General features: G+C 46.5%; 2 protein-coding genes and 1 long non-coding RNA gene across 4 annotated transcripts; 1 reads left to right on the forward strand and 2 right to left on the reverse strand.

The window, feature by feature from the left end:
* Positions 1 to 9,669: 9,669 nt before the first annotated feature.
* On the reverse strand, positions 9,670 to 24,799 carry LOC115097623 (copine-2-like). Its single transcript, XM_029613562.1, has 3 exons — positions 23,419 to 24,799; positions 20,118 to 20,120; positions 9,670 to 9,798 (listed from the first exon to the last, which is right to left on the reverse strand). Exons 1-3 carry the CDS (start codon positions 24,331 to 24,333, stop codon positions 9,670 to 9,672), a joined length of 1,047 nt encoding a protein of 348 aa, XP_029469422.1. The 5' UTR covers positions 24,334 to 24,799.
* Positions 24,800 to 25,051: 252 nt separating this feature from the next.
* Positions 25,052 to 66,911, reverse strand: LRRC25 (leucine rich repeat containing 25). The gene is made up of 3 exons (XM_029614379.1): positions 66,858 to 66,911; positions 34,459 to 35,416; positions 25,052 to 26,654 (listed from the first exon to the last, which is right to left on the reverse strand). Exons 2-3 carry the CDS (start codon positions 35,409 to 35,411, stop codon positions 26,501 to 26,503), a joined length of 1,107 nt encoding a protein of 368 aa, XP_029470239.1. The 5' UTR covers positions 35,412 to 35,416; positions 66,858 to 66,911; the 3' UTR covers positions 25,052 to 26,500.
* LOC115098077 lies at positions 51,043 to 55,070 on the forward strand. 2 transcript variants are annotated; one of them, XR_003858412.1, is made up of 3 exons: positions 51,043 to 51,181; positions 54,633 to 54,725; positions 55,013 to 55,070. It is a non-coding gene; the product is annotated as an uncharacterized LOC115098077 (long non-coding RNA). The 2 variants fall into 2 exon arrangements; XR_003858411.1 differs by having other exon boundaries at positions 51,056 to 51,181; positions 54,687 to 54,725; positions 55,013 to 55,062.
* Positions 66,912 to 144,179: the final 77,268 nt, after the last annotated feature.

The raw sequence follows: 144,179 nt of genomic DNA on the forward strand, positions 1-144,179 counted from the left end.
TCGCCGGCCCCACCCTTTGGAACTCCCTCCCTCCAGATCTGCGCACAGAGACATCCACCCCTAAATTCAAAAAGAAACTAAAAACATGGCTTTTTCTACAGGCCTACCCGTCTGCCAATCCCTCCACATGATTGTTAGCTGAAATCTTTGTGACTTTGTTCTCTGATTATTTCTTGTAAATTTTTGTAAATTAATTTTTCCACATTTGGTAATTGTTTCTTGTTTTCTCTGTTAACTATAGTTACCGTTCCATGTAAAGGCCCTTGCCTATTAGTTCTAAGTTAGCTGTAAACTTAAAATATATGCAAACGGTTGTTGGTATATAAAAATGACAAATAAATAAATAAATAAATAAATAAATAAATTTACAACAGAATGTTTTTTGTTAATATGTATTGACCAGTGAACTACGTTTGCCACACATTAACTATGTTGTAGAGATTAGAGATGTGAATCGTGTCCTCGATCGTCTTAACGATCGATTTCGGCTGGGAGGGGGAGGGAATCGTATTGTTGCCGTTTGGGTGTGTAAACTATCGTGAAAAATCGTTAAAATCGTGAGCCGGCACACTAAACCCCCCTAAAACCCACCCCGACCCTTTAAATTAAATCCCCCACCCTCCCGAACCCCCCCAAATGCTTTAAATTACCTGGGGATCCGGCGGTGGTCCAGAACGGCGGCGGTCCAGAACGGTCCCCTCAATAGAATCGTGTTGTCTTCAGCCGGCGCCATTTTTCAAAATGGCCGCCGCAAAATGGCGGCGGCCATAGACAAAAACGATTCGACGGAGGAGGTCGTTCCGGACCCCCGCTGGACTTTTGGCAAGTCTTGTGGGGGTCAGGAGGCCCCCCCCAAGCTGGCCAAAAGTTTCCTGGGAGTCCAGCGGGGTTCCGGGAGCGATTTCTTGCCGCGAATCGTTTTCGTACGGAAAATGGCGCCGGCAGGAGAGTGACTGCAGGAGGTCGTTCAGCGGGGGTTCCGGACCGCCGCTGAACGACCTCCTGCACTCGATCTCCTGCCGGCACCATTTTCCGTACGAAAACGATTCGCGGCAAGAAATCGCAAAATGGCGGCGGCCATTTTGAAAAATGGCGCCGGCTGAAGACAACACAATTCTATTGAGGGGGCCGTTCCGGACCGCCGCCGTTCTGGACCACCGCCGGATCCCCAGGTAATTTAAAGCATTGGGGGGGGGGGGGTTCGGGGGGGTGGGGGATTTAATTTAAAGGGTCGGGGGTGGGTTTTAGGGGGTTTTAGTGTGCCAGTTTTCCTGCCCTCCCCCTTCCCCCGATTTACGATTTTTTAACGATAAATCGGGGGAATTGGTATTGTATCGTGGCCCTAACGATTTTTTGACGATTTAAAATATATCGGACGATATTTTAAATCGTCAAAAAACGATTCACATCCCTATATACCCATGCCAGAAATGATATTCAAAGGTAATGATCAGAAGAACTGAAACAAATCTCAGTGAACCTTGAAGATGTACTAGGGCAGATTGATGAACTTAAGAGTAGTAAATCACCTGGAGCAGATGGTATACATTCCAGAGTGCTGAAAGACCTGAGAAATGAATTTGTGGATCTGCTATTGGAAATTTGTAAACTATCAGTAACATCATCTATAATACCTGAAGACTGGAGGGTTGCCAATGTAACACCAATTTTTAAAAAAGGATCAAAGAGTAATCCAGGAAACTAAAGACCAGTGAGTGACATCTGTGCCAGGTAAAATGGTAGAAATTATCATAAAGAACAAAATTACTGAACACATAGAGAGGCATAGTTTAATTGAACAAAGTCCACATGGATTTAGCCAAGGGAAGTCTTGCCTCACAAATTTGCTAAATTTTTTTGAGGTCTTAAATAAACATGTGATAAAGGTGAGCTAGTTGATATAGTGTATCTGGATTTCCAGACAGAATTTGACAAAATCCCTCACGAGAGACTTCTTAGGAAACTAAAAAGTCATGGGATAGAGGGCAGTGTCCTATTGTGGATTGAGAACTGGTTAAAAGAAAGAAAATAGAGAGTAGAGCTAAATGATAAATTTTGCCAATGGAAAAAGATGAATAGTGGAGTGAGCCAGGTAACTCTTCTGGGACAAGTGCTTTTTAATATATTTATAAATGACCTGGAAATGGGAACAACAAGTGAGGTGATCAAATTTGCTGATAACACAAAATTATTCAAAGTTGTTAAATCACAAGAGGATTGTGGGAAATTGCAAGAGGACATTGCAAAACTGGGAGACTGGGCATGCAAATGCAAATGAAATTTAATATGGACAAGTGCAAAGTGATGCCCTTAGGGAAGAGTAACCCAAACTATAACTACATAATGCAAGGTTCCACATTAGGAGTCACCACTTAGAAAAAGGATCTAGGTGTCATTATTGAAAATACATTGAAATCTTCTGCTCAGTGTGCAGCAGCAGCCAAGAAAGCAAATACAATGCTAGGGTTTATTAGGAAAGGAATGGAGAATACAACAATGAATATCATAATTCCTCTGTATCACTCCATGGTGCAACTTCATCTTAAGTATTGCGAGCAATTCTGGCCACCATATCTCAAGAAAGATATAGCAGAATTATAAAAGGTACAAAAGAAGGGCAACTAAGATGATAAAGGGGATGAAACAATTCCCCATATGAAGAAAGGCTAAAGAGGTTAGGACTCTTCAACTTGGAGAAGACAAGGCTGAGGAGAGATATGATAAAGGTCTATAAAATAATGAGTGGAATGGAACGAATAAACGTTAATCAGTTGTTTACTCTTTTGAAAAGTACAAAGACCAGGGACACACAATGAAGTTACTAGATAATACATTTAAAACTAATAAGAGAAAATATTTTTTTACTCAGCGCATAATTAAGCTCTGGAATTCGTTGCCAGAGGATGTAGTGAAAGCTATTAGTGTAGCTGCATTTTAAAAAGGTGTAGATAAGTTCCTGGAGGAAAAGTCGATAAACCATTAAGGTGGAGTTGCAGAAATCCACTTCTTATCCCTGGATTGGCCACTGTTTGAAACAGGATACTGGGCTTGATGGACCTTAGGTCTGACCCACTATGGCCAGGAGTGGGGATGCTGTGGAGGCCCTGGATGAAGGGAGTCCTAGCTGTCTTGCAACAGAAGCACCTAGTGGCCAGACTCAGAGTTCACACATGCTGGATTCTGGGGGGTAAGTAAGGGGGCTGTGATCTGTGTGGCCCCCTAGCCGAGGACTGCTACTGGGATGATTAGGCTAGACAATGAATGGGGGGATTATAAAATAGGGGCAAATGCCAATGGGTAGTTCCTCTAACCTCTTTAGTTTGAATGTTGATGATCTGCAATTAAAAAACGACTTTCCTTCTACCACTGTTTCAGCTTTTTTAGACGCTATGGCTGGGTTGGGTTGAATCCAATTAATTACTGATTCTACCCATATTAAAGGTGGCATCCTGGACTTAGTTTTCTACAATCTTTCCCACACGAATGTATCATCTGTTAACAAAAAAAACCAAGCTGTTCCTTGGTCAGATCACCACTTAATATCTTTTTCAGCCTCTTTTCCAGGAAAAAACTCAAAAGCCATAGTTAAACAAATCAAGAAAAGAAAAACCATACCCTCTGAGGAGTTTTTGAATGAATTTGCTTCTAATATTCCCCCGGGGTTAGCAGAGAACATAGATAAATCTGTGGAGGATTGGAATCAATCTATTACAAAAACTTTAGATGTTCTGGCCCCGGTTAAATTGATAACACAAAAACTATCTCAAGCTAAATCCAACTTCGTATGGTATAACAACAAGATTCGGGCGTTGAAAACAATTTTAAGGAAAAAGGAACGTGCCTGGTTAAAGCAGAAGACCCCTATCATGAAGGCTGACTTTCATAACACATTAAAATTATACAGAAAGGAAGTTAACCAGGCAAGGGAAAGTTTCTACGCTAATAGAATAGCAATGGCAAATAATAATCCGGCTACATTATTTAATATAGTAAAATCTTTAACAATAGACCAAGCAATAATATTCCCTGATATTAATAACGATATCTGTGAACAAATAGCAAATTTCTTTCAGAAAAAAACTGAAACTATAGCTCAAGAATTCACTACGTTGCCGTATCCCATTTATAAGCAACAAGCAGTAAATTCTGAATGGTCGGATTTTCATGTTACTTCTCCTACAGCTATTCAAAAGATCATAAGCAAACAAAAAGTATCTAATTCCCCAATAAATCCTTGTACAGGCACCTTATTTAAAAACATTGCGGAAAATTGTTCAGATCATTTGTGCCTGATAATTAATCAGTCACTAAAATCAGGGAAATTCCCAGAGTTACTAAAACAGACTTCAATCTTGCCCATTTTAAAAAATAAATCCTCTTCATTTATGGATTTTTCAAATTTGAGACCTGTTGCATCTCTATGCTCTTTAGCAAAGGTCCTGGAATCAATCGTATTATATCAACTTAAAGACTATTTATCTGAGTTTGACATATTAAACTCGAATCAACATGGATTCAGAAAGGGACACTCTATGGAGACCCTACTTTTATCCTCATTCGATACTTTTCTCAGAGGATTTGACTCCTATACTGACTACATTGTGATTTTCTTAGATATTTCAGCAGCGTTTGATACGTTGGATAATAAAATATTGTTGGCAGTTCTTCAACATATAGGAATACAATCCACAGTGTTAAAATGGTTTGAGAGCTTTTTATCCAATCGCATCTGTCAAGTTAATATTGGTTCCTGTTCCTCTCAATTTTTCACTCACCAACAGGTGTCCCACAAGGGTCCTCACTATCGCCCATTTTATTTAACATTTATCTTTTACTGCTGTGTCATATCTTATCTTCCTTGAATGTACACTTTATGCTTTATGCAGATGATATTCAACTGTTTATTCCATATAAATCATCATGGGCAGAGACTTTTTCAATGATTCAGTTATACATTGGCACAATTGAAAAATGGATGGCTCACAATCGTTTAAAACTGAATAAAAAGAAAACAGAAATCCTTTATCTCAGTTTCTTATCAAATTCCAGTAATGCCCCCCCTGCCAACATAAAGTTAGGCAAAGAGGTCATACAAATTACCAGATTAGCACGCAATTTAGGAGTATGGATCGATACCAATCTATCTTTATCTCAACACATTTCCAAAACAGTAAAAAATTCTTTCTTCAAATTGCATGTATTAAAATGACTCCATCCTTTATTGTTTTCTCATGACTACCGATCAGTACTGCAGCAGGCTTTAATCTTTTCTGGCATAGATTATTGCAACGGACTATATTTAGGTCTACCGGATTTAGCGATCAGACCCCTGCAACTGATCCAAAATTCAGCAGCCAGACTCCTTACTGCCACCCCACTAAAACAGCATATTTCTCCTATTCTGCAAAAACTTCACTGGTTGCCAGTTAGATTTAGGATACGGTATAAGATCATCACTCTAATACACTCTCTGCTAAATAGCACAGACTCTATCTGGCTATGCTCAACCTTGCGAGTTTACAAACCTGTGAGAGAACTTAGATCAGGGGGAAAAAATCTTTTAGAAGTACCCACAGTGAAAATGGCCGCTCTAAACATAACAAGGCAAAGAGCTTTTTCCGTTGTTGGTCCTATTTTGTGGAACACTCTGCCTGACGCCTTAAGACTAATATCTAGTCGAAAGGAATTTAAGAAGGCATTAAAGACACATTTATTCAAGGAAGTTTTCGGAAAGCTAGAAATTACCAATTAACAGTTATACTGTCAGTAAGCCATTCCGCTATAATCTATTACCAAGGACTGAAGATGTTCTTAGTTATTTTTTAGTTCTATTTGCTTTTCTTTTCCCTTCTTTTGGTTTTGTAATGTAGCGGCCAATTACCTATAACCTTAAGTCACCCAAATTTTATGTTATTGATTATGTTTTTAATTGTACTTTTATTCAAACTTTGTTTATTTGCTTATTTTATTATGTTTTTACTCCTAATCTATATTTTAAATTAGTTTTGATTTATAATTATGCTGTTGTAAACCGCTTTGGTCAATTTTTATATTGGTTAAATGGTATATAAATGTGTTAAATAAATAAATAAATAAAATCTGCTGCAAGTACATTAACATTCTAACTCTTGCATTTGGCGATCAGCGGGCTCCTACTATGAAGCGCTTCATTTAGCTCTCGAGCCGGATCCCAGCAATTGCACGCCAGTGGTGCCAGGCCACTCGTCCTCCAAGCATTGCGGGAGGCCATGCCACGCTGTGGCTGGACACTGTTGTCAACCAGTATGGCAGGACACTGCTGACACTCCCGGACCCCAATTCCACTAGGGCACACACGTGACAACTTGCCCAACCTTAGAGAGCCAGCGGTGGGAAATCCTGACAAGCGCCCTTCAATGACATCAATTTTCAAACCTACAAAAGGCCTCTGCAGATGCTCCTCCAGTGCCTCAGCAACAAGTCTCCCTACAGCCTGTGTAGAGTAGGTTGCCTCCGCATTCCCAAGTTCCTGTTTGTCGTTCCTGTCTTTAGTTCTTGGTCGTCATTCCTGTCTTCAGTTCCCAGTCTTCGATTCTTGTGGTCTTCATCTCAACCATCAGTGCTTGTGGTCATTCTTCAGTCTTCAGCTCTTCTATGTGCCTTGCCTCCTGTGTAGTTCCTCGTCTTCCTATCCTGCCTATCTGTCCCACCTTTCCTTGGACAGATACCCAGTATCAACCTCAGTTTGCTTACTGGACTTCCCTTGAACGCCGCCTGCCCTGACCCAAGTCTACTTTTGACTTTTCCTGCATTTTTGACATCACCCATGGATCTTCTCTTCATCAGCAGGTGCCCTCACCTAAGACTTGCCGGCCCTGGCATCTGAGGGCTCAGTCTAAGGGAAACGTGGGCTGCTACAGGTGAAGCTCCAGTTGGACCTCTGCCTTGTCTGCCAGCTGACAGTGGAGACATGCAGGGCTCCACCCTGCAGGTTGCGCCAACTCCACCTCCATCCAAGGGTCCATGCCCACAACAACAATCATATCTGTTGCAGAAAGCTCTGTAGAAATATTGCCAGATTTTCAAATTTAGCACTTCTGGGCAGACGTCCCACAGCAATCTGTGCACAAATTTTCACTTACCCATTTTCCCCCCTCGATATTTTTCCCTTCCTGAGGTTATGGGAACCCGCATTCTTGGACAAAAGAAGCACTGTTTGAAAATTGTGCGAATCAAGCCAACTTGTAGGATTTGTGCACCTTTTCTTTTGCCCTTTTGTTATCCACCACTTAAATGTAACACTCAACATGTCAGTGTCTTGAACCGACCCTAATGACGCAGTATACACAAGTCCCGATACTGCAAGTCTACACCCATTATCAGCCCTGCATACCTCAGCCTAATAACCACAGCTGAGCTCTGCGTTACCACACAGCTTCTGATTTTAGGTTTTCACTGATAGCACATCATTTCCACTAGTATTCTCTCACCTCTCCCGTTTCCCACCTTGGATCCTCCAGTGTTTTAGGATTAGTGGCTGTGTGGGCCCTGGGCTGAGGTGAGAAATGGTACCGCCCACTGGGAGGAACCCTGTGAGCCTCACCGTCGGGAGGCGAGGTCTCAGTTGACGTCAGACACAGTTCAAGTCTAGAGTCTTTATTAAAGAGAAAGAGCAGCACTACCCATGGAGCAGGGTGTGCCAGAAATTCTCTCAGACACTGAGGTACCACTGGTCAGAGGAATGGGGGATACCCAAGGAGAGTATCTTAGGACAGATGGTAATGGTCTGCAGAGCGGGGTACACTGGAGAGGTCCTCAGTAGATATTTATTTATTTATTTATTTATTTATTTATAACTTTTCTATACCGAAGTTCAAATAACAGAGTTAATTATCTAATATTAAGATATGGTAATGATCCTCAGAGCGGGGTACACCAGAGAGGTCCTCAGTAGAGAAGGTAATGGTCCACAGAGCGGGGTACACCGGAAAGGTCCTCAGTAGATATGGTAATGATCTGCAGAGCGGGGTACACCGGAGAGGTCCACAGTAGAGAAGGTAATGGTCTGCAGAGCTGAGTACTCACGGCTGGAGTAGCGATGGTTTCAGGGAAGCCCTAGGGAACGGGGCAGGCAGAAGTCCAAGGTGTAAGGCCCTCCAAGGAGCGGATAGCCAGAGATGAAGGAGAGGCCCCCAAGGAGCGGGTACCCTGGATGTCTCACGCCATGGAAGTAGAAGCTGGAATGAAGGGTCTTTCAGTGAGCAAAGTGGAATTAGCAAGAGGGAACTCATTGCTAAATCGTAGGTAGGCAGGGCCAGCCAGCTTAAATGTGCAGGAGGATTGATGTCATCCGGAGGGGACGCCCCCGAGGTTCCCGCCATGACGTGCTTAAGACTGGTCCATGCGTGCGCGCCTAAGTGAAACCAAAAGTAAGATAGCGGTCGGCAGCATCCGTGCCGCCCTGGGAGGTCTGGTAGTGGAAGGCAGGCCGATGATAGCTGGCTGAGGCCGCAAGTCTTCCCAATTGAGTCGGGGATGTGAAGAAAGAGGTGAGCAACAGCGGTTGCAGCCGTCTGCGACCGACAGGCGTAGCACAGTGTTTTTGCCTTTTACTTGCTGAGTCTTTAGCTACACAAATGAATACATTTTTGATTGGAATTTGTAGATTATTAGATCAATAAATAAATATTTGATCAAATGGAAAAGATACCTGGCAATAGTAGCTGTACTGCAAGCACACTGCTAAACACCAGTTTTGTGAACACTCCAAGAGCCCCTAATTTACTGCAAAATGAACACCTACATTTTCAATTTAGAAACACCTGCAAACAGAAGCCCTAACTATAATGCAAATTTCAGTTGTGCAGTCAGTAGGATTGCCAGCTTTTCTATGGAGCAGGACTGGACACTTGGGGGCTCGGGGAGGGGGGGGTGGAGGCAGCTGGCTACAAAAAGCACCCCCCCCCCTGCCTTTTTCCCCTTTCACATTGAGCGTTGATTTTTTTTTTCCTAGGCAGATTCTGCCTGCCTGTCTTTGGGGCTCCGTTCGACTCTCCTCTTCCTCTGCGACTCCCCCAGGAGGACAGCGCGCAGTAGCCACAAGTGCGGCACAGCTGTGGGAGAGGCAGAAGAGGAGGGGGAGAGTCAAACCGAGCCCCGAAAACAGGCAGGTGATTGGAGCACTGCCAGGCTGCCACCACCGATTGGCCCCTGGCCTTGCCTGACCGGGTTTTACAGTGCCCGGGCAGTTGGTGACCCTAGGGGTCAGCCCTGCTACGTGGCAGTCGAGGGCATTCTGCTATCTATCTGCCGGCATGTACTGTGGCATCTTTCCCATTCTTCAGTGGGAGAGAGGCACAGTCATAAGGTTGAAGGCCGCTGGGTCAGACGTGTTAGTGCGTAGCACTGTCCTGGTGCGCCATCTGCTGGGGTTGTGAAGCCATCCGTGGTGTCTTCCAGCCAATGCAATTACAGCGCAATGTTATTTCTTATCCAAGATGAGGAAGAAGCCAAATGTCTGTGAACGTAGGATTTCTAGTTATTCTTTCACTGATTATTTTTAACAGATTTAAAACTTCAGGGTGAGGGTGGATGGGATCCATTTTGGGAGGAGAGGGAGAATCAGGATTGGAGGGGAGGAAGATGTCCCTCCCTCTTCCCTTTCTGACTCCCTGTACTCAGTCTCCCTTCCTAGCCCCATCCCTGGTACCCTCTCAAATCCACATGCACCTTGTGCGCCAGTTCCTCCCAACTCGTTCTCTCTCCAACATGCACACACGTGCACACACGCATATACTGTATATGCACTGAGTCAATTCCCTCTCTCCCCTCAGCAGTCCCCTCTAGCTCTTCCTTCTCTCGCCTCCAGTCCCCCAACCAAACCCTAACATTCCCTCAGTCAATGCCCTCTCCCATTCTCCCCAATTACTTCTTCTGCCCCTCTCGCACCCCTTTCAATGACTCCTCCTGTAGCTCTGCATCAGCTCCCAGTGAACTTGCCAAAACCCCTGTGGCATACTATAGTATGACCCCAAACTGCCCCAAAAGCACAATAGGGCCACTATTATGGTCCTCACCACTACTGCTGCCAAAGCACCAAGCACCCTACTGCTGCTATGGCACCAAGTCCCCCACTTCTGGAATACAGGATGCAGTCTGTTGGTCCAGCAAGGCAATCCTCCTTGACCTCACTCTGTCCCCACCTCACATTAAGGGGGTAATTTTCAAAGGGATTTATATGTGTAAATATAACTACTATTGTAGCAAATTTTAAAAGCCATTTACCCATGTAAAGTGCACTTACATGGGTAAATCCTATGGAGAATTCAATGGAATATATTGAGGCAATTTTCAAAAGCCTACTTACACAGGTAACGTGCATTTGCACATGTAAAACCCATTTTTAAGCATGTAAATGCTTTTGAAAATCGGGTCCTATTAGCGCTCCTGCCTCCAATGCAGTCCTCACTGGTGCCATTACCCTGCAGCCTGACTCTACCTGTGCATGCATGTTCAAAACAGACAAAGCTACCAATTATTATAATAGAAGGTACAGATACCTTGTGGCCACTGCTGGTACAGTGTGCTCGCACATTTCCCAGCAAAGACTAGCGAAAAGTGTCCAGTGTTGCTCAGGTAGTCTGGTCTATAGCAGCCTATGTGTGTGTGCACCTGTGTGTGGGAGAGCCTGTGCTTGTCTGTGAGATGCCTATGCCTGTGTGTCTGCCTGTATCTCTGTGTCTGCCTGTATCTCTGCCAGTCTATATGTGTGCATATGCATGTACAAGAAGCCAGTGCATGCACGTGTGTGAGCTTTTACAGCTAGGGGCAAACAGATACACATTTTTTCCATTTCCAGCTCTTGAACACACTATATAATGTTGCCCATGAGAAAAGCAAGGTTAATAACTGCTACCTCATGGTTTCCCAAACTGTGGGTCAGGACCCCAAATGGGGTCACAAAGCCTTCAGCTGGGATCACCTCACATAGCAGCACTCTTCACGTGCCAGCACCAGCAGCATTAGTAGTGGAAATCAGACTTGGGACCTGTGAGCCAGCACACACTCATAAGCCCTGCGGTGGCACTGCCCTGACTTTCTGTGGTAACAGGAAGCCCTGCATGAGAAGGGATCAAGGCCACCGCAGGGCTTATGAGCCTGCACTAGCCCACAGGCCCCTTATTGACTTTCATTAGTAATATTGCTACCACTTACAGATACCATTGGCTTAAGATTAGCCGTAAGGCAAGGGGAGGGCTGAAAGTGCATGGACCAGTGGAAATTGCCACTGCCTCTCTCTCCTCACCCACGAAAGCATTGCCCCTGTCATCAGCCTGCCCTCTCTTCCCACCATGTGCCATCCATCTTTGGTCCAGGGCCAAAGAAAAATGTTGCCTCTGACCTTGGCCATGGGAATGTATGAAGGTGGGGGCCAGTTGAAGGGCGAGATTGAGGGAGGAAGGGTTTGGAGGTTGGATAAGGTAGAGAGGGATTGGCTGTGGAGGGTGAGGTAGGGGAATGACAGAGGATCAGCTGGGGGTTATAAAAGGGGTTTGGGGTGAGATCAGCTGGGGGATGGAAAAAGGACTGAAGGTGGTGTGAGAGAGAGAGGGGGGTGAGCTTGGGAAGAGAGAGGAGTGGAGGTTGGGAGAGGGGAGTTCACTGGAGGGGAGGAGGTCCTCTGGAGGGGGTAGAGGGTGAGAGAAAAGATTGACTGGCGAGGATGGATGTCGAGCAAGGGATAAACTGGAGTGCAAGGAGGGTGAGGAGTGATTGTTGGAGGTGAACTGCACCCTTGCTAATTTGTGTTGGTCGTCCTCTGCGGTCATGTGAATTTTCAAGTGCTGCAATGGGTCACACTGGCTAATAATTTGGGAAGCCCTGGGCTACCTCATTACTGCTGTTCTTCTTCAGTTTTGACTGCTCATCAGGCTGTTTGAATATCTAATCAAGGCCCACATTTACTAAGCATTTTTCCCATAGACACAAAATGGGAGAAAAGCCTTCGTAAATCAGGCCCCTAATTTGCCTTTCTGCCACATTTTCGGTTGCCTGTGAGGCTGCTTGCCATCTTGAATATCCTACCTAATTCCCCTCTCTTCTACAGTTTTGGCTGCTTGAAAAGCTGCCATTTTATTCGCAGCGGATGTTCTTCTGCCTGTCGGGGGTTCTCCGTTTCTGCGGCATTTTTTGCATTCAAAAAACAGAATCTTTATCATACCTTGGTGGAAAAAACAACATAGGTTGCTATCTAAAGCCATCTGTTCCAAGCAAAGCACGACATTCTACATTTGTTTTTGTGCAAGGTATGCTAGGTTAGGCAAGTATAACATAATATTACATTTTTCATTTAAATGTAGAGATCTCTGTTTGAAACCTCCAGCTCCGAGAAGATTGGACATTTTGTGTTGAAAAGTAGTCCATGATCTTCCTCTAGGTTTAAAAGATATCCCCTGCCTAGTTTGGGTGCACGTACTCGCACTTTGCCCATAAAGAACAAACAAACTTTACAAAATCTATGTTATATATACACCGTATGTCTTTAGCATTATTTTCATCATTCGTGCCGTGGAGGAAGGCACTGTGACACTACACACATGCAAGGGTGCCTCAGGGGTCCCTGCATTTAAAATCTTTCTTGCCTTCTGTCCTTTTGGGGTAATTAATTATAGATCTTTGGAAGTCTCAGTGCAAAGCCACATCCTTTTCCTTAGCAACTGGTAAAATATTCATTTATTGATATCACAAAAGCTTTGGAAATGTACTTTGTAACTGATTCAGTAGACAAAACAGTTTTCAAACCAGTTCTCTTTCCTGAAATATATGAAAACTTTGTATTAGGTTTATGGTTTTGGCTGCCACTTTGCTCAGGAAGACCAGAGTTTCCAGCCTTTGAAAACTCTGCGGATGGACTTTTTCAAGGATTTGCTTTCATCTCCTCATACAGCTCATTGGACCAGAGGATTCCTTTTGATTGCACAGAGATGGAGAATCTTTCCATCCATTTCCCCTGGGATGATCTATCCTTCCCCACGAGGGCCGAATCTCTGGGCTGCAAACATCGTCAGGATGGGCAGGTCCCTAAAAGGATACGATTTGGACAATACTGCTGGGAAGCAGTAGAAATGTAGAAATCTGTAGCTGTGTCAGTACTGGGGAAAGCTGGATTCCTTCTACGCAGTGACATTTCATGTTGGGATCAATATGCATTTATTTTACACATTTTTTAATGAATATTTTCATTTCACCAGCCCAAAGAACATAAGAACACAAAAAATGCCATACTGGGACAGATCAAGGGTCCATCAAGCCCAGTTTCCTGTTTCCAACATTGGCCAATCCAAGTCACAAGTACCCAAACATTAGATAGATCACATGCTACTATTGTTACGCATCCCGTCTGCGCCCGGCCTGCGCACGGGCCTGCTCACCTCTATGGTTCCACGGCAGGTCCTGGGTCGGCCTCCCTAGCAGCTGCTGCTAGTGCTTCCAGGTCCCGGCGTCCTGCGGCGGCGGTCGCCGGGCCTTCCACTGCCCACCAGGCCTCACGCCGGAGCTCAGTATCCTCGGCTGTGTCGGCCATGCCCCTACGCATGCGCACGCGGGCCGCCCGGCCTCTTGTCTCTTGTAGGGTCAAGGGCAGGTCCTAGCTCTGCGGCGCGCCCTGATTGATTCCCCGTTATAAGGAAGTCATTGCTTGAACTTCCTTGCCTTGGCAATCGGGTCAGCGTTTGTGCTAGATTGTCACTGCGTTTGTTGCTTGCTCCTGTGTTGTCCCAAGTCTCGTTCCAGAATCCTTCTGTTCCAGTTCTGTTCCTGCCTTGTTCCTGCTTCCTAATACTCCAGCGTCCTCCTGTTCCTGTTCGTCTACCCAGGTAGTACCCTGGACTGTCTTACTGGTACTGACCTCGGCTTGTTCCTCGACCTGCCTACCTATCTGCTGCCTGCCTCCTGACTCCAGTCCGTCCCTCGACTCGCATGCCTGCTGCCTGCCTCTTACCTCAGTCCGTTCCGCGACTCGCCTCCCTGCTGCCTGCCTCTGACTCCAGTCTGTTCATCGACCTGCCTGTCTGCTGCCTGCCTTCTGACCTTGGCCTGCCTGTGACCTCGTCTGACCTCCGGTACCTGACCTCTGCTCGCTGACCACTCCTCGGACTGACTCCTGGACTTTGACCTCTGCCTGCCTGACCACGTCTCTAGATTTTGACTCTGTTCCTAGTCTTGTCATCACCCACCCTCTTCTGGCCCTCCTTGTTCCATCGGACCTCCTGCTTCGAACCTGATCGCGCTCCCCTTCTGCCCGTGGGCACGCTGGACCTCCATCTTCCCAGGAGACCCTGCTAGGCCCACCTAAGTCCAAGCGGCCAGGGTTCCTAGGGGCTCCTCCTGGGGGGACCTCAGGCTTCCAGTGGTGAAGCTCATCTTAGCCTCTGTCTCCTCCAGTGATCCGCCCCCTGGGGGCAGGTGCTTCCTGATCCCAACCAGGAGGCAGTTCTCCACTGCCTCAGGACAAGGGTCCACCCCCGAGTGCAACAACTATTGCTTATTAATTACCATAATAGCAATTTATGGATTTATCCTCGAGGAATTTATCCAAACCTTTTTTAAACCCAGATACACTAACTGCTATAACCACATCCTCTGACAATGAATTCCAGAGCTTAACTATGTGTTGAGTGAAAAAGAATTTTCTTCGATTTGTTTTAAAAGAGCTACTTGCTAATTTCATGGAGTGCCCCTGGTCCTTCTATTATCTGAGAGAGTAAATAACCGATTTACATTAACTCGTTCCTTTCATGATTTTGTAGACCTCTATCATATTCCCCCTCAGTTGTTTCTTCTCCAAACTGAACAGCCCTAACCTCTTTAGCTTTTCCTCATAGGGCAGCCATTCCATGCCCCTTATCATTTTGGTCGCCCTTCTCTGCACTTTCTCCAGTGCAGCTATTTCCTTTTTGAGATGCGGCGACCAGAATTGTACACAGTATTCAAGGTGCAGTCTCACCATGGAGCGATACAGAGGCTTTATGAGATCCTTCGTTTTATATTTAAATCTTTTTATTGAATTAAGAACAATGTACAGTATACAAAGCAAAACTCTTAGTAGTGCCTGGGTATTTCTTCTCCAGGTTACTAACCTTTGACACAGTATAATCTCCCACTGAACAATTCACCTCCCCTCCCCCACCCTATAACCCTGTGAGCCTATCAAACAGTTATAAATTAGTATAGTCATTGAGTACCAAACGTCTGGCATAGGGGGACAGAGATTGCAGGTGTGACTCCCTGCTCAAGAAGAACGTTTGTCTGCGTTTCAATAAATCAAGCTTCTCCATAAATTTCTCATTTATGCACATTGCATGCATATTATTCCTTAATTGTGCAATATTTGGGGGATCTTCCCTCAACCAACTTTGTAAAGTAACACGTTTGGCTAATAATAAAAGCTTGCGAATCCAGAGTTTGGTGTATTTACGAGCTGTTGCAGTCCCAGTCAAACAATCAAAAAGAAGAGTTTGGGCCTGCAATGATAAAGAAATCTCTGTGACTGTTTGTACATAGCGAATCAGAGCGCACCAGAAAGTCTGCATCCTGGGACACAACCAAAACTGATGCCCCAAAGGGCCTGACCCCATTTTACATTTCCTACACAGGGCAGAAGGAGAAAGCCCCGTCTGATGCGCCCGTTGCTGCGGGCAGTAGTAGCGCAGCTGAAACTTATAAAATATTTCCCATAAAGCAATATTACTGGTTAAAGATTTAATTTTCCCAAAACTTCATCCGTACTGGGGCACCGATAACGACAAGGATAACTCTGATTGCCAGCCTCCTAACACTGAATCCCATTTCGACATCCTCCGTTTTATTAACCATTCCCTTCCTAATAATTCCTAACATTCTATTTGCTTTTTTGATTGCCACAGCACACTGAGCTGATGATTTCAATGTGTTATCCACTATGATGCCCAGATCTTTTTCCTGGGTGGTAGCTCCTAAGATAGAATCTAACATCGTGTAACTATAGCATGGGTTATTTTTCCCTATATGCATCACCTTGCACTTGTCCACATTAAATTTCATCTGCCATTTGGATGCCCAATTTTCCCGTCTCACAAGGTCCTCCTGTAATGTATCACAATCCGCTTGTGATTTAACTACTCTGACTAATTTTATATCATCCGCAGATTTGATAACCTCACTCGTCGTATTCCTTTCCAGATCATTTATAAATATATTGAAAAGCACCGGTCCCAGTACAGATCCCTGAGGCACTCCACTGTTTACCCTTTTCCACTAAGAAAATTGACCATTTAATCCTACTCTCTGTTTCCTGTCTTTTAACCAACTTGCTCCTGGCAAGTTAAAATAAAAACATAAAACAATTAAAATATATAAAAACGGGGTCACGTGATGCGGTGACACCGAGCGGACGCTTCTGCCTGAGCTCTGTGCCTCGCCTTCCCTGCATCGGCCAACATCATAGATCTCCTGTGAATGATCGTCTTTTACACCGGCAGATCTTATTGAACAAATGTCTATAGATCATTTTATGCTTAAAGGAACACAAAGGAGGGAAAAAGGACAAAACAACTGTCGTGGGAGCCAAGATGGCGGACGCGCCCATGCGGCCTACCCCTCCAAGTTCGCCCGCGACCTCCTCGCCGTCTAATGACCTCACTATCACGGTCACCAACGCGGTTGTTGCGGCTTTGGATGGTAGATTTAACGAACTATCTACGCAATTCAGAGAATTGAAAGAATCTGTCTCTGAGGTTATACCGAGACTTACCGCCGTTGAAGAAAGGGTTTCAGCAGCGGAAGATGAACAACTAATTACCCAAAACAAGATAAAGGAGCTGGAGCAAGTTGTCCTGAGTCAATCTGATAAAATTGACGATTTGGAGAACAGGGCACGGCGCAACAACATTCGTCTAGCAGGTATTCCTGAAGCTGCAGGGGAACAAAACTTAGAGGAACTGCTGGAAGCTTGGCTCCCGGAGGCACTGGGGCTGGCGGACATGAGGCCTTCCTTCCATATTGAACGCGCGCACGGCCTGGGGCGACGTAAGGACGGTGATCAAAGGCCCAGGCTCATCATCGCTCGCCTGCTTAACTGGGCGCAAAAACAGAGAATAATGCAGGCTTACCGGAACCAACCAGCGCTAAAATACAAAGATGCAGATATTCGTCTCTTTCAAGATTTCTCTGCAGCTCTGGCGCAAAAACGGAAGCAGTTTAGCCCCATATGCACGGATCTATATAACAAGAACATCCGATTTCAGCTAATCTACCCAGCCACGCTGCGTTTCAAACACGGAGGCCAAGACCACACATTCACAGAGGTGGCACCTGCGAAGAAGTATGTTGCCGCTATCGGCCCTTGAGAGTCTTCACGGACCTCACGTGGGACTATCTTCTATTTTTTTTTTTTTTATGACCCGCCGCCACCCGCCTCGCAGCGCGATTCCAACATTACTTCGACTGACTACGGCTCATACCTTCGATGACTCCGGTGCTATGCCCAGCTTTTGGTCCGGTCTCGCCGGAGGCACCTCGTGGCGCAGTATGGGCAGCCCTACGTGGAATCTGACCAAGGCGGCCACGGCGAGCCCGGCGAATTGTTTCATCGAGAGGGATTTCCCTGGATTGCCTGTGGCGGAGTCTACTATGGTTCCCTTTCCAGTACACGCTTTTTGACGCGCACCGGTATTGTGACCCATATGGTTTCTCACTTTGACTTCCTGTAGTCAACTTCCTAACTTGCTGGTCTGGGAGAGGAGTGAGGCGGTATACATTTTTAGGACCTTCTGGTCCCAACCTGCCACTGACATATGTGTTCCTATATCTGAGGTTACAAAGTTATTACATGTACATGTTTTTTCTTTACTGTTTGGTCGATGCGGGAGGGGTGGGGCACGTCGCATCTTAACGTACCCCCGCGCATTTACCCGGTATATCAGAGGGTGGATGTGGCGCCGAATTTCTAGTACTATTGGGAAGGGGGAAGGGGAGGGGGGGAATAGGGGAGGGGACACACTTCACGGCATATGGGCTCCAGTTACAAGCAAGGGCAATGGGCAAACATGCTTTCAGACACTGTTGGGAGCAATTTCCGAAAGGGAATGTGGATTTTCCGGGATTCTACCTGTTTCCAATGGTGGGCTTAGGCTGGGGAGCCCATCATTCTTTCCTGCATACTTGTGCTCTATGCTACCACTCTCAGACCTCTATGGCTAGGTCGGGTGTTAAACTGGCCAGTCTTAATGTTAATGGCCTAGGGCACCCAATCAAAAGAACCAAAGTTTTACAGTATCTTAAGAAGTTGAAGGTCCATATTGCCTGTATACAGGAGACACACTTAACTGCCACAGAAAGTAGGAAACTTAAGCGAGACTGGATTGGTCAATGTTTTTACTCCACTGCAGTGGGGAAAAAGGCTGGAGTAGCAATCCTCCTTCACAAATCTCTTTCCTTTCAGATGACACGAGAATTTGTAGACTCAGAGGGCAGATATATAATAATCACGGGACATTTGAATGGAAGGGAGGTCACTATTGCGAATATCTATGGCCCAAATTCTCCCTCTAGGGCATTTTTTTCCAATATTACCAACCTCCTCATTACTTATAAAGTGGGGGAGCTGCTTTTAGTAGGAGACTTTAATTCGGTCCATGACCCGACGTTGGACCGCTCTGGTCCACAAGCTGTGCAGCGGCCACCCTCTCACAAAACCAACATAGCTCAAGTCTGCCGCTCCTTAAATCTCTTGGATTATTGGAGGATTCTCCATCTGGAGGAAAGGGATTATACCCATGTATCCAAAGCGCACCGTACTTTATCCCGTATCGACTACATATTGGGCTCTGAACGTTTGTTCCCCTTTATTACCTCTGCAACTATTGGTAACCCTGGGGTTTCAGATCACGCCCTCATATAGGTGGATATTAACTGGGACATCTCAGTACCACATACTAAATGGTGGAAATTTCCCTCCTATTTGAGAGCTGATAAAACCTTCCAAACCTACCTAAAAGCTAAATGGGTGCAATTTCAAGAGTTTAATGCCCTCCACCAGGATAACCCTGAGTTGTTTTGGCAGACCGGAAAGGTTGTTATGAGAGGGGAGATAATCTCCTTTCTACGACATAGAAATAAGGTCTTAAATGCAGACATCCTTCGCCTGGACCTCCAACTTAAAGCTGACAAATTGGCTTTATCACATAATCCCCTCCAAGCGCAATGGGTGCAATACCACGACACTCTAGGGAAACTACAGGCTCTGATTCAACAAAGAGCTATTAAATCGCTGCATTTTAAGGAACACTCCTTCTTCCGCTTTGGAAATAAAGCGGGGAGGACATTGGCCAATCTAGTACGGATCCGACAATCCAAAACTTATATTGTAAAATTGCGATCTTCTACGGACACTTGGGTACATAAGGGGGAGGAAATCACGAATCTTATGCAACAGTTTTATAACCATTTATATACTGAAGATCGCTCTGGTGGCCCTAGAGAAGAGAATGATTTCTTTCAATCCCTTCACCTTCCTACTCTTAATGATCTTCAATGTGAAAAACTCAACGCCCCTATTTCATGCTCCGAAATTCTGTCCGTCATTAAGAAAAGTAAGTCCGGAAAGGCACCCGGCCCTGATGGATTTGCGTATGATTTTTTCAAAATGTTGGGCCCTGAATTGGTAGACACCCTACACTCTTTTTACTGTTCTGCTCTAGCCTTGAACTCCTTTCCTGCTGATTTCAATAAAGCTTATATTACTGTACTCCCCAAACCTGGGAAGGACCCTGGGCTACCTGCTTCCTACCGTCCCATTTCTCTTCTGAACTGCGACCTCAAGCTGCTAGCTAATATTTTGGCTACCAGGCTGAGTCTGGTCTTACCGGACCTCATTTCTTCCCCGCAGGTGGGCTTTGTGAAGGGGCGCTCTTCTAGCTCACACATCGCTAAGCTGCTCACTGCTATACAATACTGTCAATTGCATTCCATCCCTGCCATGGCCGTAAGTTTTGACTCAGAGAAGGCCTTTGATAGGGTCTCCTGGGACTATCTCTTCTCTGTTTTACAAAGATATGGTTTTAAAGGGTCCATACTGTCTTATATATCACTCCTATATACACAACCTACCTCACATATTTTAGCGAATGGTCATCTCTCGCAAGCCTTCACCCCGCAGAGAGGTGTCCGGCAAGGCTGCCCGCTATCTCCTATCTTATACATTTTAGCGATTGATCCCTTACTGCGAAAGATTGCAGCCGACCCCCTGATTCCGGGCCTTGACTGTGACGGACACACTTTTAAGACCGCTGCTTTCGCGGATGACATCCTAATATTTCTCACAAACCCGAAGCAAGCCCTAACGCGGGTTTTGTCTCACCAGACCTCTTATGGTAGTTTTTCCGGCCTCAAAATAAATATGGATAAATCTGAGGCTCTGGAAATTCATGGACATCTACAACAGACATGGGGCCCTTCCTTTCCACTCAAGTGGGCTACGGGACCTATCAAATATCTGGGGGTCCTGATTTCAAGCCGGTTGGACTCCATATACAGCCTAAATGTACTCCCTATGCTTAATAAGACTAGACAGCGGCTCCAACAATGGCAGAGCCTTCCCCTCTCCTTGACGGGCCGAGTCCAGCTGTTAAAAATGATGGAACTACCCAGATGGGTATACGTACTTCAAATGTTACCTGTATGGCTTACCCAACACGACTTGACTCTTTTAAATAGTGCTATTCGACGGTTTTTGTGGCAGGGCAAACGGTCCAGGTTAGCTCTCAAATATCTTCTGGAGAATGTGGGGGAGGGGGGTCTAGCGTGCCCTGATTTTCGCAGATACAATTTGGTTTGTATGTTACGCCATATTAGGGATTGGCTGATGGGGACGGAATATTTTTCCCCAACTGCTTTTTTACAAGGTAGCCTGCCTGGCGTCTCTCTGGCTGCACTGGTTCAAATATGCCCAAAGCAACTACCGCCCGAATGTAAACAGTTTCTCATGATACACTCGGCCCGGAAAGCATGGGCATACTTATGTCATATTCTTGGGCTCCCTACCTCTGTAACCCTAATTATACCCATTGGTGCCAACCCTAACTTTCCTCCGGGTCAGGGCCATTCGGTTTTCCAACTGTGGGCTTCTAAAGGTCTGCGACTGATTTCCCAAGTGATAATGCCCATGTCAGACCAACTTTACAGCTACTCTGACCTACAAGATAAATTTAAACTACCGAAGCACGATTTCTATGCCTATCTGCAGCTTAGACACTATATTGGTTCTTTGGGCATTTTGAATATTTCAGCGGAACACCGGAAAACGGTTGAGTCTGTCTTGGGCATCGGTTATAATGGCCGTGTTTCCTGCTCCATTTTTTCTAAATTAGTGAAGGGATATTTGCCTATCCCCACTAGGCAATGTATTAGTGACCGTTGGCACAATGACTCTGACCTCCATCTCGACCCAGACAAGGTTAAAACGTACCTTTCTCAAATTAAAATCATTTCTGAGAATGTGACTCTCCGGGAACTGCAGTTTAAATTCATATGGAAATTATATTGTACCAATGATATGGCATATAAGCTTGGGGTTAGTACTTCTCCTTTGTGCCTAAAATGTGGTGTTGCATCAGGGAATTATTTTCACAGTTTCTGGTCTTGTGTAAAGATTCAGCCCTTTTGGTCTAATATACGATACCATTGCTCTACACTACTCACCGCTGACTTACCCTTAGACCCCAATTTGTGGCTTCTGGGCAGTGCTTTGGTTGACCACCTTACTTTAGCTCCGGCTCAGGCCCAACTGGTTGACAAAGCAGGACTCCTTGCCAAACAAACTATTTTGGCGGCATGGACCTCCAGTACTCCCCCACACTACAATCATTGGGTGCAAAAAATGATAAAATTGGCAACTTTTGAGCAAATGACAGCCGCCCAGCACAGCGAGGGATGGAGAAAATCTGTTTTACATCTTTGGCAGCCGTTCTTGACATACCATGCACAGGGGTCCTTTCTTGATCCTTCGTCACTAATGTAATTTTCAATTACAATTACTCCTGCCATCTGTTCCCTAAGCTACGGCGTGCTCTAAGGTCCTGAATACACATATTTATTTCAGGCTCCTCCAAGCGGCTCCTGGGTTCTATTCTATTCTCTTATGCTATGTTCTCTTCTTTTCTGCTTTTTTCACGTTTCCCCTTCTGTCCATGTCCTGATTCTCTTTGGCGTAACTATTCTCCCATATTGGTGCATGTATTCCCAGGTCCTTGCGCCTTTGTTGTTGTTGCTGTATGTAATTCCAGTTCTATTGCCTTTTGCTGTGAAGATGGGTATGGGTACGGGGAGGGTTGGGGGACGGGGAGGGTATATAGGATACCATGTTACCATATTTGGTTGTTACCTGTATGTCAGTAATCACCACAGTACAGTTATCTTGGTTGTACAACACTGTTGGATACTGCTCTATTGGTTGTTGTTTTCCTGCTTACCATTGTTTGGTATATGACACGTGTGGTTACTGGTTTGTTTATCTTTGAAAACTAATAAAAAGATATAATATAAAAATATATAAAAACAGGAAAGAAATCACATACATAACTGGAACCTTTAGGATCTGAAAAACTTCTCCACAACATCCTTTCTGAACTGTTCTTACCTTGGTTTAATAAAAGTTGTGGCAGCGTGTGAATAATCTAGGACAGGGTGGCTCAAACCAGTCCTTGGGCTCCCCCCCCCCCCCCGGCCAGTCAAGTTTTCAAGATATCTCTAATGAATATGCATGGAAATATTTGCATACATAGGAGGTAGTGCAGCTAAATCTCATGCATATTTCATTATTTATTTATTTATTTATTTTTAGCTTTTATATACCGATCTTCTTGCATTGGATACAAATCAAACCAGTTTACAGTGAACAATAAAAACTTGCCAGTGGGCTTTACATAGAACAAGAAACATCTAAGCAAACTTTAAGTAACAAAGTATGAAAAATTAATTCAATAACATCTTAAACAATATCCAGCTTTGGAAAGTACCTGTCTTTACACTAACCTAAAGGTTATTATGCACACACTAAAATTATTGTATGCGTAAATTCTCTGCATGTACTTTAATAGAATATTTGCTGAAATTATACACATTTCATTACAAACTTATCTGGGTACTGGCATAAACATGCATAGTTTCGGGGTGGATATGCAGTATTTTATAAACAGCTGCACAGTTTATCAAATGCAAGCATAACTACAGACACACTGACTTATGCATACTACTTAAAATTATCTTCTGAATCTGTTACCAGTTAGTTTTGTGGCGTGTCCCCTGGCCCCAGTACTATTTGAAAAAATAAATAACTGCTCCCTTGTTTCACATCACACAATTTTCTTCAGTTCTTTAAAAAGGAAGAAAAGAAAAATATCTTACAGTAAACATCAATTGGCAGCCTCCAAGGATATAGTCCAAGAAGGAGTAATCTCTTGTGATCTTGCACGATTTGACTGTGATAATTCCTGAATTTTTGTAACTCTTTTTCTTCTTTTGCTTTTTTGGGTTAATGCATTCCATCTCCACTGCTCTGGCATCTTGCGCTTCACACATCTTAGCCACAGAGGTCTGGAATTCCCCAATGAGGTCATGTCCCCCATCATTATCATAATCATAACATAATACCTTTACTATTTTCTCTATATCTCCATCACACAGGGACACTAAAGGCACAGTAAAAGGTTTCCAGATTGGATCCAATGTGTACTTAATCACCTCTGTTCTGTGTACAAGCATCCATTTCCCATCATCTCCCTGTTTGTAGAACTCCAAAAATGGGTCTGACTTTCCAAAAAAATCCTTTTTGTCCAGTTTCCTGCCAGCCATGCTAAGGGTTATCACTCTATTATCTGACAGCTCTTGGGCAGCTATCGTTATCTGGCCTTTCCCAGCTGGTTTGCCATTCCCAAGCACAAGCGGCCGTGTGATCTTCTTACTGGAAACAATCGTTCCAAGAGTACAAGCAAACTCCCCTAGGAAGTCGTGCTCATACAGCTGCGTGCTTGACTTGTCCTGGTCAAACATGGCAAATTTTAATTTTTGCACTTCTTCGAAGTGATAGTTGATGATGAACTTCTTGGCAAATGCAGGATTCAGGTTGTTCACTGTTGTTTCCATCCTATCGATCTCAGACCATTTTCCATTGATTTCCAAAAACAAGACACAGAATGGATCAGATTTGGACGTGACATCCCTGTCCAATAGGTTTTGGCAGTACACAGATAGTTCCACCCTGCAGACGCAGTACTGGGAGCCGACAGGCCCAGAAGGCGTGGGGCTTAGTGTATATGCCATGGATTCTGGCAACAACAGTTCCAGGCAATCGCGCTCCACCACCGAGAGCCGCCCAGCCCTCTCCCACCTCGGGGCTCTCTGCTCACGGCGCCGGGACCTGCTCGGACATCCTGGGAGGCGGAAGCCCCGAAGCTGCCTGCCCGCCGCCGCTGGACGGAGCTGGAGCTGCTTTTTGCCGCGCGCGTGGAAGCGCGGCAAAAAGATATTCAGATATCCTGAATACCTGACTGGCTAGGAGGGCTTCAAGGACCGGTTTGAGCATCCCTGACCTAGGACAGAGTTTCTCCAAACCTGCCAGCCTGTCACAACCAATTGGATTTTTAGGATATCCATATGAATATTCAGGAGCTATATTTGCATATGCTGAGGACCCAACATATGCAAATTTATCCCTTGCATATTCATTTTGAATATCCTGAAAGCCCAACCAGCTGTGGGTTCACCACGACAGGTTTTGGAAGCCCTGATCTAAAAGTCAGGTAGTATAGAAGTAAACATAGATACAATTGCTGTAATGTTTTGTGACGTATTACAGGCCTGGCATCACTCCTAGCTTATCGCTGGCTTCTGAAGTAACATCCAGCATGACTGGCTTCCTACCTGGGGTTTCCTTCTGAGGCCTCCAAGCCGTCATGGATAATTCATGAAAGCGGGAAGAGCTCTCAAGATAATGTAAAAGCACACAGTACATGATAACAACATTCTCTCAGTTTAGTAATGGTGGGTCCAAATATGTTTTTTTATTAGAGCTGAAAAAATTGGAAATTTCCTTCAAATTGTATACATTTTGACTAAAATCACATAAAGTAGACATTCACAAACAGGGGACACTGTCCAGGTATGGCATTCTGCGGCAAAAGTATCTACATAGTCCTCACAAAATATCGTACCTGTTTGTATCTGTCCTACAGCCCAACCACATCCTTAGTACGACTCCTCACATCAGAAACTGAAACCTTATTCACTACTCTGTTAAAATGTTATGGATGGGAAAACTTCCATATTCCTGGGGGTTTCTTTGAAACCTCTAACAACATTGTGAAAAAGTTCTAGGTGTTCCATAAAACATTTGGGGGTTTCACAAATTATTTTAATTACTGTAAACTTGTTTCAAATAAAACTTGACTCTCTAACATGTAGATGACCAGGGATGTTGTTGTTTTATCTGCAGTTTTACCACATTTTGTAAAAGCTACTTCCAATCACAACTGTCAAAGCCCCACCTGAGAGCAAAAACCTGAATTTTGGATGGGGTTTGGAGTCCTGAAACAAAATTGCCTTTCTCTAAAGTTATATCTCTTTCCATATTGTACTGTCTAACAATAGGGCTACAAGATGGTTTCAGGTCATTGTGTACAAGCTACCCAACTTCCTGGCTGGGAACTTCTGTCTGAATCTCATATTTTTACCCAGAGTTTACAATTTTCCTTCAGTGTTCCCTTACCTTGTACTGCTATCCCATCTCCGTGTCATATTGCGATATTAGTACATTTCTGGTTTTCTGACTTTCAACACAGTGTACTCTAGCCCTTGTATTCGAGAATGCATGAGATGGGAGCTAGAAAAATGGAACTGAATCAACACCTGAAGATGACATAGAATTAAGTTGGCAATACAAGAAAAATCTCTGCATTGGGGATCTTATCATAAAAACGTTTTTCTCATTACAGGTCATACCATCCATTATGACTTGGTCACTAATCTGGAGTGAGTATACACAACTATATAAACCTGTAAAATGAGCTTTGACAGGATGAGCTTCCTCCGATTCTCCACCGCTGGTTGTCATACAAAATAAATGAAGAAAAAGAGAGCTGTACCTCTATTTTGAGTGTGACATCTTCATTTTAAGGCAATCATCCTCTTCCCCACATCACTGCATCAATGAACTCCCATAGCATTCACCCTGTGGCATGAACTCTGGCAATATTAGTCCACAGAGGATTAGCCAGTTGGGTTGGAGTTCACTGATTCATAACCCAACAATGACCTTGAGATTTTTTGCCATGACCTCAATGCCATTTTAATTTGACTGCTTAAGATACTAACAGATTAGCAAATAAATATACAGCTGATCCTAGGCAATGGGTAGTACAGGAAGCTTGGGGTGTTCTTTATTTTTCTATCTGACAAGGAAAGATGGTGCAAGTTGAATTGTGTGTTGGGTTCATTTGTCTGGCATAATGTAGACATCATCGTCTTCCACGTTAAAGGATTTAGCATTGTTGTAGAAGGCAGACTCGGTATTACAGTAAATGGCCTGATCTCCTCCGTTGGCATCGCACTCCATGTAATAATCTTCCTCCCCCATCTGTTTTCTGCTGGAGAGAGAAGAGGTAAAACCTGTTAAACATAGAATGATCTATCCAGACAAAAGGGCACCTAGGGGCAAGCAGTAAAGTCATAGTGCCCTGTCCATTTATAGTTATGACGGTCTTGTATGGCTTCCTAATACTTTGACTGGGGCTGCTGATCGTCCTATAACCATGGTCTCTTAGCATAATAAGACCATGGCCAATTTTTGGCCTTTATAAAAGTTGCGAAAAAAAAAAAGGGGGATAACAAACTAGACCTCTCAATTTAATGAAATATATGTCACTGGGCATCTATGGGCTGGAGTGGAACATTGATATTTTTCTATACCAAAGTATGGAGCACTTTACCAGAATTCCCTTTTAGGATGTTTTGAGAGAAGGATCTTATATCAGACATAAATTGTTTAAGCTAGTTTGTTAATTTTACACTGGAATTTTAAACACGTTTATATGGGTTTTTAAAATAGGGATGTGCATTTGTTTAAAAATGAATGGCAATCTGAATCAAAACAGGCATTTTTGTTTCAGTTTTCCCCCAAAAATGCATAATCCCCCCCCCCCTAAAATCCCCCAAATTCTTGGGCTCATTCATTTCTGAAAATAGCATGCACTATTTGCAGTGTGTGCTATCTTCCCAAACAAAAAAAATGGGAAAAAAGCCCATGAAATGAGAAAATGAAGACAGAGTTATCCAAAAACTAAAAACATTAACCAAAATGAAAAAAAAAATTCCCTATACATCCCTAGTATTTAATGAGTGTACAGAAAACCTGAAAAATCTTTATTTTAAGGGGTAGATGCTAATTAATAGGTTATATCTCCCAGGGAGGTAAACGTGTGCTGATATCCTTCTATGTTACAACTATCAAGTTTCTCGCTTTGCACACCACAGTCATGCTATACTTGTACATTAGTAAATTATTATTATTGTTAAGGTTGAAAATGCAGTCTATGCATGTACTTTTCATTGCCCCAGCTAAACATGCAGCTAGAAGTGGAACAATGGGCAGACTTTAAGTCACAATGAGGAAGGGACATTTTCAGACAGCCAGTAAACATGGGTAAAATGCTTCTTATCCACATATATTGCTTTGAAAATGATCCTTTTCATCTAAGGATGAACTGCTTTTCTTTATACTACCACTTTTTTGGGGATGCTTCATTATAAAATCCGACCATCCTCATACACTGATGTACTTGAAATCAAGTGCCATGTTTTAAAGGGCTGAATCACATGGTTTTTATTTGAGCATTTCTTTTTCTTTTGACAAAGAGGTTTTCCTCCTGCTTCTTTGTGCTTTCAGTTCAGTTCAGTTGAAACCAGGGCTGGCACCATGAGCCTGAATCACACCTTTCACTTAAATGATTAACCTAGTAAGTTATATCGAGGAAGACTTAAGTACACTTTTTCTTCCACTTGCCATTATCTTTGGTTGGCAGTGCCCCCAAGGGGACCTGGTGACTGTGGTCCACAGTAGAGGCCTTCCTCAACCTCAAGTCAACAACCGAGTAAAGGCTTACGTTTGGCTTTTTTCAACTCACCCTTCATTGTGCCAAGGTGAGGGGAAGCTGTATCTGCATGTTCTCCATCTGCCCTTATCAGCTTTGGGGCAGGGAAATGCAAATTATGCACAGTTCCACTTCTCCACAATCCCAGAATATTCTAACTATTGTAGCATAAGGTCTCCAGAAAGCAAAGTCATTTTCAGTTGCTATATATTTTTTTTTTTACATGTATAAGATAGAACACATTTATTTTATGAAAAGAAAAATTGAAGCTAAACAAAAGCCATCTCCATTCTAGACTGATGAGCTGTGGACAATAGTTGGTACCTAGCTCAAATGTGTCTAAGAACAATTAGCCATGGTGTAATATGGTTAATTAACATTTCAGCAGACATCATGGTCAAATCACTATGATGATTTCAATCAAAATGGTGTATCCTAACTTCATAGGAGATAGTGTGTCACAAAATTTGATCTAAGCTATTATACAGGGGGCAGGGATACCACCACACGAGATTGGTTGTTATTTTTAATTTTCAGGCTTGGCCTTAGTCAGTGCCAGTGATCTGTGGCCATGATCAACCGCAGCAGAAGCACGGATTATCGTGAGACAACCATTTCGCTGTCCTTGGGGAATTTCCAGGTTTCCTCGTATGGCTCCGTCAACGGCTTGAACTGAATTCACAGCTAAAACAAAGCCAGCCACAGCTGATAATTAATGTAGGGTTTCTCCTGGTTCCTTACTACCAGACCAGAAGAGGACCGGCCAGCCTGGTCCCACCCATCATTTCTGGATCCGACACCCCGCCGACACATCGGCCCTGATCTGAGGGCTTGAAATGAGGCCTGCTACCATCAGAGCTGGACAGTCGCCAGCGGGTTGCCTCCAAAGAGGGTGTTCCCTTTTGAGAGCAATGACCTGGCCTGACCTGGACTTAAACGTTCACCAGGGATCCTGGTTGGCCAAGCTGTTTCCAATCATTTTGAGCGAGGGGGACTGGAACCAGTTTTTTGTTTTTTCATTTCTTTTCATTTTTTAATATGTTTTAATTGCATTTTGTAGAATCTTATTGTTATATCTTTTGAATTGTATATTAAATTCATATGTTGTACACTGCTTGAGTTTCCTAGGGGGGAAGAAGGAGTAGAAGCCTAAGTTTATTGAAGAAAGCATGTTAAGTCTTTCTATAAAACTTACAAGAGAAAGTTGCTGTGTCAGTTTGCCTTCACTCATGACATAGTGTTTTTTATGAATGGGCTAATCTCTTTTGGGTTTTTTTTTGATCCTCAGTTTTTTCACCCCATCACAGAAGACATCCTCAAATGACTCCCTCGCTGGCCCAGAGGATGGAAGAAATTCTCCTCTAAAACTGATCACCAGTGCTGCTCTCTGGCCAGCAGAGGTCGTCACAGTAGCACTAGCAGCCATCATTCCCCCTCTCTCTCTCTCTGGGCTTGAGTGCGTCACATCTATCTAAGGAGTCAGCCATCTAGATCATAGAGAGAAAATCTACCCTGATAACTAACCAAATATAGCTTCCTAATTTCACAAGAGAACTCTTTTTACCTGCTTAAGAAATTTACTTTTTTGAGTGAATTTCCATGAGAGATTGGCATCTTCAACTTGCTCTTTCAAATCTAATTCTTAAAAGAACACTTGGCCTCAGCTGGCTCTAAAATTTGACTAAGTTGAAAGACTGTCAGGGGGAATATAATGGTAAAAGAATATAGTAGAAAGCTCATGAGACAATAATTTTATAGGGGGTAATTTTGTAACATCACACATAAGTTTAGCTGGCAAATATGCACATAGGTTGTTACACCAGTTTTCAATGTGGACTTATGGACACACAATTACATCTACTATTTGGTGCATGCAGTTCTGCCAAGATAATTTACAAACATACCCAATCCTGCCCCAGCTCTACCCCCCTGCAATGCCTCTTCCCTATGCATGTAAAAGTGCATGCATACAGGGCCAGATTTTATATCAGGCGCGCGAGTGTACATTTGTGCGCGCAACCTACGCCCGATTTTATAACATACGCGTGCAGCCGCGCGCATGTTATAAAATCCAGGGTCGGCGCGCAAGGGGGTGCACACTTGTGCACCTTGCACGTGCCGAGCCCTAGGGGAGCCCCGATTGCTTTCCCCGTTCCCTCCGCCCCCCCATCTTCCCCTCCCTTCCCCTATCTAACCCGCCCCCCAGCCCTACCTAACCCCCCCCCCCACCTTTACTTTTTGATTTACGCCTGCCTCTGGGCAGGCGTAGGTTGCATGCGCCGGCCAAGTGCCGGTGCACGAACCCCTGACATGGCCACTGTGCTGGAGGCCTCGGTCCCGCCTCGCCCCGCTCCTTTTTTCAAACCCCGGGACATACGCGCGTCCCGGGGCCCTGTGCGCGCTGAGCCCGGGGCTCAGCGCGCACAGGGACACTTTTTTGGGGTTATGTGCGTAAGTTACGCGCGTAATCCTTTGAAAATCTGTGTGTATGTGGACTGATCCTTGGTACTACAGGAACGAAAATTAGCAGGTAAGGAATAATTTTCTTTTATTCCTGGCTTTATGAAGGCCAGGTCCACACTCAGCCTAATACCATATGGGATCCAGGAAACCGCCTTGATTACTATGAGAAAGGTAGTTTATTAAGTCTATTAAACTATTATTATTGAAAGTGTGCTTTTTTGCAGTGTATGCCTATATAATATATATGTTGTTGTAAGGGATATTTTTACTTCTGAAGATTGTACTTTGAATGTCTGTTTTCCATATGCAATCTGCCTTTTTAGGTTGGGGAAGTTAATACATTTTAAAACAGAAAAGAATGCATAAGTTTTAATTATGTGAGGATGGGAGGGAAGGGGGAATGAAAGGCTGTAAGGTTTGTCTAGGGCATCTAATACCCTTGCATCAGCCCTAATCTTGAGAGTGTGTCACACACTCAGACTCCCAGCATTCACCAACCTCTCACACCCCCAGGGGCAGATCCTGGAGAAGGGTGGGAGGCAGGCAATAAGGAATGGAGGAGTCCTATTTCTAAACGCAAAGACCGCCCCCACCCAATTAAACATTTATCCGGCGACTCCTAGTGCAGACGCCAAAGACTGAGAACAAAAAAAATAGCAGGCCCAAAAACTGAGTGGTTAGAGCAGTGAGCTGCAAACAAGGGAAGCCAGGGTTCAAATCCTATTGCCATTCCTTGTGACCTTGGGCAAGTCATTTCACCTTCCATTGCCTTCCCCCTGCCTTGGCCCTTGGTGATTTCACCTGCACTGGGGTATTGGGGGGGGGGGCGGGGGGGGGGGGGGCACCATGTCATTCTTTGCCTCAGACAGCAGATTGCTTTGAGCCTCCCCTGCATAGTCTCTACCCCCTCCTGTGAATCACCCAGAGGACCAGTGAGTACCTAGCAAATAAAATTAAGTCCCAAATCAGGGAAGCAGTTAGCATAGTATTACACCGTTGTTTTCTCTTTTTCAGAGTATATTACACTATATACCCTCAGGGAACATTTCAGCTTATTTGATTTTGAGTTAGCTAAGTTGGAAAGCTTTTTAAGGACCTTTCATATATGATGAGATGACTTTCTAATGGGTGACTGCCTTTCCTGTCAGGCCCTGCGCCACTGGGTGTGCAAACTGTGCAATTGCACAGGGTGGCACACCCTGGGGGGCAGAGTCAGGAGCAGGTAGAGGCCCGTGCTCCCACCGGTGGACCCCATCCCACCAGCAGCAGAAGAAACAGAAGGCCCGTGCAGCCACCGGCTGGCTCCATCCTGCTGGTGGCAGAAGAAGGCCGTCCTGCAGCTCCTTCTCAGTGCTGGCCCCACGGTAATTTGCGGTGCTAGCGTTTCCTGTATTCTGATCTCGCGAGAGATGAGAATACAGAAAGATGAATTACTGCAGGGCCAGCATGCAGGAGGAGCTGCAGGACAGCTGCTCTCCCCAATGAAGACAGTACAGGCTGGCAGCAGCAGCAGCAAATGAGGAATGACCCGTGAACCCTGACTGCCAGGTCTGCATGTGTGTGTGAGTGAATGGGAGACTGCCCATGATGGGTGTATGTTGTGTGTGAATCGGAGGCTGCCTGGGATGGATGTGTGTGTGAGTATATGAATGGGAGGCTGCCTGGAATGGGTGTGTATGAATCGGAGGCTGCCTGGGATGGATGTGTGTGTGTGTGAGTATATGAATGGGAGGCTGCCTGGAATGGGTGTGTGTGTGAATGGGAGGCTGCCTGGGATGGATGTATGCGTGTGTGAGTATATGAATGGGAGGCTGCCTGGAATGGGTGTGTGTGTGTGTGAATGGGAGGCTGTCTGGGATGGGTGTGTGTGTGTGTGTGTGGTGAGTGTCTGAATGGGAGGTTGCCTGGGATGGGTGTGTGTGTGTGTGTGTGTGTGTGTGTGAATGGGAAGCTGCCTGGGATAAGTGTGTGTGTGAATCAGAGGCTGCCTGGGTTGGGGGTGTGTGTGTGTGTGTGTGTGAGTATATGAATGGGAGGCTGCCTGGAATGGGTGTGTGTGAATGGGAGGCTGTCTGGGATGGGTGTGTGTGTGGTGTGTGGTGTGTGTGTGTGTCTGAATGGGAGGTTGCCTGGGATGGGTGTGTGTGTGTATGTGTGTGTGTGAATGGGAAGCTGCCTGGGATAAGTGCGTGTGTGAATGGGAGCCTGCCTGGGTTGCATGTTGTGTGTAAATGGGAGGCTGCCTGTGATGGGTGTATGTGTGTGAATGGGAGGCTGCCTGGGTTGGGGGTGTGTGTGTGTGTGGTGTGTGTGAATGGGATGCTGCTTGGGATGGGGGGTGTGTGTGTGAATGGGAGGTTGCCTGGGATGGGTGTGTGTGTGTGTGAATAGGAAGCTGCCTGGGATGGGTGTGTGTATGTGAATAGGAAGATGCCTGGGATGAGTGTGTGTGTGAATGGGAGCCTGCCTAGGTTGCGTGTGTGTGTGTGTGTATGTGAATGGGAGCCTGTGATGGGTGTATGTGTGTGTGTGAATGGGGGCCCACCTGCGATGGTGTGGTGTGTGTGCCCATGCATGCATGGGAGCCTTCCTGGGATGGGCTGTGTGTGTGTGTGTTTGAGAATGGGAACCTGCCTGGTATTTGGGTGAATATGAATGGGAGCTTGCTTGTGGTGTGTGGGTGTGAATGGGAGCTTGTCTGGGTTGTGAGTGTGAGAGAGAGAAAGAAAATGGGCTGCAGGTGGATCCCAACCTGCCAGCAGCTGAAATGAAGAGGAGGGCTGGGGCTGCTGGCAGGTCCCAACCAAAGAAGATCTGGAGATGCCTGGGAGTTTGTCTGAGAGGGAGTGTATGTGTGTATGAGCTTGTGTACGTGTATATAAGAAAGAGAGGAGAAAGTCTGTGCACCCCATTCCCACTAATCCACCACAATCTCAGGGTGACTGGAAATAAAAAATTCCCAGGCATGGAGATCATGAATTTTTAAAATTCTATTTTAGTTTTATTTTTCAGGTGTTATTTAACGTATCTGCTGTTTTGAAATATTTTATTGGTGCTTGGAACATTAAAAAAAATAATATGTGAGTTAACTGATCTTTTATTTGTCATCTGTTTCTGGAATATTATTATTGGTATGTTTTTACTATTATGATTATGTATTTTATTTCTTGATTTTATTGTTTGATGTTTGAGGAATGGTGATGGTTCTGTTTTTTCATTGTTGCACTGCATAGTGTCTGGCTTCTTGCCGTTTCTAGTTCAGTTTTTGTCTGCATATTTGTATTTCTACTTTATGGTTACTCTATTCTGTATTTGGTGAGGGTCTGTTTATGTTCTCACGTGTGACTGAGGTGAGGTATTCTCCTAACAGGAAGTGTATTAGTGTTTTAGGGCTTTTGTAGGGTCAAGCCCACACACAACACAGGTTACAATAGGCCTAATACCATATGGGTTCCAGGTGTGCTTTTGCAGGGATTTCAGGTTGGCATCACAGCAGTGCATGTAAATATAATTTAAGTGATTTTTTCACCTCAGAATACAGTACTTTGATATTTTTCATGTAAAATGTTATAAATGCATAACTCTTAACTGTGTGTGCGGAGCAGGCTGAGGGGAGGGAGCATTATGCAAGGCTGAAAGGTCCGCCGGGGAAGTGGTGTCGGACTTTAAAGTTTGTATTATTGGAGGGAGCTGGGAATTTTTTTGGGGTGAGCCCAGGACAGCACAGTCATTGTTTGCGCAGGGCAGCAAAAAAGCTAGCACCGGCCCCGTTTCCTGTTCTTCCTCACCTATTAGTTTGGGTCAGAGCTACACTCTTCCTTTCCCCACCTCCCCTCACCTTTTGGGGTCTGGAAGCTGCCTCTGCCTGTCCAGACACTCATACTTGCCAGCTGGTTCAGTCTGGAGGTGAGCGACGAAAACGTTCTCGTAGTCCTTGGACTGTGGTTGCAGCTGGCAGGGCCCTGCCTGGGAGAGTCCTCCTGTGTTCCTGGCCATGTATCGCGGCTGGCTGTGAGAGGGGGATGGCATGGAGGAGGAGGCTTCTTTGCTCTGAAAAACTGTCCCCGCCCGCTTCCTCTTCAGTATGCAACAAATGGCTATTCCAACAAGGATTCCCCCAGCCACGATGGGCAGACAGATATAGAGAGCGAGCAGGCTACTGCCCTGGCACTGCTGGTTGTGGAAGTCCTGCGCATTTGACCATTCTGACTGCGAGGAGACGCACCTGAAGACAGGATTTGTGCAGTTGCTGTAGGTATTGTTGAGGGTGGCACACTGCTGTGATGTTACCTGCACTAGACTTCCTGTGATATCACACCTGCAGTCCACAGTCAGGCTCGTCAGATTGGCCTGGAAGAGGCTGGAGGAGATGGAAGGCAGCGGGTTGCCTTCTAGGCTCAGCACCTTGAGTTTGCCGGAATCTTTTAAGAATTCATTTGGCAGGTCTTGGAGATTGTTGTGCTTTAGGCTGAGTTCCTGCAGCTGGAAGGCCTGGGAGAGAAAGCCCGCAGGCAGATGCTGCAGCCTGTTGGATGAGAGATCCAGTCTAATCAGATGTGGGAACGGGGTCCAGGAATCATTGACAATCTCGGCGATGCTATTATTGCTTAGGAGCAGGACTGTCACGTTGCTGCATCTGTCAAACTCTGACCAGCTCAATGTGGGACAGTTTTGAGTTTTGTTGCTTAAATTTAAGATTGAATTGCAATTAGAAATGCTCTCATTGAAGCATTTCCCGCTACTGCAAGATCCATTATGAAGAATCAGCACAATGCACAGGAGAAGCCTCATCTTATCTGGAAAGATAAAAATCAGTATTAAAATCATCACAACTTGTGAGAACCACCTTTTCGATGGAGCATTGCCTTTAACTTAGGTTGTAATCATGTTGGCTTTACAAATCATGATAGAGGCATCAGCCAATCAGAATCCTTTATCATTGCATGGCCCCAAAGTACAGAATATCCCCCCTGGAAAAGCCATGTCAAACATGACCATGTTAAATTTCATAGTAACATACTAACTATACAATCATACCTTTGCCATGCTCACTTAGCCAAGACATCTACGGAACTTAGGCCCCCAGAAACAAGCTTTTGAAAATGTGCTACAGATCTAACTTTCAGACAGAGGCATTTAAGCTGGGAGAGTGAGGCACCTAAGTCCCGACAAAGTTTTTGAAAATGGACCCTCGGTGTGCTGAGAGAGAAGTAAAAAGCTGGCAGCTACATGCACGACCCTTCCCAAACTGGTTTCTGTGATTGTGACAAGGTGGACGTGACCTGCAGTCCTGATAATCTCCGCGCTGCTGATGAAGAAGGACAGATGGACCCATTGTCTTCTTTCAACCCAACCATTTCTGTAAGGGCCCCTTCCTTTCAATAATCCACCTGATCTCAACCCTATCTTTGGTAAACCTTCTCAACCAGCTTGAGTCTTGTACAGATATCCTGGACTCCATCTTCTGGTCATTTTGTTCTTACCTTTCTAAATAAAATACAGTTCTTTTTTAAATTACCTTTTGGTTGTACATTTTTTCTGCTCCCCACCTCCCCTCCTCTTCTCTCTGGGGTTTCCCAGCGCTCTTCTGGGAAACCCCAGAGAGAAGAGGAGGGGAGGTGGGGAGCAGAAGCTCTTCTGTTGCTTTCTACTAGGGGCATGCATGAACAAAAATTAGGTTTTGCTTGTTCTTTTTTGTTTCGTTTTCATGTATTACATTTTGGGTTTTCCATCTATTTTATTTTTGTTTTGTTCTTTTAGTTATTAACGCGCACGATTTTTTTTTTATACTGCGCATTATTTTATGAATAGAACACGCTAAAACAACAAAAAAAGGATATATCATTACTTTTTTGTGTCATTTTGGAAAGGGAAATGACACAGAAACAATACAAGAAACAGCGCTGATATTTTCACATCGTTTTTAAAAATGGCAGTGCATGCCTACTTTTTTACATCTCTTTCCCTTAGGATGCATCCTACCACACATTAACCTGGTCTGTAGATGAGATTTTTCGTTATCACAAGTTCAGATTCCCCCAGCAATCCTCTCCCACTTTACCTCTTGTTTCACCTGCAAATATTAATCATATTCCAGCTGGTTTCAGACTTACCAGACCTGTGTCCAATTTGCTGTTTCTTTAGCTCTGGGACTTCTGCTTAATATATTAACTCCTAGTATGGGCTTAGGAGCCACTGTTTCTTTTTGCTGTTAATGGCAAGTCCAGTTCCACGGGGCATAAATATCCTTCTGGTTCCTCCCGCTAACTTAAGCTTTGTATTCTTGGATAAGGAGTAAGGGAGCACATATCAGCTCCCGGTATCTGCCTTCTCTTGCTTGCTATCCAGTTCCTGGATTGATTGAGGCTATTCCTTCTCTTACGCTGAGGTAGCTCAGAGAGGGGTCCTCTGACGATTCCCAAAATAAAAGTAATGAGCTCTGCGTGCCTAGATGTGGAGTGGTGGATCTCATTTGCTTGAATTTACAAAGCTTGTGTGCCTCCCTCTGCAGCCTGTCAAGTGACTGCCCACCTGGTTTTTTTTGTCTTAGGTTGGTTCTCTCATGCATAGCAGCTCAGAGAAAGAGACCACAGTGCTTAATCATAAAGCAGTCATTGTTCATAGGTTGGTTTCAAGGGCACTCTGCAATTTGCATAGATACCAAATACCTGGAGGGGTCTTAACATACTTACCACACTGCTTGTAGCCTGGCACCACACCTAGTCCTGCAGGATCTTACAGAACTTGATTGTCTGATGAAATTTAAATTCTGCACTGCCACGCGGGAAGCCCTGGATTCAGTTCCCTGGCTGGCTTCTGCTTGCCGAGCTGCCCAGGCTAGGGATGCTGCACAGGCAGCAAGCACTGCCCTGGGAATGAGGAAGGTGTCTTGATCATCACTCGTGATATCTACTGCCCGGACTTAGGGTGCATATGTGCCAGGTTCTGGAGGGATCCATAGTCTGTTCTGTCACTGCTGTGACTGAGCTGAGTGCAAGGAGAGGAAAACCCTAGGTAGTCGCAAATGAAGGCTCACGGTGCCCTAGCCAGTGTGCCCTCTCACAGAAATATAGAAATGACGGCAGAAGAAGACCAAACGGCCCATCCAGTCTGCCCAGCAAGCTTTCACGCTTTTTTTTCCCCTCATACTTATCTGTTATTCTTGGCCCTTAGTAACCTTTTGGTTCTATTTCCCTTCCACCCCCGCCATTGATGTAGAGAGCAGTGCTGCATCTAAGCGAAGTATCTAGCTTAATTGGTTAGGGGGAGTAACTCTAATTTTTTGTAGGCTGTGTGTGCAATGTGTTCAATGCAGTGTGAAAATTTGTGTGCAATTTTCTTTTAAACACTGTTCTGTCTTCCTTTCCTTGTCTGTGCTGTTTCATGAGGTGTGTGCACAGATGCACACACACAGCTCGCAAGGAACATTGACCATAGCCCCATAGAAGCTGGGTGAGCTGGAAGCCCAAAGCAAAGATATATATATAGATATACACACACACACACATCCCTCCATTGGCTTTGATAGTACCATTTAAGTAGGGTGACCACGAAGAACAGATGAGCCAGCCTGGGGCTTTTCCAGCAACACAGGAGTTTCTCACTGGGGAAAACATGGAAGCAGGAGGTGAAAGTTCAGGTCTGGCCCTCGCATTCCTTGTGACCTGGAGCCTGATAGTCGCAGATGGGAGAGAGAGGGAAACTTTCAAAATGTTTTACCTGGGTAAACCCATGCGTATGCACGTAAAATGACCTTTGGAAAGCTGCTCTGCCCATAGGCAGGACCGGACGGCCAGACTGGAAGGGGGGTGGATGAAGTGCCACGGCGGCCGCCCTTCGAATCAGGTTCCTTTTCAGTCAAGGTGTCTGGTGCTTATCAAAATTTGGTGTCCTAAGCCAGGAGTGAGCAATTTTTTTCAGACACAGACCCCCTTCCAATTCATGCAACTGGTTGGTACCCCTAAGATGTGTATGTATGTGTATATAAACATATCTATCTATATTTAAAGAGGAAGGGTATCCACCAGGCAGCTGGGAGGTCCATATTCAGATACAATCTGGATTGCACAGTTAGCTGGATAAACTTATCCGTCTAACTTTAAAGATATATTCAATAGGACAGCCGCATTATTGAATATAGCCGGGTATCTTACAGCTAGCCTGCTAACTATAGCTGGCTAACTTTAGGACAGCTCATTGGCTTGACCAGACTTAGCCGGCTAATCAAACTCCTCCCAGTTACACCCCCGGAGTGCCCCTAACTTATCCTGCTAAATTCTAGCCCCCTAACTTATTAGTCAGCTAGAATATAGTTGGCTATGTACCCAAATATTCATTTAGCTAGCTAACTTCTCAGTTAGCTGGCTAAAGGCTTTTGAATATGGATCTCCACACTGGCTCAAAGTGGCTCAAAGTCCCCATTTTGTTTCTCTTCAAGCTGCTGAAAGGATTAAGCTCATACATCCATGCACACGGGCACAAGGAGGCAGACTCCCCACACCCAGAAAGATGCGGGGAGAAAGACATCCCTCATACCCAGAAGACACAGACATGCCATACACAGACCAACAGATAGAGCAGAACAGTTAAGACAGATACAGACATCCAGACACAGTTACCCAGACCCAGACACCCTACATCCAGAGAAGCAGAGAAATACAGAGAAGCAGAGAAATACAGACATACCATACCTGGACAGAGAAACACAGAAACACCACACCCAGACAACACAGACATACCACAAAGGTGTTCAGTTTTGAGCACCTGCTCTCCCAACGTGCGCCCAGCCACCCCTCCTGGGCGCGCAATCCTGTATTTAAATGAGGGGTCGCGCTAAAAGGAGGCGCTAGGGATTGCACGCCCCTAGCACCTCCTTGGCCCAGGAGAGGTGGCTGTCAATGGGTTCAAAAAATCAATGCTCAATTTTATGAGCATCAGTTTTCCGAACCCGCTGTCAGCTATGGGTTAGAAAAACGGATGCCGGTAAAACTGAGCTTCCGTTTCCCTAACCTGACCGGCCATCACATTAAAAAAAAAACATTTTTTTTTACAATTTTGGTTCCTCCGACTTAATATTGCTAGGATATTAAGTTGGAGGGTGTACAGAAAAGCAGTATTTTCTGCTTTTCTGTAGACTTTTTCGGGATTGGCCACACATTATTTTCAGTATCCCGGGTGAATAACTAATAGCCTCATTAAAATGCATTTGCATGTGATAGCGCTATTAGTTTGGAGGGGGGGGAGGGGTTGGACGTGCGTCTTTGATGTTTCAGCTGAGCGCATTTTACAGTATCAGTCTGAGAGGCACAGACACAACACACCCAGACACAGAGATAGACCGCATCACGCACACAGACATAAACTAAATACCAAACAAACACAGAGACACACACGCCACATCCTGACAGACCTAGACCCATAGAGAGATGCACCACACCAGGATGCATAGGCCACACATCACTTTGGTAAGGGCTGAAAGCATTTTCCAAAAACTTAGGTGCCAGCCAAAATTTTTTAGCTGATGAGAAAAACTCCATACCATCCTCCCCAACTTTCTTTTTTTGCTTTTTTAATGTTTTCACTAATGCGTCCTATATTTCTATTTTTGTATTTTCTTAGTTTGTTCATCTTTTTTATTTTCTCAAGTTTTGATTTGCTTATTTAACTTTTTTTTTTTTTTACGTTTTTTTCCTTTATTCTCCTTTCCTCCCCCTCCACCACCTCATTTGTCTCTGGCCTCTTCACCCCCCCACCCCCGGAGTGATCTCTCTCCCAGCCACAGCAGGCACTCCTCCTGGGCTGAGGCCTGGGGGAGGCAGCTCTTCCGGGGTTGTGGAACACCTTATCACAGAGGCTGCTCCCATATCCACTTTTGCCGTAGGTTAAGCAGCTCCTCTCCCTAGCTCTCCCAAAAGAGATAAAGGGCTAAGCCTTGGCATGTTTACAACGATGTTACTACTTCTAGCAGTTCCCTCCCTCCAGAGCTTGCAGGGCCTCCCTGCCACCAAGACTGGACAGCAAAACCACTGGGCGGCCAGCATGACCTCCTTTAGGGCAGTTCAGGCCTCCCCTGCCCTAGGCAGTTGCCTATGCTTAAATAGGCGCCTGCTGCCTTTCGGCGGATAGAAAGCACTCCTGCCGTGCATCAAGGTGTAAACGTTTAGCGGGGGTGGGGGGAGAAAGAGGCACTTCCAGGACGGGGGTGGGATTAAAGTGCACGCAGAGATTCGAGTTTCAGATCTACCCGTGTACTTTTCCCTGTGGATCCGACCCGCATAGTGAGTGCACTTTGCAGGTCTGAGCGGCAAAAGGAAAGTGTTCGGGGATTTTGAACATTGAACCCTCTATTCTAGTTGCTCCATGGCCATGGGTGGGAAGGGAAAGAGGTGCTCATCTATTCTTAAGTTTTTTAAGCTATGTTATGTGCTCCTTTCTCGTTTCCTTATTATCATTTGAGCGCACGATGGCTATTTTACTCGCATGAAGCTCCTATTAAGTCGAAACCAGGCCTCCAGGCATTCGCCCGCCAGAGTGAAAACTCGTCTTTCTTTCTCTTCCCCACTTTCGCCACTCTACGCATGACTAGGTTCCGCCAAATCCCATGACCCCAGCCTTCCGCAACTCCGGCGCTGCCAGCAGTGGAGGGGCAGGGCATGTCGAAAGAGTTTCTTTCTGTTTCTCCATTCTTTGTCAGGAAATCAGCTTTCCTGCTGCCACAGCACAGTGCCGCCCCCGCCAGCACAGACACGCAGAGAAATGAAACAAGCAATTAGCAGAGATGGCCGAGCAGGAACCCGCGGCTTCCGCCTAAGAGCCGTGTCCCCTCCCCACTGCGCTGTCCTCTGCCGGGGACTGTTAAACTCCCAGCGGCGACAGAGCTAAAAGAAAGGAAGCCTTCTGCTCACCATCATAACCCTGCTGCTGCTGCTGCTGCTACTACTACAGCGTGCATAGGGCGTCGTGATGAAATCAATGCAAGGACACAGGAACCACAGGAGCCAACTTTTCAAAACGATCGGAGATGCTAAACTCAACACATATTACCCCCTTCCTGGATACTGTAAAGGAATAGGCTCAATATTTGGGGTGCTCAAGCACCCACAGAGCTGGCACCTATGTCATGAACAATTGATAGGCCCAAGAAGGGCAAATGTCCCTGCCCCAAAGAGCTAATAAGTATTTTTCTAGCAGGGCACAGCCATGAACTCGGTGTTGGTCTGATATGCTAAAAGATCTGTGCTTCTTCCTTAGTCACTTTTGTGTTGTGTGTGTGCCCTTTATGACCCTATTGGAAGCCTCTTTTTATTTCAAAACGGTTATTATTGAATTTTATAAGGAGAAGAATGCAAATGCAACAATAAAATGAACATCATCCATGACTGATACAATACTTCTGACTGATACAGAGAGTGATTGATCAGATTGCGAACCTTAAATTTCGCCCGTCTGCATTCCCATTCAACTCCCAGAGCTCCACCCCCCAGTTCTCCATGGGCAGCAGATCATCCAATTAGGTCCAACAAAACTTCAGTCCTTAATGTCCAACTCCCGGGTGAGTTAAGCATTCAAAATAAGACTTCGGATCTGATGTGGTAAGGCCTGGATGTAGGGTTCCCAGGTGCACAGGAAGTGTCTATCGCGAGGAGAGGAAGAGTCAGCCATTTGCTTATCCATCTGGATCAACCTGTGGAAATGATTCCTCCACAGTCAATGCAAGGGGGGATCAAGGGACTGCCAGCAAAGCAGGATGACTTTTTCCCCCAACAGCAAGCGCTTTTCGCAACAGCAACCGTGCTCCATGCCCCCGAATCAGGGCAGAAGGAATCTGTCCAAACAGTACCAGGCGCAAAGAAGTGGGAAGGGTAATGTCCAACAGACAAGCAATGTATTGCAATATGCATTCCCAAAAAGTCTGCACCAGAAGGCAGCCCCAAAACATGTGAAGCAGAGTTCCCTCAGCATTGTGGCATTTCCCACAGAAACCAGATGGCACTAGCTTAAAATGCACCGCCATTACTGGCGGGATATATGCTCGCCATAAAAATTTAAATTGCATCTCATGGTAATACGTGTTGGAAGAGATACCAGAGATATGGCGGAAACACAGTCTCAAGATGTCCGCCGTTATCGCTCCCCCCCCATCTTTATGCCAAAGGTCCTCCAATATGTTACAAAAATTATCAGTAGCGTTCTCCATTAACTTTTTATAATAATGAGCAAGGGGAGGACTACACTGCTTCTCCAAGTCAAATAGAGCTTCCAATGTGAGAAAGTTGTGTGGTTGTTTCACGTCCACGGGTAGGGATTTTATGTAGTGCTGCAGCTGTAAGTATGAAAACACCTGTGCTGAGGGCAACCCATATTGCAATGAAAGAGTCGGAAATGGTAACAACTGGCCCTTGCCATCCGAAACATGGCCTAAATACAGTATTCCTTGAGCGGCCCAGCTCCAAAAGCCAGCCGATTGGGAGCCAGGTGAAAAATCTGGGTTACCTCGAATGGGCAGGAAAAAGGCACATAAACTAGGGATATGCAGCAATTTGGTGGTCAACTTCCAAGCAGTGCGAAGCGGAGTAATCAAGGACGCTATTAGCGGGGGAAGGGAAAGTTTGGTGGTCTCTGTCTGTAAGGCAAATCGAAGGTCTATGGGATCAACCAAAGTTCTCTCTGCTAGAATATCAATGAAGGAGGATTCCCCCAGGAGCCAATCTCGAATAATTCTAAGGTTCTCCGCTAGATTGTAAACCTTCAGGTTCGGTACACTTAACCCCTCCATGGACCCAACGAGCTTGCAAAGCACGGAGAGATATACGCGCCTTCTTGCCTTGCCATAGAAATCTACGCACAGCGGCCTCTATTATCCTCCGATCTGATGATTTAAGGGTACTAGGCAAATTTTGAAATAAAAAAGCCATTTTGGAAGTATAATCATCTTGAACAAATTAAGTCGGCCCAGCAGAGAGAGGAAGTGAGCGCCACATCTCTAAACGCTCCACCATAGTTTACTGGGACTACATTGTAGGAATACAATGATTGGAGCTGAGTGGGAAGGAAAATCCCCAAGTACTTGATCTTGGAGATTGCCCAATACATCGGGAAGGGAGTTCCCCAAATATCCTTCAAGGAGGTAGGAAAAGGTAAAGCCTCCGACTTCCCTTGATTTAACCTAAACCTTGAAAAGGACCCAAATTCTTGAAAAAGAGTCAAAATTGCAGGGAGCGATTGTACAGGGTTCGTCAGGAAGGCCAGAATGTCATCGGCGAACACTTCATATTTAAAAGTCTCCGTTTGAAAGCGCACCCATTTAATTGTGCGCGTGTTTTGAATAGTCAATAATAGCGGTTCAAGCTGTAGGATAAACAACAAAGGAGACAGGGGGCAACCCTGTCTCATACCCCTTAGATAGACAGTGGGTCCGACTGAGATTGGCTAGCCACTATAATGGCCGTGGGGTCATGGTATAACAACTGGACCGCCTGGTAAAAAAAATCCGTAATCCCCACCAATTGTAAGACATGGAACAGATAGCTCCATTCCACCCAGTCAAATGCTTTTCTGCATCAAAGCTGACCACCAAATAAGACACCCTCCCCTGTTGGCACGGAGTCATAGCGCTTAGAACTTTACGGATATTAGCGCATATCAATGGCGTACAAACCCCACCTGGCCTTGTCCAATTAACCCGGGTAGAATGCTTGCCAAACGATCAGCCATGATTTTTGCCAATAATTTTTGATCTACATTTAATTTGGAAATTGGATGATATGAGTTGGGTCTCATGGGGTCCTTCCCTGGTTTGGGAATCAACGTAATATGCGCAGTGTTGATATGCTGAGGATACGAGCCCGCCACAATTAACGTGTTGAAAGTATTAGTAATGGGGATAACAAGAGGGTCAATCAGACTCTTATAAAATTCTGCCATATAGCCGTCAGGTCCTGGGGTCTTCTATCGCTTGGCTTGTTTGATGACCAGTCAGACTTCTTCCTCTGTAATCGGGCTATTCAGCCATTTTTGCTGATCTACAGTTAAATGAGGGAGATTTACTCGATTGCAAAATTGTTCACAGACCAACGGATTGCAAGGTTCGGCAGAATAAAGAGAGGCATAGTACTCCCTAAAGGAGCGTAAAATAGAGGGGATGTCTTGTATTATCCCTCCTTGGGGGGAGCGAAGTGCGGACACATGTCGGGATGCCTTTTGCGATCTAATCAGAGTAAGCCATCATTCTACCCGGCTTATTTCCATACTGAAACACACGAAATTGAAAATATGCTATGTCGTTTTTGGCCCTCTGGTGTAATAAAGTATTAATAGCATTTTGGAGAGCAAAATGTGCTCTATGCGTGGTAGAGGGGACTTGCTGTAATGCCTGTCGGGCCTGTCGCAACTGCGCGGTTAAAGATAATAGCTGCTTATCTAAAAGTTTCCGTTGACGGGCTAAATAGGCAATAATGTCCCCCCTCAAGACCGCCTTCGCTGTGTACCAAAACAAAACCGGATCGGTCAGGTGTGCGCCATTGAAGTGAAGGTATTCGTTCCATTTAGCTCACAAATAATCTTGAAAAGATGTATCTTCTGCCAAGAAATATGGATAGCGCCACCAACGACCCACAGAGTGTGTGTGTGTGTGTGTGTGGGGGGGGGGGGGGGGGGGGGCGGACCAACTCAATTCCAGCCATACAGGCGCATGATTGGAGATTATGACATCATCTATGTCAGCGTGTGCAATCTTGGAAACAAAGGCGGTGACTAATAAAAAAATAGTCAATCCGTGATTGCAAAGGATGGGCTCTGGAAATCTGTGTGAACGTTTTATCAGTGGGGTGTAGAAGACGCCAAGGGTCCAGCAAGTGCAAGGATTTTTCAAGAAACTGAAAACCCTTACTAGGCGCCATGTCACGGGAATGGGCGCTAACCCTATCAAAAAGCGGGCCCCGAACAGAATTAAAGTCACCGCCCAGGACCATGTCCTGCTCTAAGTAAGGTGGCAGATAACCATAGAGCCGCTGAAAAAACTCCATACGCGGGTTATTTGGGGTGTAGATATTACATAATATGACTTGTTTTTGATCTAGTTCAGCATCTAAAATTAAGTAGCACCCATGGGGGTCTTTAATTTCCTGCTGGACAGAAAATGGAACATTCTTATGCACTAAGATGGCGACACCTGCTGATCTGGTTGTTGCTGAAGCGAAGTGCACCTCCCCCACCCATTGTCGGCAAAGCTTTTGGTGCTCGGCATCAGTAAGATGTGTCTCTTGAAAAAACACCACATGCGCCGCTTTCTTTTTCAACACAGATAAAATTTAAGTTCTTTTTACTGGGGAATTAATACCACAAACATTCCATGAAAACAATCTCGGGCCTTGTTTAGTCATTGTTTATGTGTACTACAGAGACCATAGTGAAATGTGACAAACCATTACAAAATTATGGTAGCATGAGGGCCCTCCCAGCTGAGACCCCCACGTAAAATGCCTGTCTGAACAGTAATAGGACTGGACCGTATTAAATGGCACTAAGGCTAGAACCCAGTCTACAGACCATAAGAGCTTAACCCACGCACACCCCTTCCCCCTGCCCCTCTCCATCCCCCGCCCAAACTCTGTTCCCATACCAAGCTCTTGCTTCAAACCCCAACCTAAACCCTCCTTAAGGGAGGTCCAGAAGTTACTATTGAGCCAAACGGTCCCCCAGCCCCATCCAACCACCAACAGCAAATATGTAACATTTAAAAAAACATAGCAAGTGAAACAGATACGCTTCAAGAACAATAAGCCCTTTGCAGCAGCCATCTTAACAGCAAGATACCCTGCATGTGAGGCTAATGACCAAAACGTAAAACAGAACTATGAAACCAGCCAAAAGAAAAGAGGCTAGTCTCATCCAGTTAGCCATTTGCGCCTCCATGAACCACTCAGTAGGAATCGTCGCTAATAACTTAAAAAACTCCACTGCAATGGTGTTTTGCCGCCGTTCTGTCCAGTAGTAGAAAATGGCAACTCGGGAAGCCAAGAAAAATTGTCCTCTGCCTGGCCATCCAAAAACATAAGCGGCTTCACAAAGGGAACGACACGGCCCCCAAAGGCACCCGGCCGGGCGCCTCACGTTTACTCAAGAGACGGCCGCTGGTACTGGCGGCATAGCCTCACGTTCTTCAACAGATTTAGTCGCCTCGGCGGGGTCTGTGAACCACCTCACCCCCACGGTGGTGGCCACCCGAAGGCGGGCCGGATAAACAAGCGTTGCCTTTTCCCCCATTACATGCAATTTGGAGCAGATAGGCGCCATTGCCTGACGCTGCTGGGACACCGCTGAGGAAGAATCTTGAAATACTAATACCTTTTGGTTCTCATGTTGCAGTGTCTTTCCCGCCCGTATGGCTGACAGGATCCCGGCCTTATGCGCATAGTTCATCACTTTCGCTATAACTACCCGAGGACGGGCCTCAGTCACACGCCTCGGGCCTAATCGATGAGCACGCTCCATGCGCAAGGGGACATGCACAGATGGCAAATCTAGTGCGGTCTGAAGCCATGATTCTAAAAACTTCGATAAGTTTAAGTGTATGTTTTTGGGAATTCCCACAAAGCGGAGATTTGATCTCCGCGATCGGTTTTCAGTATCCTCCATGTGCTCCGTCTGCCGGTTCACTATGATTCTAAGCGCTGCGAGTTCCTGCTGTAGGGTCTGGTGGCCATCGGAGATACGTTGCTCCGTTTCTTCAAAGCGGGTTTCAAAGGTATGGAAAGAGGCAGCCAGCTCGATTAATGTAGATGAAATCAGGAGCAATTCCGGGTGGATGGCCTCTTGTATCGCGGCTTTGATGTCAGCGATGCCCGCCGACATCACAGCATCCAGGGGGGTGCTCCTCCTCCTCAGCATGAATGTCAGAAGGCCGCAACCTGTCTCTCTCCTTTTCTTTGTCCTTCTTCGTCTGACGAGATGTCATGATGCCACAAGTAATCCCAGCACGCTGCACCAAGTCAGGGAAACATTTTGGAGGGCAGGTCAGCTCTTTAATTGCGGTGGATGAGGCTAGATGGCAAGCAGGGGCACCGAGAAGGGAAATGTGCGTCCTTTCCCCTCACAGCATCATGTGACCTCCCAGAAGCCTCTTTTTAAAGAGCTTTGCTTCTCTGAAGTCTGACGGTAGTTGCACAGAAGGATTATATTTTAAGCGGGGTGAGTGGATCTGCTACCTAATTTTTAAAGGAAAACTACACCCATATGTTCCCTTACAACAGTATTTCCAATCCCTCTCCTGGAGACACACAACCACTCTGGTCTTCAGGATTGTCACAATGAATAAGCATAAGAGAGATCTGCATACATTGAACATGCAAATCTAGCTTGTGCATATTCATTGTGGCAATCCTAAAAACGTGACTGGATAGGTGTGCCCTGTGGAGGAACAAAGCAAACTTTGTATCTGCTTTTCGTGCACGTAAAATTTCAATGAAGAATAACGGGTGGATTTGAAAACACCATCTAAGTACCTGATTCACTAAGGATTTTTCCCATAGGCACAAAATGGGAGAAAAACCTTAATGAATCTGGCCCTAAGCGTGTTATTTTCCTTCTCCCTCTCCACCCCCCCTCATCACCACCACCACCTTAACAGGCTTATAAAGCTCTCCTTGCAGGCCAGCTAAAAGCGCTACAAACTGCGGACGTCCATAGCCTACTTTTAGCCGAATTAAGGGAGGGCTTTGAACTTTGTTCTCTCCAGGAGAGTGATGGTAAACCCACTAAATATATAAATCATTAAAAGAAAACTATAAGGTCATGGAAGGTAAGAGGGAGAATGATACCTTTTTGAGGCTAATACATGTGTAAAGATGAAAAGCTTCCAGAGATACTATTGAGACTTCTTCCCCGGGTAAGGTCTGAAGTCTGTCAGCTCCCCAGGAAGAAATGAGAGTAGTTCAGAAAGCAAGGGCATCATTAGCTTTCAGCACGCGCGGCCTGCGCCCCGAGTCTCCTTCAGCAGTTGTCAGATTGCGATGAAAAGGAGAAGCCCAGTGGGGCTGCCACATTTCCCATCCTGCAATGATCGAAGAAAAAGCTTGACAGGTCACTGTGGACCCCACCCTGTAGTGGCCAAAGAAGGAGCCTAACAGGCCACCATGGATCTCAGTCTGTGGAGCTGAAGAAACTGTCACAGGAAGGCCCAGAGTGAGAGCCCTGTGTGAGTGAGAGAGAGCATGTGGGAGTGAGTATGTGAGAATCAGAACTTGTGAGGGAGCCTGTGGGAATGTGTGTGTGTGTGTGTGTGTGTGTCAGCATGTGGGTATGTGAGAAGGAGCCTGTGGGTTGAGAATATATGTGTATGTGTGTGATAGAGGAAGGCTGTGGGATTGAGAGCATATGTATACTGAATGTATGTGAGAGTGGAAGCCTGAGGGAGTGAGAGCTGGAATGTGTGTGTGAGAGGGAGACTGTGGGGTTGAGAGTATATGTGTGTGTGTGTGTGGAGAGCAAGTGTGTAAGAGCATGTGTGTGTGAGAGGGAAATTGTTATGACAGCAAGTGATGTGTGAGGGAAGGTGTGTGTGTAAGGGCATGTGTGTGAGAGAGGGAGTTTGTGTGAGAGGGAGAAACGGAGTGTCTGTGAGGGAATGAACATGTATGTGTTACAGAATATGCATGACAGAGAGAGGATAAAATTTGTGAGGCCCCCCCCCCCCCACTCCATTAATTTTAGGGTAACTGGAAATCACAAAATTCCCAGGGTGACTGCGAGAAATTTTTATCTCTATGAGTTTTAATTATTGGATATTATCTGATGTGCCTGCTGTGTTAAAATATTGTATTAGTGTTTGGTACATTTTTTAAATATTTTAGTTTTTAATTATTGGATGTTACTATTCATCAGCTATTTTGAAGTATTTCTTCTTTTTATTAGTGTGGTTTTACTATTATGATGTTTTATATTAATTGTTTGATGTTTTAGAGGAATGGTAATGTTTCTGTTTTTCCATTGCTGCACTGCATACAGATTCTGGCTTCTTGTGGTTTCTAGTTCAGTTTTTGTCTGCACATTTGAATTTCTACTTTAGGGTCTCTTTATTCTGTATTTGGTGTTCTGCAAGTGTGACTGAGGTGACATATTCTGCTTGCTTGTAGTTTCTGTGTAGGGATCTATAGTAGCCTGACTTGTTCTGTTTTCCTAATAGGAAGTGCATTAGTGTTTTAGGACCTGGTGTAATATTTGTAGTGTAGCCTTTTCATAGGTAGGGTTCTATTGTTTCAGTCTGGCAGTTACGGTGTTTTGGCATGGCAGGTTTTCTATTGGTTCTGAATATATATTTTTTTGCAGGATTTTATATTTTACAGTGTTCTGGCAGAGTTGGTATTGCTGTTACTGAGGTGACACTAGAATCTGAATATTATTTTTCTATGGTGAGTGGTAAGGGGAAATGTCCGGGTTCTGCTCTGCACCCTTTATCGGTGGAGTTTCTGTGAACACAGGATATTGTAGAACTCGAGGTGCAGGTTTTGTATTGGGATTCTGTCCTATCCTGTATAGACCCCAGATTTTACGCCTATGGAGAAGAGACGGCTGAGGGGGGATATGATAGAGGTCTTTAAGATGATGAGAGGTCTTGAACGAGTAGATGTGACTCGGTTATTTACACTTTCGAATAATAGAAGGACTAGGGGGCACTCCATGAAGTTAGCAAGTAGCACATTTAAGACTAATTGGAGAAAATTCTTTTTCACTCAACGCACAATAAAGCTCTGGAATTTGTTGCCAGAGGATGTGGTTAGTGCAGTTAGTGTAGCTGGGTTCAAAAAAGGTTTGGATAAGTTCTTGGAGGAGAAGTCCATTAACTGCTATTAATCAAGTTTACTTAGGGAATAGCCACTGCTATTAGTTGCATCAGTAGCATGGGATCTTCTTAGTGTTTGGGTAATTGCCAGGTTCTTGTGGCCTGGTTTGGCCTCTGTTGGAAACAGGATGCTGGGCTTGATGGACCTATGGTCTGACCCAGCATGGCAATTTCTTATGTTCTTATGTAATCTTGAATAATGTTAGTAGATGGTTGAAACTGACCAGGGGCTTCTTTGTTATTTAGAAGTTATTTCTGTCTGGAGACAGCTGTATGGGAATGTAGAACAGAGATCATTGGTGTGATGTCTGATAATGTGTTTATAGATTTGTTCTTTGGCGGAGGAGAAGCTGCTGATCGTGATTGAGTTATTTATCAAAATCTTCGGGGGGAGGAGAGAGGAGGTCATATTGGGCCTGGGCCCCTGATCTTTTAGGTACCTAGAAATGCCTCTGCCAGAGAGCTGACGTCTCTGCTTATTCCTCAGCCTCATAAAGAGATGAGATAGTCTCTGCCCACTTGCTATCTTGGTTTTCTTTCAGCTAATTACAGTTCACAGGCTCCTGGTTTTGGTCAGAGCTGGCACCGCCGTGCAAAACGGAAGTGCAGTGAGGCAGCAGTGAGAGCCCCCCCTCCCACCTCAGCCCGAATTCCCACTTTAATGAAGAACTCCAGCTAAGTAAGGACAACCACAGCCCGTGGCCCACATAGAAGCTCGTCACAGGTTTGTTTTGCTTTTGAATTAGCATCACAAAGTATCGCGTAGCTCCTAGCATCGGCCCTCTTGTCATATACGACAAAGGAGCGGCCTGTCCTGGGCCCACTCAGCTGCACAATCCGCCTTCTCCCTTTCTGCTTAGACAGTTAAGGAATGTGCAGTTATCTAATCCTGCGGTTTGCAGAGCTGGAAGTGTGTCATCAGATGAATCACCCTTAGGAAAAGCAAATGTAAGAAGCCACATTGCACTGCCTTAATAGTTTGGGGGAGGTGGGAAGGGATTCTTAAGAAGAAATATTCACAGAAATAGGAATTTTACATCTCCAGCGTGTGTATATCTGTGTATATGGCAAATCTTCACGAGAGCCCTCGTCCAGTGATGAAAGTCACATTACAAAACGGAGCCAGTGAGGAGTTGGGAATGCCTGTGGGACTTCTGCTTCTGACCGGCTCAATTTGCTTCTGGAAATTGCATGTTAGTTTATTACTGCATGTTGGAAATGGAATACAAAGCTCAGACTGTGTTTTATTTTCTTTGTACCTCAGCCCATCAGGGGCTCGGCCGCTCCTGTCCCAGAGAGCCACAAGCAAATCTGGGATTTTGGGATAGCCACAACAAATATTCATCAGATATATTTGCAGGCAGTCATTTGGTCTAAGAGCCCAATTAATTTGCATCCTTTCCTCATTTTGTTTACATAGTAGATGTCAGAAGTAAACTCTGGTGGCTGTGGCTCTTCAGGAGATGCCTGCTGGCATCAGAATGGTAGCATAACAAATAATTAACCTACTAACTGGTAGCATGGGTTACAGAAAGAACAGCACTGAGAATCTTATTTTCACTTTGCAGTAATATTGTGAAAATGTGGTTTTGACTGGAGCAAATAGTTGTGAACTGAAAGCCACAGAACAACCACATGCAGGCAACTCAGACATCTTATTTGTCTCTACCTCGGTGGCGTCTCTCACCAGATGGATAACTCAAAGTCACCTGTCAGACCTGGTTGGGCAATGTGCCATTATGGATCTAGTACAGTGAGTGCTGCTGGGCTTTGTCCATCAGAGATCCACAGTATATTAGCACAGCCCTGATACATCAGGCTAAGAGACAATTTGAAAAGAAGTTGGCTGTAGAGGCAAAAACTCACAGTAAAAACTTTTTTAAATATATCCGAAGCAGAAAGCCTGTGAGGGAGTCAGTTGGACTGTTAGATGATCGAGGGATTAAAGGGGCACTTAGAGAAGATAAGGCCATCGCGGAAAGATTAAATGATTTCTTTGCTTCGGTGTTTATTGAAGAGTACGTTGGGGAGGTACGCGTAATGGAGAAGGTTTTCATGGGTAATGATTCAGATGGACTGAATCAAATCACGGTGAACCTAGAAGATGTGGTATGCCTGATTGACAAACTGAAGAGTAGTAAATCACCTGGACCGGATGGTATACACCCTAGAGTTCTGAAGAAACTAAAAAATGAAATTTCAGACCTATTAGTAAAAATTTGTAACCTATCATTAAAATCATCCATTGTACCTGAAGATTGGAGGATAGCAAATGTAACCCCAATATTTAAAAAGGGCTCCAGGAGCGATCCAGGAAACTACAGACCGGTTAGCCTGACTTCAGTGCCAGGGAAAATAGTGGAAAGTGTTCTAAACATCAAAATCACAGAACATATAGAAAGACATGGTTTAATGGAACAAAGTCAGCATGGCTTTACCCAAGGCAAGTCTTGCCTCACAAATCTGCTTCACTTTTTTGAAGGAGTTAATAAACATGTGGATAAAGGTGAACCTACCGACGTGCCGCAAATGCGCGGTAGAGACCAGCTCTACCGCGCATGTGCGGGCGAGCACGTCGGTCTGAGCCAGCGTCAGAAAAAAAGAAAAAACAATGGCGGCGTCCAGTGGCAGTGGCAGCGGCAGCGGCGGCGGGTGGCGGCGTCCGGTGGTAGCGGCGGCGGGTGGCAGCGGCATGGCGGCATCCAGCGGCGGCGGCGTTGGGTGGTGGCGGCGTCCGGTGGTAGCGGCGGCGGCGGGAGGCAGCGGCGGCGGCGGCATTGGGTGGCGGCGGCGGCGTCCGGTGGTAGCGGCGGCGGCGGCGGGTGGCAGCGGCATGGCGGCGTCCAGCGGTGGCGGCGTTGGGTGGCGGTGGCGTCCGGTGGCGGCGGGTGGCAGCGGCGGCGGCAGCGAGGGAGGAGAGAAAGAAGGAGGGACTGACAGAGAGAGGGAGGGACTGAGTGAGAGGGGAGGAGAGAGAGGGAGTGGGAGGGAGGGAGTGGGACGGAGGGAGAGGGGGGGACTGAGTGAGGGGGGGAGGGAGATAGAGAGGGAGTGGGACTGAGGGAGGGAGTGGGACATAGAGGGATGTAGTATACTTGGATTTTCAGAAGGCGTTTGACAAAGTTCCTCATGAGAGGCTTCTAGGAAAAGTAAAAAGTCATGGGATAGGTGGCGATGTCCTTTCGTGGATTGCAAACTGGCTAAAAGACAGGAAACAGAGAGTAGGATTAAATGGACAATTTTCTCAGTGGAAGGGAGTGGACAGTGGAGTGCCTCAAGGATCTGTATTGGGACCCTTACTTTTCAATATATTTATAAATGATCTGGAAAGAAATACGACGAGTGAGATAATCAAATTTGCAGATGACACAAAATTGTTCAGAGTAGTTAAATCACAAGCAGATTGTGATAAATTGCAGGAAGACCTTGTGAGACTGGAAAATTGGGCATCGAAATGGCAGATGAAATTTAATGTGGATGTGCAAGGTGATGCATATAGGGAAAAATAACCCATCCTATAATTACACAATGTTGGGTTCCATATTAGGTGCTACAACCCAAGAAAGAGATCTAGGCGTCATAGTGGATAACACATTGAAATCGTCGGTTCAGTGTGCTGCAGCAGTCAAAAAAGCAAACAGAATGTTGGGAATTATTAGAAAATGAGTGGTGAATAAAACGGAAAATGTCATAATGCCTCTGTATTGCTCCATGGTGAGACCGCACCTTGAATACTGTGTACAATTCTGGTCGCCGCATCTCAAAAAAGATATAATTGCGATGGAGAAGGTACAGAGAAGGGCTACCAAAATGATAAGGGGAATGGAACAGCTCCCCTATGAGGAAAGACTAAAGAGGTTAGGACTTTTCAGCTTGAAGAAGAGACGGCTGAGGGGGGATATGATAGAGATGTTTAAAATTATGAGAGGTCTAGAATGGGTAGATGTGAATCGGTTATTTACTCTTTCGGATAATAGAAAGACTAGGGGGCACTCCATGAAGTTAGCATGGGGCACATTTAAAACTAATCAGAGAAAGTTCTTTTTTACTCAACGCACAATTAAACTCTGGAATTTGTTGCCAGAGGATGTGGTTAGTGCAGTTTTTTAGATTATTATTCAATGATAGTTTTCACACTGTATGTTACTTTGCCATCTATTTCTGCATCCCTACAGACGAAACAACATAAGAGATCATACTCTGCTCTATATGATCTTTTTTTTCCTCAGTTTGTATACAACCAATGAACTTAAGAAGATTGATGTAAGGTAATACTGACATTTCTTACCATTAATTTGGTTCAGTATATAATCATTAATTGCTTGCCTAAACCGTGAGTTTTATATTAAAATTTATATTCACTAGGTTTGTTATTAATTGATTGGATATCTTATAAATACACCATTTTTCCTAGTATATGTTCCCTCTATATGTCACCATGAGTCCTTTTGATTCATATTCTAAGTTATTGATCCATTAATATTATTCATTTATTTATTTATGATGTCACATTTATTTATGTTCTTATTCTGAAAGTCTTTATTTATGTTTTTAGCCCCTGAGGCAGCCGTGTTCAAACGGCGAAACTCGGCCAGAGTCGGGCTACTTTTGTGTCTCCACTTCAATAAAGGTTTTAACTTTTAGACTACAGGCATCTATTTTCTTCTTTTCATCCTTATGTTCTTATCAGACATCCCTAAACTGCACAGATGGGAGTGCTCAAGAAACCTCTGTATTTGCATTTTATTGAAACGTCTAAAACTTGTGGGGAGGGGGGGGGAGAGCCCTCGGCTGCTTTTTGACTCTCCAGCTCAATTGGAAGTGGTGCTGGAACACCATGAGCCTTAATTCACAGCTACACATCTATCTATCTATCTATTTATTTATTTATTGATTTATTGATTTATTTATTTAATTTAAAATCTTTTCTATACCGTCGCTAAGTTATATACCATCGCAACGGTTTACATGTGGGCACATAGATTAAGAAAGGTGAATGCGTACTATCGTACATTTTAACAGGTGCCAAAAAGGTTCGATTACATCTATACTAATAAACGAAGCTTGACCGACGTGCCGCAAATGCGCAGTAGAGACCAGCTCTACCGCGCATGTGCGGGCGAGCACGTCGGTCTGAGCCAGCGTCAGAAAAAAAGAAAAAACAATGGCGGCGTCCAGTGGCAGTGGCAGCGGCAGCGGCGGCGGGTGGCGGCGTCCGGTGGTAGCGGCGGCGGGTGGCAGCGGCATGGCGGCATCCAGCGGCGGCGGCGTTGGGTGGTGGCGGCGTCCGGTGGTAGCGGCGGCGGCGGGAGGCAGCGGCGGCGGCATTGGGTGGCGGCGGCGGCGTCCGGTGGTAGCGGCGGCGGCGGCGGGTGGCAGCGGCATGGCGGCGTCCAGCGGCGGCGGCGGCGTTGGGTGGCGGTGGCGTCCGGTGGCGGCGGGTGGCAGCGGCGGCGGCAGCGAGGGAGGAGAGAAAGAAGGAGGGACTGACAGAGAGAGGGAGGGACTGAGTGAGAGGGGAGGAGAGAGAGGGAGTGGGAGGGAGGGAGTGGGACGGAGGGAGAGGGGGGACTGTGAGGGGGGAGGGAGATAGAGAGGGAGTGGGACTGAGGGAGGGAGTGGGACATAGAGGGAGAGGGGGGGAGGGAGTGGGACAGAGGGAAGGAGTGGGACTGAGGGAGAGAGGGACTGAGGGAGAGAGAGGGAGGGAGTGGGACAGAGGGAAGGTGTGGGACAGAGTGAGTGGGACAGAGTGAGAGGGAGGGAGGGAGTGGGACAGAGTGAGAGGGGGAGGGAGTGGGAGGGAGGGAGTGGGACTGAGGGTGAGAGGGAGGGAGAGAGGGGGGAGGGAGTGAGACTGAGTGGGAGGGAGGGACTGAGTGAGAGGAGAGGGAGGAATGGGTGGGAGGTAGGGGGTGGAGGGGAGAGAGAATGAGGGGGAGGTGAGAGACAGGGGGATGTAGCCCTTTTTAACGGCTTAACGGCGGTGGCAGCGAGGGAGGAGAGAGAGAGGGAGGGACTGACAGAGAGAGTGAGGGACTGAGTGAGAGGGGAGGAGAGAGAGGGAGTGGGAGTGAGTGGGAGGGAGGGAGTGGGACGGAAGGAGAGGGGGGGACTGAGTGAGGGGGAGGGAGATAGAGGGAGAGGGGGGGAGGGAGTGGGACAGGGAAGGAGTGGGACTGAGGGAGAGGGGGGAGGGAGAGAGAGGGAGGGAGTGGGACAGAGGGAAGGAGTGGGACTGAGGGAGAGGGGGGAGGGAGTGGGACTGAGGGAGAGTGAGTGGGACTGAGAGAAGGAGGGAGGGAGGGAGTGGGACTGAGGGAGAGTGGGAGAGAGGGGGGGGAGGGAGGGAGTTGAGACTGAGTGGGAGGGAGGGACTGAGTGGGAGGAGAGGGAGGAGTGGGAGGAGTGGGTGAGAGGGAGGGAGGTAGGGGGTGGAGGGGAGAGAGAATGAGGGGGAGGTGAGAGACAGAGGGATGTAGCCCGTTATAACGGGCTTAACGGCTTGTTTTATCATAAAAAAAGGCTTCAGTTGTTTAGTGATGTAGGTCCTGACAATGTGTACCTGTAAGGTACTATTCACAGGTAAAATTTACATCCTTTACAAAATTTACACATGGATTCCCCCCCCCCTCCCTCCCCCCAGGGGCTGTGAATGCTGCTTCCACAGTATACAAGTCTTTTCTGACCCAGGGAGTGGAACTCCTGACTAGGGAATCAAACCCACAGATAGATCATCTCCAGGTACTTAGCCATTTACGTAACTGAAATGTTGCAGAAGCAGAGTGCATGGAGTACAGATGCTGCATTAGAATAACACGCATAACGTAAGTCACATAGAGAATATATCAAGGAATACAGAAAACCTTGTATATACTTGGTAAACCTCCATCTGTGCCATCATGGAGCTGTATTTGTTATGCGTACCACCAGCGGCAGCCCCGCGGCGCGGCCCTCTCACCTCTTCAGACGGACTCCAGCTGCTGGCTCCTCATCGCTGGAGGCAGTGGGCCGCCAGCTCCAAACTCGGGTTTCCTCCGGGTGTCTCCGGCCCTGCCACACTGCCCAGTGTTGCCAGCCAGGATGTTCCTGTTCGTCGGGCCTCTCCGCGTGGCCCGCGGAGAGACGCCGCCACCAGCACTGCTCCCCTTCCTAGGCATGACGCATCAGTGATTCCTTTAAAGAGCCTGCAGCAGGCCGCGGACCCGGATACTGACATCAGACCCTTCAGCGTATAAAAGCTCAGGCCTTGCTCCATAGTGTTGCCTTCGCAACAGGTCTCCTCATACTCAGAGTACTCGTTTCTATTCCTTAAATCGTCTCATCGTGTTTTCCTGTCTTCCTGTAGGTCCCTGTTCCTGTTCTCCTAGTTCCTGTTCGTCTATGTGTTGGATTGACTCCGGACTTGACCTTCGCTACATCTGACTACAGCTTCTCTCCAGCCCCGGACCTTTGCTACGCCTGATTACTCTTCAGCTTCTCTCCAGCCCCGGAACTCCGCTACGCCCAACTATTCTTCAGCCTCTCAACAGCCCCAGACCTCTGCTTCGTCTGACTATCTCTGCCTTCTCCGCGCCCTGACTACTGCCTTGCCTGACCACGCCTGCCTTCTCCATGCCCTGACCCTTGCTTTGCACGACTACGCTACAGACTCTCCTTCGTCCAGAGTTCTTCGTTGCTTGCCACAACTTCCATTCACCGCTGGCTCAGAATCCAGCCTGTCAGTGACACCTCTCCTCACCTATCCTCTGGACGTGGACTTTCAAGGCTTAGGCCTTCCTTTGCTCGGGTGCCTCCAGTTCCCTATTGTTCCTTTGGCACCTGAGCCCTCGTACCAAATCCAGTCCAGGATAGAACCACACAATCTACCGACTGCTGTCTCTGGGCTGAACAGCTACTCACCTCTAGTTAACCTCGAGGCCCACCTAAGTCCTGCCGGCCCGGCTCCCAAAGGCTCAACCCAAGGGGAATGAGGGCTGGTATAGGTGAAGCTCCAGCGGCCTCTAGCTTCAGCCCACTCCACCTGCTGATGGTGGGGACCCGTAGGTCCTCGCCTACGGGTTGCGTCAACCCCACCTCAGCCCAAGGGTCCACCTCCGACGCAACAGTATTTTGAACTTAAAAAGAGCTCAACAGGTTGCAAAGGCCATGGACTCGGTGGAGCCGCGTGCCCTCCAGGGCACCCCAGGCTTATCATCTAAGGTACAAGAACAGCAGCAGTTCCTTGAGGCATTGGCCTCCTCCATGGATCGTCTTCACGCCCGTCTTCACGCCCTTATGAATAATTCGGCTCCTTCTCCTCCACAGCCACCTCCATCGATGCCTCGAGCCTTGTTGGCACGTCCAGCGCCTCCATGCCTCAATGGCGGCTCCAGACTCTGCAGATGGTTCATAAACCAATGCTATATGCAATTTGTTCTGCAGCCTTCCGTCTTCCAGGACGAGTTGACTAAAGTTACGTTTATTCTGTCCCGCCTTGAAGGGAAAGCGCTGGCCTGGGCTTCTCCCCTGTGGGAACGCTCAGATTCCTTGTTAAAGGAACTGGCTCAGTTTGTGGCTGTTTTTAGACGGACATTTGATGATCCTAGGCGACATGTCGTGGTAAGCACCAGTTTACTACATCTTTGTCAAGGACAACGAAGTTTATTTGATTATACTATTGAGTTTCGGACTTTGGCTACCAAGCTTGCCTGGCAGGAAGACTGCCTCCAAGCTATCTACCTGGACGGACTCTCTTCGCAGATGAGCTGGCTGCATGGGAGCTCCCTTCCTCTCTGGAGGACCTTATAGACTTGGCATGCCGAATTGACCATCGTATTCAAGAGCGTCACCGGGAGAGTCAGATGCCCAAGAAGCCACCAGTTACCAACCCTGCATCCTGCAGTGAAATTTGAGTGGTCAAAGTGGAAGAATCTATGCAGTTGGGTCACGGGTGGCTGACACCGGAAGAGCGCCTCTGGCGGAGACAAACTAGCCTGTGTCTGTATTGCGGAGCACCTGGCCACCATCTACAGACTTGCCCTATCCGTCCGGGAAACTCTTTGGCCTGAGCTCAGTAGGGGTCCTAAACTTGGGTGCAACCTCTCCAGCCCCTCAATTGTCAGTACCGGTCATGTTAATTTGGGATTCCCGGGCCGTCCCGATTCTTGCTCTGGTAGATTCCGGAGCAGGAGGTAATTTTATCCTTAAAGACCTTGTACAGCTTCTGGGTATAAAAACCTGTTCGCTTGATATGTCTTTGTGCATCACTTCTATCTATGGAGAGCCACTACCCAGCCGTATCTCCTTGACCACAGAACCTGTCCAGTTACACATTGGGGCTTTACATCTTGAGGAACTTGAATTACTAGTATTGGATAAGTCCATCTATCCTATAGTACTTGGACTCCCCTGGCTACAGAAGCATTCTCCCCAATTCACCTGGCTTCATTGCAATTAGTAGAGTGGGGTCCTGCTTGTCATCAGTCCTGCCTCCAAAAGGTGATACCATCTGCTGTGGTTCCCCTGGCTACTATGTCCTCTGGCCTACCTGCTCCATATGCTGCATATGAGGACGTGTTTTCTAAGCAGAAGGTTGACCTCCTTCCGCCTCTCTGAAAGTTTGACTGTCCAATTGATCTCCTTCTTGGAACCATGCCTCCTTGTGGACGCACCTATCCTTTGTCATTACCTGAGACAAAGGCAATGACTGAATATATTCAGGAAAATCTTGCAAAAGGATTTATTCGCCCATCTACATCTCCCGCTGGGAAGGGATTCTTTTTCGTGACCAAGAAAGATGGGTCACTTAGGCTGTGTATTGACTACCATGGCCTAAATGCCATCACTCGTAAGGATAAATATCCCTTACCGCTGATTTCTGAATTGTTCGACTGTCTCCAAGGTGCCTCCATTTTCACAAGCTGGATTTCTGCGGGGTGTATAACCTAGTGAGGATTCACCCCGATTATTTATTTATGTATTTAAGGTTTTTCTATACCGAATTTCTTGATGCAGATCAAATCAACTCGGTTTACATCGAACAAAAGTTTTAACAATAACATAGCCAATAAACATATTACAAGAGGCAGATATTTGCAGAGTCAAAAGTTACATTATAACAAGGGCGAGCAACTGGGGATTAGGAAAAGAGAGGGGGGAAAACAAGAGTATACAACAATCGGAAACTTTATACAGAGAGTGAGGGTGGCTAGTATAGCCAATCTCTAAGGATACTTCTAAAAATTAAGACATCTATGCGATATAATGAGTGATTATGTGAAGCGTAGCGAAAAACAGTACATTAAAAGTTCAGTGATGTAAAATTTGGTCTAGGCGCACGGAAAGGCTCGGCCGAACAACCATGTTTTGAGTTTCTTTTTAAAGGTCTGAAGGCAGGTTTCCCGATTATATATGGAAAACTGCTTTTAACACCAGGGACGGTCACTACGAATATTTGGTGATGTCTTTTGGCCTCTGTAACACACCCGCAGTATTCCAACAAATGATGAACAAAATTTTTAGAGATCTATTATACACTAAAGTCGTGGCTTATCTGGATGATACCCTCATCTTTTCCAGAGATCTTGACACTCATCGCGCTGATGAACGAACTGTCCTCCAGCATCTTCGTGAAAACCATCTGTTGCAAAATTGGACAAAAGTCATTTCATTTCCATTTCATTTATTAAAATTTATTAATCGCTTAACACAACAAAATTGTGGCCTAGGCGATTTACAGTAGAACGTCTGTTCGAAAAGTCTAGCCTGCCTTTCCAGGGTTACATAATCTCCCAACAAGGCTTTTCCATGGACCCCGCAAAATTAAAGGGAATCCGGGATTGGCCGCACATCCAGTGGGACTCAAAGTGCTCCAGCACTTCTTAGGATTTCTCAACTATTATCGGCACTTCATCCCACACTGTTCAACACTGGCTGCTCCACTGACAGCCTTGACCTGTAAAGGCCAAAATACACAAGATTGGCCACCTGAAGCCATTGCCGCCTTCCATCGTTTGAAAGAAGCCTTCCAGAAGGGGTCCTGTTTACATCACCCAGATCTGACTCGTCCATTTATAGTCGAAGTTGATGCCTCCGCCATTGGGGCTGGGGCCTTTCTAAGTCAACACACTGCCTCTGGTGCTGTAGTTCCCTGTTGATTTTAGTCCCATAAATTCTCATTGGCAGAGCAAAATTGCATCATCGGGGACCGCAAACTGCTCGCCATAAAGTTGGTTCTTGAAGAGTGGCGCCTGTGGCTAGATGGTGCACAACATAAATTTATGGTATTCACTGATCATAAAAATCTGAAATATTTGAGTCAAGCACAACAGCTCAATGCCCATCAAGCCCGATGGGCTTTATTCTTCTCTAGATTTGATTTTGAACTGCACTATCGACAAGCCAACAAGAACCTCCGGGCGGACGCCTTATCACAGCCTGAAGACATTCCAGAAGAATCAACCCACATCATTAACCCAGCTTGTATCTCTTTGTCTGCCACTCATCCAGTTCCTACTGGAAAAACGGTAGTGCCCTGACGACTCTGAGAAAGAGTTCTCTGCTGGGCACACGATTCCAAATTTGCCGGTCACCCAGGACGAACATGAACCATGGCACTGCTCCACCGGTTCTTCTGGTGGCCTGCCTTGGTCTCTGACGTGAAAGTGTATGTCGAATCCTATAATGTTTGTGCACAGCAGAAAAACCCTGTCGGGCAACCTTGGGGTTTTCTTCAACCGCTTCCAGCACCCGAAGAACCGTGGACTCACCTGTCTACGGATTTCATCATGGATCTGCCACCTTCTAAGGGTCACATTGTAATATGGGTCACCATAGACCGCTTTTCTAAAATGTCCCATTTTGTACCTCTGCCGGGCCTGCCGGGCCTGCTCCAGAGCTAGCGCAACTGTTTTTCCACCATATTTTCAGATTGCATGGATTACCCACGGATATCATCTCAGATCGAGGTCCTCAATTTGTTGCCAGGTATTGGTGCTCACTTTGCCGAAAATTCGGTATTAACATCAGCCTCACGACCTCCTATCATCCCCCGGCCAACGGGCAAGCCAAATGGATGAATCGCTCTTTGAAGGCATTCCTGCGTGCTTACATCAATGACCAACAAGATAACTGGTCAGATCTCTTATTCTGGGCAGAGTTTTCTCTCAACTCTCACATCGCTACAGCTACTGGTACATCTCCATTCTCAATCGTCTATAGGAAACAACTTCAACCAACTCTACCCATACCGTCTCCTGTGGCACAGGCTACTTTGGATGCCCTTAAGACACTATGGGAACAGACAAATCTTCGCTTGCATCAGGTTGCCTCCCAGACCCAGAGAACTGCTGACAGTCGACGCCGCTCAGCTCCTGAATGCATTCCTGGCAGAAAGTCTGGTTAAGTACCAAATACATCTGACTTCGAATTCTATCACAGAGATTTGCTCCCCAGTTTATTGGACCTTTTCCTGTTACCCAACTCATCGGACCTGTTACACACCAGCTTCAGCTGCCCCCTACACTGGGGATACATAAAATCATTCCATGTATCGCTTTTAAAGCCTGTAATTCTGTCTTGGCCTCCCGGAAAGCTCCTGAGCCACCTCCTCTGGTGGCAGAAACTGACACAACGTACAAGGTCCAAGAGGTCCTAGATGTCCATCGCAGGGCTCGCCAATGGGAGTACCTCCTTTCTTGGGAGGAATACGGACCCGAAGAGAATTCGTGTGAGCCAGCCCGAAACATTCTCGCTAAGACCCTCCTTTTGAATTTCCATCGTGCCCATCTGGGCAAACCCCGACCTCCAAGAGGGGACATAAAGGGGGGGGGGGGTGTACTATTATGCGTGCCACCCGCAGCAGCCCTGCGGCGCGGCCCTCTCACCTTTTCAGACGGACTCCAGCTGCTGGCTTCTCTTTGCTGGTGGTGGTGGGCCGCCAGCTCCGACCTCAGATTCCTTCCGGTGCCTCCGGCCCTGCTGCACTGCCCAGTGTTGCCAGCCAGGATGTTCCTGTTCGTCAGGCCTCTCCACATGGCCCGCGGAGGGATGCTGCCACCAGCACCGTGCCCCTTCCTAGGCATGAGCACGCACATCAGTTATTCCTTTAAAGGGCCTGTGGTGGGAACCTGGCTGCGGACCCGAATGCTGATGTCAGACCCTTCAGCGTATAAAAGCTCAGGCCTCACTCCATTGTGTTGCCTTTGCAACAGGTCTCCTCATGCTCCGAGTACTCGTTGCTATTCCTTGAATCGTCTCATCGTGTGTTCCTGTCTTCCTGAGGTTCATGGTTCCTGTTCTAGTTCCTATTCGTCTATGTGCTGGATTGACTCTCTGGACTTGACCTTCACTACGCCTGACTACTCTTCAGCTTCTCTCCAGCCCCGGACCTTCGCTTCGCCTGACTACTCTTCAGCTTCTCTCCAGCCCTGGACCTCCGCTAATCCTGACTACTCTTCAGCTACTCTCCAGCCCTGGATCTCTGCTACGTCTGACCATCTCTGCCTTCACCGCGCCCTGACCACTGCCTTGCCTGACCACGCCTGCCTTCTCCACGCCCTGACCCTTGCTTTGCATGACTACACTACAGACTCTCCTTCGTCCAGAGTTCTTTGTTGCTTGCCACAACTTCCATTCACTGCTGGCTCAGAATCCAGCCTCTCCTCACCTAACCTCTGGATGTGGACTTTCAAGGCTTAGGCCTTCCTTTGCTCGGGTGCCTCCAGTTCCCTATTGTTCCTTTGGCACCTGAGTCCTCGTATCGAATCCAGTCCAGGATAGAACCACACAATCTACAGTCTGCTGTCTCTGGGCTGAACAGCTACTCACCTCTAGCTAACCTCGAGGCCCACCTAAGTCCTGCCAGCCCCAGCACCCAAAGGCTCAACCCGAGGGGAACGAGGGCTGTTACATGTGAAGCTCCAAATGCCTCTTGCTTCAGCCCACTCCACCTGCTGATGGTGGGGATCCATAGGTCCTTGCCTCAGCCCAAGGGTCCACCTCCGACGCAACAGTATTTTGAACTTAAAAAGAGCTCAAATGTTGCTACTGTATTATTTTCACAAATTTCCTAAAGTATAATTATACCAATGCTGAGATTTAATGGAGAATTAAGAAAACTATTTTAGCTAGCTTAATGCAGCAGATTGATGGAGAAAAAAATTGCTATTTTTAGAAGCACTGGCAAGTTAGATGCAAAGCACTGATAAGCGAAAAGAAAATTTGAAAAAAAGCTTGCCATAGAAGCAAAAACTCATAATAACAACTTTTTCAAATACATCCAAAGCAGGACATCTATGAGGGAGTTGGTTGGACCATTAGATGATTGAAGGGTAAAAGGGGCACTTAGGAAAGACAAGGCCATAGCGGAAAGACTACATGAATTATTCAGTGTTTATGGAAACAGTATTTATTGGTGATGATTTGGAGGTACTGAAACAAATCACAGTGAACCTGGAAGATGTAATAATGCAAACTGACAGACTAAAGAGTAGCAAATCACATGGTCCAGAGTGTTTACATCTCAGAGTTCTGAAATAACTAAAAAATTGAATTGCAGAGCTAGTAATAGTTATTTGTAACATCATTAAAATTGTCTATTGTACCTGAAGATTGGAGGGTGGCTAATATAATGCCAATCTTTATTAAGGGCTTCAGAGGTGATCTGGTAAATTATAGACTAGTGAGCCTGATGTTGGCACTGGAAAAAATCATAGAAACTATTCTAAAGAATAAAATCACGGAAATATAGAGAGACAGGATTTAATGGAACACAGCCAGCAAGGATTTTGCCTCATTGATTTGCTTCAGTTTTTTTGAAGGGGTTAATAAATATGTGGATAATGGTGATCCAGTGAATATAGTGTATCTGGATTTTCAGAAGGTGTTGACAAAGTCCCTCATGAGAGGCTCCTCAGGAAATTAAAAAGTTATGGGATAGGAAGCAATGTCCTATTATGGATTGAGAACTGGTTAGCAAGAAACAAAGAATAGGACAAAATGGTCAGTTTTCTGAATGAAGGAAGGTAAATATGGAGTGCCCCAGGAATCTGTACTGAGACTGTTGCTTTTTATCATATTTATTAATGATCTGGAAAAGAGAACAAGTGAAGTGCTCAAATTTGCAGACAACACAAAATTATTCCAAATTTTAAAGCGCAAGTAAGAGAAATTGCAGAAGGATCTTAGGAGACTGGGCATCCAAGTGGCAGATGAAATTTAATGTGGACAAATACAAAGCAATGCACCTAGGGAAAAGTAATCCAAACTGTAGTTACACGATGTTAGGTTCCATATTAGTCACCACCCAGGAAAAGGATCTAGGCATCATCATGGATAATACACTGAAATCCTCAGCTCAGTGTGCAGCAGCAGTCAAAAATGCAAACAGAATGTTAGGAATTATTCGGAAAGGAAGGGAGAATAAAACAGAATATCATAATATTCCTGTATTGCTCCATGGTGAGACCACGTAAAATTCTGGTTGCTGCATCTCAAAAAAAAAAATATTGGAACTAAAAAAGGTACAGAAAAAAGTGACCAAAATGATAATGGGAATGGAATGGCTTCCCTATTGGAAAGACTAACGAGGTTAGGGATCTTCAGCTTGGAGAAGAAAACAGCTAAGGGTGTTATGAATCCAAAGACCAGATATATAAAGGATTTTTCCCATTTTGTGAAAGAGGCTTCTACATAACTCAGGAGTGCTGAGGTGCTGCTTATCATCAGAGCACCCCATACAAGCAGCACACTGATGCTATAGTCATACATCTTTGCATGGAAGAACGGCTAGCCAGATGCACTACATAAAAACATAAGAAATTGGCATGCTGGGTCAGACCAAGGGTCCATCAAGCCCAGCATCCTGTTTCCAACAGAGGCCAAACCAGGCCACAAGAACCTGGCAATTACTCAAACACCAAGAAGATCCCATGTTACTGATGCAATTAATAGCAGTGGCTATTCCCTAAGTAAACTTGATTAATAGCTGTTAATAGACTTCTTCTCCAAGAACCCATCCAAACCTTTTTTGAACCCAGCTACACTAACTGCACTAACCACATCCTCTGGCAACAAATTCCAGAGCTTTATTGTGCGTTGAGTGAAAAAGAATTTTCTCTGATTAGTCTTAAATGTGTTACTTGCTAACTTCATGGAATGCCCCCTAGTCCTAAATAGTTTTTCTCCTCATTTTCAGCCTGTGAGAAAAATGGTTAGTGTATCTGGCCCTTAAAGAGATAGCAATAAGTACCGAAAAACACCCTCCCCCTGCAAGTTGACACTTTGAGGAATCTAGTTAATAATGTTGCTTTAATAGGAATGAGAGTTAAGAAAAATATTGTTAAAAGCAGAAACAAACGAATATCAGACAAAGCAGGTTTGGTTTTTTTTGTCTACAGCATTACAAATTTCTCCTTTACCTGAGTTTCGCCCTTCAGTATGCTGCGTTCCTCCTTCCTGCCCTGCCTCTACCTCTCCAGTGTCCTATGTCCACTTCTCCTTTCTGCTGTCTGCATTTAAGTTTTTTCAGCTTGCGGTCATAGGCAGAAAAGGGGAAGAGAAACTTCCCTCTCTGGTGCTGCCAGCTGCAGGAGCAGGCCAGGGAGAGCCGGCAATGGCGCAGAGTGCCCTGCATGGGGATGCCAGGGAACGACCCAGGAAACAATGAAATGCAAGCCCTGGTTTCCCAGGGGAATGGCGGCTTCTGGTCATGTTGAAGGATGTTGCGCTGCGGCAACCTTATCCCCAGGCACTGTAAGAAGTTCACAGTTAATGTGGGGTTACTGCAGTAGGAGCTGGCAAAAAAAAACCAAAACAAACGCTTTGGTGATGAAGTTTCTCATATTGTAGCAATCTCTCTCTCTCTCTCTCTCTTGCAGACTGGGGCGCGCAGGCATAAAAGGCGGTGTTGCATCTGATCTTTAGCCAATTCATAAATATAGTCCTTGGTGGACAAAAAAAGGTATATTTTCTCGGAAAGATCACATCCTCATTTTAACATCTATTCCAAAACTGCGACTACTGGCTAGTCTTAATATCACATCAGTAGGGCCTTTAAGGCCATTTGTTTCAGTAAATATTTAGATGAGAATAAGAAGCACAACAGGTTTCTGAATAACTTGTGCCAGAGGCCAGCTACATTGGTGTCTGAGCTAAAACTCTTTGGAAAGTGATTTTTATAAAGGGGTTGGGTTCATGGCCTTTCCCTGCTGGTCTGGACCAGTGCTTCTCAAACCTGTCCTCAGCCTCCCCCCATCCTCCATCCAGCAGTCAGGTTTCCAAGATAACTAGAACAAATATGCATTAGACAGAGCTGCATGCACAGTTGCAACTGCATGCAAAATGGGTTTGGGGCGCGGACAGATTTTAGAACCACTACTCTAAACAGAAATGTCAGCGCATGCCTAAATCTGTCTCCATGATACTCCCCACCCGGCCAGTCGAATTTTCAGGGTCTCCATAATGAATGCACATCAGGTAAATCTGCATACATCAGAGCCCCAGTATATGCACATTTTCCTCATACATATTCATGCTGAATAAGACCAAAGGTCCATCAAGCCCAGCATCCTGTCTCTGACAGTGGCCAATCTGAGTCACAAAGTTCCCTGCAGATTCCAAACAGTAAATCCATTTCTTGCTGCTATCTCCCATGGATGAGTGTTGGCTGTCCCAGATCTACCTGGCTAATAATGCCTTTATGGACTTTTCCTCCAGGAACTTGTCCAAGCCCCTTTTAAATCTAGCTGTGCTAGATGCCTTGGCCACATCCTCCGGCAACAAATTCCACAGCTTGATTGCGTGCCTAGTGAAAACATGTTTTCTCCAATCAGTTTTAAAATCTGCTACCTATTAGTTTCCTGGAGTGTCCCCTAGTCTTAATATTATTTGAAAGCTAAATAACTGTCTCCTATTTACCTATTCCACCCCACTCATGATTTTATAAACCTCTATAACAGAGCTTGCCAAAGTGTGTGTCGCGACACTTTAGTGTGTCGCCTGCAGTGTGCCGGTGTCTCACGCAAGCCCGGTGCACGTGACAGGGCGGAGCAAGTGGTATACCGAGGAGAGGTCAGGGGGAGCCAATGCGGCCGCCGGTGGACCTCATCCCACTGGCAGCTGAGTAGTGAAGTATCGCTGTGCTGTGCCGGAGACACATAGCAGGAAGATCGGCAGGGCCGTGGTGGAGCTCACGTCACCACAGCCCGAAGAAAAAGGTCGTGTCTAAACGTGTAGGTACTCCTCCTCCTTCCTGCCCATGCGGCCCCGGAAGAAAGATGTTGCTGGAGCCGCGCGGACAGGAAGGAGGAGGAGCATCATCCGTGTGCAGAAGAGGAGCAGCGTTGTTGCAGCGGGTTGAGGAGGAGGCCTGGTAGCAGGGCCGCCACCGCGGATCAGCCCGAGAGGATCAGGGCCGCCGCCGCCACTGCCACAGATCGGCCTGAGAAGATCCGGGCCGCTGCGGATTGGCCCGAGAAGATGAGGGCCGCTGCTGCCGCAGATCGGCCCGAGACAATCAGGGCCGCTGCTGAGCCCATCTTGCAGCGACTTGTGAAGAGGAGACCCAGAAGCAAGAGAGAGGCTGAGGGCCCGTAGAGTGTATATATGAGATGAGTTGAGAGATTGTGTGCGTGTATGAGATGAGTTGAGAGATTGTGTGTCTGTGTGTGAGAGTGAGTTGAGAGACTGTGTGTGGGAGTGAGGACCTGAATGTTTGCAGAGACAACATGTTAGAGCCTGTGTGTGTGTGAGAGAGACAGCATGTGACAGTGAGAGCCTGTGTGTATGAATGATTGTATGAGAGGGAGCATGTGACAGTAAGAGCCTTTGCTTGAGCAAGATAGCATGTGGGAATGAGAGAAAGCCTGGGTGTGTGAGAGTCAGACAGCATGTGCAAGAGAGAGACTGTGTATGAATGGTTGTATGAGAGAGAGCATGTGAGAGTGAGAGCCTGTGTGTGTGTGAGAGAGAGAGAAAGCATGTGAGAATGAGAACCTGACTGTGTGTTTGAGGGAAGAAGATAGATGGAGGGAAAAGAAATAGAAAAAAAGACAATATGAAAGGAACTGGCAAAAAAATAAGAAAGGGAAGATGGAACAAAAAAGCCTGTGACCAACCGATTAGAAAACTAAGATCAGACAGCAAAAGTAAAAAAAAAAAAAAATTACTTTTTACTGATTGGCACATGTAATCTTTGGTAATGTGCAAGAGTAGCATTTTCTCTATGCGGATCTCACAATGTACGAGATCAATATGGAGGAAGTGGAAACCCACGGGGCCTGCACAGAGGAGGCAGCAGAATGGGCTTCAGTGTCAGTAGCAGCAATCAACGCCTCCCCAATAGCCATGCGGCATCAGTGACAGTGGCAGCAGAGGAATGAGTGAGGCTCCGAGGTTGCTGGCAAAAGAAAGAGAGGGGGTCTGCCTTTAGTGTGTGCATGTGTATGAATGGGAGTCTGCCTGGGGGTGTATGTGTGTGAATGCATGGGTGCTTGCCTGAGGGTGTGTCTGTGTATGAGAATGAATGGGTGTCTTCCTGGGGTTTGTATGTGTGAGAATAGGTGCCTGCCTGTGTGTGGTGTATGTGCGTGTGTGTGAGAATGAATTGGTGCCTGCCTGGGGGTCTGTGTGTGTGTTCATACCTGAGGGATGGTGAGGGAGTGGTATGAAAATGAATGGGAGCCTGCCTGGGGGTCAGTTTCAGTGTGTGAGAATGACTGGGAACTTGCCTGGGTGTGTGTATTTGTGTGAGAATGATTGGGAGCTTGCCTGAGTGTGTGTGTTTGTGTGTATATGAGGGAGCCAGAGAGAGTGAGAGCATGAGTGTGTATGAGAAAATCCAGGGAGTAAGAGTTTGTGTGTGTGTAGGGGGGGGGGGCGGGTGTGTGGAGGGGGAGAGAGTGTCTTAGACCCTGAGAGTGTGTCAGTGTCTGTGAGAGCGAGAGGTTATGGTGGGTATAAGAGCATGAATGTGTATGTATGTGACTGTGTATGTGTGAGAGAGAATGGACATATGAGTATGTGTGAGAGAGAGAGGATAACCTCCTAATCCTCGACAATAACATGGTGACTGGAAATCAAGAGCTCCCACGTATAGACAGCAGGGGCTTTTTAAAATCCTTATTAGTTTTAATTATTGGGTGTTATTTGATATATGTGCTGTTTTGAAATATTTTATTGGTGTTTGGGAAATTGTAAAAAATGTATATGATTTTAATTAATAGAAATTCTGTTTATCAGTAGTTTTAAAATATTCTTTTATTAGTATGGTTTTACTATTAAAACTGATGCTTTATGTTTCTTGATTTTATTTGTTTTATGAGGAATGGTGGTTCTGTTTTTCCTTTGTTAATACACAGAGTCTGGCTTCTTGGGGTTTCCATTTCAGTTTTTGTCTAATTTGTGCTCCTTTATTTTGTATTCTGTATTTGGTGAGGGTCTGTCTGTGCTCTGTGTGTGTGACCGTGATGAGAAATTCTGCTAGCATGAAGTGTCTGTAAAGGGATCTATAGCAATCGGGTTTGTTTTGTTTCCTCAGTAGGTGGTGTATTGGTAGTCTGGGACCCAGTGTAATATTTACCCTTGGTTTTTCCCAGGTAGGGTTATTGTTGTTTGAGTCCTTGGTGTTATTACTGTTATGTTACAATGGGATTGCATTATAGATTTTGAGTGTCTTTTTTGCGAGGTTTTGTGTTAGTTCACAATGTGCCTGACAGTGGAAGGTGTTTGTGCTGCTGTTACTGTGAGGTGACACCAGAATTTGAAAATATCTTTTAGTATGATGAGCTGTAAGGGAAACATCCAAGCTCTATTGTTTGGGGGAATTTCAGTGGATGCACAGAATTACAGAACTGGACGTGCAGGATTTATATTGACATTCTGTCCCTTCCTATATATTCCAGACTTCACTCTCATAGCCATATAGAATTAGTTGAATGAGGCTATCAAATAATTATATAGTGTGAAACTGGCCAGCTTTTTAAAATTACGCAGAAGACCCTTTGGACTTTTTTATTAACACCAAATATTCAAAAGCTGTGTTCATCCAATCAAGCTCATACATCTCATTAAAGAGGTAAATTGAATAACACAATAACATTGTTTTATTATTGTTACTCATAAATTATAACAATAACATTAATCTTGGAATATTATATATTTTTAATATAAATGAAAGTTTTTCACAAGATAGGTTGTGTCGTGAAACATTTTATTTATATATATATTTAAGGAAACATACATACATTGTCAAATACATTTTGTTCGTTTAAACTATAACCTCTAGTTTGCTAGTAAACTGAATTATTGTGTCACGAAATTATGTTTGTCTAAAAAGTGTGTCACCAACATGAAAAGTTTGGAAAGCTCTGCTCTATAACAAGGGTGGCCAACTTCCACATGCTGAGAGCCACAAAAGCAGAATTTACAGAGGCATAGAACTGCCATGCCTTTCACGGATGGGTAAGAGATGACCCCCCCCCCCCAAAAAAAAAACTCCCCACACATATACATACACACACACACAAACACACACACACACAAAGGCCAACTTTCTCTCAGATACAAACACACACACACTCTCTCTCAGACACAAAGACACACACACTCAGGTACAAAGACACACATACTCTCAGAAACAAGGATGCACACACATATTCACACTGTCAGACACAGACACAAATTATCTCTGACATAAAAACACAAACTCACAACTCTCTCAGCCATAAAGACACATATTCACTCACACACACTCTCTCTGGCACAAAGACACAAACATACACATTTTGCTGTTGTGCTGCTGCTCATGTGCTCACTAACGGGCCGATTCAGTAAAGTCCGTGGAAGAACGGGCGAATGCCTGCTCTCCCAGTGCGCGCACAGGCCACTCGCCTGTGCGCGCGATACAGTATTTAAATGAGCACTAGGCGTCCCTAGCGCCTCCTTTTTGCCCGGAGGTTTGACAGCTGACGCTCAATTTTGCCGGCGTCGGTTCTCGAGCCCGCTGACAGGTACGGGCTCGGAAACCAGACGCTGGCAAAATTGAGCGTCCGGTTTTTGACCCGACAGCAGCCGACTGACTTCATATTTTCTTTTTCTTTTTTTACTTTTTTTACCCTTCAGGACCTCCGACTTAATATCGCCATGATATTATTTATTTATTTATTATTTTTATTATACCGAGTTTCATGATAGGAATCACATCAACCCGGTTTACAATTAACAATGTGAGTAAAGGCAGAGAGTAACATAGTAAAACATTTCCCAATTCAAGTATTAAGTCAGAGGGTGCACAGAAAAGCAGTTTCCGGCACTTTCCCGGTGCCTGAAGAAATTAGCACCTACCTTTGGGTAGGCGCTATTTTCTGAAAGTAAAATGTGCGGCTTGGAGGAGAAGTCATTAATGGCTATTAATCAATTATACTTAGGGAATAGCCACTGCTATTAATTGCATCAGTAGCATGGGTTCTTCTTAGTGTTTGGGTAATTGCCAGGTTCTTGTGGCCTGGTTTTGGCCTCTGTTGGAAACAGGATGCTGGGCTTGATGGACCCTTGGCCTGACCCAGCATGGCAATTTCTTATGTTCTTATGTTCTTATGGCTTGGCTGCACATTTTACTTACTGAATCACGCGGGAATACCTAATAGCGCCCTCAACATGGCGGGTTGGACGCGCGTTTTCCGCCCCTTACTGAATAAGGAGTAAGGGAAAACGCGCATCCAATGGCAGGTTAACAGTGCGCTCCGTCGGAGCGCACTGTACTGTATCAGCCCGTTAATGAGTGCCCCCCACCCCCATCCCAGTACTGGCACATTATGTAAAGTTTTGCTTATTACCAGCTCTTCCAAATCCTGCAGCATCTCCCTCCATTTCTTCTTGGTACCTACACTCTCCAGGAGACTCACTGATGCCGCAGTCAGTGCATACAGCTCATGAGACGCCGTTTGGCCACTCCTGTGGTAGCAGAATATTTCACACATGCAAAACATAGAAACATGCAAACAAAAACTAAATTGGAAACCGCAACAAGCCCGACTATATTATGCAGTGCAAGAATGGAAAAAAAGAATCTTCACCACTCTTCATAAAACATTAAGGGGCAGATCTTCAAACCTGCGCGTGGGCGTAGATTTGTTTGCGCAACCCGGCGCGAACAAATCTACGCCCTATTTTATAACATGCGTGCGCTGCTGCGCGCATGTTATAAATTCCAAGGTCAGCGCGCAAGGGGCTGCACAATTATGCAACTTGCGCGCACCGAGCCATGCAGGCGTCCTCCATTCCCTCCGAGGCCGCTCCGAAATCGGAGCGGCCTCGGAGGGAACTTTCCTTCCACCCCCCACCTTCCCCCCACCTTCCCCTCCCTTCCCCTATCTAACACGCCCCCCAGCCCTATCTAACCCCCCCTACCGTTATCATTGAAGTTACTCCTGCCTCTGGGCAGGCATAACTTGCGCGCACCATCCCCTGTCATGGCAGCTGTTCCGGAGGCCTCGGTCCCGCCCCCGGAACGCCCCTTTTTTGGAGCCCAGGGACATACGCGCGTCCCAGGGCTTGTGCGCGCTGCCGAGCCTATGCAAAATAGGCTCGGCGCGCGCAGGGGCAGATTTTCTCGGGTCACGCACGTATGTGCGTAGCCTTTGAAAATTGGCCCCTAAATAAAATAAAGAAATATAAAACATCATTCATAATAGTAAAACCATACTAATAAAAAGAATAAATATTTCAAAACTGCCAATGAATAGAACATCCATTAAATAAAAACTCATATAAATGTGTTTTAATATTTTCCCAAACACCAATAAATATTTCAAAACAGCAGACACAAAACATCCCAAACTAAAACTAATAGGATTAAAAGATTTCCCATCCTCCATACCTGGGATTTTTTTTATTAGAAGTCACACTGAGATTGTTGTGGATTGGAAGGAGAGGAACTGCACAAACTTTACCCTCTTTCTTTCTCTCGCATACACACACATGTTCATTCTCTTAAACATTCTCTCACATGCTCTCATACGGTACATGCACAGATTCTCTTCTTCTCATACACATGCTTTCACACACACTCCCTAACTCACCCCCCTGTACACTCATACACACACACATACAGGCACAATCTCTCTCTCTCACACACATACACATACTCACAGAGGCACTCTCACCACACACACATATATAGGCACATTCTCTCTCACACACACACACACACACGACACACAGGCACTCTCTCAGGCCCAGCAGTAGTGGGTATGCAAACTGTGCAATTGTATGGTGTGGCACACCTAAGGGAGTGGCAGTGGTGAAAGTGAGGAAAGGGACCAAAAAAGAAAAAAGAGGGCTGCCAGTGGGGACTCAACCCCACTGGCAGCAAAGACAAACAGAGGCCTGTGAGGCTTCCAATGGACCCCATACCATTGGTGGTGAAAAAGAAAAAGAAAAGGCCTGTGCACAATCCAACCAGCAGCAGGAGGGAGCCTGTTCTGCTGCTCCTCCTCCTGCCAGTCCCACAATATTAAAAAAACCGCAGGGCTAACACTTTCTTCATGCGAGCTCTGTGAATTTTGAATACCGCAGGTTTGGCACAGGAGAAGAAGAAGCAGCTGAACGGGCTCCTGAATATTCATCGAGGAGGCACTAGCAACAGCGGAGGGATAAGACAGGCACCAGTGGGGGCTGCTGACGAAAAAAGGGAAGTGTGTGTGTGAGAGAGAGAGAGAAACAATGGGAGCCTGCCTGGGTTGTGTGTGTATGAGAGAATGAGTACCTGCCTGGTTGTGTGTGTATGAGAGAGGATTGGAGTCTGCCTGAGTTATATGTGTATGTGTGTGAGAGCACTGGAGCCTGCCTGGGTTATGTATGTGAGAGCATGGGAGCTTGCTAAGGCTGTGTATTTGTGAGAGAGAGAAAGCATAGGAGCCTGCCTAGGAGTTTGTATGTGTGATTGAGAGAAAATGGGAGCTTGCCTGGGTGTGTATGTGAGAGAGAATGGGTCTACCAGTAGATCCCAACTTACCAGCAGTCAAAGTGAAGAGGAAGGCCCAGGGCTACTGGCAGATCCCAACCAAAAAGAGCTGGAGATGGGAAGTATGTATGTGAGCATATATGTGTGTGTATGTAGATATATAAGAAAGAGAGGTGAAAGTTTGTGCACCCCAATCCCACTAATCCACGACAATCTCAGGGCAACTGAAGATCAAAAGTTTCCAGGTATGGAAAGCATGAATCTTTTCCTATCCTTATTAATTTTATTTTTTGGGTATTAATGCCTGCTGTTTTAAAATATTTTATTGGTGTTTTAGAAATTAAAAAAATGTTTTATATGAGTTTCTAATTATTCAATCTTCTATTTGTCAGCTGTTTTTGAAATATTTTTATTAGTATGTTGCTATTATGATTATGTATTTATTATATTTCTTGATTTTATTGATGTATGAGGAATGATGATGGTTCTATTTTTCAATTGTTGCACTGCATAGAGAGTCTGGCTTTTTGCAGTTTCTAGTTCAGTTTTTGCCTGTATGTTTTACTCCTGGGGAAATTCTGCGCAAAAAAATGTAAAATTCCGCACAAAAAGAGTTAAAATTCTGCGCTCAGAAACTTAAAATTCTGCAAAATTCTGCAATACTTTATATTGGTCTAAATAACACAATATGCATGACAGTCATTAACAGGCCGATACAGAATGAAATGCAGGACCGGTGCGCTCAGGCCAGTGTCCTGGGCGCGCGATCCAGTAAAGAAAAATATGCTAATTAGGGCCCGCGGTAAAAGGAGGCGCTAGGGACACTAGCGCTTTCCTAGCACCTCCTTTTTGACAGGAGCGGCGGCTGTCAGCGGGTTTGACAGCCGGCGCTCAATTTTTCTGGTGTCATTTCTCGAGCCCGATGACAGCCACAGGTTCAGAAACCAGACACCGGCAAAATTGAGCATCCGGTTTTCAACTCACGAGCCGCAGGCTGATTTTAAATTTTTTACTGCTTTTCTGTACACTTTCCCGGTGCCAGCAGAAATTAACGCCTACCTTTGGGTAGACGCTAATTTCTGAAAGTAAAATGTGCGGCTTTTTATTTTATTGTGGCATTTTCGACGCGCTATTACCCCTTACTGAATAAGGGGTAAAGCTAGCACGTCGAAAACGCGCATCCAAATGCGGGTTAACAGTGCACTCCACCGGAGTGCACTGTACTATATCAGCCTGTAAGTAATTATTTTAAAATGTAATACAGAAAAAAGTTATTACTTAAAGATGCAGAGTTTTAAATATTTTGAGCAGAATCTCCCTAGAAGTTCACTGCAAGAGTGTCTCTTACACCCTCTCTCCCTACTCCCCTGGCCCGTCTCTTTTCACTTTACCCTCTCAGGCCCCAACTCCTTCACCTGCCACCATCTCTCCCCTCCCCCTCTAGTCGTAATCCCTCTCACTCTTTCTCCACTCCCAAAGTTTGATTCCCTCTCTCAGCACTGCCTCTCATACAAGCTCCCTCTGTCCCTCTCTCTCTCACACACACTCATACAGGCTCCCTCTCTCTCGCACACAGACATCCCCTCATACAGGCTTCTCTCTCTCTCTCTCTCTCTCTCTCTCACACAGACATCCCCTCATACAGGCTCCCTCTCTCTCTCACACAGACATCCCCTCATACAGGCTTCTCTCTCTCGCTCTCTCTCACACAGACATCCCCTCATACAGGCTCCCTCTCTCTCTCACACAGACATCCCCTCATACAGGCTTCCTCTCTCTCTCTCTCTCTCTCTCACACAGACATCCCCTCATACAGGCTCCCTCTCTCTCTCTCTCTCTCACACAGACATCCCCTCATACAGGCTCCCTCTCTCTCTCTCTCTCTCACACAGACATCCCCTCATACAGGCTTCTCTCTCTCTCTTGCGCGCGCACACACACACACACACTCATACATCAATAAAATAAATTGCATTATTACCTTCGATTGCTAAATGTATTGAATCAGTCGCATTACACCAAATATCCGACTACATTGAAGAAAATAACATTTTACATAATAATAAACATGGATTTAGAAAAGGTCATAGCACAGAATCACTACTCATATCATTATTTGATACCACCATTCGAGGTTTTGATTCAAATACTAACTATCTGCTAGTCCTAATTGACATTTCTGCAGCATTTGATACAATAAATCATGACATTCTAATTTCCAATCTTTCTCAAATAGGTATATCAGGTACTGCACTACAATGGTTCTCCTCATTTCTGTCAAATCGTAAGCAAAGCATCATACAAAACAAACACCAATCAGATTGGTATTACACTGCAACAGGAGTTCCTCAGAGCTCAGCTCTTTCAGCTCTCTTATTCAACCTATATTTACTACCCCTATGCCGCCTCTTAGCTGGCCTAAACCTAAATTTTAAAATCTATGCCGACGATATCCAGTTTTCTGTACCCTTCACCGATTTTTGGTCCAAAACCTTTTCCCTTCTGCAATTATATCTTTCCACAATATAAACATGGCTCTCCCATAACAGGTTGAAATTAAACACAAACAAAACAGAGTTAATCTATCTTTCTGCTGTGCCAGATTCTATCCATCAACCCCCCATCCACATTTACTTTTGATAACCAAGCTATTAACATAAAATTTCATGCAAGAAATTTAGGAGTTATCATTGACTCCAGGCTCGCAATGACTAATAATATATCTGAAACTGTAAAAAAATCTTTCTTTAAAATCTACATGTTAAAAAAATTAAAACCGTTACTTCTTCCAAATGACTTTCGACTGGTCACTCAAGAATTGATATTATCTTCTCTTGACTACTGTAACTCACTATGGGCCTCATTTTCCAATATCGCATTGGTATCGCATGCGATACAAAAAAGGGGCATACCTTATGCTAATAAGCATGTGTATCGCAAATTGCGATAACAGCTATGCAGCCTGTTTCAGTATGCTGCAGGCTAGAGAGAGAGAGAGAAAAAGATATAGTGCCTCCTCCCTAGACAGGTATTTGTATCCCTACGGGAGGCCCACCTAGTAACTCGAGGTGGGGATTAGGTATGAGTGTAGGGGGTTGGGGGCCACTTTCACATTCAACATGAGACGTACGAACAGAACAGTGGTTTCTTGTGAAGATTTGATGGCCTTCGGAGTGAGGAAACTCACTCCAAGATGAGATTTGTGCAATTTTCTCTCAACCTAGCTTGATGGGTAACAACAAGCTAGGTGGAGGGAACATTGCACAAATCTCATCTTGGAGTGAGTTTCCTCACTCCGAAGGCCAGCAAATCTTCACAACAGAGCACTGTTCTATTCGTATGTCTCATGTTAAATGTGAAAGTGGCCCCCAACCCCCTACACTCATACCTAATCCCCACCTCGAGTTACTAGGTGGGCCTCCCGTAGGGATACAAATACCTGTCTAGGGAGGAGGCACTATAGCAAGTCTCTCTCTCTCTCTGTCTCTCTCTCTCTTTCTCTCCAGCATACTGAAATTTGCATTCACAAATCACATTAACAGCTGTTAGTGTGATTTGAGGAATTATCACCTGCAGTAACTCCTTGGAAAATGATCCTCCTATACCTTGGCCTTCCTCAATCTGCTATTCACCCATCACAATTAATACAAACACAACTGCTCACATGCTATACAATGTTTCCAGAAGAGAACATATCACACCGATTTTGTATAATCTTCACTGGCTTCCAATACCATTCCATATCTTATAAAATTTTGTCAACAATTCATAACCTAATCTACAATATTGACTCTATTTGGCTGTGCTCTCTGTTGAGAATCTATAAACCCCCCAGACAGCTGCGTTCCCTCGATAAATGTATATTAGAAATCCCTTCTAATAGATCTGTCAGTCTATCCTTAACTCGAAAGCGTGCATTTTCTGTGGCTGGTCCAACAATGTGGAATTCTCTCCCAGACTGTATTCGTTTAACTTCCAATCGCAGAGAATTTAAAAAACTTTTAAAAACTCATTTATTTACTCAAGCATTCAACTTATAATGATATTCCAATACTAGATCAGACTCTCACTCTCGAAGCATTACGTTTATTTTGTTGTCCGTAATGATTGTTACGTTATAATTTTTTGTATGTATTTTTAACTATGTAAACCGCCTAGATGGATAGACCTCTACCCATTGTGCGGTATATAAAAATTTTAAATAAATAAATAAAATAATGCCTTTTTTGTTTTTTTTACTAGCCCCAGACAAAGACTGAATGAACTGCAGGGGGGAAGGAAGGGGAAGCAGAGTATTTGTTTTCACAGGGCAGCAAAAAAGCTAGCATCAGGCACTTCTGCACAGGCACTTTCTCACTCATGCACAGACACTTTCTCAGGGCCTCATCTTTAGCCGCCATGGCATGGGATCTGCGGCGGTCCTACCATTTCTCTTCTGTGGCGCCTTGACAGGATTCTTCCGTGGCTGCCACAGGAGGGCCTCTGCGGTGGCCCAGCCATACCTCACCTTTGGCTGCCCACTGGAGACGATCTCTCTTGGGGGGGGTTGATACAGACATGAAGGCAGGCAGCTCCTTAATGCTGCAATCCAGCCCATTTCTCATTAGCTAATTCTCAGGGAGAAGTTGCAAACTTACAACTTCCACCCAGGGACCTGGTTGCTGAGAAGGGGGAGGAACGCAGTGTGCAGCAGGCAGAGGAGACGCTCGGTGATACATGACTGACTTCTCTCATGAGACACAGTTTGGTCTCCAAAGAGCCACATACAACTCACAAGATGCCGGTTTGCCACCTCTGCTCTATCATATCCGCTCTAAACTTCCTTTTCTCTGAGCTGAAGAGCCTTAACCTCTTTAGCCTTTCTTCAGAAGGCTCATTTCTGTTGCCCTTTTCTGTACCTTTCTAGTTTCACTATATGTATTTTTTTAAGATGAGGCGAGCAGAACACAAGACTCAAAGTGTTGTCACTCTATGGATTAATTCAGAGGTATGATATTCTCCATATCATTCTATTTGATTTTTTGACTGCCACCGCCTACTGAGCTGAACACTTAAATGTACAGTATTGTTCAAAATGACTCCAACCTCCTTTTCCTGGGTCTTGACTCATACTATGGAGCCCAGCATTGAGTACCTGTAGTTAGGTTTTTCACTCTATGTGCATCAATTTGCACACGTCTGTATTAAATTTCATCTGCCATTTAGGTGCCCAGTCTTCCAGTCTCACGGGTTCCTCATAAATCCACTTGTTTTAACAATGTGGAATAATTTTGTGTCATCTTCAGATCTGATCACTTTACTTGCTGCTCCTTTTTCCAGATCATTTATGAATATGTTAAGCAGCATCAGTCCCAGTACTGAACCCTGGGGCCCTCCACAATTTACCTTTCTCCATTGGGGAAACCTGACCATTTAATCCTACTCTCTGTTTCCTGCCTTTTAACTAATTACTGTACCAATTCATAACAGGCTATCTCCTCCTGTCCCAATACTTTTTAATTTTCTGAGGAGTTTCTCATGAGGGACTTTGTCAAATACTTTCTTAAAATCCAGATACTGACTGGCTAACTCTTATCCACAAGTTTATTAAAACCTTCCAAAAATTCTAGTAGCTTTATAAGGCAAGACTTCCTTTTGCTAAATTCATGTTTGCTTTTCCCCGTTAGGCCATATTTATTCCTATGAAGGTAGATTTTAAAAACTACATCCGCGCAATTCCCGACGCTCAGATTATCAAATACCGGTCCTGCATGCACATCCGCGCGTGGGGGGGGGGGGATTTTAGAAAAATACTTGCGGTGACACACTCGGGCCTCCCCCAGTTCCCTCCCAGTCCGCTCCAATTAAGGAGCGGACTGGGAGGGAGCTTTCCTATCCCTAACCCTATCCTTCCTACCTCTTCCCCTCTCCCCTCTCCTCTCCTCCCCGACCCCTAAACCTACCCTAACTAACCTATATTTTATTTTTATTTTTGAACTTACCTGCTCCTTTGAGCAGTGGTGTAAGTTCCTCGCATTGGCTGGCTGCCGGTGTGTGCTTCCCTGGGACAGTGGCTAATGGCGCTGTCCTGGCCTGCCCCCTGCTCCGCCCCTCCCTGCCCAGACCACACCCCCAGCCCGCCCCTTTTGCAGGGCCCAGCACTGCTGCATGTAACGGGGGTTACGCACATGGCTGGGCTTGATCTAAAATGCGTGCAGTGTGCCCAAGGCCCAGCCTCTCACATAGCGCCTGTTTTTTACGCACCTGGCCCTTTTAAAATTGGGCCGTTGGTGAATAATTTTATTTTTAAGAACAGTTAGTTTCTACCATTTTTTGCAGGACTGACTTCAGGCTTACAAGTCTATAGTTTGTAGGATCACCCCTGAAGCCCTTGTTTAAAAAAATGGCTTTACATTGGCCACCCTCTAGTCTTAAAGTACTGTGTCTGCTTTTAATGATAGGTTTCAGATTATTAGTAACAGGTCTGCATATTTGAGTTCTTTCAAAACTCTGGGGTGAATACCATCCAGTCTTGGTGATTTGTTACTTTTTAGTTTGTCAATTTGCTTGATTACAAATTCCATTTCCCCAATTATTTGCTTTAGTTTCTCTGAATAAGCACCACCAAAGAATGTTTCCAAAGTGAATATCTCCCCAATATCCTCTTCAGTAGAGACCAAATCAAAGAATTCATTTAGGTTTTCTGCTATGGCCTTGTTATCCCTGAGTGCTTCTTTTACCCCTTTATTATCTAGCAGTCCAACTGACTAGCTTATAGAGTTCTTACTTCTAAGTATTTGAAAAAGTATGTATGATTATTTGCATCTATGGCAAGCTTCTATTTAAATCCTCTTTTGTCTTGCCTTACTAATGTATACATCCAACTTGACAATGTTTATTCTCTTGCCTATTTTCCTCATTTGGATCTTCTTTCCATTTTCTAAAAGAGGTCATTTTGGCTTTAACTATCTCTTTCACTTCATCATTTAATCATTTTGGCAGTCATTTGGTCTTCCTATGACCTTTTCTAATGCATGGAATACATTTTATCTGGGCTTCCAATATGGTATTTGTAAACAGTGTTCATGTTTAACCTTTGTAACCACTCCTTTTATGTTTTTCTCTAATTTCTTCCTTTTATTGTAGTCTCCCTTTTTATAGTTAAATGCATCTGTAGTAGTTTTGCTTAATGTCTGCCTTCCAGTAATTATGGGCCTTCTTTCGTGCAGTGGGGAAACATCGTGTGCGGCGATGTTTTCGCCAAAACATTAGCACCACACACGATGTTTTCCCACTGCACGATGATTCTTTCAGTCTTTTATCGCAGTGCACGATATTCCCAGACAGCCTGTTTCAGGCTCCTGGGGGGGGGAGAGAGAGAGAGAGAGAGAGAGAGAGAGAGAGAGAGAGGGGGAGAGAGAGAGAGAGAGAGAGAGAGAGAGAGAGAGAGAGAGAGAGAGAGAGAGAGAGAGAGAGAGAGAGCGCGCCTTACTATAGTGCCTATGCCCTACATAGGTATTTTAACCCCTATAGGAGGGCCACCTACTAACTCGGGGTGGGGATTAAGTATGAGCGTCGGGGGTTGGGGGCCACTTTCGCATTCCACATGAGACCTACGGACTGAACAGTGGTCTCTAGTGCATATTTGCTGGCCGTCGGAGTGAGGACGCTCACTCCAAGAAGTGGTTTGGGCAACGTTCTCTCTACCTAGCTTGATGGACACTCTACCTGGGCAACAACATGCTAGGTAGAGAGAATGTTGGCCAAATCTCCGCTTGGAGTGAGCGTCCTCACTCCGACGGCCAGCAAATATGCACTAGAGACCACTGTTCAGTCCGTAGGTCTCATGTGGAATGCGAAAGTGGCCCCCAACCCCCGACGCTCATACTTAATCCCCACCCCGAGTTAGTAGGTGGCCCTCCTATAGGGGTTAAAATACCTATGTAGGGCATAGGCACTATAGTAAGGCGCGCTCTCTCTCTCTCTCTCTCTCTCTCTCTCTCTCTCTCTCTCTCTCTCTCTCTCTCTCTCTCTCTCTCTCTCTCTCTCTCTCTCTCTCTCTCTCTCTCTCTGGAGCCTGAAACAGACTGTCTGGGACTATCGTGGACGGTGGTAATCCTTTTCAGGCCTGTAACGCGAGGTTGGAGTTGTAGTTATTAGCCGCGATAGCAGCCGCGCTCACACTGCGGCTGTTTCGCCGCACACGATACACAGGTTCCCGCTTTACATATGCTCCGCCCCAACTCCGCCCCCTGAATACCAAATGACTAATTTGCGAATTTATCGCACGCGGTAAAGTGCTTGGAAAATGAGGCCCTATGTCAGATTTGATTGCATTTTGATCATGTTTCTAAGTGAACCCAACACCTTTACTTCTTGCATCAGGCCCTGCATTCCACTGAGGACTAGATGTAAAATAGCTGCCTCTCTTGTTGTTTCCATGACTAGCTGCTCCATGAAGCAGTCATTTATGATTTCTAGAAATATTACTTCTCTAGCATATCCTTTTTTATTTTTTGAAAATTATTTTTATTCAGCAGAGAACAGAATCAGAATCCAAAAGCTATGTATATAAGTACATAAACTAATCCAGAAGAGTCATCCAGAATTCATACATTGCATTTGTATAACTTTGTATAATTTTTGAATAGAGAACATGCAGAGCAATGCAGAAATCAATATGATAATAAATACTATGACAAAGAATGTACTATGTTCCAAACCACTGTTTACTTCTGATGTTTTGCCTTTTTGCTATACAACCACCCTTGTAACAATTGGGCCCTAACCCTTGACCCTTATTCCTCCAGCTCTTCAAAAAATTCCCATTCAACCCTCTGCCTATACAAGCCCACACTCATTCTATTTACCTTTCATTTACACAATATCTCATTCATTCCATACTGACCTTTCACATCTCTTTCACTCACCATTCACCACTCACACATGGAATTGGTGTCTACCCAGACTTAAGAGTTTTTCGGCCTCCTCCTGGTGTCATCAATATGCATTTTATACCATCTCAATTAGACAAAGATGGCACAACAGCACCAACAATATAATTTAAATACGAAGGAGATGTGCAGTCAGATCCCCCAATTGCGTAGGGTAATTTAACTAAGGACAAATTCCTCTTTTCATCTAAAAATAATAGCCCTTAAAAATTCTTCCTCACCAGAATGTAGCATAACCTGATGGGACATTTACCCCAGGGTAATTGTTATGCTTGGCAGACCATGGGTTAACCCCATGGCCCACTACCCTGCTTTCTAGTTGGGCCCAGCTGTGTGGTCTCCTGACGCCGCGCTCTTCCCACTCCTGGCGGGCCCTACGTGGCGAACTCTTCTAAATGTAGCAAGGAGCCGTGCCGCCCCACTCCTGCCTCTCTCTCTCCGGTGTGCCGATGCTGTCGGGGCTTCAGGACCGGGGCTGCCTTCCTCCCAGCCTCTTTGTCTACCTCCTTAGGCACGTGCGTGGTCGTCTCCTCCACTTTTAAAGGGCCAGTGGCGGGAATGATCCAGCAGCGCTCCCCAATGACATCATAGGCAGATGCCTATATAAGGCCAGCCCTCACCTTCCTCCAGTGCCTTGGCAATAGGTCGTATCATCTAGAGAAGTGGATTGCCCTGTGTGCCTGTTCCTGATTATTCATCCTGAGTGTGCTCCTGTCTTACAGTCAAGTTCCCGTTCATTTGTATTCAGCATATTGTCTTCTCTGCCCTCCTTGTTCTTTGCTTTTTGGATTGGGCTCCTTGCTCTTGACCTTGGATCGGCTCCTGGCTTCTTCTTGGATTGATCCTCTGGCTTGACCTCGGCTTGCTTCCTGACTCTGCTTGATTGCTATCTGCCCTTAGCTCTGCCTGAATCATGATTCCGTCTGATCACTGCCTGCCTAGACCTCTGCCCGAACCTGACTCTGCGTGCTTTTCCTGTACTGGCCTGTCACACCTGCATCTCGTTGGATCTTCATCTACCCGGACGCCTATGCTCAAGTCCAGCTGGCCCCAGCACTTAAGGGCTGAACTTAAGGGGAATGAGGGCTGGTACTAGTGAAGCTCCAGCTATGCCTCAACTCCTGTCCACTCCGCCTACTGACAGTGGGATCTGCAGGGTTTCTCCCTGCAGGTTGCGCAATTCTCCCTTGGTCTAAGGGTCCTCACTCCCAACAGATTGCCAAGGCCATGGACCCAGCAGAGGCTACTACCCTTCAGGCCATTCTGGGCTTAGTTCACAAGATCCATGTATATGTTTTTTATGTGATATGTTTGTATATATTATTTTATGATTGTACTACCTGTATATCGCCTAATCTTCTTGCTTTAGGCGGTTTATAAATACAAATAAAGATAAAGATTCAGGAACAGCAGCACCTCCTCGTGGCTCTGGCAGCTTCCATGGAGCATCTCAACGCTTGGCTGGATGCTACAGCGATCCATGTTACACCTTCACCGCCAATAGTGACGCCTCCTGTTCCGGCAGCGCCTCATCATTCCTCGATTCCCCTGCCGGCACCTCCCTGGTATGCCAAGGATCCAAAGCCATGTCGGGGTTTTATTAACCAGTACTACATGCACTTTTCTCTCCAGCCATCTCTCTTCCCAGACAAGACCATTAAAATCATCTTCATTCTCTCTCGTCTGGATGGTAAGGCCCTGGCTTGGGCATCCCTGCTCTGGGAACTGGCTTTTCTGCTTCTTCAGAACCTGCAGCAATTTGCCTCTTCCTTCAAAAAGGTCTTCGACGATTCAGGCCGCCAGACTGCTTCCAGCTCAGTTCTCCAACTTCACCAGGGGAATTGGTCTCTGATAGATTATGCTATTGAATTTCGCACCTTAGCAGCAGAGCTCAGTTGGAGGGAGGATTGCTTGTGCCCCATCTTCCTTGAGGAGCTTTCTTCTCATATCAAGGACGAGTTGGCAGCTTGAGATCTCTCAGAGTCCTTGGAGAATCTCATCAACCTGGCCGTTGCCTCCAGGAACAAGCCCAGGAGTTCCGCTTGCCTCGCAGACCCGCCACAGTGAGGCCCCTTTCTCCTCCACCATCTTCGCCACCTACTTCTGGCCCTTCTCCAGTTGGCTTGGTGGAAGACAAAATGCAACTGGGTTGTGGCCACTTATCTCTGGAGGAGCGCCTATGACGGTGATGGGCAGGATTATGCCTGTATTGCAGTGAGCTGTGCACCGAATTGCATAGTGCCCTATCCATCCAGGAAACTTCCCCACCTAGGGTATAGTGGGGGGCTGACCCTAGGCTTTTCAATTCCAGCTTCCCAACTGACACTTCCTGTAACTATCACTACGGCCAACATGAGCTTTCCTGTCCTAGCCCTCGTGGACTCCGGCGCGCGGGGGGGGGGGACGACGACACTTCCTTATGAAGGCACCGGTGGATCATCTGCGCATTCCAGCCATCTCAAAGGAACTTCTGATGATCATGTCCTCCACTCAGGGAGACCCGTTAAATGGGAGGATTACTCTCACAATGGTTCCGGTAACTCTGCAAATAGGCGCACTACATTTCGAGCAAATTGAATTCCTTGTAATCAACAAGTCGATTCACCCCTTGGTCCTAGGGCTACAGTGGCTTCAACTCCATTCCCTGCAGTTCAACTGGACCTCTCTGCAGCTCTCCAAATGGTGGCCCAACTGCCACAATTTTGGCCTAGAGAAGGAGCTCCCTCCATGTCTACCTTTGGTAGCAGCGGTAACCGGGGTCCCTGACCCATACATCAATTTCTCAGATGTCTTCTTGAAGAAAAAAGTGAAGTGACTACCCCCTGATAGGGAATTTGTTTGTGTGATTTAGCTGTTGCTAGGCACCAATCCACCGCGTGGTAGGGTATACCCGCTGTCACTTCCTGAAACGAAGGCAATGTTGGAATACATCCAGGAGAATCTGGACAAGGGGTTCATCCATTGCTCTACATCTTTGGCCAGGGTGGGATACTTCTTTGTTGCTAAGAAGGATGGGACACGCCGTCCATGCATTGACTACTGGGGTCTCAATGCAATCACCAAGAAGGATCGGTACCCCTTGCCCCTGATTTCAGAGTTGTTTGACTGCCTGCAAGGGGCAAGGATCTTTACCAAATTCGATCTTTGGGGGCTTTCAACCTGGTTCACATTTGGACCAACAATGAATAGAAGACAGCCTTTAACATGAGGGAAGGGCATTACAAATACCTTGTCATGCTGTTGGGATTTTGTAATGCTCCAGCAGTCTTCCAAAAGTTGATGAATGAGATCTTCAGAGACCTCCTTTATGCCAGCAACATAACATCCTTATTTTGATGATATCCTTATTTTTTCCTAAGACCTCCCATCTCATCACCGTGATGTCCGCCAAGTATTTAAGCGCCTCTGTGACAATCAGTTATATGCTAAACTGGACAAATGTCTGTTTGAAAAAGAAAGCCTTCCTTTCTTAGGGTATTTTGTCTCCAGTAGCGTCTTCTCCATGGATCCAGACAAACTCAAAAGTATCCATGATTGGCCCCAGGCAACTGATTTGCGAGCTCTACAGAGGTTCCTGGGCTTCACCAATTATTATAGACATTTCATCGCTAACTACTCCATGATTGCCACTCCTCTCACAGCCCTCACACGAAAAGGGGCTAACGTCAGATCTGGCCTCCCGAAGCCATGACGGCCATCCAGGTTGTGTTCCTGAAAAGCCATGTCTACATCATCTGGACCCTACTCGCCCCTTCATCGTGGAAGTGGATATCACCTCAGTAGGGGTAGGGGCCATCTTAAGTCAGCATTCTCCTAAGAGCATCCTGCACTCATGCTCCTCCTTCTCAAGGAAATTCTCCTCCTCTGAACACAATTACGTATTAGGTGACAGGGAAATCCTCACCATTAAGTTATCCCTAGAGAAATGGTGCACTGGCTGGAAGACGCTCAATATTGGATAACCATCTATACTGATAATAAAAATCTGGAGCACCTTCAGCACGCTCAATGTTTGAATGCCCGACAAGCTCACTGGTCTCTTTTCTTTGCTTGTTTTGATTTTGAGCTGAGGTATCATCCGGCGATCAAGAATGCTTGAGTAGATGCGCTCTCCCACTCCTTCCAGCCAGAGGATCTTCCTGAACCCCTCTGGGGAAAACAGTCATTCCACACAGACTCTGCGAAAAGGTGTTAAATTGGTCCCACAACTCCAGTGTAGCAGGTCACCCTGGTCAGGCTTGGACACTCGCCATCCTCCACCGCTACTATTGGTGGCCTCAGATGCAACGTGATGTCAGAGCTTACGTGGACTCTTGTCCCACCTACGCACAGCAGAAACCATTGTCGGGGCGACCCTGGGGGCTGTTACAGCTGTTGCCAGCACCCAGGGAACCCTGAAACCACTTGTCTGTCGACTTCGTGGTGGATCTCCCTCTCTCGAACGGCTGTTCAGTTATTTGGGTCATGATTGACCATTTCTCAAAGATGGCCCATTTTGTCCCACTTTCTGGCCTTCCCACAATTCCTGAGCTTGCCCGTCTCTTCTCTCAGCATGTCTTCTGCCTGCATGGCCAACCTTGGCATGTTGTCTCCGACTGAGTCTCCCAATTTACAGCCCGGCACTGGCAATCTCTATGTAAAAAATTTAACATATCACTATACTTCACAACAGCATACCAAAGGCCAGGCTGAGCAGACCAATCGCACCTTAAAGACCATCCTTAGGGCCTACACTAAAGACCAGCAGGATAATTGGTCTACCTCCTGCCCTGAGAGGAGTTTTTCCATAACTCTCATGTCTGCACTTCCACTGTATCGTCTCCCTTCCAACCCCTACCTGCATTGCCTATTCCCCTCGCAGTTCCATCACCTGCGACCCAACTAACAGCTTTAGAACTCCAGGAATTCTGGGTTCACACCTCAGAGATGTTGCAGAAAGTGGCCGATCAGTCCAAGAAGACAGCTGATGCCACCACTGGCCCTGGTACTTTTTTTTTTTTTTTTTTTAGAAAATTGACATTACCCACGGGCTCTGGGGCGCAAAAGGATTAATTGCATTGCCTCATTCTTCTGTTAAGCTCCGAACTGCTAGTGGCAGGTCAAGTCCGGCGGGGCGCCTTTGCCTTGCTCACAGACACTCTGCATACAACAAGAGGCCTGGAACTGTGTGCGCATCCCCCGCCCCCCCCCCCCCAATTGCTGACTTCCAGGTCAGATCTGGCATAGCTTCGTGGCTGGAATTCATTTATTCCTTTACCTCCTCTCTTTTGGTATGGAGTGAAAATAGACCGATCAGCTCCAGCTGTATTTTCCTAGGTCATGACATCACCAGATGCCATGAGTCAGGGGTTGGAGGGGGGGGAATGGGGGAATGGGGTTCATAAGAGGTGGCGCGCAGACCAAGCATTCCATTGCCACTTTGCGGCTGTAAAATAAAACACCCTGTCCAGCAAGGTAAAGATGCTTTAGCCTTTCTGCCTTAGGTTGATTTTGTTTAACATATTTGTATACCGTTTTCCCGGCAGAAAATGTCCATGTTGCAGTCCCCTCCCTTCCGATTTCTTCGGATCTGTGAATTCTGTCACACATCTGAAGATCCATAAACCATGGGCCACTCTTAGGGCCAGCACTGACAGTCAACAAAGTCAGGAGAGGAATGAGAACTTATAAGCCAAATACTCTGGAAGATACTGCAGCTTTAATTTTCAATATCAACTAAAAGATAAATAACTAAATAAAGCTGCCAATAGATGGAAGATAAAAGGCTTCTATTGTGCACAAATAAGTAGGAAGATGTTTTGTGCCACTGTTTTCCTGGGAGTAATGAAACAAGTCATCGGAAAGGTATCTGGCTGGAGGCCAAAGCAAACCCATAAAACCTCCAGCTCCCAGAAAGCTTCACGTGATGCCGATTCTCTCCCATTGCACTAATGCTTTAAGCTGTGTAATAATTTATGCCTTGTGTTGTACTTTATTGTACCATGCGTGTAACAGATACTCTGGATTGGATTGGACTGGCCCTGTTCTCCTGCTTTTTCTGAGCAAAATCAAACTACTTTTCTCTTTAGGTGGTGAGGCAAAGCCAAGCTTGCCCTCCCCTGATGAGCAGGAGTCAGCAGTCACCCAAAGCTAGGTCTGTTCACAGGCTCTGGAGATCACGAGTGAGTGCCACAGACTAAATGGACTCAGCTGCAGTCAGGTACACTCTCTCTTTCACAGGCTCACCCTCCATTCCCCTCACCCTTGCACTTTCTCCCTGTTCCTTTCTGGAGTTAAGTCAGCAGTGAAGCAGAATACCAGAGCAGTAGGGAAAGCGGCTTTCCCCGTGCCTACCTAGCTCGCACGGAGCAGCAGTCAGCCTGCACTGTAAGAGCAGCACCTTACCTCTCACACCAGCCGCCTGTGGACACCAGCTGGAAGCAGCTGAAAGCAAGCCCCTTCCACTCTCAGTGTTGCCTACTAGATTCAATTCTGCAAGCTAGGGAAACAAAACAAGGAAATAAAAGTGCTTTTTCTGCAAATGGCTCTCCTTCAGTTCCTCTTCTCTACAAGTGGGTGACTGGCTCAGGATCCACCAAGTGGGGTGGTTAAGGGAAAGCGAGAGTGAAGCAATGCAGCTGTGTACGGGAACATCAGGCCGAGGGAGGGAGGCTGGGGAGAGGCTTGCCTTTGCAGTGTTCACTGAACTGTTCTGTAAAAAATATATATATATATATATTACACAACTGATATGTCCGTTTTATGCAAGCAGGCCAATAAGACAAGGATGGGCCAACCAGAAAGGCTCCCCAGCAGTTCTGTGTGCTGCCACAAAAGAGGATGGGGTTTGGTGCCCAAGCCCAGCTCCAGATCTCATTGGGGATGCTGTGGAGTGAGCGATCACAGTGCCTGAGTGGGTTGGAGTGGAGCACAGTCAGAGGTGGGGTCCCAGTCATTGTGCATTAGCAACACCAACTTGCAGGGGCAGCGGAAGGCCTTTTTGACTGGGGGATAACCAAGCTTCGTCCCTACCCTGTGCCCAGTTCCACTCCCTTACCCACTGCCAGTTTCATACTTTACGTTTACTGTTAATGTCATTGTTGCTTACATATATTTTTTGCATAAATCATAGCATATATTTATCCATTCTCAGACTAACCAATAAAATGCTTGATGTTAGAAAACCAGGCATAGTGGTAAAGAGGAAAACAACAAAAAACAGCCTTACTAATAGAAGTGTCAGTGCTAGACAACTATCCTGTGCCATGACTGAAGAGAACGAAGAGAATCAAGTACCAAAAGAAGTAATTAGAGACCAAGAAAATGTGGCCTAATTGTGCACTAAATACAAAAACTGTCCTAACCACGCACCTCATTAAAAAAACTTCCTGTTAAGATTTGTAAGTATGTGGACCCTTTGACCGAGGCGAGAGGTGGAACCGCCCAGGGGGAGGAGCCCCACTGAGCCTCACCGTCAGGAGGCAGAGTCTCAGCTGCGGGATGGAATACAGCAGAGAGTAGAATGAGAGAGAGAGTGATCACTGGAGGCGGGCCATGGAGCGACAGCGCAGCTGCTGATGTCAGACTCAGCTCGAGAACTGGAGTAGACAAATAGTAATAGCACTACCCGAGGAGTGGGGGTGCCGGTAGAAGTACAGTCACTAAAGTACACTGGGTCCATAGAGATGGTATACAAGAGGGTCCCTCGGTGGAAGGTCACGGTAGTGGTCCACAGAGCGAGGTACACCGGTGAAGGTTCCTCTTCAGATGTCACGGCAATGGTCCGCAAAGCGGGGTACACCGGAGAGAGTTCCCACATGGAGAATACAACAGGAACCGCAACATAGTATTCACAGCGACTGAAGGCAGTAGCAGGTCCGGAGAAGCCTTGGAGAGCGAGGCAGGCAGGAATCTGTGTGAAGGCCCTCCGAGCAGCGGATAGCCAAGAGACGAGATAGGGCTCCTGAGGAGGGGTACCCGATAGTCTCCAACATGGAAGTAGGAACTGGAACACGTTGTAGCAGGTGAACTCGTTTCCAAGTCGCTGTCTGTCTGGGCTGGTGAGCTTAAGTATCCAGGTTGAGTGATGTCATCTGGTGGGGACGTCCCCGAGGTTCCCGCCATGACGTGGTTAAATCAGATCGGGGAGCGTGTGTGCGCGCCTAGGGAACCCCGCGGGTAAGATGGCGGTCGGTGGCGTCCATGCCGCTTGAGGAGGCCCGAGAACGGAGGATGGAAGGCCGGTGATAGCTGGCAGAGGTCGCGAGTTCCCCTAATGGAGCTAAGGCAGCAAACAAAGAGGTGAGCAACAGCGGCTGCAGCCGCCAGCAGCCACGGAGCATAACACTTCCAAGCTCACTTTATTACGTTGCCTGTATAAATTACACCCTACAAGCTTCAGAAAGAAGCCATTTAGCACAATGCAAGTATTAAGAAGAACATTAGCAGTATATTTGAAAGTTTGAGATTATATCTAACAACTGCTTTAAGAGTAACGTTCATTCTTGTCATTGTATGTGTCAGACAAACCCAATATAAATCTTGTACCTCAAATTCTATAAATAAGAACATAAGACTTGCCATACTGGGTCAGAACAAAGGTCCATCAAGCCCAGTATCCTTTTTCCAACAGTGGTCAAACCAGGTCACAAGTTCCTGGCAGGATCCCAAGGGGTAGATAGATTTCTGTTGCGCGCCCCGTATGAGCCCGGTCTGCGTACGGGCCTGCTCACCTCACTAGCTCCTCTGCAGGTCTTGGGTCGGCCTCCCCAGCAGCAGCCGCGAGCTCCTCCAGGCCTCGGCATCCCGCGGCAGTGGTCACCGGGCCTTCCACTGCGCACCAGGCCTCACACCAGAGTTCAGTGTCCTCACTGGCGTTGGCCATGCCCCTACGTGCATGTGGACCGCCCAGCCTCTTGTAGGGCATGGGGTGGGTCCTAGCTCCGTGGTGTGCCCTGATTGAACGTACGTTATAAGGAAATCCCTGCCTGCACTTCCTTGCCTTGGCAATCAGGTCAGCACTGTAAGAGTACTAGTTTGCCTCCGCGTTCACAGTCTTGTTCCAGTCTTGTTCCAGCCTTGTTCAAGCTTTGTTCCAGCGTCCTACTGTTCCAGCCTTGTCCAGCGTCCTTCTGTTCCAGCGTCCTTCTGTTCCAGCATCTGTCTGTTCTGTCTCCCCAGGTAGTACCCTCGGACTGTCTCTCTGGTACTGACCTCGGCCTGCTCCTTGACCATTCTGTTGGCTGCCTGGATCCTGACCTCTGTCTGCCTTGTGACATCGTCTGACCTCTGGAACCTGACCCCTGCTTCGTTGACTACTCCTCGGACTGATCCTCGGAATCTGACCCCGGCTACCATTGACCACATCTCCTGATTCTGGCTTTGTCCCTTGCCTTGTCATCGCCTATGCTGTACTGGCCTTACTTGCTTCTCCAGACCTACAGCCTAGAGACCGACCGTGCTCCCTTGCTGCTCATGGGCACGCCTCTCTACTACCTCTCTTGGAGACCCTGCGAGGCCCACCTAAGTCCAAGTGGCCTGGGTCCCTACGGACTCCACCCGGTTTGGACCGCGGGCTTCCAGTGGTGAAGCTCATCCTAGCCTCTGTTTCCTCCTGTGCTCCGCCCCCTGGGGGCAGGTGCTTCCTGGTCCCTACCAGGGAGTCATTCTCCACTGCTCCAGGACACGTGTCCACCTCCAAGCGCAACAGGTTGCCAAGGCCATGGACTCGGTGTAGTCTCCCGCCTCCAGGGCCCTTCTGGGTTTGGCCACCACAGTCCAAGAACATCACAGGGCTTTGGAATCGCTAGCCTCTTCAGTAGAAGAGCTTCGTTCCCAGCTGCAAGATACAGCTCTGGCCAATCCTGTGGGCCTATCAGCCTCTATGCTACCCAAAGCATCGTTGGCGCTCCCTGCACCTCCTCGATACAACTGGGACCCACGCTCCTGTCGTGGCTTCCTCAAGCAGTGCTTCATGCAATTTGACCTGCAACCCTCCTTGTTCCTGAAGAAAACCATTGTAATGGTAAAACCAAACCACCTAAATGTTCTCAACAAACAAGCTTAACATACACACTTAGTTTATAATTATGAATTGTTACCGTACAATAATGGCACATAACCAATTTGTAATCTATACCACCCATATGTTTCATTGTTGTGCCCTTATGTAAACCGTTGTGATGGTTATCTAACTTAATGACGGTATAGAAAAGTTTTTAAATAAATAAATAAATAAAGTGACCTACATCCTTTCCCGCCTAGAAGGGAAGACTCTTGCATGGGCCTCTCTATTATGGGAACGCTCTGATCCATGCTTTCCAAGCTATCCAAGTTTGTTGCTCTCTTCAAGCAGACTGCCAAGCTGTAGCCAGCCATAATCTACTCCACCTCCGTCAAGGGTTACAGACCCTCTCTGAGTATACGGTAGAATTCAGGACCCTGGCTACTGAGCTCAGGTGGCAAGAAGATTGTCTGCAAGCCATCTTCCTAGATGGACTCTCCAGTGCTCTCAAAGAAGAACTCTCCATCTGTGAGACTCCTACGTCTCTAGAGGACCTGATTTCCCTCACCGGGAAGATCGACCATCGACTCCAGCAAAGGCGCCTAGAAGTAAAGGCTTCCCACTCTCCTACACTGCGTCCCACGCGTGTCCAGAGTCCTCATCCAAGATTCCATCACCACCACCTCCTCCCATGGTGGAACACATGGAGGTGAACCGTGGGCGACTGTCTCCGACTGAACATTTTCGTCGGAGGGTCTTTGCCTTTACTGTGGTGCTTCCGGACATCTTCGGCAGTCCTGTCCGGTCCATCTAGAAAACTGCAATGCCTGAGCCCAGCGGGGGTCCCGAGCTTAGGCACTACTGTCACTGGCCCCCAACTCCTGCTTCCAGTCTCTCTGGGCATAGAGGCCCACTCCTTCGCCACCACTGCTCTTGTCGATACAGGAGCAAGTGGCAGCTTCATCATGGATGACATTGTCAAGCTTTTGAACATTCCTCTCCAGTCATTAGATATGAGCCTCCGCATCACCTCCATTCAAAGAGAACATCTTCCAGGGCTCATCACCCATCGAACAGTGGCTGTCTGTCTTACCATGGGCACTCTCCACGAGGAGGATATGTCCTTCTATGTGTTAAAATGTTCCACACATCCAGTCATCCTGGGGCTGCCCTGGCTCCAGGTCCACGAACCCCAGTTCGATTGGCATTCCCTGCAGTTGGTGCAGTAGGGTTCCAAATACCAGAAGACATGTCTACATCAAGTATCTCCAGCTGTCTCTGTCTTGAAGTCTACCACCCTATCTGGTTTGCCTACCCAGTATGCTGAGTTCGAAGACGTCTTCTTGAAGCAGAAGGTGGACACTTTGCCTCTGTTATGCAAGTTGAATTGTTCCATAGAACTTCTGCCAGGCACGACGCCTCCCAAGGGCAGACCTTATCCATTGTCTCATCCAGAAACCCTAGCCATGTCTGAATATATCAAAGAGAACTTAGAAAAAGGGTTCATTCGTCCCTCTGATTCTCCCGCTGGAGTGGGCTTTTTCTTCGTCAAGAAAAAGGATGGCAGATTACGCCCTTGTATCGACTACAGAAGGCTCAACACCATAACCTGCAAAGACCGGTACCCCCTGCTTCTTATCAATGAGCTGTTTGTTCGCCTTCAAGGGGCACAGATCTTCACCAAGTTGGATCTGAGAGGTGCGTACAATCTAGTACGCATCCAACTTGAAGATATCTGGAAAACTGCTTTCAACACAAGGGATAGTCACTATGAATATACCGTGATGCCCTTTGGGCTATGCAATGCCCCAGCGGTCTTTCAACACCTTATGAACTAAATCCTCCGAGACCTCTTGTACTCATTCATAGTTGTATATCTTGACAACATCCTGATCTTTTCCAAAGACCTTGAATCCCATCGAGATCATGTTCGAATCGTCCTCCAATGTCTAGGAGAAAATCACCTTTATGCAAAGTTAGAAAAGTGCCTCTTCGAGCAAAATCGCTTACCCTTCCTAGGGTACGTCATATCTAATTGAGGTTTCTCCATGGATCCAGATAAAGTCCATGGGATCTGAGACTGGCCCCAGCCAGTAGGTCTACGGGCCTTACAACGTTTCCTTGGCGTTACTAATTATTACAGGAGCTTCACTGCAATTATTCTACCCTAGCTGTTCCACTCACCGCCATGACCAAGAAAGGGGCTAACATTCGTGTGTGGACTCCCAAAGCACAAGCCGCCTTTCAGACGCTAAAAGAAGCATTCTGTTCTGGTCTTTGTCTTCAGCATCCAGACCCAAGACGCCCATTTGTCGTTGAAGTCAACGCCTCTACAATTGGAGCAGGAGCCGTCTTAAGTCAGTTTTCTCCAAAGAATAAATTGATACCTTGTTCATTCTACTCACACAAGTTCTCTCCTACAGAGCAGCACTACACCGTTGGTGACCGAGAACTTCTAGCCATCAAGATGGCGCTCCAAGAGTGGCGCCTCTGGTTGGAAGGGGCGCAACATAAATTTACCATTTTCACCGACCATAAGAATCTTGAGCACCTTAAAGAAGCTCAACTCTTGAATCCTAGACAAGCCCAATGGGCACTCTTCTTTGAACGCTTCAATTTCATCCTACGTTATCGCCCAGCTTCCAAGAACCTCTGTGCTGATGCACTATTAAGATCCTTCGAACCAGAGGATGTTCCTGATGTTCCCAGACACATCATAGATCCTGCCTGTGTGACCACTACAGTTCCAGTTGGGAAAACCATTGTTCCACGTAGATTACATGAACGAGTTCTGAAATGGGCCCATGATTCCAAGTTGGCAGGACCCCCGGGTTGTACCAGGACCCCGGGTTGTACCAGGACCCTAGAGATGTTGCAGAGATATTACTGGTGGACCAACATGGTGCATGACTCTCGTAACTATGTAGATTCATGTCCCGTCTGCGCCCAACAGAAGCCACCTACCGGATGGCCTTGGGGCCTACTCCAACTGCTTCCAGCACCTACCGAGCTATGATCCAGAATCTCAACGGACTTCATCACAGACCTGCCTCCGTCCCAGAACAATACCGTAATCTGGGTCATCGACCGTTTTTCGAAAATAGGTCACTTCATTCCCCTGCTGGGCCTCCCATCAGCCAAGTTTTTCCTGAAACACATTTTCTGTCTCCATGGACTCCCAAAGGAAATCATATCCGACTGAGGACCACAGTTTGCCGCCAGGTACTGGCACTTTCTATGCAAAATGTTTAACATTGCCTTGAATTTCACGTTGGCCTATCACCCACAGGCCAATGGTCAAGCTGAAAGGACCAACCGGACCTTGAAAACATTCCTTCTTCCTACGTGAATAATCTGCAGGACAACTGGTCAGATCTGTTACCCTGGGCTGAGCTGCCGCATAATACTCAAGTCGCTGCTGCCACCAATGTATCTCTGTTCTCCGTGGTATTCGGATGACAACCTCGGTTGCCACTTCCAGTTCCTCTGACTGTTCCTTCTCCAGCCGCGCAATTCATGGCCCACACCATACGCCAGGTGTGGAATCAAGTCAAAGAACGCCTTACCCAGGCCGCTGAGTGCTCCAAGCGCACTTCTGATGCCCATAGATGTCCCGCTCCACTCTTCCATCCTAGTCAGAAGGTGGGGTTAAGCACCCGACAAATAGGGGCGGATTTTCAGAGCCCTGCTCGCCTAAATCCGCCCAAATCCAGGTGGATTTAGGCGAGCAGGGCCCTGTGCGCCGGTGAGCCTATTTTACATAGGCCTACTGGCGTGCGCAGAGCCCCGGGACTCACGTAAGTCCCGGGGTTTTCGGAGGGGGGCGTGTCGGGGGCGTGTCGGGGGCAGGGACCGAGCGCAGCGGCGTTTTCGGGGCGTGTCGGCAGCGTTTTGGGGGCGGGTACGGGGGCGCGGCTACGGCCCGGGGCGGTCCGGGGGTGTGGCCGCGCCCTCCGTACCCGCCCCCAGGTCGCGGCCCGGCGCGCAAGAGGCCCGCTGGCGCGCGGGGATTTACATCTCCCTCCGGGAGGCGTAAATCCCCCAACAAAGGTAAGGGGGGGGTTTAGACAGGGCCGGGCGGGTGGGTTAGGTAGAGGAAGGGAGGGGAAGGTGAGGGGAGGGCATTAGAGGATTCCCTCCGAGGCCGCTCCGATTTCGGAGCGGCCTCAGAGGGAACGGGGGTAGGCTGCGCGGCTCGGCGCGCGCCGGCTATACAAAATCAATAGCCTTGCGCACGCCGATCCAGGTTTTTTAGCAGATACGCGCGGCTCCGCGCGTATCTACTAAAATCCAGCTTACTTTTGCTTGCGCCTGATGCGCCAGCAAAAGTAAGCCAATTCGCGCTATTTGAAAATCTACCCCATAAGGTTGAGACTCCCTTCTCATCGCCTGGCTCCCAAGTACATCAGCCCGTTTCCAGTGCTTCGAAGAGTGGGAGCAGTGTCTTATCAACTTCAGCTACCTCGTGCCATGGGCATCCACAACACATTCCATATCTCCCTTTTGAAGCCTTTGGTCCTCTCCTGGCCCTCTCGTAGAGATCCTTCACCTCCGCGGATCTCTACCGAACCAGATTCATCACTCCAGGTAAGAGAGGTCCTCGACGTCCGTCGGCGTCGAGGCAGATGGGAATACCTCTTAGCCTGGGAGGGTTATGGGGCCGAGGAGAACTCATGGGAACCATCCCACAACATTCTTGATAAAGAGCTCCTCAGGACTTTCCACAGGACCTATCCTGAAAAGCCACGCCACGTAGAGAGAGGCCTAGAAAGGAGGTTACTGTTGCGCGCCCCGTCTGCGCCCAGCCCATGCACGGGCCTGCTCACCTCGCTAGCTCCTCTGCAGGTCACGGGTCGGCCTCCCCAGCGGCAGCCGCGAACTCCTCCAGGCCTCGGCTTCCCACGGTGGCTGTCACTGGGCTTTCCATTGCGAACCAGGCCTCATGCCAGAGTTCGGTGTCCTCAGTGGCATTGGCCATGCCCCTACGTGCGTGCGCATAGACCGCCTGGCCTCTTGTAGGGCCAGGGGCAGGTCCTAGCTCCGCGGCGCGCCCTGATTGAACATACATTATAAGGAAGTCCCTGCCTGCACTTCCTTGCCTTGGCAATCGGGTCGGCACTGTAAGAGTACTAGTTTGCCTCTGCGTTCACAGTCTTGTTCCAGCGTCCTACTGTTCCAGCGTCCTACTGTTTCAGCCTTGTCCAGCGTCCTTCTGTTCCAGCATCCTTCTGTTCTAGCATCTGTCTGTCCTGTCTCCCCAGGTAGTACCCTCGGACTGTCTCTCTGGTACTGACCTCGGCCTACTCCTTGACTATTCTGTTCGCTGCCTGGATCCTGACCTCTGCCTGCCTTGTGACCTCGTCTGACCTCCGGAACCTGACTCCTGCCTTGTTGACTACTCCTTGGACTGATCCTCGGATTCTGACCCCGGTTGCCATTGACCATGTCTCCTGATTCTGGCTTTGTCCCTTGCCTTGTCATCACCTACGCTGTACTGGCCTTCCTTGCTTCTCCAGACCTACAGCCTAGTGACTGACCGCACTCCCTTGCTGCTCGTGGGAAACCCTGTGAGGCCCACCTAAGTCCAAGCGGCCTGGATCCCTACAGGCTCCACCCGGGGGGACCGCGGGCTTCCAGTGGTGAAGCTCATCCTAGCCTCTGTCTCCTCCTGTGCTCCGCCCCCTGGGGGCAGGTGCTTCCTGGTCCCTCCCAGGGAGCTGTTCTCCACTGCTCCAGGATAAGGGTCCACCTCCAAGCCCAACAGATTTCAAACTGCTTATCCCAAGAATTAGCAGTGGATTTTTGCAACTCCACCTGAATAATAGTTAATGGACTTTTCCTCCAGGAACTTGTCCAAACCTTTTTTAAACACAGCTACACTATTAGCTTTCACCACATCCTCTGGCAATGAATTATGCGTTGAGTAAAAAAATATTTTCTCTAATTAATTTTAAATTTATTACCTAGCAACTTCATTGTGTCCCCTGGTCTTTGTACTTTTTCAAAGTGTAAACAACTGATTAACATTTACTCGTTCCATTCCACTCATTATTTTATAGACCTCTACCATATCTCCCCTCAGCTGTCTCTTCTTCAAGCTAAAGACTCCTCTTTAGCCTTTCTTCATAGGGGAATTGTTCCATCCCCTATATCATCTTGGTCACCCTTCTCTGTACCCTTTCTAATTCTGATATATCTTTTTTGAGACGTGGTGACACACATACTCAAGACGTGGTGACACAATACTCAAGATGAGGTTGCACCATAGAGCGATACAGAGGTATTATAATATTCTGTTTTATTCTCCATTCCTTTCCTAATAATCTCCAGCATTCTATTTGATTTCTTGGCTGCTGCTGCACACTAAGCAGAAGATTTCAATGTATTTTCAACAATGACATCTAGATCCTTTTCCTAAATGGTGACTCCTAATGTGGAACTTTGCACTGTGCAGCTGTAACTTGGGCTACTCTTCCCTAAGTACATCACTTCGCACTTGTCCACATTAAATTTCATTTTCCATTTGCATGCCCAGTCTCCAAGTTTTGCAAGTTCCTCTTGCAATTTCTCACAATCCTCTTATGATTTAACAACTTTGAATAATATTGTGTCATAGGCAAATTTGATCACCTCACTCGTTCCCATTTTCAGGTCATTTATAAATATACTGTATTAAAAAGCAGTGGTTCCAGAGCAGATCCCTGTGGTACTCCACTATTCACCTTTCTTCATTGAGAAAATTTACCATTTAGCCCTGTTTTCTGTCTTTTAACCAGTTTGCAATCCACATTAGGACACTACCCCCTGTTCCATGATTTTTTTAATTTCCTAAGAAGTCTCTCATGCTTTCTGGAAATCTAGATACACTATATCAACTGGCTCACCTTTATCCACATGTTTATTTATGTCCTCAAAAAAATGTAGCAGATTGTTGAGCAAGACTTCCCTTGGCTAAATCCATGTTGGCTTTATCCCATTAAACAATGTCTATCTATATGTGCAGTAATTTTTGTCTTTATGATAGTTTCTACCATTTAACCTGGCACAGATGTCAGACTCATTGGTCTGTAATTTCCTGGATCACCCATTGATCACTTTTTAAAAATTGGTGTTACATTGACAACCCTTCAGTCTTCAGGCACCATAGATGATTTTAATGATAATTTACAAATTACCAACAGCATGTCCACAATTTCATTTTTTAATTCTTTCAGCACTGTGGGATGTATACCATCTGGTCCAGGTGATTTGCTACTCTTTAGTTTGTCAATTTGCCCTAATACATTTTCCAGATTCACTGAGATTTGTTTCATTTCCTCTCAATTATCACCTTTGAATATCATTTATCTTATATCTTCCTCAATGAAGACTGAAGCAAAGAATTAATGTATTCTCTCTACTATGCCTTTGTCATCCTTAAGTGCCCCCTTTACCCCTGGATCATCTAATGGTCCAGCTGACTCACTCACAGGCGTTTTACTTCTAATGTACCAGTAAAAGTCTTTATTATGATTTTTTGCTTCCATGGCAAGCTTCTTTTCAAATTCTCTTTTTGCCTTCCTTATCAATGCTTTGCATCTAACTTGCTAGTGCTTCTTCTGTTTCCTACATTCGTATCCCATTTTCATTTAGGAAAGATGTTCTTTTAGCTATTATAGCCTCTCTCACCTCCCCTTTTAACCATGCTGGTAGTTGTTTAGCCTTCCTTCCAGCTTTTCTAATGCATGGAATGCATCTGGTCTGGACTTCCCAGATAGTATTTTTAAACAATGTCCATGTCTGATCTATACTCTTAACTTTGAAGTTGCACCTTTCATTTTCCTCATTTTATCATAGTCACCTTTTTGAAAGTTAAATTCTGCCACAGTACGTTTCTTTAGTGTCCTCCCTCCAGATATTAAGACAAATTTTATCATATTGTGATCACTATTGCCAAGTGGCTCCAACATTTTTACCTCTCATACTAAATCCTGTGTTTTATTAGGGACTGAGTCTAAAATAGATTCTCTCTTCTTGGTTCTTGTACCAGCTGCTCCATGAAGTAGTCATTTAGTTCGTCCAAGAACTTTACCACTCTAACATGTCCTGATGTGATATTCACCCAATCAATATTGAGATATTTGAAAATCCACCATTATTACTTTGCTACTGATTTTGCTAGGCTCCCTAATTTCTTTTAGTATTTCTGTTACGCTTAGTCGTCAGTAGGCTGTCCCTGCGAACCGCTGTACTCACCTCCCTGTCCAACCCATCTCATCCCTCGCGGGCCCCGACATGGCCTATGGCCTCTAGAGATGTGGTTCGTTTTTCGCCCGAGTTAGGAAATTCAACGAAATTTCCTAACTCGTTGTGGTTTCGGAGGCCCCGAAACCCGAAAAAAATTTTCCCCAACTTTCGGGGAAATTTCGTTTTTCGGGTTTGCATGGGGAGAGGGACACTTTTTTTTTTTTTTTAATTAAAACCCACCCCAAACATTTAAATAAACTATAATACAACACCCCCCCCCCCTGATCCCGATCCCTCCCCAAGACTTACTAAGTACATCCCTGGTGATCCAGCGGGGTCCCGGGTTCCATTTGCCCTCCGTGCCCGTGCTACTTGCAAGCCGTGCTCTTTAAAATGGTGCCGAATAGCCTCTGAACTATCATGTCACAGGGGCTACCGGCGCCATTGGTCAGCCCCTGTCACATGGCCATCGGCACCATCTTGTGCTCCTGTCATGTGACTGGAGCTGACCAATGGCGCCGAAAGCCTCTGTGACATAGTATGGGCAAAGGCTATCGGCGCCATTTTGATTACTGGCAGCCGACAATGAAATCGCTTTCGGACCCCCGCTGGACCCCCAGGGATTATTGGCAAGCCTTGGAGGGGTCAGGAGGGGGCTCTTGACCTCCCCAAGGCTTGCCAATAATCCCTGGGGGTCCAGCGGGGGTCCGAAAGCGATTTCGTTGTCGGCTGCCAGTAATCAAAATGGCGCCGATAGCCTTTGCCCATACTATGTCACAGAGGCTTTCGGCGCCATTGGTCAGCTCCAGTCACATGACAGGAGCACAAGCTGGCGCCGATGGCCATGTGACAGGGGTTGACCAATGGCGCCGGTAGCCCCTGTGACATGGTAGTTCAGAGGCTATTCGGCACCATTTTAAAGAGCACGGCTTGCAAGTAGCACGGGCACGGAGGGCAAATGGAACCCGGGACCCCGCTGGATCACCAGGGATGTACTTAGTAAGTCTTGGGGAGGGATCGGGATGGGGGGGGGTAGTTTGTAAACTTTGTATTTATGTAGAAAACTGATTTTAAATGCTTGGGGTGGGTTTTCTTTAAGCTTCCTTTGCCGTTTCGTTTTTTGGCCCGGTTTCGGGTTTCCTCGTTTCGTTTTTCAAAAAAACGAAACGAGAAAACCCGAAATTTACCACGAGGTATCCGAGTCAAAAAACGACCCGGCAGAAAAAAACGAAGCACATCTCTATTGGCCTCCAATGTGGCAGGACACTGCCAGCACCTCATGTAGCAGGATGCCGTGCGCCCAACATCACCCTGTGTAAAGGGCCTGCAGCAGGAAAATCCTGACAGCGCCTAATGATGATATCACACGCTCAGGGCTATGAAAGGCCCCTGCTGGCTCTCCTTCACTGCCTCAACAAAAGGTCCAGCTACATTTCATAGTGTGTGTTGCTTCCCAGTGTCTTCTCATTCTTCCAGCCTTGTCCAGCTTGTCTTCCATTCCAGTCCAGGTTGTCTTTAGTTCTTGTCCAGCCTTGTCTTCTGTTCCAGTCCACTCTATCTTCAGTTCTGGTTCAGTTTGTCTTCTTCCACCTTGCCCACTTTTTCTTAACCTTGCCTGCCCATCCGTCCTTCCTGTCTTCCTTAAGACAGATACACAGTTTGACCTTAGCTTTGGATCCCTGCTACATTTTACTGCTGCCTGCCTCCAACCATTGCCTGGTCCTCCAATATGCCTGACTGCTGCCTAGACCCTGGTTAGCTTTCAGTGCTGCCAGCATACGACCCAGCCTATTACAGACCTTCCCTGCCATCAACAGAGGCCCCACCTAGGTCTTGCCAGCCGTGGCACCCAAAGGCTCTTTCCTGCAGGTATTTATTTAGATTTTATATTCCACTTTTCGGCACTTCACACTGTACATCAAAGCAGATTATATTCAGGTACTGTAGGTATTTCCCTATCCCCACAGGGCTTACAATCTAATTTTGTACTGAGATGACAGAGGGTAAAGTGACTTGCCCAAGGTCACAAGGAGTGACAGTGGGATTTGAACCCTGCTTTCTATGGGTTGTAGCCCACTGCTCTAAGGACTAGGCTAAGCCACTAGAGCCAATCCTGCTTCAGCCCAAGGCTCCACAGATGCAACAATTTCATTGTTCATTCTGGCCAGGTGTACGGTAATTCAACCCCCCTACTATTTTATTCCCCTTTTCACCTGGAATTTCTATCCATAAAGATTCAACATTGCATTTTTTTTCCTGCAGAACATTTATCCTGTTTGTCTCAATGCCTTCTTTAATATATAGTGCTACCCCTCCACTAATTTGATTCAACTTAACACTTCAATATAATTTGTACCCTGGTATCACAGTGTCCCATTGTTTATCCAGCTTCCACCAAGTCTCTGAGAATCCTATTATATCTTCCTCTTCATTCACTGCTATACACTCTAACTCTCCCAGCTTATCTTTTAGACTTCTAGCATTTGTAAACAGACATTTCGAAGTTTGTTTTTTGTTTGCATTAACAACCTGCTCATCAGTTGGCTGGTAATTTGGAATCTTTCTGCTCCGTCTGCTCTTTACTTAAAGGTATCTGCTCCACTTTAGCATTTATTGCACCCACTCCTGGGATGCTCTAGTTTCCCTGTTCTCTTAGTATCCTTCAAAGATACAAATATATACTCTGTATCCACAGATACCCTCCCACCCCAACACACACACACAACCCTCTAACAATGGGGGCAGAGCAGGACATTTTCCCCTACATCTCACCATACAAAATAATTGTGGTGTCATCTATGTAACAAAACCAGAAACTTCCTCCACTACAGTCACACTGTGAAATACTTAAGAAAAACCAAAAAATAATCAACAAACAGCACTCAGCAAAAATATAGCAAATCTGCTATCCCATAGCATTACTAACTCACAGGACTCCAAAAACAACACCCCTTCCTATGAAAAAGCACCACTGTACATATTACACTGGGCCCTAGAACCCCTCCTATTGAGAAAACACAATGAACAAGACTGATATCGATCACTGCATGTTAGCAGAATACCTCAGCTTGGTCGTACTTGCAGAACACAGGCAGACCCTCACCAAACACAAATGCGCAGACAAATATTGAAAAGGAAACCTCCAAGAAGCCAGACTCTATGTAGCACAAAACTGAAAATGACTTCCATTGTTTCCCCCTAGCCCCTCTCTCATTCTCTCCCCACCTCTCACCAGAGGACTAGGAATGGGGAAGTGAAAAGGGGAGAAGTCTGAGGGTAGAAAAGAGTAGAGAGAGAGCGGATGAAAGGAGAATCTGGGATTGTAAACTGCTGGGTACAGAGGAGAGGGCTGTGAGTGTAAGAGAGAGCATTCAGAATTGGGGGTGAGAGAGAAACAGAGGATAGAGAGGGGATGGGGATGTGAAAGAGAGCAGGGCATGGAGACAACTCTCTCTCCTCCTCTTCCTCCATCCCATAAAAACATAAGAAATGCCATATTTGGCAGAGTCCAAGGTCCATCAAGTCCAGCATCCTGTCTCTGACACTGGCCAATCCAGGTCGTAAATACCTGGCAGATCTCATAAAGTTTCCCACTCTCAGGGATAGCAATAGCTTTCTTTTGTCTACAAAGTTTATTAGCCAGATAGACTAAAGAAAGCTGCTGAGGGTGTCAGACTCTGGTTTCCTTGGTTTGCAGCCTGCTGCTCTAACCATTAACTATTTCTCCACTCCCTTTTCTCAGTCATCCAGCCAGCCTCACCATCCCTTCCCGGCCTCGACCCTTCTTCCCCAGTTAGTTTTGATATCCCTCCCACAATCAGCTCCCCCCCCCCCCCCAGCCAGTGCTCAGCCTCCAGCTTCAGACCCCCCCCAGCCAGCCTCCACCTGCCACCCTCAGAATCCTCCTCCCCCCAGCCAGCCTCCACCATGTACTCTCAGACCTCCTTTCATTCTTTCCTGCTGTCCTAGCCAACACCTCGTCTGCATGCTCACGCTGGTCTCACAAGATATGCAGATCAGAGTGCGTGATCCCGTGCTGATCCGCATGAGACCAGCGTGAGCATGCACACAGATGCATGGTGCCAGCCAAGTCAGCAGTTCCAGAGATGGCCAGAAGAAGAAACTGGTGGGGGCCAGGTCCCAGGTGATCCACCTCCTTCTGACCAGGTAGCGGGAAGTGAAGGCTCATGGCACCCTAGTAGAAGCTGGCTCTGACTGAGGTGGAAGCCCAAGGAGAGAGGGTTTGGGGTTCTCATGTTTATTGGCTTCAGCAGTGTAAGCTTGTGGGGCTGAAACTGGGAGTAAGAGTGAGAAAATAGTAAGCTAGTAAATGACAGCATATAAAGACCAACTGGCCCACCCAGTCTGCCCAGTTGAGATTCTTCCTCTCTGGTTTTCTACCACTTTGGGTAGATGATGATATACATTTCTTTACTCAAACCTATACCAGCTTCCCCAGCTCTGCCTCACCGTGCCTTTTATCCAACTTCTCAACCCTGTTCCTACCACTGCCTTCTATATCTACCCCAAAGATGTCCAAATTCTGTGACAGTGCTGGCCTCCACTACCTCTGCTGATAGGCTGTTCCAGACTTTGTCATCTTCCTTTTTGGCTCTTACAAGTCCCCTCCTGTACCGTACCAAGCTTTATAAAAATTCAGACACCAAACCTGGTGAGGCTTTGTCTGAAACATCTGGCCGCCTCGTGCTCATTGATGTTAGGGTTATAGTTTTGGTCACTTTTTGCATGTTATCCCAGCCTACCGGGAAGTCCAGGTGACCTGTACCAACACTCTCTGCCCATTAGCTTGCATTCTCCCCTTTTTTGTCCTCTTATAGTTCCATATGACTGTGCAAACACTCCTGTCCCTTAGTTATTCAACCTGTTATTCCCATCCTGCCCTTAGCACTGCACTCTGTGTTTCCCAAGCATCTTTAAAACCTGTCACAGTTTTGGTTGTCATTACCTCTACCAATAGGATCTTCCAGGCATCTACCACCCTCTTTGCAAAGAATCATTTTCTCAGGTTTCCTTTGAAACTTTATCCCTGCAACTTCAGATCCTGACTTCTTGTCCTCGAATTTCCTTCTTCAGGAAAATTTCACTTTCCCACGTTTTATTGAAATGGAGAAATTAGATCTTACCTGCTAATTTTCCTTTCCTTAAGTCCTGAAGACCAGTCTAGACCAATGGGTTTGTCCCTCCTACCAGCAGATGGAGGCAGAGGGCAAATTCTTTGGCCCTGATGCTGTCCTTCTATATCAGTGGTTCCCAACCCTGTCCTGGGGACCCCCAGCCAGTCGGGTTTTCAGAATATCCACAATGAATATGTATGAGAGAAAATTTGCATGTTATGGAGGCAGTGCATGCAAATTTTCTCTCATGCATATTCATTGTGGATATCTTGAAATCCTGACTGGCTGGGGGGTCCCCAGGACAGGGCTGGGAACCACTGGTCTATATAATGCGGTACCGCAGGGAAGGTGTCAGTAGTCTACTGCCCAAGCTAATGTGTGAAGTCCCTTCGGATGGCCAGGGAAAAATGCTAAACAACAATTTCCTTTTTTTATCAAGAAAAATAGATTGGTTCAATACTATACAAAAGGCAAATTTTAAGCTTTAATTCCAATCTTCTCCCCCCCTTGGGACATTTACTGTAGGGGATATTTATATTCCATACTTTCATAAGAACATAAGAAATTGCCATGCTGGGTCAGACCAAGGGTCCATCAAGCCCAGCATCCTGTTTCCAACAGAGGCCAAACCAGGCCACAAGAACCTGACAATTATCCGAACACTAAGAAGATCCCATGCTACTGATGCAATTAATAGCAGTGGCTATTCCCTAAGTAAACTTCATTAATATATATAAAAGGAATCCTTTCTCATTGAACCACCTCAATCAAGGGAGAGCTCGGTTAGTAAATAATCAGAAATAAATAAATAAATAAAAGATTTTCTCTCTTTTCTTCTTCTTTCTCCAATAGGTGGGTTCTGGATCGGACTTCAGGACTCAAGAAAAGGAAAATCAGCAGGTAAGATCTAATTTCTTTTCTTCATCGCCCTACAGACCAGACCAGACCAATGGGATGTATCTTTGCAGTGCCTATCGCAGGTGGGACTGACGTAGTGCCAAGACTCCCGCAGAAAACGCTGAATCCTTCTTTTCTTGAAGGTTCAGCCTGTAATGTTTTGTGAATGAGTGTAGCTATGCCAATGTAGCTGCTTTGCAAATTCCTGTGGGTGTCACCGTTCTAAACTCCACCCAAGACGCGGCTTGGGCCCTCGTGGAGTGTGCTCTGAGCTCCCCTGGGTCTCACGTGCCTTTTACTAAATAGGCTGTGACTATTGCTTGCTTGATCCAATGAGAAGTAGATGCTTTGGAGGCTGCTTTGCCTTTGCAAGCTCCTGCAAACAACAAAAAAAGTCTGTCCGGCTTTCTGAATTGGTTGGCCACCTTTACATATTTCAAAAGGATTCTTTTAACATCCAATAATCTGAGATCTTTCTTATTTCCTACACAGAGTCTTTTAGTGAGACCTGGCATTGAAATTACTTGATTTATAAGATAGTCTAATATTACCTTTGGCAAAAAGGAGAGTACCGGCCTAATTGTGACCCTTTCCCTTGAAAAGGAACAATATGGATCTTTTCATGACAAGGCTTGCATCTCTGACATTTATCTTGCTGAGCAGACTGCTACCAAAATTGTGGTTTTTAGAATAAAGTCTTTAAGTGAAGCTTTCTTAATAGGCTCAAATGGCGCCTGAACCTTCGCTCTTAGAACCAGATTCAGGTCCCATGGTGGCACCTGAGGCCTCCTAGGCGAATGCATTTGTTTTGCTCCTCTCAGATAACAAATTACATCCAGAGCCTCAAACCCTTATAACAGGCTATTGCTGATACCTGAACTCTTAGAGAGTTCACTGCTAGGCCCTTTCCCACTCCATCTTGTAGAAACTGCAGAATCAATGGGCACATCTACCCTACATAGCCTAATATTCTGCTGGGTACACCAAAGATCTTCCAGATCCCTATATAGATATGCAAAGTCCAGCTCTTCCTTGCCTTTAGGAGCATCAATATGAACTGCTTTGATATCCTCTCTTATTCAGACTCCTCCTTTCAAGAGCCATGCTGTAATCGAGAATGGACTTGGGTCCTCCATGATTACTGGTCCCTGCCTTAGCAGGTCTGCTATCTGGCTGCCCTATGCTGGTCTGATCATATCTGCATATGGCACTTGTTACGTGTGCTGGCCACAGCAGACCTGCGGCCCGGCCCCCTCACCTCTCTCAGACGAATCTAGTGCCTGGTTCCTCATCCCTGGCGGCGGTGGGCGACCGGCTCCATCCTCGGGCTGCCTCTGGTGCCTCAGTCTCAGCTGCAGATCCCTGTGCTCCACGTCGGGCCTCTCTGCGTGGCCCGTGGAGAGATGCCGCCGTCCCTAGGCGTACGCGCACACCATTGAGTCTTATGAAGGGCCCGCAGCGGGAACCTGGCCGTGGCCCCGGATGATGACATCAGCAGAGTCCCGGTACTTAAGGCCGGGCTCCGCTCCTAAGGATTGCCTTTGCAACAGGTCGGTATGTAAACAAAAAGGGGTTAGATGCCAAAGTCTTTTTCAAATCTTTATTGTGGTGGAGACGTATTTAAAACAACTGCCCAACTCAGGCCGAGTTTCGCCACTCTTACAACGGCTGCCTCAGGGGCTTAGACACTCATTTGGACTCAGGACCATTAAAAACACTTCAAGCTTATGTTTCAATATCATTAAAAAGTAATCTGCAGTGGGAATGTATCTTAATTCATATGAGAAAAATCACAATCTTGTAGACTCCATTCATCTAATGAGGCCTTGACCCTCCCAGTTCCTTTACCAACTTGGCTAGATCTTCCCTGAAGAGGAGCTGTCCTCTGAAAGGTAATCTAATTAATTTTGCTTTAGAGGATGAGTCTGCCGCCCAGGTTCTCAGCCATAACAAGTGTCTTACCACTGTAGATATGGTCACCTGTTTTGAGTGAGACTCAAATCAAATCATACAGGGTATCCACTAGAAATGCTGCCTCTGATTCCAGAAGTTCCTTCTCCTCACCGAGTCTTGGAGATCCTCCAGGTTCATGACTGCCTGGCCCTGTTGTAACCAGCATATGATGGCTTTCACCATATATCCACCGCAAAATACTGCCTGCAGTGCTAGGTCTGACAGATCAAACATATTCTCCATTGCTGTTTCTAGCTTGCAATTCTGTGGATCCTTTAAGGCTGCCTGCTTTCTACCAGGATTGTGGGGGGGGGGGGGGGTTTGCCACTGACTATAGGTTGCATCCAACCTCTGTGTCTTAAAAAGCTTCTCACTTTGCTGTACCTGGTACAACCTCTCTATGATCCTGAAATTCTTTAGGGCTATCTCCAGGGTGCCCCACTCTGCTATATTCATCTCCTGCACAGCTAAGGGAATTGGAAAAGCCTTTGTTGGTTTCCTGATGCCCATAAAGACTGAGTCCCCTTTAGGCCTTTCTTTCATCTGCTGGTCCTCCTCCAGTCTCAATGACAGTGAGACTTTTGAGATAGGCGCCACCAGTTCCTGCTGTTTGAATAACCTGACCACGGAATCCTCCACATGGGGCAGCAGTTACCCCTCCTCCAGGTCCCCTTCTTCCTCCTCATCCACTGGAAGAGAAGAGTCTTGGCACCACATCATCTCTTTGTGGCCTCTTTCTGTCAGGTGGCTGATAAAATAAAAGCTAAAAGAACAGCGTTTAAGAAATATAAAGGATCCCAAAGGGAGGATCACAAGGAAGAATATCTCTCTGAGGCCGCCCTCAATCAAGGTCACCCCGTCCTCCTGATTTAATCCCTCCAGAGTACCCCCCCCCCCCCTGCTTGGGTCCAGTCTCATCATGCCCAACGGCCTGTTCAGCATGTACAGTTTCACTTGATGCAGACTAACCCCATATTGTTTTCTCAGTCCTCTTAATTAACGTGTAAGCCAGATGCTTTTTAAGCTTTTCTATCAACTAGTAACCTCCATGTCTCTTAACCTGTAAACCAGATGCTGCTGAGTCCTTTTTTTAATTTATCCTGTAAGCTATTTGGTTCTCAATTGTATGTTTGGCACCCCTTTATCTATGCCCTCAAGGTTGTGAGCGCTTTTTCACCCAGTAACCATCAATTTGTTCAGTCTCTCAGAAATTATCGATCGTACTCAAAGTTGATTTTGAAGTGAAGTTATGCTTAGCTGTTTGTTCCCTATTTTATGTTTCCTATTTTTAATGTACCACACGTTCTCTCTATCGCTCTCAGGCATCTGTTCAGTTTTCTATGTAAACCGGTGTAATATGTATGCTATACAGGAACGTCGGTATATAAAAGTTAAAAATAAATAAATAAATAAATAGATAGTGGAACTGAGGGAGACGAATAAATTAATCGAAAAAGCAAAAAGTCAAGTGGAAGAAAGGATTGCCAAAGAGGTAAAGTGAGGTGACAAAACATTTTTCAGATACATCAGAGAAAGGAGAAGAGTCCAAAGTGATATAGTGAAATTGAAAGGTGAAAGGATCAATGGGTGGAAACAGATGAAGAAATGGCGGAAATATTAAATGAATACTTCAGTTCGGTGTTCACTAAAGAGGACCCTGGAGAAGGACCATTGCTAGTTAACAAGAAACTGGAGGGGAGTGGAGTAGATGAAACTCCGTTTACAGAAGAGAATGTATGGGAAGAGCTGGGGAAACTGAAAGTGGACAAAGCCATGGGGCCTTATGAGATTCATCCCAGGATACTGAGGGAGCTCAGAGATGAGGAGATGGGATTTAAGGAAGCTAGAAGAGTGGTCGAAGATATGGCAGCTAAGATTCAATGCCAAGAAGTGCAGAGTCATGCATATGGGGTGTGGAAATCCGAAAGAACTGTATTTGATGGGGGATGAAGGGTTGATGTGCACGGGGTAGGAGAGAGACCTTGGGGTGATAGTGTCTAATGATCTGTAGTTGGCGAAACAATATGACAAGGCGATAGCTAAAGCCAGAAGAATGCTGGGCTGCATAGAGAGAGGAATATCTAGTAAGAGAAAGGAAGTGATGATCCCTCACCTGGAGTACTGTGTGTTAGGAATGAGCAGTGTTTGGGTGGATCCTTGGGTACTGTGGCAGATGACCACACCCACGGGGAGGAGCCCCGTGAGAAGCCACAGTACTAGGCTAGACTCAGACACAAAAACACAGTTAGTTCTTTATTAAACAGCTTTGTAGAGTACCACCAGAGGTGGCAGTAGTGAGACAGTCTGGTAGTTGCAGTCTCAGGGACCTCGGCAGAGGGAGCCCTTCTCACCCCATTGGTAATGGAAGGTTCCGAAGCAGGTTTCCCAGCAAGGAAGTACTGTGGATGAGATAGACTGAGAGTTAGTGTACTCACTAGGTGTTTGCAGTAGATAGGCGATTCCACCAGGTTGTAGAAGTAAGTGCAGGCACCAAGGCAGGGAGAACGAGGAGCAAGTATCTGTTCCCTGCACTTGAAATAAAGCAGAGAGCCCCTTATGAGCGGGTACCCAGGTTAGCAGTTACCTCGTAGGGCAGAGAGAGAGCTTCCAGTGGCAGCACAGAAGTAGCAGAGTAGCGTAGACAGGAACGGCACGTATCCAGAATCAAGTCCTTGCTAACTCAAATTGTAGCAAGGATAGCAGCCTTAAATACCCCACAAGGATGAGGAACTTCCGGGGCTGACCCTGGGTATTTCCCCGCGCTGGGCCCTTTAAATGAAGGGCTGACATCGCCGTGCGCGTCCAGACGACGTCAGGGGATGTGGCCTCGGCGGCGGCAGCACTCCTACCATGGAGAAGGACCTCTCGGCGTCTCCGGGACCGCTGCTCCATTGTGAAGGCGGGTAAGCACGGTCGGCCATGGCCTGCGTGGTCGACTGGTGTAACAGTGTGTTCAGTTCTGGAGACCATATCTCCAACGGGACAGAGACAGGATGGAGGCGGTCCAGAGAAGGGCGACCAAAAAGGTGGATGGTCTTCATAAAATAACTTATGAGGAGAGATTGAAGAACCTAAATATGTATATCCTGGAGGAGTGGAGGAGCAGGGGTGATATGATACAAACTTTCAGATACTTGAAAGGTTTTAATGATCCATGGTCAACAACAAACCTTTTTCGTTGGAAAAAAATCAGTAGAACTAGGGGTCACGATTTGAAACTCCAGGGAGGAAGACTCAGAACCAATATCAGGAAGTATTTCTTCACAGAGAGGGTGGTGGATGCCTGTAATTCCCTTCCGGAGGAAGTGGTGAAGACTAAAACTGTGAAGGATTTCAAAGGGGCATGGGATAAACACTGTGGATCCATAAAGGCTAGATGATGGGAATGAAGAGAAGAGCCATGGGGGGTGGCTTGCTGGAATGGTGGCTACTACCTGTTGCTTACTACCCTTACTCAATAAGCCTTCACACGGTTAATGCAACTCCAACATTGCTCTCTGCTTCAACAGCAAGGGGAAATGTGGAAAAGAGGATTTGAATTCAGACAACAACCAACAAGGACTAAACTACACAGTCTGGGTAAACAAATAAGTGTGGGGGTAGCTTGCTTATTGCAGCAGTTACTACCCTAAACCAATTAAACCTGACTCTTCACTTTGAATGCATAAAGAGCGTTGCTCTCTGCTTCAACGGCAGGGGGAAATGTGGAAAAGAGGATTTACATTCAGACAACATCCAACAAGGCATTGATCTGTGCAGTCTGGGTAAACAAGCATCGGGGTAACTTGCTTGATGCGGAGGTTATTACCCTTAACCATTAAGCCTTATGCTTCATCTTGGATGCAACTCCAACATTACTCTCTGCATCAACAGTAGGGGGTGGCAGGGGTGGCAGGAAACTCAAAGTTGCAGTCTGGTAGTTGCAGTCTCAGGGACCTCGGCAGAGGGAGCCCTTCTCACCCCATTGGTAATGGAAGGTTCCGAAGCAGGTTTCCCAGCAAGGAAGTACTGTGGATGAGATAGACTGAGAGTTAGTGTACTCACTAGGTGTTTGCTGTAGATAGGCGATTCCACCAGGTTGTAGAAGTAAGTGCAGGCACCAAGGCAGGGAGAACGAGGAGCGAGTATCTGTTCCCTGCACTTGAAATAAAGCAGAGAGCCCCTTATGAGCGGGTACCCAGGTTAGCAGTTACCCCATAGGGCAGAGAGAGAGCTTCCAGTGGCAGCACAGAAGTAGCAGAGTAGCGTAGACAGGAACGGCACGTATCCAGAATCAAGTCCTTGCTAACTCAAATTGTAGCAAGGATAGCAGCCTTAAATACCCCACAAGGATGAGGAACTTCGTAGCTGGCTTGTTACGGCGGTTACTACCCCAAACCAAATAAGCCTGATACTTCACTTTCAATGCATATACAGCATAGTTCTCTGCTTCAACGGCAGGGGAGAAGAAAAAAGGGTTCACACTCACAAAGCGGGGAGTAGCTGGCTTGTTACGGCGGTTACTACCCCAAACCAAATATGCCTGATACTTCACTTTCGATGCATATCCAGCATGGCTCTCTGCTTCAACAGCATGGGAGAAAGACTGATACATCACGCATTTCCAGCATAGCTCTCTGCTTTAACAGCAGGGGAAAAGAAAAACTAATGCTTCACGCATATCCAGCATAGCTTCAACGGCAGGGGAGAAGAAAAAAGGATTCGCATTCACAAAGCGGGGAGTAGCTGGCTTGTTACGGCGGTTACTACCCCAAACCAAATGTGCCTGATACTTCACTTTCGATGCATATCCAGCATGGCTCTCTGCTTCAACGGCATGGGAGAAAAACTGATACTTCACGCATATCCAGCATAGCTCTCTGCTTCAAAGGCAGGAGAGAAGAAAAACTGATACTTCACGCATATCCAGCATAGCTCTCTGCTTCAACGGCAGGGGAGAAAAAAAACTGATACTTCACGCATATCCAGCATAGCTCCCTGCTTCAACGGCAGGGGAGAAGAAAAACAACCAATAAGGGCTGTATAACATAGTCTGGGTAAAACAAATAAGCATGGGTGTAGCTTGCTTATTGCGGCGGTTACTACCCCTACTACCCCTAACTAATCAAGCTAGATATTTCACGTGGATGCAGCTCCATCACTGCTCTCTACATTAATGGTGGGGGTGGAAGGGAAATAGAACCAAGAGCTAAGAGAAACAGATAAGTATGAGAGAAAAAATGTGTGAAGCTTGCTGGGCAGACTGGATGGGCCGTTTGGTCTTTTTCTGCTGTGATTTCTATGTTTCTATGTTTCTTTCTAGGAGGAGGCTCTCTTAGACCATACCCCAGACCTTGGGATGGTTGTCCACCCTGTCCATTTATCTCCTTATAAATTCTACGCATCATCTTAATGAATTCCAATGAGAATTATGGGATTCCCAGACCTTCAGACCCTAGGGAATTATGGGGCTCCAGCAATTCTTCTGATGACATAGGGGAGTGCTGAATGTGTGCCGCTACTGGAGAGGCCTGCCACGCAGCTGGAAATGATGGGATCCAAAAGCCTCTCTGCTTTGCGCGATCTGTCTCAGCTTGTAACTCTTGTCTCAGCTTCTCCCCGTCTTGCTGCTCTTCTGGCCCTACATCTACCACACTTCCTTCCCCTTTCCATATCTGATCCGTAGATGAGGAGAGAACGTGCTGAGCCTTCGCTGACCTGCCCCAGGATCTCAGGGTGCGCCACCATTGCAGGCTTTTTTTTTTTTTTTTGAAGCTCTGCTTCACCAAGTGAGAAGTACAGGAGCACCGGTCTTCTGATTGTCCTGGGGAGAGGAAGAGTATCTACTCGGGCTACCATCCCTTGGGTGTCCCCTGTCTCATCCCTGACCTATCCAGGAAGGAACTGACCCAACCACGGGACTATCGCCTCCAAGGCTTTTCCTCTTTCCACCTCTTCCTGCTGGATCCACCTTCCTACCATCTGCTGGAGGCAGAGGACTACTGATGCCTTCTCTGTGATCGCACATTATAGAGAGGAACAGTGTCAGGCCAGAGGATTTTCCCTCTGCCTCCATCTACTGGTAGGAGGGACAAACCCATTGGTCTAAACTGGTCTGCAGGATGATGAGGAAGTATCAAATATTTAATTGTTTTTAATCATATCCCCCTTTCCCTTCTTTCCTCAACAAGTACATTTTGAGTGTTTTAAGCCTCTCTTTGTATGGTTTGTTTTGCAAACCATGTATCATTTTCGTAGCCCTTCTCTGAACCATGTCCATCCTCTCAATGTCCTTATAAAGGTTCGGCCTCTAGAACTGAACAAGGTACTAGAGGTGGGGAGAGGGTTGGGAAGGGCTTCACTAGTAACCAAGGGCAGTATTGCCTCCTTTTTCCAGCTGATGATGCCCTCTGCTTATGCTCCTGAGATAATGTTTGCTTTCCCAGTTGCTTTCTTACGTAGACTGGAGACCTTGAGGACACCTTAGATTATTATTCCTCGATCTCTTTCTGGTTTGACACATTCCAGTTTTTGTTCAACTATTGATATGTGATTAATGGATTTTTATTTCCAAAATGCAAGATTTAACACTATTTTTTTTTTAGCACTGAAGCTTATTTTCCATACCCTTAACAATTCTGTCAGTTTTTCCACCCCTTCTGGTGTATCTGCTGTGTTGCAGATTGTAATATCAGTTTCAGTCCTCGTCTGCAATCAGCAGCCTCCACAGTCTAATCTCTTCTTCATGACCAGCACTTGTGAAATAAGAAGGTCTTGCACACCAGGTGATGAAAGCTGCTGATGTCTGTTACAATGACCTATGATAGGATGATGCAGGAAGTGGACAAAAAAGGGAACAATCCCCATGGCTGATTTTATTGGGGGAGGGGTGCAGGGAGAATTATTGAAGAGCCAGAAGGAGATCAGCTGTCCATGCCACCAGTCTGTCCACAGTCAGATCAGCACACTGCCTAGGAACATACAGGGCAGGAAGGGAAGGAGCACAGGACTGTATACAAAGAAACACAAACTTGAGAAATTCAACCATAGGTAGAGGAAGTTCCAGCTCATCATCGGAAACAGATGAACTGCCAGAACATCTTTTCACAATTCTGCCGTTGGAAGGATGCTGAGCTCTGAAGCACTGTTTCTCAACTCAGCCCCGGTGATGCACCTAACCAGCCTGAGTTTCTGCGTAACCAGAACCCATATGCACGAAACAGATTTGCATTCATGGGGCCTCCATTGTATATCTTATGAATATATTATGTCCATTGTGAATATTACGACAACCAGAATATCATGGTTAAGTGCCTCTGGGCAAGGCTGGGAACCACTCCCCAAAGCTGTCTGAGTGACTGCATAGCCAGTCGGGTTTCCATGAATATACATGAGATAAATCTGCATGCATTGGGGACTCAGTATATGTCAATTTATTTCACGCCTAGTCATGGTGGATATCCTGAAAACTCAGCTGGTTGTGGGGTCACCAGGATGGACTTGGGAAGCCTTGGCCTATGCCCTGCCATTGAGGACCCTGTAAAGACTTAAAAGGAAACTCCAGAACAGGATTCTGTGTTTTGTGGGGACTGAAATCTCAACTAATGTTGGAGACACAAGCACCCAGATCATTTTAGTGGTAATTTTTGGGTGGGGGGAGTTAGGGAGTACTCTCCATGTCGACGAGCTTTATTTTTTCAGGCTAGGCTGGTTGCACCCCTCTCCATGTACAGACTTGTGATGCTGATCAGGGCTGGATTCACCTCTTAAGTGCCCCTAGGCAGAGGAGTGGGGAAAGCATCCCCTCTAAAGATGCGATGTGATGAAAGGGCCTTCCCCCTCCCAAGCACCGCTCAGCCTGAGAAGCAGGGTCCTATCGAACCCACCTACATGCAATAGGATAAAATCAGGCTGGATCAAACTATCCTGAAAACAAAAATGCAGTCTCTTCCTCCCTCTTGTCTCTTTATTAATCTGCCTTTCACCTCCCCCTCCCACTCCTCTGACCTGCTTCCATCCGTCCAATTCACTCACCTCCTTACCTACAACATTCCCTTACACCAGTGGTTCTCAACCTTTCTAATGCCGTGACCCCGCAATACAGTTCCTCATGTTGCGGTGACCCCTCGCCCCGCCCTCGCCCCGTGAGGGTGGGGTGAGGGCGGGGCTTTGGTCATATGGGGGCGGGGTTATGGATGGGGTTGGATTTTAGTGCACACTTATCATTTAATTATGACATTTATAATGTGAATGTAACTCAACTCACCATAGGTTCTCACATGCATGGCACACTGACCCATGATCGTCACGGGGCTAGATGTAAAAGTACAGTTTGTATCCACAGGAACCCCCCTGACCCACAATAATGGATGTAAAGCAGAATTATGACATTCCCCATACAACTCACCCTACAAAAAAGATATTCTGGTTCTAGTGACATCTCAGTAACAGCAACTCAAACTCCTTCTATTTCCAGGCTCAATAGCCCTACTTATGAAAAGACAGCAGTTTACCACCAATGCATGTCCTCTGAGAAAACACAACAAATAGAGCACCTCTTACAATGTTATTTATACAATGCTATTTATACATATATATAATCATCTGATCTTCATTTTCCTTCTCACTCCAAGTTATTGATTTCCTTGTTATATGTAACTGCTTTTCTGCACTTTTGTTCAAATTGTAAAGTCTTATTATTATTGCACCCCTGTTTCTTGTGAACCAGCATGATGGGACTATCGTCCTGAATGTTGGTATATAAAAAAACTTAAATAAATAAATAAATAAATAAATAAATAAATAAGACCGATACAAACGCTTACATGCTAGCAAAATATCTCATCTCGGTAACAGACACAGAACCGACCTAACATATTCCCAGGATCTGTAGTAATGCACATAAACTAATCCGCACACAGTTACACCTGTATTATGGAATACACTCAAACAGGAGCAACCCTATCTATGAAAAGGCAACACTACAAATATTAAATCAGGTCCTAAAAACCAATACACCTCTTATTAGGAAAACAGAACTAGCAAGCAGCTATAGATCCCCACACAGAAATAATTGTAAAACTATACTAATAAGCAGAATAAATGTTTCAAAACAGCTATGAACATCCAACAATTAAAAACGCATAAAAACTATTAAACATTCTCCAAACACCAATAAAATATTTAAAAAAGCAGACATCACACAATTAAAATGGCAGTCAAGAAAAATAAACTTAAAAAGCCACCTTTACTTACCCCCTCCAGCAGCTCTCCTACTCCCCTTCCCTGCAGGCCGTGGCACTCACCAGAAGCAGCAGTAGAAGCTAAGCTCTATACTTATGGTCCTCTTCCTTAGTGCCCATGTCTCTCACACACACACACCATACCAGTCATGCCCCCATGACCAGTTTCTGTCTCTCACACACCAATCATCTCCCAAACAGTCTTTGGCACACACACACCAGTCACCTTCCTGAACCGTTTCTCTCATGCCATACACACACACACACACACACACACACACACAGGCTTCCCACTCCCGTGTTCTACTTACTATATACGGGCTTCTCACTCTCATAATCACTTTCTCACACACACACACACCAGTCACCTTCCTGAACAGTTTCTCTCATGCCATACACACACACACACACACACACAGGCTTCCCACTCCCGTGTTCTACTTACATATATGGGCTTCTCACTCTCATAATCACTTTCTCTGTCTCTCTCTCTCTCTCACACACACACACAACACCACACACACTCACTCACTCACTCACCAGTCTCTCCACTCCCATGCTTGTTCTCTCCACATGCACAGGCTTCTCATTCCCATAATCACTTTCTCTCTGTTACACACACACCAGTCTCTCTCATTTCCATGCTCACTCTCCACGTGCACAGGCTTCTCATTCCCTGAATCACATTCTCTCATATTCACACACACACACCAGTCTTTTCTCTCACACACACCATCACCTATACCAAGCAGTCTCTCTCTCTCATGCATGCACACTCACCCTGGTTTCTCACTCCCCATGCTTTCTTTCACCCCCACAACACCAGGCTTCTTACGCCCATGCTTTCTCACATACCCAGACTTCTCACTTCCATGCTTTTTCTCTCTCTCACACACACACATCAGTCACCTCCCTGACTGTCTCACACTCTCACATACACATCAGTCATCTCCCTGAGCAATCACTTTCATTGTCTCTCACATACACACACACAACAGCTCTCTGACCAGTCAGTCACACACAGGCAGGCTGGCTGCTTCTCTCTCTTTCTCTCACTCACTTCCTCTTCTCCCCCGAGCACAAATGGGAGCTGCAGCAGCCTCCGCTGGCCAAGAAAGAAGAATCCCATCGGCCGCGGGAGGCTCATGCTGCTGTCTCCTTTCTCCATTACCGGCTGCTTCTATTGCTCGGGGACCGATGCTGCAGCCGCTGCTGCTACTTTTTCGCGCGGCTCTCTCTCCTTCCCGCGCACCACGATTCACTTCCTGTTCCGGGTCATGGGAGGGGGGGGCAGGCGCAGGAAGAAGAAAAGGCCCAGCCGCGGGTGCAGAGCTTCTTCTAGCGCCGCTGCCGTTCCCGCTGGGCTTGAACGTGCTGACAGCCCGGCGGCAACGGCAGCGGGAGAGACCGGGAGCGCGCGACCCCTGCGTTTTGGGCGTTCGACCCCCGCCGGGGTCGCGACCCATAGGTTGAGAACCGCTGCCTTACACTCTCAAGTTCAAAATATTTTTACTTTTCTCAAGGTCGTATGTTGATCCCATTGGCATGGAGAGAATCTAGCAATGATAAACATTAAATTTCAGCCCAGCCTATGCAGCGATTTAGCAACTGTGTGGACAGGGCCGGTGCTAGTTTTTAATTTCTTCCCTGTGCAAAAGTTTACTGTGCTTCCCCCCCCTGATTCATTCAGTGCCTGTCCCAGGCCCATCAAATAAAGCCCAGCTCTGTCCTGCAATCTATATTTTTATAAACTGACACCCCGCACCCCCACCCCAGAACCCATGGATAAGGAAGTGTATTAGGTACCCTAAGCAAACCTTACAGCCTTGCCCCCATACACACACTCCAACACCCTTTACAGACACACACAATTAAATTATGCATTTATAACAAATGAAAGAGAACATCTTCTGAGGCAAAAATATCACCTACAACATTCATATTAGATTTACATGCACTCCTGTGGTGCCAACCAGAAAACTCTGCAAAAAAGACACTTGGAACTCCTGTGGAATTATATTTTTTTGTATTACATATTGGATGTGAACTTGGCCCTCAGAAAGCCATAAACAAATAGAATATAGTAAACCTCCCATACCAAAAAAACCCTAACAACCTTATCTATGAAAAGGCAACACTGCAATATTACACTTGGCCCTAGAGCACCAATAAAACTCTTATTAGGAAACCAGGCTGCTATAGATCCCGTCACAGAAATTACATGCCAGCAAAATACCTCACCTCGGTCACATATGCAAACACAGACAGACCCTCACCAAATATAGAATAAAGAGATCAGAAAGTATAAACAGAAACGTGCTGAGAAGAACTGAACTGGAACCCACAACAAGCCAGCCTCTATATGCAAAGCATTCAACAACAGAAAACCAGAAACATTACCATTCTTCATAAAACATTAAATAAAATCAAGAAATATAAAACATTAATCATAATAGTAAAGTCATATTCATAAAAAGAATATTTCAAACAGTTAATGAATAGAATATCAAAAATTTCCCAAAAACCCCCAAAAAATTACAAAATCTGATGAATAAAAAATCCAGTTAAAAATGTTCTATTCCCCCTCCCTCCAAAAAAAATTTCAAAAGATCTGAATCATCAAATTACACCGAATAATTACAACTAATAAGGATTTAAAAATCTGCTCTCCATACCTGGGGTCTGATTTCCAGTCACTCTGAGATTATCGTGGATTGGGGGAGGTAGGGCTGCACAAATTTTATCTTATCTCTCACACACATGCACAATAACACATTCATTCTCTCATACACTCCCTCTCTGTAACATATGTAGGCTGCCTTTCCCTCACCCTCATAGATACATTATGTGTGTATGTGAGTGTGTATGCCTGTGAGAGCCTATATGTGACACATAGGCTCTCACAGTCACATATATAAGCTCTCAGAGGCGACAAACATACACAAACACATAAGCTCTCACACAGACACATTCACAGACACACAGGTTCTCACAGACTCACACACACACACACACACACACACACATAGGATCTCAAACAGATACACACATGCACACATAAACAGGCTCTCAGACACACACAGCCTCTCACTCATTCAAACATACATACCTGGTTCATGCACACCACATGGTCTCCCTTCATCGGGCCGTGGCGGAATGAGCTCCACCATGGCCCTGATTTAAAGGGCCAGTGGCGAGAAAAGCCTGCGGCCCCATCAGAAGTCCTTATCAGCTTCACTTCCTGCTTCAGCCCTATAAAAGGGCTCAGTTCCTGTTCCTCAGGGCCTTCAATCTGGATTTCACAGTTGTCTGTGCTCCTCTTCGGATCCAGGTCCTCTGTGGTCTTCATGTGTTTAAGATGGTTCTTCGTTCCATGTCTTCAATGTTCCTGGTCTCGTTCCTCATCGGAGCTCCTTCGTAGTCTTGTCCTGATGTTCTAGATGTCCTGATGTTCCAGATGTCCTAAAGTCCTGATCTTCCGAGTCTTCCAAGTTCTGAGTCTTCCAGGTTCCGAGTCTTCCAGCTCTTCGAGTCCTCCAGATGTTCACCCGAGGGTTAATCCGTACAGATCCAGTTCCTGTTTTCGGTCATTGGAGCCTCGTTTGGTTGGATTCCCTTCTGGCGCTTGTCTCGTTCCCACGTGGTCCATGATCAGCCTTCCCAGGTAGTGTAGGGCGCGCAAGCGGACAGGGTGTTCAGTGACCAACCCATGGGGGGCTGTGTAGGTGCCCCAAGGGACAGTGCCCACCTGTACCTTCCAAGTTCCAAGTCCTCGTCTGAGTCCTTCCAAGTCCTCATCTTGTTCCTGTCCTCAGCCTCTGCCTGGTCTCACATTCTCGTTGTTTCCAAGCAGCGGGTCCAGAAGGGCTTCCGAGTGGCCGGGTTGAGGGTCTCATTGGTGCGTGTAGGTCCAGCAGAGGGCTGACCCTGCCTTGTTCCTCTTCTGAGTTCCTTGCCTTAGTTCCAGTCCTGCTTTGTTCCTGCTCCGCCTGTGCTTGCATGCTCTCACCTTCCACTGTGTGCCATGGGGCTCCTCCCTGAGTTGTTCCGTGGTTCAGGGGCTCACGCTTTCCCATGAGCTAGTGACCGCGCCTCCGTGCCCTCATCAGCTGTGGGCCGCGCCCACAACAGGATCCAAAGACTGTGATCGCAACAGGATCGAAGGCCATGAGCTCGGTGAGCTGTGCCTGTGACGGGCTCAAGTTCCTGGATATTTTTTTAATCTTGTTCCTTGCCTAGAAAACTTTTTACTCCTAGTTTCTTGGACTCTTTTGCTTTGTTAAAAAAAATATTTTGCTGTTGGTTTCACCTTTTTGATAGGTCTGGATTTCTCGACCCGCAGGAGGCGCCTGCATCCTGATTTTTTCAAGCCTGTCCAGTCCTGGAGCACCTCTTCACCAGCAGGAGGTGCCCACAGTTGTTCCAGAGACCATCTCTATTCGGTTCCACATAGATTTGGGGTTCCATCCTGGGTTCCACATGACCTGCAGGAGGCGCCTGCGCCCAGGTTTCTACGTCCTCATTACCAAGCTCTGTTTCTTCGTCTAGCATCATTAAGCTACAGGAAGTGTATGCCTACTTGAATCTGATTTCAGCAACTCCAGATCCTTGGGTTTGACTGACCGGCAGGAAGCGCCTGCACCCTAGACCTGGCTTCGTTTTGCCAGTTCCAATTCAGCCCATGCTTTTCTCAGCTTAGTGCTTGTCATGGGACTAATTATAGTTACCATCCTGACGCTGCTCTGCATAAGTGGGAAGATCAGCTTCAAATTCCATCCCAAAGTTCCTGAGATATCATCTTGTTGGGTCTCTTTGCCTTAATTTCACCATGGCAAGTTGTCTCGAATCCACAGCTGGTAAACCATCACCCCTCTGGCATCCTTTGCACAGCTTCTGAGCTGCTAGAGTTTGGATTGGGAAATCCGATGTGTTGTTTATCCACCCATCTGAGGTTGTCTCCGCTGCCAGACAAGGGTTCATGATCGCCACCTTCAGGCTTGTCTGGAAAACCTGCATTGTCCTTCAGTTCAGTTTCCCTCAGGAAGGACCACTTGCTTCATCTAAGGACTGCTCTTCAAGGATGATTAAACCTCGCCAGCCTTTGCTGTTTTCCACCTATGATGGAAATGACCATCTAACAATCTCTGCTGGAATCCCTGACTGTCTTCTAGCCTTGTCTTCTGGAGCCTACCACCTATGAAGCCATTCTGGAGATCCTTTTCAAGAAAGGGTTCCTTGTATTAAGCTGGGCATGTAATTCTGTTGACCATCTAATGCCTTATGGATTAACTCCTCGTGGTATGGGAGCCCATGTTGACATGTGGATTATACCTGAGATGCAACTTCCTTCTCGACCTTATTAAAGGGTCTTCTCTCATCCATCTGGCCTTACAAGAGTTTGGGTTCAGTAACCTCGTGCATCTCTCCTTTTCATCTGTTAACTGCAACTCCATGTACCCTCTCTCTTTAAGGAGTATAAATTGCCCCAAGTCTAGCTCCATCTGGCGCTCCTCATAGCAATGTTCATCTATAAGTAGTATGTGCAAGTTTGCATTCTCCTGATACACCATCTCTCATCCAAGATTCCAACAGTGATGCCTTAAACCTACTTTCTGGCTATTACCTTCAAGAAGAAGATGCTATGGAGGTGTTCCTCACTCTCATCTTGATTTAATAATAACCTGAACTGGATTATCCCTTAAGATGCTATTTCTAATTCTGTGCCTCCAATTCAATCTGGGTTATGTCTTCTTTTGAGTTTCATTGTGTTATCTTTTCTGCTAAGAGTTAGCAATCTATTATAGGAGCTGCTAGGAATTAGCAGTCTGTTAGGGTTTGCTCCTCCCAAGGGGAGGAGTTAGCAATCCTGTTGAGCTTTGCTCCCCTAGAGGGGAGGAACTAGCAATCTGTTATGAGTTGGACTGCGGAGTAGCAATCTGTTAGAATCTCTGCTAGGGTTAGCAATCTGTTGGCAAACTGTTATGGAGTTGCTCCCCAGAGGGGAGAGGTCAGCAACCATATAAGATCTGTTCTTCCAGAGAGAAGGAGTTAGTATCTGTTATGGATCTCCGCACAGAGTGGCAACCTGATTTACGAGAGTTCCCCTGAAGGGAGGTGTTGGCCATCTGTATGGTTCCTGCTAAGAAGTAGCAATTGGTTATGATACAGTTCCTGAGGAAGGAGATGTTAGCAACAGTTGAGGGTTAGACTGCAAGGTAGCAGTTTGTTGTACTCAGCTCTTAAGTGTGAGAGATGAGCACTCTAATGTAGAATGATGAATTCTTGGGCAGATGGCAGATGACAGTGCCCTCAGGAGGATATCATGAGAGGGACCACCGACTTGGCTGGAGTATGGAGACAGACACAGATAGTTCTTTATTAGACAGGTAGTAGAACCACCAGAGGTGGCAGTAGTGAGCTGATGTGCCCGGCAGGGCTGAAGTCCCTCAGATCCTGGAACTGCTATCTCCAGGTTTGCTGAGCTGTAGAGAGAGACTCATAGATAGTGAGTAGACAGAGTATGCTGGATACATAACCAGAAGTAGATGATACACTCACATAGATTAATAAGAAGGCTCAGTAGCTGGAGAGAGTTAGGCCCTCGAGGAGCGAGTGCCTGGTTCTAGGGACAGCTCTGAGAGAGTGATGGTAACTCACAGTTATCTATCTCTGTAATGGTTTCTAGGCAATAGAGAATAGTTAGCATATTCAGGAACAGGAGCTTCTAGGCGAGTACTGGTTCCTATCTGCAATCTGTAATAATAACTCATGATCTCTGTACCTGTGATAGCGTCTTAGACAGAAGAGAATCTTCAGAGTTCTAGGAACATGGGCCCTCGAGGAGTGAGGGCCCATGCAACTGGAATAGAAACTCACAATGTTCTCATCTGCGATCGCTTCCAGGCAATAGGGAGTCTTCTGAGCGTTCAGGGACGTAGGCCCTTGAGGAGCGAGTACCGGATCCTGTCTTGGCAATCTGAAAACAAGAGGAGAGAGTGGGGCCCCCGAGGAGCGGGTACCCCTGCTAAGTTCGAGGAGGCAGAGTAGCGGAGAATGAAGCGGGTCGAGATGATCCTTGCAATCAGTCCCTTGCTAACTCCATTCATAAGCGAAAGCAAAGACCTTTTATGTTAGAAGCGGATGACGTCACTACGAGGGGACGCCCCCGAGGTTTGCGCCCTTGCCGGTACAAACTTCGGAGCGTGCGCGCGCGCCCTACGTCATCAGAAACATGGCGGATGAGCAGCGTCAGGCCAGCCCAGGGACTCCGGGAAGAAACGGTGAGGAGAGGCCTCGGCAGCAACTATCCATCAGACCTGGAGGGAGTTGCCGCAGAGGTAGAGAGGGTGAAGCAAGGGTAGGAGCAGGCACGAACGCAACACATCGTGTGTCTATGTTGTCTTTAGTATGTTGCTTCGCCTCATCGCTTCAGCTCCTTCCAAGCTTTGAAGATTCATGTGTTTGGACCCCCAAATTCCCCAGCTGGTATAGAAGATATGCTTTCTTGCCTTCAGCCGTTGAGAAGAGGCTGAAGGGAGGGCTTTGAGGAGGGGGTGCTGTTAAGATCCTGCTTGTGGAGCCCATCCCGCGAGCAGACCCTCACTCACTGCCATTGCCACCGCCGCTGGCAGACTCTGCTTAGAGCAGATTGGACTGCCGCGTTGCTCCTGTCACAACTCGCTGCTCCCCGGGGCCTTGCCTGTGTGGCCGGATGCCGCTGAAGCCTTCTTTGTGGCCCTGCTCATGCCGACGACGTTCTTCTTGCAGCTGAGGCCACCGCCGGCGCTGGCTCCATCTTCGCGGCCTAGCCGCTGCTGGGATCCGCCTCTGTGTGGCCTAGTGACGCTGCTGCGGATGCTGCCGGGACCTTCTTCGCAGCCCGGAGGTTGCCGCCATTCCTTGTGGCTTGGTGCCGCCGGGCCCTGCTCCCTCCTTTGAGGTCTGGAGTGCCGCCGCCGCTGCCTTCTGAAGCCGCCCGGCTCCTCCTCCCTGAGCGGCAGGGAGGCTGCTGTTCCTTCATTCTTCGTGTCCTGGAGGCTGCCACTGTCCTCGGTCCTGCTCCACTCCTTGGGCCCTCCTCTAGGCACATGGCCATGCCTCTTCATCTGATTTAAAGGGCCAACGGCGGGAAAAGCCCGCAGCTCCACCGGAAGTTCTCATCAGCTTTACTTCCTGCTTCAGCCCTATAAAAGGGCTCAGTTCCTGTTCCTCAGGGCCTTCGATCTGGATTTCACAGTTGTCTGTGCTCCTCTTTGGATCCTGGTCCTCCGAGGTCTTCATGTGTTTAAGATGGATCTTCGTTCCATGCCTTCAATGTTCCTGGTCTCGTTCCTCATCGGAACTCCTTCGTTGTCTTGTCCTGATGTTCCAGATGTCCTGATGTTCCAGATATCCTAAAGTCCTGATGTTCTGAGTCTTCTGAGTCTTCCAGGTTCCGAGTCTTCCAGCTCTTCGAGTCCTCCAGATGGCCACCCTGAGGTTAAATCTGTATAGATCCGGTTCCTGTTTCCGGTTGGATTCCCTTCTGGCACTTGTCTTGCTCCTGCATGGTCCGCGATCAGTCTTCCCAGGTTGTGTAGGGCATGCAAGCGGACAGGGTGGTCCTGATCAGCCCATGTAGGGCTGTGTAGGGCGCCCTGAGGGACAGTGCCCACCTGTACCTTCAAAGTTCCAAGTCCTCGTCTGAGTCCTTCCAAGTTCCAAGTTCTCATCTTGTTCCTGCCCTCAGCCTCCATCTGGTCTCACACACTCGTTGTTCCCAAGCGACGGGTCCGGAAGAGCTTCTGAGTGGCTGGAGGGCTACTCCTAAGACCAGTATTGCGTTGCTGGGTCTCATTGGTGCGTGTAGGTCCAGCGGAGGGCTGACCCTGCCTTGTTTCTGTTCCGAGTTCCTTGTCTTAGTTCCAGTCCTGCTTTGTTCCTGCTCCGCCTGTGCTTGCATGCTCTCACCTCCCACAGTGTGCCTTGGGGCTCCTCCCTGAGTCGTGCTGTGGTTCAGGTGCTCTCGCTCTCCCATGAGCTAGCGACTGCGCCTCTGTGCCCTCATCGACAGCCGTGGGCCACGCCCACAACAGGATCTGAAGGCCGCGGTCGCAACAGGCCCTCTTTGGGTATGGGTATGTGTGCGCGCATGCCCAGTGAACATTTTCTGCTCCTTCCCCCCTCCCCAAGCAGGAAGATCGTTGGGCTATATAGTCTGAAGATAGCAGGAGGCCTGTGCTCTCTTCTTGTTCAGCCACTGGCTGGTTAGGCTCTTCCGGTGGCCCGCAGCCTCTGCTGCTGCCACCGGCCTGCCGCCTCCCCGGGTGTGCTGCTCCATGCAAATGCATGGTATGCACATCCAGTCATGCTGGGCATGTGTGTGGATATGTTGCACTCTTCTACTTAAAAGGAAGCAGCAAACCGCTGACTCAGTGACTCATTCCCAGACCAGGACTCCGTTTTCTGAGTCCGTTGGGGTGAGGACAGGGCATCCTAATCATTGTGTAACAGTGACCCCTTATGGCCAGATCTAGCATTCATGATTTCAGGGTTCCAGGAGGAGTTCTGGTGCCTGCAGCCCCCCCTCGCCCCACACCCCCATCTGAGAATTGTTGCTACAATGACTGGGCTAAAGTAAGTGAGCGAGGAGCCATAAAATTCTTGGGTAGTTGTGAATGGAGGTGCAAGGTGCCACATCCCAGCACCAGTTCCGATTGAGCTGAGTGTATGAAAGGAGCAGGAGGAGACTGTGGGGTCGAAAAAAAAACAAAAAACCAAAACACAGAGGAAGCCGCATGTGCAAAGAAGAAATGTTTAACTTGTGATTTATTCCCCAGAGGCAAAACTTCTGCTGCACTTTCTGCTTAAAAGTTTGCTTTTGCCTTCTATTCAATTATTTTTTTTCCTGTGAAATGTTTTTTTTTCTCTTCCATAAGTGGCAGAACATTATATCCTTAACAAAGGATGTGCTCTTTTTTGGAGGAGCCCTTTATATTTGACAGATAAGAATTGCCATGCTGGATCAGACCAAGGTCCATCCTGTCTCTGACAGTGGCCAGTCCAGGTTGCAAGTACCTGGCCGATCCCATAAAGTAGATCTAATTCATGTTACTCACTCCCAGGGATAGCAATAGCTCTCTTTAGTCCACCTGCCTAATAATGGGGCAGATTTTCAAAGGGATACACGCGTAACCCCCGAAAAGCTGCCCCTTCCACCCCCTGCGTGCACCGAGCCTATGTTGCATAGGCTCGGAGGCGCACGCAAGCCCCGGGAAGCGCGTAAGTCCCAGGGCTTTCCTGGGAGGGCGTGTCGGGGGCATGTCGAGGGCGTGACTGCGGCCTCTGGACCAGCCCCCGGACCGGAACATGGCACGCCGGCAGCCGGCCCGCGCATGCAAGTTACGCCTGCCTCGGGCAGGTGTAACTTTTGAAATAAAGGTGTGGGGCGGGTTAGTTAGGGGAAGGAAAGGGAAGGTGGGGGGCGCCGGTAAGAAAGTTCCCTCCGAGGCCGCTCCAATTTCGGAGCGGCCTCGGAGGGAACGGAGTTAGGCTGTGTGGCTCGGCGCGCACAGGCTGCCAATTTTGCGCAGCCTTGCGCACGCTGACCCCGGATTTTAAAAGATATGCGCGTATCTATTAAAATTCAGCGTACTCTTGTTTGCGCCGGGTGCGCGAACAGAAGTACGCATGTGCGTACTTTTTTAAAATCTGCCTCAATGTGTTACGGTCTTTTCCTTCAAGAACTTGTCCAAACCTTTTTCCAAACCTCCCGTAAGCTACTCTGGCCTTTACACTCTAATGACACATAATCGAAAAGTGTTTCAGAGAGGGGATGTTGACGATTAGAGGAGAGAGGCACCCCTGCAGCCACTTACAGGACGAACCAACTATATGCGTGATGTGTTCTCCATGACCACAAGGCCCGGGGGAATGAAACTTCCTCATGCTAATTTGTCCCAGAAATGCAAATTTATTTTAAGACTCATTATTTCAGCCCCTGCTGCTGGTTTCATACATTTATGCAAAACTTGACTGATGGGAAGGAGGAAGAATTAATACTGAATAGGCTTTGCAAGCAGGTTTCAATAAAAAAAAATAAATGTGTGTGTGTAGTGGTGGTGGTAGTGGGGGATGCAGCGCTGACAGTGACTTTGGAATGTGCCCACACTGCCATAAAATGTGGAATTCAAACTAAATGTTATCTTTCCTCTAGTCACCCAAAGAAAAACTGAAGATAAATTCTCTTGCTCAATGGTTCTGATTTTGTACTCGGTGCTAATAATGTGTACCTTAGTGGAAATATGAAAGACATGGGGGAGACTGGGGAGAGTGTTATGACAGAGAAATTCAGATACCTAAAAGGTATAAATAATACACGTTTTTTGATCGAAAGGAAATTATAGAACCAGAGGTCATGATATGAATTTCAAGGGCTGTGGGATGAGAAAATATTGCTCCCATGCACGGAAGGCAGTGAAGGCAAAAACAGTAATGGATTTCAAGCAGACATGGGATAATTGAGAAGGTGTGAAGGGGAAGGCAGAGATCTGACATCATATTTGGTGTTTCTATCGTGAAATGTCAATCCGGTCCTGGTTTTTCTGCCTGCCCGCCCCATGCAGTCCATCCTCCCTCTGCTGATCTGCAGAATGTATTGCAACAGGAATCAGGTAGCCAGAACTGGATTACCATCTCATGAGAACATGGAGTAGGACTAACCCTGCAAATAGAACTGAATAGTAGCAGTAGTCATAAAAGTAGCAAGTGATCCAAGAATGAAAACTAAAACTGGCAAGAATATACCTGTTCCAAATTATCTGGAAGCTCCAATCCTAATTCAATCCTATTCTATCCCACCCTAAATATGTAGATTTAGCCAAATGGCTCCACTTCTGTTTGGTTTTTCTCAAGGCACATGCATGGGACTTGTAATTCTGATTTAATTTTTTAAAAAGGGTCTGAAAATTAGAAAGGTACTTCTAGTACATTCGAATATTTGCAGAGGCAGACTGTACCTAGCTCTGTGACAGAAATGATAAAACCCCATAAATTTTGGTTTTGTGAGATCTGAGCCCCGAGAAAACCTATATTAGCAGGTCATCAGATCATCAGCACCATCTCTTTGTCCTCCAGTGCGTTAGGGCAGTGCCCTCTACTGGCTGGCCAGTAAAACTGTAGACACATATTTTTTTTTCCTGATCTTACAGAAGCTGGTGCAGTCACTGTGTAAGTCCACTTAGATATGGACAATTAAGGTCAACAAACAAGTTGTAGGTGAGACTTTTTTTTTTATTAAAGTAACTTAAACCCACTGAAAAAAAATCCCTTACCTTTCAGGAAATATGTGCCAATTCATCCTTCTATCCCAGGACCATCTTCAATTCAGGAAGCACGAGAAAGCATGTTAGGTCTTTAATGGGTAATGTTAACATATAGTAACATAGAAATGATGACAGAAAAGGACAAAATGGTCCATCCAGTAGTATATGCGTGCCATGTAGGTTACCCCCATGTTTCTCTTAAGGGTTTTACTGGATGATGAGCCATCTTGAAAACTCAGACAGCGCTTTTCTTATGGACTATGCATCAGTACCCCAGACTGTAAAAAACTCAGGGCTCATGTTGGTTGTCTCTGAATCCAATTCCTCTTTCCTCCCCCCCCCCCCCCCTCCCCCACCAAAGCAGAGAACAATGTTGCAGTTACATCAAAGCATCAAGGCTTTTTGGTTAAGAGTAGTAATCCCAGGCCTTCTGTTAAAGGTAGTAATTGCTGCTCCGAGCAGGTTACCCCCATGCTTATCAGTTCCCCACACCATAAAAGTCGGGGCCCTGATTGGTTGTTGTCTCAATCCAACTCCCCTTTTCCCCCTGCCACTGAAGCAGAGAGCAATGTTGCAGTTGCATCAAAAGTATCAAGGCTTATTGGTTAACGGTAGTAACCACTGCACCTGCAAGTTACCCCCATGCACTCTTTTCTTCATTTCCATCCTCTAGCCTTTAGAGATCCGCAGTGTTTATCCCATGCCCCTTTGAATTAGTAACTGGATAGCTGTATATATTCTGCTCAGAAGAGTCAGACACCGATGGAATGCTCAGCATTCTAAGCTCCCTCATCCTTTCCCACTATGATGTATATTTAATTCTGTCTAGCTTCTATGAGGCCCATGACCTCATGGCCCACCTTGTTGTGTGACCTCTGTTGATCTGTTTAAATTGTTGTCACACACGCACACAGACACACACACACATGCATCTTGCGTGAATAGTTGTTCAAAAGGGCAGGTAATAAATCCTAATAAATAAACAAATAAATGATGAAACCTGTGAAATTCTTGATTTCTATAAGCAATAATTTCCCCCTCCCACCACCCCTCCATATAAACAAGGCATTTACTGGCAATTTAATGTACTGGCTGGAAAAGTTAAAGAACTTGGCTATAGGGGTTTTTATAAGCATACATTTTTTGTGCTAATTTATTTAATATCTTAAAGAAGCAATTGATTCTGTTTCAAGTGAGGCACCCCTATGGTTTGGCCACTAGGTGTCACTAGATCCCTGTACAGAAGTTTTAATATCATGAGCCTTCCATCCCCCATCACTCCCTCCCACCCGGAGGGCTGTGGTTGGATGCCTGACCCCTATTTAGCCCACCCATTTTAGAACTCCTTGTGATCAGTTTAGAGAGCCTTGTCCAGGAAGGATGGTTTGGTTTTACTCTCTGGTGAAGCCTCCCAGTCTCACCCTGTACCTTTAGTTTAGTTTAGAGTGATACCTCATCGTGCACGCCCTGCCAGAGGGTCCTGCTCATATTAATTACAGAGAGATAGATTTTAAGATGGATTCCCTTTGGAGGCGAAAGGGCTCTTAGTCTCGACCCGAGGCAAGCAGCAGTGACGGATCCTACTGAGAGAGACAGTGATGGCTGAGGATGTATCCAGTTTTACCTTTTGGAAGTATTTTTTTGGACATGAACAGTATGGGGAGATTTCTCCTGATCCACCTCTTCCCATAGAGATGCAGTGCTTGCATAGTCTGAGCCCCTTCTGATTTTTCCCCGGCAGAAATCTCCAGTAAGAACAACTAAAAATGAAAGAGCAAGATTGGGAGACCCCAATCAGATCTCCACTCATGGGACCAGGATGGGCTGGGTGTCCAGGAAGAATATGGAGTCAGGTAGGACTGTTTGGCTGTGAATGTGGGGACCCCTCCACTAGGATTCCCAGTTAGCCGCTGGGTGAGCTTTGCGCAATTAAAATCACCATGGTAGCTCTACTCAGATGCCTGAAACAAAAGGACTCCTACCTACAGAGGTATACAGGTACCAGCAGTCATATGTAACTTCAACATTATGGACAAATGGACTTTTAATTAATGATTACCAATCAGTAAGCTTTAACACCCAGATTCTGGACCTGTCTGATTTGTCCCAGCATCTCATCCCATGGGATGCATCTACTATCTACACACACTGAAAGCAAGATACCAACGTCTGGGCCATAAGCGAGAGCTTCTCCCATAAAAAGAATCTACCATGGGCTAGAGAATCGAGCAGGGATGTAAACTGCTAGCCGGAGCAGCCTCGAAGAAAAATACATTAGTTTGTGTGCCCTTTGGTGCTAAATCACTAAAAGATGTCTATAGCCATCTTTTTGTGTTGGTCCAGTGGTACAGCAGAAGCCCCTGGTCTGCAAGGGTTGGGCTGGTTTTCTGGCTAGCCATTCCTCCTTAGTAGAGCACTGATACTAACATTTAAAATAGTACCTTTTAAATAATAGCAGCAGAGAGAACCTCTCCGCCTACCCTTCCCCCTCCTCCCCCCCCCCATGTTTAAGAAATGTTGGGGGGGGGGGGGTCAAAATGGTGGCCTAGCAGCACACACCGTCTTGAGTCCCTGCTCCTGCTTTATGAATTCAATTAATTAATTTTTTTTTAATGGTGAAGAAAAGGCAAATCCATGGATGATTCTGCAGCCCCGAATATGACCTGTGGCCTCCTTTGTAATGACTTCAGAAATGACTAATGGGGGAGGGAGGGGTTTAGGGAGAGGAGATGTGTCCCTGTCTCTCCCGACTCGAATGTCTCCTCCTCCAAATCCACAGCAGGCCGCACCTTCGGCTTGCTTCAGGAGCAGTCGTATGCCAGTGACGTGCAGGGCAGGCGGCCGCAGTCCAGGACACCACAGCCCCGAGTAAAAGCAGTAAGGGAATGGTCGAAGGAGTCGGCAATCAAGGAACCAGAGCTGGTGATGGTCCTTCTGGACCCTGTGTTCCTTCTGAGGTACCCGTTCTTCCCTCGGGGTCTGATGCTGATGACAGAGTGACCTGTTTTCACTCTGGAAACCCTCCGGGAGGCCACTGAAGGCTTGGGCAAACCAGTTTCATCTCAGCTAACTCTTGTTGTGAAGGGGAACTCAAGTGTTGAAGAGCAAAGCTCAAGCGTTGGAGGGCTTTAAAGAATCTGCAGAGAAACGTTTGAGGTTACAGCCAGAGTGGATCAAATAAGTACATTGCAGTGAACATTTGTTAAAGATAATGCTTATTTATCCTTGAAGCTGGAAAATTTAGGGAACTCAGAGATAGAGGAGCTTATGTTTTATTAATTTCTCAAAATTGCCTTTAGTATCAGGGTTGGTGCAAGAATATTAGGTACCCTAGGTGAAACTTACAGCCTGCCTGTGCTCCCCTCAATCACATCCTGCCCACACACAATTAAAAATTGGATTTTACATGAACAAGAACATTCAAAGTACAGTCTTGGGAAGTAAAAATAACATTTACAACATGTGAATTATATTTACATGCACTGCTGCTGTGCAAAAAAGTAAAAAAAAAAAAAAAAAGACCCTCGGCATTGGAATTAGGCCTGCTGTATCGTGCGTTGGATGTGGGCTTGGCCCTCAAAAAGCCACAAGTTAATTGAATTACAATTTCAATACAGTAAATCTCTCATGTCAAACCTGCAAACATTAACAACCCTACTTATGGAAAGGCAACACTACAAATATTACACCAGGCCCTAAAATGCCAAAACATCCACTATTAGGAAGACAAAAAAAGCCAAGCTGCAATAGATCCCTACACAGAACCTACCCGCTAGCAGAATACGTCACCTCAGTCACACATATAAAACACAAACAGACTGTCACCTACTGCAGCATAAAGTGACCGTAAAGTAGAAATATAAACATGCAGAGAGAAACTGAAATGGAAACTGCAACAAGCCAGTACATATGTATGTATGTAGTGCAACATTGGAAAAACAGAAATATTACAATACCTCATAAAACATCAAACAATAAAATCAGGAAATATGAATCATCAATAGAATTAAAACTATCAGGGCCAGCTGTCACGTCGTGCCTCTTCTCGTCCCTCGCTCCACCCTTTCTACCTGGGATGCGACTCCCTTCAGCTCTGATGGACAGTGCAGCCGCGGCTTCTCTCCGCCTCTTGGTCCCGGTTCCCCCGGGCTGGCCTGACGCTACGGATCCGCCATGTTCCTGATGACGTAAGGGCGTGCATGCTCCAGACTTTGTACCAGCAAGGGCGCGAACCTCGGGGGCATCCCCCCATAGTGACGTCATCCACTTGTACTTTAAAATGTCTTTGTTTGCTAACCTCTAATGAGTTAGCAAGGAACTCCAACGGGACTTGCTTCGGCAGTCTACGCTACTTGCAACAACGATCCAAGTCAGCCGGGGAACCTGCCCCACTGCTCGGCCTTTTCAAACTTACCAGGAGTACCCGCTCCACGGGGGCTCCACTCTCTCTTCTTGATTTCAGATTGCCAGAACACTCGGAAGACTCCTCATTGTTTGGAGGCGATCGCGGTCGTGAACACAGTGAGTTCTATTACATAGGAATCGGTACTCGCTCCACGAGGGCCTACATTCCTATTTGCTCTGAAGACTCCTTTCCGTCCAAGACGTTATCGCAGGTAGAGAGATCAAGAGTTACATTGGCAAGATTACAGATAGGAACCGGTACTCGCTCCAAGAGGGCCCATGTTCCTAGAATCCTATACAGCAATTGTGAGTTCTTATTACAGACTGTTTGTGGGAACCAGTGCTCGCCTACGGCTCCTGTTCCTGCATGTAATGAAGACTCTCTGTGGCATAGAGACCATTGCAGACATCGACTATTGTGAGTGTACCATCTTGTCATCCAGTATACCCTGTCTACACACTACTTCTAGTCTCTCTCTACAGCTCAGCGACCCAGAGATTATATTCCAGTATCAGAAGGACTTCAGCCTTGCCGGACACAATGACTCACTACTGCTACCCCTGGTGGTCCAGCTTCCAGTCTAATAAAGAACTATTGTGTTTATCTCATATTCTAGCCTAGTCGGTGGTCCCTCTCAGGATCTCCTCCTGGGGGCGCTGTCATCTGCCATCGACCTAGGGATTCACCATTTCCTCCAAGTGGTCATTCATTTCACTATTGTCACCTTGTGGGAGCCAACCACTACAGACCACTAACTCCGCTCACGGAAGTATTATATATACAAATTGCTACTCCGTAGTGGGGGGCATGATAGATTGCTATCTCAGTATACCTATTGCCAACTCTTCTCCCTTGGAAAGTTGATCCCTAACAGATTGCTACTCCTTAGCAGATTGGTAACAGCTTGCTACTTCCTTCCTTACAGGAGTATCTACAACAGTTCTTTAACAGATCTAAAGATAGCTAACTCCTCCCCTCTGGAGGAGCAGGTCATGTCATATCGCTACTCCTTCCCCTTTCAGGAGAATAGCAGAACAGCTTGCTAACTCCACCCTCCTGGTGGAGTGAGTGACAGCAGATTACTACTCCTCCCCTCTGGAGGAGGCGAGCGTAATAGATTGCTAGCTCCTCCCCTTTGGAGAAGGAGAGCATAACAGATTGCTAATTTCCTAGCAAATCCCAACACCAGCGGAAGCATTAGGCGAGCTAGGCCTGGGCCTAAGGCGCTGATCACTAGGGGGTGCGAGTCATGTGGGACCGCGAGCAGCAGCGCCACTGCGGCAAAGAGGAGTGGAGATCCTGCCAAATCTCTACTCTTTTGTGCTGCCGGGGGGGAGAGCTGTTGCTCACAAACTTTCTCCTCTCTCTCTCTTTCATATATACACACATGCTCAATCACAGGAAAATGCTCTATCTCACACATACATACACAGACATGTTCTCTCTTACATGCACAAACACAGACACATGGTGGCAGATTTTCAAAGCCTACGCGCGTAACATACACAAGTAATCCTAGAAAATCTGCCCCTGTGTGCGCCGAGCCTATTTTGCATAGGCTCGGCGGCGCGCGCAAGACCCAGGACGCTCGTATGTCCTGGGGCTTGCAAAAAGGGGTGGTGTCGCGTGCTCCGGGGCATGGTGCGCTGGCAGCTGGCTGGTGCATGCAAGTTATGCCTGCCTTGGGCAGGCGTAACTTTTGGAGCAAAGGTAGGGGGGGGATTTAGTTAGGGATGGGGGGTGGATTAGATAGGGGAAGGGAGGGGAAGGTGGGGGGGGGGGGGCAGAAAAAAGTTCCCTTCAAGGCCGCTCCGATTTCGGAGCGATCTTGGAGGGAACGGGAAAAGCCATTGGGGCTCCCCTTGGGCTTGGTGCGCTCAAGGTGCACATGTGTGCACCCCCTTGTGTGCGCTAAGCCCGGATTTTATAACATGCACGTGGCAGCGCGTGATTGTTATAAAATCGGGCGTAGATTTTAAAATCTGGCCCATGCTCTCTCCCTCACACATACACACATATAGATACTTCCTCCCTCCTCTTCCTCGGAAGCACAAGGCCAGCAGCAGCAGCCTTCTCCTTCAGCTCCTGTAGCAGACAGGACTCTTCCTCTTTCTTCAAGCCTCAGGGACTGATGCTGCTCTACCTCCTGCTCCTAATGCCCGCAGTCTGTACTTCTCTTCATTGTCATTTTTTTCATTTTATTAAAATTTATTAAACGCCCTACACAAACAAGGTCTGGGCGATTTACAAAAAACATACATAATAATAAAAAAACCCCCATAAAAAGAATTCACTTGACAAACAACTGTCATTAACAAAAAATCATTAGATTTCGTAGAAACCATACCATTCACGCATGTTCAAAGAAATTCCATCAAGATGTTACAGGGATGGAAATATACCATATATCATTCCTTGGGACAGGACTCAATCTAGATGTTACAGGATTGGAACTAGGTTAATACATCAAACCTTACAATGAGCCTCTGAACTTAATAATGTTATCACACTTCTCAAAAGATACTAAAAGCATGATGGAGTAAAGAATTTTTCAACAGCCTTTTAAACTTTTTTACATTATCCAGGGAACGTAATTCAAATGGGGTGAGATTCCATAAAGATGGAGCAACAATTGAAAAAGAAGTCTCTCTTGTGAAAAATTAACGTGCTTGTCGCACGGAGGGGGACATCTAATAAATTCAATTGAGATGATCTAAGCCCTCTAGTAGGTTTATACATCCAAAGCAGAGCATTCAACCAATGAGGAGTATCTGCATTGAGAAGTTTAAATACAGTCATAATGATTTTGAATTCGATACGTTCAGACACAGGTAACCAATTCATCCTTCAGAGGATTGGTGAAATGTGTTCAGTTTGTTTCCAACTCCTGGGGCTGATGCTACCTACTTCCTGAGGCTGGCAGGGTGTATCCTGCTGCTGCTCCTCCTCCTCCTGCTCTGTGCAGGCTTGGGGCCAATACTGCCTCTTCCTGTACTGGGGGACACAGTGCTCTTCCTCCTGCTTCTGGCAGTAACGGCATCTCCTCTCCTTCTTCCTACCCACATGGACCCACGCCATAGCACTTTCTCTTCTGGGCCGTGTAGGCGGAAAGAGGACACCATGCTGTAGCCCCCCTCAGACCGGTGGCACTCTAGGCAGCTGTCTAGATTTCCTAGTGCTTCCGTTAGCCCTGTGTAATATGAGCAAGCAACAGGTTTAATCGAGCAATCAGTTCCACCAATTTCAAGGATTTTTGTATCTTTCTGCATCTAAGAATAAAGTGACAGAGACTTCTAGGAATAATGGATCTGCGTTACTTGAAGATAGTTTACATTTAACAGTGTTAGAGATATCTGATATTGTATTAGCTAATCCCACTATGTTTATTGTTACCCTCCACTAGATCCTAATAGAGACTGACTTTTCAAATAGTTTTTTTAGGCACTGAGATGAAATTTTTCTTCAGTAAAAAATTAGAGTATTCCCAGATGTGGCCAAAGTGATGCAGAAGAAATGCAAACAATTTCTTTTAATGAGATAAGGGGTTCTTCAACTGGGAACACAATTTTTCTTAAAGTTTCCATGAAAATGTTATGTTAACCCATTATGTCCCAAATTTTTTAAGAAACTGTCCTCTAATTAGGATCCTGGGACATAATGAGTTAAGTATAAAGCTGCTTCTTACATTTTTTTAGTTTTCCCAGCTGACTTAGTTTTTGAATGATAAATACGAGTATGTTTAACAGGGTCAGGGAATATCACCAATATAGGTTCTCATATTAAATATTGCTTGCATTCTCATTAAGGAAAGTATTGTGCTGTTGGCTTTGCTTGATTGCAAATGGAATTTTTATTGGGGTTGTGGATTATTTCCCTATGTATGGTGGGCTTAATTTGGTGTACATTGTGATATTGGTTTTTGTTATTGCAGCCTACTACAGTACCACCTTGACCAACACAACCTAGTCACCACAATCCATGCACTTATCAGTTATCACCAACCGGATTGACTATTGCAACTGTCTTCTGATTGGCAACCCCCAGTTTAGGATGAAACACCTCTTATCTTCTGCAAAACACTGCAGCCAGAATCTTAGTAGGGGCCAAAACCAACAGACCACATGAAACCTATACTGCAGAAACGTCACTGGCTCTCAACTGAAATCAGGATTAATGTGTAAATAAGCAGGGCCCTCTTATATTCTTACCTCCTTACACCCCCACCCGAGAACTCAGAATCTCCCAAAAAGCCCTTCTCAATTCCCTCCCTCTAATGTCCACCAAACTGGTTAGTACAAGGCTTTGGGCCTTCAGCTGTTATGCACTCAGAATCTGGTATGAGATGTTGCGATTCCGGTCGCCAGGCTGGCGACCGGCTCCCTACCTTCGGGCCGACTTCCCCAGCGCTGCCGCGTCCCTCCGTCTCCGCCGCGCTCCTCCGGGGTCCGGGCCTGCCCGGCAGCATGGCAATGGCGTCTCCCTCGTGGAGACGCCGCCGAGCCTCGTTTCAGCTCCTCCCCCTGCCCAGGAACGCGCGTGCGCGAGGGGACGGCTTTTGTAGGTCCAGCACCAGGAGGTGCTGAACCGCCCACAATCTGACGTCAGACGCTGGCTCCCTATTTAAAGCCAGCTCAGTCTCTCCTACCTCGCCTTGCAACGAGGTCGCTCCTGTGAGTGCTTAGTTGCTTCCTGCTGGATCTTGCTTGCTCCTGTTGTTCCTTGGTTCCTGTTTGTTCCTGTGTTCCAGCGACGTTCCGGTCCTGCCTTGTTCCAGTTTCCTTGTTTTGTTTGTTCCCTGCGGCTTCGTTCCAGTACTTCCAGCTTTCGCTTGTCTTCTGCCTGCCTCGACCACTGGACTTCTGCTCGTCTCGCTTGTCTTCTGCCTGCCTCGACCACTGGACTTCTGCTCGTCTCGCTTGTCTTCTGCCTGCCTCGACCACTGGACTCCTGCTCGTCTCGCTTGTCTTCTGCCTGCCTCGACCACTGGACTTCTGCTCGCCTCGCTTGTCTTCTGCCGGCCTCGACCCCCGAACTCCTGCCCGACTCTTCTGACTCCTACCTTCGGATCTCCTAAGTCCCAGCGACCCGGACCCCTACGGGCTCCTCCTGGGGGGGGTCTCGGGTTTCCAGGGTGAACTCTATCTTCGCTGCACCTGCCTTGTTCCGCCTACCGGCTCCTTTCCCATCGACCGGAGTGTGTTCTCCAGTCAGCCGGCCCAAGGATCCACGAATTCCGTTCTTCACAACAGTTTGCAAGGCCATGGATCCGGCGGACGCTTCTGGTCTGCAAGCCATTCCGGGAATGGCCCAAAGAATTCAGCAGCAACAGCAATGTCTTGAACTGTTGGCTGCTACAGTCGACCGCCTGGCAAGTCGCCTAGATGCCCGGCCTCCTGAGGCAGCCCCGCCTCCGCCTCCGGCTCCGGCACCACAGTCTTCAGTACCAACTCAACTTCCGGCTCCCACACGTTATTCTGGAGACGCCAAGACGTGCAGGGCCTTCTTGAACCAATGTTTCATTCGCTTTTCCCTGCTGCCGGGGCAATTCCTCTCTGATGCCGTCAAGGTGGCATATATTTTGTCACTACTAGATGGGAAGGCGATGCTATGGGCATCCCCCTTGTGGGAACATCAGGACTCTATGCTGCACGACCTAAATAGCTTTGTGGCTCATTTCAAACAAACCTTTGATGAGCCTGCTCGTCATTCTACCGCCACTACGGAAATCCTTCAGTTGAAACAAGGGCCTCGTTCGCTGGCAGACTACGCAATCGAGTTCCGCACCCTGGCTATGGAATTAGGGTGGCAAGACGATTGCTTGCGAGGTATTTTCTTGGAGGGTCTCGCCGGCCGTATAAAGGACGAGCTGATGGCTTGAGACGTTCCTCCCACCTTGAACGAGGTGATAGACTTAGCCGGGAAAATAGACCGGCGCTTACAGCAACGCGCTAAGGAGGGTCGAGTGGTTCGTCGACCAGTTTCTCTGGCTCCCTCCTTCTCAAGACCTCTGGCCGCTTCTCCCCGGACACCGTCCACTTCGGCTCATAAACCCACTGAAGAGCCCATGCAGATTGGTCGGACACCTTTAACCGAGGAAGAAAGGAAGCGTCGGCGTTCTGTTGGACTATGTCTGTACTGTGGTACCAAGGGTCACCTTCTGGCTCAGTGTCCACTGAGGCCGGAAAACGCCTGAGCCTAGGGCAGAGAGAGGAGATCTCCCTAGGTTGTCTTAATGCTGCTCCTCAATGTACAGTACCTGTGACCTTGGTATATCCTGAAGGTTCATTCCAAACTTTAGCCTTTATTGACTCTGGGGCTGGAGGGAACTTTATTTTGAAAGAACTAGTACATCAGCTCGGACTTCCAACAATACCCAGAGAACCTCCGTTGCGGGTCACCTCTATTCGAGGCACACCGTTGCCAGGTGACATCTCTGAAATCACTAAGACTCTCACTCTTCGGACCGGAATCCTTCATTCTGAAAGCATCTCCTTTCTGGTGCTGGAGAAATCGGTGCATCCCATAGTATTGGGGCTTCCGTGGCTGCAACTGCACGCACCACTAATTCATTGGGATTCTCTACAAATTGCCCAATGGAGTCCTTTCTGCTTTCAACACTGCCTGGACTTGCCTCTGAGATCCACAGTTCCGTGTTGTCAAGCAGCCTTGGAGCTCCCTTCAGCTTATCAGGAATTTTCAGATGTCTTCTCTAAAAAGAAAGCAGAACTTCTTCCAGCTCATCGACCTTTCGACTGCGCTATTGAACTCCTTCCTGGCACCACTCCACCACGAGGCAGAGTCTACCCTCTGTCGTTACCTGAAACTCGGGCTATGTCAGACTATATTTCTGAAAATCTTGCCAAGGGCTTCATTCGCCCCTCGCACTCACCTGCTGGGGCGGGCTTCTTTTTCGTAGCAAAGAAAGACGGTACCCTCAGACCCTGCATCGATTACAGAGGGTTGAATACCATCACTAAGAAGGACCGGTATCCGCTTCCTTTGATACCTGAATTACTTGACAGATTACAAGGAGCTAAAGTTTTCACGAAACTCGATCTACGTGGGGCTTACAACCTGGTTCGTATCCGTCCAGGAGACGAATGGAAGACGGCTTTCAACACCCGAGACGGGCACTATGAATATCTGGTAATGCCCTTCGGGTTATGTAACGCCCCAGCCGTCTTCCAGAACCTCATGAACGAGGTACTTCGTGAGATGCTCCACTCCTTCGTCATCGTATACCTCGACGATGTCTTGATCTACTCTCCAGATCTGCACACACATCGTCATCACGTCAAACGTGTATTACAAGTCTTAAGAGATAACCATCTATACGCCAAACTGGAGAAGTGTCAGTTCGAGTGTGACTCACTCCCCTTTTTGGGGTACATTGTGTCTTCCACTGGATTCCAGATGGACCCTGAGAAGGTTTCCGCTATTACCAAATGGCCTCGTCCTTCTGGCTTAAAGGCTCTCCAACGATTTCTCGGCTTTGCTAACTTTTACAGACACTTTATACCATACTACTCTCGAAAGGTGGCTCCCCTCACTGCACTTACCCGCAAGGGGGCCAACACCCATGACTGGCCTTCTGATGCTTGCCTAGCTTTTGAAGAACTAAAACAAGCATTTTTGCAAGCCTCTTGCTTACGCCATCCGAACCCGCAGTACCCTTTCATCGTTGAGGTAGACGCTTCCAGTCTAGCAGTTGGAGCCGTGCTTAGT

This window comes from Rhinatrema bivittatum, chromosome 8 (assembly GCF_901001135.1).
Source record: "Rhinatrema bivittatum chromosome 8, aRhiBiv1.1, whole genome shotgun sequence".
Lineage (NCBI taxonomy): Eukaryota > Metazoa > Chordata > Amphibia > Gymnophiona > Rhinatrematidae > Rhinatrema > Rhinatrema bivittatum.

What these genes read in the sequence shown, in the direction of transcription:
- LOC115097623 (XM_029613562.1), bottom strand. Translation starts at nt 24,333, where the DNA reads ATGGCATATACACTAAGCCCCACGCCTTCTGGGCCTGTCGGCTCCCAG.
- LRRC25 (XM_029614379.1), bottom strand. Translation starts at nt 35,411, where the DNA reads ATGAGGCTTCTCCTGTGCATTGTGCTGATTCTTCATAATGGATCTTGC. An exon ending in CAGCTTCCAGACCCCAAAAG is followed by an intron (nt 26,655 to 34,458) that starts GTGAGGGGAGGT and finishes TTCTCTCTCCAG; the next exon opens with CAGAAAACAGATGGGGGAGG.